This window comes from Talpa europaea, assembly GCF_964194135.1.
Source record: "Talpa europaea genome assembly, chromosome: 12".
In the NCBI taxonomy this organism is placed as follows: domain Eukaryota; kingdom Metazoa; phylum Chordata; class Mammalia; order Eulipotyphla; family Talpidae; genus Talpa; species Talpa europaea.
In genome coordinates this window covers 48,030,356-48,162,641 of record NC_140079.1, presented here as the reverse complement: position 1 = coordinate 48,162,641, position 132,286 = coordinate 48,030,356, and the positions used below count along the sequence as shown (strand labels likewise).

General features: G+C 52.8%; 3 protein-coding genes across 10 annotated transcripts; 1 reads left to right on the top strand and 2 right to left on the bottom strand.

Annotated features, from left to right (window-relative positions):
* Positions 1–22,412: 22,412 nt before the first annotated feature.
* COMP (cartilage oligomeric matrix protein) lies at positions 22,413–29,811 on the top strand (the record flags this gene model as incomplete). The annotated part of the gene is made up of 19 exons (XM_084249708.1): positions 22,413–22,491; positions 22,745–22,830; positions 23,172–23,223; positions 23,619–23,788; positions 24,445–24,582; positions 24,829–24,903; positions 25,011–25,169; positions 25,255–25,359; positions 25,533–25,640; positions 25,806–25,965; positions 26,503–26,621; positions 26,808–26,860; positions 26,954–27,135; positions 27,243–27,421; positions 27,548–27,596; positions 27,898–28,094; positions 28,757–28,929; positions 29,327–29,466; positions 29,653–29,811. 19 exons carry the CDS (start codon positions 22,413–22,415, stop codon positions 29,697–29,699), a joined length of 2,271 nt encoding a protein of 756 aa, XP_084105834.1. The 3' UTR covers positions 29,700–29,811.
* Positions 29,812–34,790: 4,979 nt separating this feature from the next.
* On the bottom strand, positions 34,791–94,946 carry CRTC1 (CREB regulated transcription coactivator 1; the record flags this gene model as incomplete). 7 transcript variants are annotated; one of them, XM_084251505.1, is made up of 15 exons in its annotated part: positions 34,791–35,002; positions 36,178–36,358; positions 36,964–37,050; positions 39,831–39,935; positions 42,264–42,572; positions 44,222–44,355; positions 48,622–48,842; positions 49,214–49,254; positions 51,398–51,483; positions 53,140–53,234; positions 54,697–54,758; positions 55,672–55,809; positions 57,237–57,284; positions 58,269–58,385; positions 94,821–94,946. In XM_084251505.1, 15 exons carry the CDS (start codon positions 94,944–94,946, stop codon positions 34,791–34,793), a joined length of 1,962 nt encoding a protein of 653 aa, XP_084107631.1. The 7 variants fall into 7 exon arrangements, with proteins under 7 accessions (XP_084107631.1, XP_084107634.1, XP_084107632.1 ...); XM_084251508.1 differs by lacking the exon at positions 57,237–57,284 and having other exon boundaries at positions 42,264–42,314; positions 42,423–42,572; XM_084251506.1 differs by lacking the exon at positions 57,237–57,284.
* A 9,730-nt stretch (positions 94,947–104,676) lies between these two features.
* KLHL26 (kelch like family member 26) lies at positions 104,677–128,382 on the bottom strand (the record flags this gene model as incomplete). Of its 2 annotated transcripts, XM_084250997.1 has the most annotated exons (3): positions 104,677–106,258; positions 108,085–108,267; positions 128,306–128,382. In XM_084250997.1, 3 exons carry the CDS (start codon positions 128,380–128,382, stop codon positions 104,677–104,679), a joined length of 1,842 nt encoding a protein of 613 aa, XP_084107123.1. The 2 variants fall into 2 exon arrangements, with proteins under 2 accessions (XP_084107123.1, XP_084107124.1); XM_084250998.1 differs by lacking the exon at positions 108,085–108,267 and having other exon boundaries at positions 128,306–128,316.
* Between the last annotated feature and the right edge of the window lie 3,904 nt (positions 128,383–132,286).

The following is a 132,286-nucleotide window of genomic DNA, read 5'->3' as shown; positions in this document are numbered from 1 at the left end:
AAGGGTATAGAGCAGCATCTGACCAGCACACACAGGTGCAAGTTCTGTATGACACTAGATAATCTTTTCTTTGTCTATATCTTAACATTTTGTTAAAATTAAAAGCAAAACATAAACCATTTCAGACCATGCAGAAGTCTCCTTGGGCCTTTAACACAGCACTCATGCCTGCACTCTCCCCCTCCCCCCAGCCATGGCCACAGGAAGAAACCTGAGGTCTGTCCCACGGGATGACTTAACCTAGCCGGGGTTGCACCCTAAATCTCTTCAGATCTGATCTCACAAGTTTGCTCCCTTCATACTGGCCCAGCCCCTCCAATTCCCAGACCAGGTCCAGGAAAATGGAATTCTTCTGTCTTACCAAGAGAGGTCCCTCGAGGGTAAGCAGCGACTGTGGCAGCTACAGAGAAATTCCATGACTTTGGAAAAACATTCAGATCTTGTAGCTGGCTTCTCCAGCCCAGCACCATTTCTTTGAATCCCCCTCTGCTGGGCTCCAAGTCTCACAGATGTGGTCAGCACAGCAACACATGGGCCCTCATTTGGAGCTCCCCCAGGAATAGTGGGAGCTTGTGGCTTTCTCTGGGCCCTCCCTCTGCAACCCACTCTTGCTTCAAAGGAGATCCTGTGGGACATGGTCATGCGGCTGAGACCCTGGAGATGCTGGTGGGGAACAGGAAAACAGGCGTGTGTGATTTAGAATAGCCATCCTCTGCTCTATTTGAATAGCCTCTTTGAAGGTAATAGGTCACAGCAGGACTTGGGTGGGGGGGACAGTGGATGGCCACCTTGATGCTCATTCAACCACAGGTTGCTTTTTGGGGGACAGGCTAGTGAGTCAAGAGGTAGGTTTTAGCCTGGCCTTGAGGCTCTCACAGAGACTCAAGGTTGTTATTGAGGGTGGCAAGGCCACTGGCATCTCCAAGAAGGAAGACAGCCCTCTGGGATCCCCTTCCATTCCTGTGCCAGGCTTCTGGCTAAGTTATACTTTGAGTGGTATTTCACCATGGCTATTTTAGAAGGTGTTGGGGTGGGAAACTAAACAACTCCTCCCAGTGGGCCCTGACCGTACATCACCATGCTCAATTCATCAAGATTATATGGCCTTGTTTATCAGGGACACAGGCAATAGGAAAGTCCTCAGAACTGAGAAACTGGTGTAGTATGTAGACATGATGAAAGTGTTGAAAATATAAAGCCACGTCACACCCACTCAGATGTTGTAATCTGAAATGGAAAAGAACAAGTGTTGTCAAGGCCCTGGAGACTCTAGCACCCCCATGCAGCACCACTGTAAAGAATTTGGTGGTTCCTCAAAGACTTAGACATAGAATCCCCACATGACCCAGAAATGCCACTTCTGGGTATATCCCCAAACAACTGAAAGCAGAAACTCAAGAAAAGCTTGTACACACAAGTTCACACAGCTCTATTCACAGCTGTCAAAAGATGGAAGCAACCTATGGGTCTTTTAGGGGGTGAAAGATAAACACAGAGTGCCCATTCACTATTGTGGACTATTACTTGGCCATGAAAAAGAGTAAAATCCAGATACACACTACAAGTGGACAAACCTCAAAAACATGTTCAATGAGAGAAGCCAGAAACAAAAGACCACACAGTGTATGATGCATTTATATGAAATGTCCACAACAAGCATATCCATAGACAGTAAGCAGATTAGTGGCTGTCAGGAGTGAATTCTCATGTAAAGGCAGTTCTCCTTTGGGAGGTATGCAATATTCTGGAACAAGATAGAGGTGAAAGGGACTCTCTCCCTCCTCACAACATGGTGAATGTACTAGATGCCACTGAATTTCCACTTTAAAATGGCTGAAGTGGTCAATTTTACTTTATGTGGTTTTCTCATGTAATTAAAAATCACATGAGAATCACAAAGTATGCCACTTCGTACCTGGTTGTTTAGCAAAAATTACCAAGCAGGAATGGGCTTCTGGATGGTGTCATAGCCAACTGGGGTGTGTGTCATGTGGCCACATGAAACCGGGGCTTCTGCTGCTCACCCTGTGTCATGCCAGAGAGAAATCGTTACACATGTTGGAGGTGTCCACACACATAAACCTGGACTCTGCCTGAATGTTGGATGGAGGGAGTAGAATATTGTATAGCCATGTACTCCCAGAGGGTGGGCACCAACATGCCACAGGTCAGAAATAGGGTCACCACATGGGAAAGAGTGATGTCCCCAAGACCACACACCACAGGATGGCCATTTACAAAGTTGAAAGCAACCCATTGAAAATGTACCGTCATGTTCCATTAACATCATTTCAGTCAACGATGGATGCCAAGATGGCAATAGTCCCAACAGGCTATACCATGTAGCCTAGGTGTATAGTCGGCTGTACTGACTAGGCTTGTGTAATCATGCTCGATGATGTTTGAACAAGGAAGTCACCTAATGATGTATTTCTCAGAACATGTTCTAGTTGTGTAGCAGTGCATGACTCTACAAGGTCCAAATGCTGTCAGGGGTTCCCGGTGGGGGTATGATTTTTGTGGGGCTTCTGTAACCAGTTACACTGACTGGGGGCTTAAAACACCAGTATTTCTTTTCTCCCAATCTGGAGGCCAGAGGCCCAGGATCCAGGCGTGGGCAGGGATGAATCCCTGTGGTCTGTGAAGGAGAATCTGTCCCTCCTCAGCAAGTAGACAACAGCCCTCTAGCCTGTCTCTTACTGTAACAGGGCAATCCCCATAGAGAGCGGAGGTGCCAGGTGCCCTGCACCGCCCAAGGAACGGTGGGGCTGAGCAGGGAGGAGAGGGGAGAGAAGACAGGGAGAAGAAAGGAAGGAAGGAGATTAGGAAGCCTGGAGGAGGCGCATGGAACAAAGAGACATGAATAAGTTGTGTTCGCTTCTCAGCCTTGCACTTGGCCCAGGGACTTAGGGGACACTTGAAAGAGACAGAGATTGGGTGAGAGGCCATGGGGAGGCTGACAATGGCAGCCTTTATCTTGACTTTTATTTTGATCTTGCTCTTTTCCTTCCAGACTTGCTTGGCCCCTCTGCCCTTTCCTGCAGTTCCCCAGCAGAAGGTACCTCAGACTTATGATAAGATTTTGGACCTTAGTGGTTCCACTTTTTTTTATATAAAGATTTTTTATTTATTTACACAAGAACTAGGGTACAGTTTGGAGGCACAGGAGAGTGAGAGAATTCACCAGAGACAGAGCAGGGAGCAGAACAGGCAGACGGACCCAAGGCACTGCTGAGGGGAGCAATGGGTGAGACAGGAGAGGTCTGCGGCACCATGTGGGAATCTCCCTGGCTGGCCAGGATCAAACCCATGCTGCAGAGGCTGCGGACAGCTTCACAGTGCTGCTCTCAACCGTCTGCACCACCAGGGAGGCCCTAGAGCATGCAGGTTTAAGAGTGCTGGGATACCCCACCTTCTGCCTGGTAACATTACCTGTATTGCACCTGTTCCAAATTTCTCCTTTTTAATCTTCCCTTTTCACAAGGACACCAGGCATATTGATTAGGGCCTGCTCTAAATTCAGGGTGACCTCACCTCAAGATCCTTAACACAATGACACCTACAAAAACCCTCATTTCAAACAAGGTCACGTTCACAGGTTTAAGTGGATCTCTCTTCGGGGAGGTATCATTCTACCCATCACACCAATAATTGCCCCTATTTTCAGAGTGATATGGTAGATCCCAACGAGAGACCACTCTGCCCAGCTTCATGCTCAGACCTGGAAACCTAAGGTCCCTGAGTGAGGGGAGGAAGCCAGCATGAGAGTAATGGCTGGCTAACCCAGTAGGTGTTGGCTGAGCACCTACTGTATGCTGAGTGCCCTCATCCCAGGCTGGGTAGTGTCTGTGTGTACCAAATGCTCAAACAAGCCTCAGATGGCAGCACCAGGGTGTGATGTTTAAGGGTGGGTCCTCTGGGTCCCCAGATCAGCCTCTTCCAGACTTAGGACCCTTCCTGCCAATCAAATGGGGCAAAGGTGACTCCTTCATGTATGAGTCAAGATTCTCCAGAGAAACAGAACCAATTGAATAGATAGAGATACCTAGAAAGACTTCCCATGAGAGGTTGATTTACATGATTATGGAAGCCCCAGGATCTGCCATCTGCAAGCAGGAGCCCAGGAGGAGTCTAGTCCAAACCCAGAGGCCTGAGAACCAGAGGAGGATGGGGGGGGGCGGGAAGGGGCGGGCGGGTAGGGTAATGGTGAAATCCTTGTTGAGTGCAAAAGCCTGAAAACCAAGAGCACCCCATGTTCAAGAGCAAGAGAAGATGGGAATGGTGTCCTGGCTCAGCAGCCACCCTTGCAAGCAAATTCCCCCTTCCTATGCTTTTTGCTCAATTCAGACCTCAATGAAGTGGAGAACGCCTGCCCACACTGGGCAGAGGATACAAATTCAAAACTCTTTGGAAACACTCTAATAGATGCAGCTAGAAATAGTGTTTTACCAGCAATTTGGACATTCCTTAGCTCAGTCAACTTAACACATAAAATGAGTCATCTTTTGCTCAAGGAGATGCTGTGTGAGTGCCCTCATATCCTCTTGTTAATAACAGTGACTGGTAATTGTGGTTATTATTTATTGCCACTCAGCATGTCACGTGGATTACTTCACCCATTCTCCTGGACCAAGTAGGGACTTGAATTATCACTGTTTTGCTAAGACTCAGAGAGGCAAAGTCACTTAGCTGGGGTTGCGCAGCTGAGTGGCAGAGCTGATAAATGAAGACAGATCTGTAGGATTGAAGGATGCCTCTAGTTCTCAAAATGACATGCTTGTTAAATGTCTTGTGGAAGCTGCAGTCCAGTCCCAGGCATCTGCCTCTTTCCCCAGAGACTGTCTTCCTATTCTTCAGAAGCACACAGGCCCACCCATCTTGCGACCTTTGAATAGGGTGTTCCCCCTGCTTATAATGCTGTTCCCCATACCCTTACCTGCTAACATCTTCACATTTTAGCTAAGATAATGGGCTTCAGGGGAACCGTCACTGACTTTCCTGAGATGGTCAAATAACCCTCTCCCATGCATATCATGGCCTTATTCTCTCTTCTCCCAGATGAAATTTTATTTGGTGTGTGTATTTTATCTGCCTCTCTCCTAGTGAAGCATCAGGGCTATATGAGCTGCCATATAAATGTCTACATTTGGTGGCTTGCAAAAACAGAAATTTATCCTCTCACCATTCTGGATGTCACAAATCTGAGATCAAGATATTGCAGGGCTGTGCTTCTCCCAGAGGCTCTAGGGAAGAGTCCTTCCTGCCTCTTCCAGCTTTTGGGAGCTCTAGGAATCCTTGACCTGTGGCCATGTCACCCAATCTCTGCCTTCTTCTTCACACCACCTTTCTTCCTGTATTCATGTACCCTTATCTGCTCATAAGAACCAGTCATTGGGCCTCCCTGGTGGCACAAGGGGTTAAGCACAGCACTATGAAGCAATCCATAGCCACTGCAGCATGAGTTCAATCCCCGGCCAGGGAGCTACCCACATGGCACAGCAGACCTCTCCTGACTTGCCCGCTGCTCCCCTCAGCAGTTTACTTCAGTCAATCCACCTGTTCTGTTCCCCACTCTGTCTCTGGTGAATCCTCTCACCCCCCACACCTGTACTTGTATGCATAAATAAATAGTCTTTAAAAAAAAAAAAACACCAGTCATTGGATTGGGGTCCATTCCACTCCAGGACAACCTCATTCTAACTTAATGACATCTGAAAATAAGGTCATATTCACAGATACCATTTTGGGGGTTACATCGGCCAATAGCAAGCTCTGCCACATAGTCACATTCATTAAACAGTGGTTTAACAAGTCAGTGATATTAAACATTGTGAGTCACTTAACATTTCCATCAGTGAGAGACAACAGATAAGAACAGGGTCCCCAATAGGCTATGCCATCTAGTCCAGGTGTGTAGTAGACTGTACCACATAAGTTTGTGCAGTCACATTCTATAATGTTCACACAACTGTGAAATCACCTAACAATGTATTTCTCAGGAATGTTCCTATCATCATGGATGCACAAATAGATTGATCTTTGCCCCCAGTTTCTGGCACAGAGCTCCAGAAACCCTTGCTATTTCCTAAATGATAAGAGCATTCAGAGCTTTTTTTTTTTTTTTTAAGATTTACTTATTTATTCATACAAGCACCGGGTACAGTCAGAAGCGCCCGAGGGCGAGAGAATTCACCAGAGCCAGAGGGGAGAGCAGAGGAAGCAGACTGAAGAAGTACACTGCTGAGGGGAGCAGCAGGCGGCAGGAGAGGTCTGCGCGCCATGTGGGACCCTCCTCCGGTGGCCGGGGAGCAGCCGGGGATCGAACCGGCGCTGCAGAGGCTGCGGGCAGCTTCGCAACCCAGCGCCCAACCGCTGTGCCACCGGGGAGGCCCCTCAGAGCATTTTTTGTTCTAATATTTGATCTTGGCCCCAGTTCCTGACACATAGTTCCTAAATCCCTTGGAACTTCCTGGGCGATAGCATTGTCTTTGTCTCAAGAGGTAACTCTGGGTGGGCTCCGGGGTGCAGGCTGATCACCCACAAGTCTAAGCCAGGATAAAAGCTTGGAATTTTGAGTCACACCCTCCACTCTCCAGAGAGGGACTGGAAAAGGAGTAAAGATTCATCATGTCCACACGAGGATGCCTCCATAAAATCCCAGTCATACGGGGCTCACAGAGTTTCCAGGTTGGCGAGCACATCGGCACTTGGAGAAAGATGCACCTCAGCTTCACGGGGAACAGAAGCTCTTTCACTTGGGGTCCTCCCAGATCTCACTCGGGGTATCTCTCCATCTGGCTATTCATCCCTGACCTCTGGCATAGCCTTTAATAGATTTGGCACACATTTCCCTGAGTTCCGTGAGCTGCTCTAGCAAATAATGGAACCTAGGGGGAGAAGGTCTTGGGAACTTCTGATTTGTCACCAAGTCGGACAGAAGTTGTGAAAAACCTGTGGACTTACTCTAGTGATTGGCACCTGGTAATGCTAAAAAAACAAAATTCCATATAAGTTAATGGTAATAGCATTCCCAGACCCCCAAAATATCCTACTAAAACATACCCAATAGAAATGTTCCACTTTCGGATACCTGGGGAAGCCTATATATTAAAAAGGTGCAGTATCTGCATGTGGCCAGTGCACACGCTTCCTTACATGTTAAATCATCGCTAGATTACTTATAATATGTAATACAATGTAAATGTTCTGTAAATGGTTGTTATATTCTCCTTTTTAGGGAATAGGGTCTGTGTGTGTTCAGTACAGCCCCAACCATCATTAGTCTAGCTTCATAATAGGGATTTTCAATGCAAGGTTCAATCCAAGGATGTGGAACCCACAGATATGGGGTCCAACTGTGTATCAAATTGTAAGAGACCTCCCTGGTGGTACAAGGGGTTAAGTCTCAGCACTACGAAGCTATCAGCAGCCACTGCAGCAGGAGTTCGATCCCCAGCCAGGGAGCTGACCCACATGGCACAACAGACCTTTCCTGTCTCACCCACTGCTCCCCTCAGCAGTGTATTTCAGTAGATCTGCCTGTTCTGTTCCCTACTCTGTCTCTGATGACTCCTCTCACACACACTCCCCACATCCCAGACCTCTGGCCTATACCCCAGCTCTTATATGCATAAATACATAAAATAAATCTTTAAAAAAAAGGAATTTAGCTTATATGACCCTGTGGGCTGGCAAATCCAAATTCTTAGGGTACGTTGGCAGGCAGGAGCTGATGCTAAAATCTGCAGGTTGACAAAGGCTCTCTCCTTGGCCAAACCCAAGCCAAGACTGCCACTGAGCTCTCTTCTGAACTAGGCCTCAACTTTGACGTATAAAGATGAATAAAACACTAACAGGTATCCAACAGCTCAGGGCCACATCCTAAAAATGGTCCCAGCCCCTCTGAAAGTGCCTGCTGGGCTGCCCAAGAATCCGCAGTTTGTTCCAGGCAACACCTGAAGCTAGGGCCTGGCCTCCCCTCTGTAGGGGAAGGAGCCAAACACTGCCAGCTTTGTAACTCCCCTCAGGGAGGTCACCTTCTGGCTCTTTTCTCCCTTTCTGAAGGCCTGGGGAAACTGCTTGTCTTCTTGGGCCTCCCCCTAGCTGCCCCCACCTATGCTAGGACTGCTCACTCAGACATTCCCTCTCCAGCTGGGGAAAAGAGGTTCTGACAACAGACTGTGGTGACATAGCACAACAATGTGAATGTGCCTAATGCTCGGAACTGCACACCTAGAAATGGCTAAAACAGTTCATTTTATGTTATTATAGCACAATTTTTAAATAAGAGGAGGGATAAAGAGAAACTTAAGGGACATGGCAAATAAATGGGGATTTTATATAAAGCCTGTTTCTAACACTCAGGCTGTAAAAAGTAACTTTTGAGACAGTAGTGACAACTGGAATGTGGATAATGTGCTCTGGTTGAGTATGAAAATGCCCATAGTTTTTGCAGCTGTGTGAGAAGCAGAGCAAGAGAGAAATGCTTCAGGACTGAGATTGCTTTCAAATATTTCAGTAAAATAAAGTGAAAACAAATTAAAAATAAAGAGGATAACCTTGGAAGTGTACAAAGTGAAATAAGCAAAAGGCAACAGCGTGTAGGATTTCATTTCTATGAATACTTACAAAGCAGGCAGATCCACAGGCAGGAAACAGATGAGTGGGTGTCAGGATCTGGGGGAGGGGGACTGGCTGCCACAGGAATGGGGTCTCCTTTTGGGGTGATAGAATGTTCTAGAACTAGACAGAAAAGTGGTTGTTGCCTAATATGGTGAATGTTCTAACGGCTACTTAAATGTTCAGTTTTAGATGGTGAATTCTACCTTATATGAATTTCACCTCAATTAGGAAAAAGAAAACTGGCTTTGGAACCGCTGTCTGTGTTGGGTCCCTGTCCCCTTGCTTACTCCCTCCACCATCTCCAATGAGCTGCCACCCTCCCAGGTCTCCAGCTCCAGTCCCACAACATGGAGGTAATAGGGGGTAATGACCACACGAGGGCAGCGACAAGTTCCTCTTGTTTCTGTTGTGTCCCTGGCACCCTACAGAGAGACCTACACACAGGGAGCAAATGAATAAACGATTTGTTGAATGAATAAATGGTGGAAAATACATCAGCTCTGGGCTTTCCCCTGAGCCTCTACTCTATTTTTCTAGGGAATTTCTCCCTTGTCCAAGGACAGAGGTGAGGGGGACTTGGCTTAACCAGAAAATCCCTGCAGACCCTGGGCCTCCAAGGAGGGTGTGGGAGGGTGGGCCATGTCCGAACCACTAGGCAGAAGGAGCAGCTCTGTGACGAGGTCTTTCCACTCTGCGGTCAGACTTTGGGCCCCAAGAGCCATAAAACAGCCCTGCTTGGATTGGAAACATTTTCCTTTAATATGTTCCTGGAGGCATTGGCAGGGCCTGCGAGGAAAATTCCAGGGGTATAAGGAGAGAGGTCTTTGTGTCCACTGAGGGCTGGGAGGGGGTGGCTAGACCTGGGGAATTGGAGGATCCGGCCATTTTAGGGGGAGACTGAGGGACCCCCGTGCCTCCCAGCACATCATCTGCATCTAGGAGGCTCCTGCAGACTATTGGACCTCCCTGAGCCCTGAGGCAACAGGGACAGCGGGTGGCCTTGCCAGTGGAAGACAATTCTCCACAGGAATGCATATAAAGCTGCTTCAGGATATTCTCAGAAGCATAAGTACAGTGAAGTCACAGGGTGCCAATGCTTAGAAGGGCGGCTCCTTCCTCCCAGCGCAAAGCACAGATCTGATGTGCTTCTGCTTACACACCTCCCATGACTCCCCAGCGCCTGGGATAGAGTTCAGATGTTGTTGATCTGGGTACTGTGGCCCATCCAGCCCTATGGCCCTGTGTCCCTTCACTCCATGTGAGCTGGGCCCACTTTCAGGTCCAGGACAGGCCTTTGTATACCTTGGGCCCCCTACCCTGAGCACCTTTGTGGCCTCAGACCTGGCCGATTCTTACCCCTCCATCACTTGGAGCTTACAGTCCTTCTACCTGCCTGCCCAGCCCCCATGCCTGTTCATCTCCCATTATCGCCCCAACCACCCTGGAATTTACTGAGGATAAAGTTCTGATTTATGAATCCTGGGTCTTTGCTGGAGAAGGTTAAGGGGCCTCAGATGGGGAGGTGTTTTTCAAACTGTGTCATTGGGGCTGGTGTGTGCCTTCATCCTTGAGAAGACACAACCCCACTAAACATGTGTCAGGGATGATGGTATGATAGAAGACAGTATCAAAGCGTGAAGATTGTTTGGAAGAAACTTGGATGAAGGTATTTTTGCTGAGGGACCAGGAAAGGTCTTCTGAGGTGGTAACATTTAAAACAAGAACTGAAGGACAGGAAAGTACCTTGTAAATGTGGCAGATGAGTATTCCGGGCAGAAGAGATGGCTCATGTAAAGGCCCTGGGGTAGGAAGGGCTTGGATGTTGGAGGAATAGCAAGGGGGCCAGTGTGGCTAGAGTTGAGTAAGTGAAGGATGAGGACACAGGCTGAAGGGAAGAGCTAGCTCAGATCACACTGGGCCCAGCAGGCTTAAGAGAAGAGGAGAGTTTACTCTGAGAGTGCTAGGGAGTCGCTCAGGGTGAGCCAGAGAGTAACATGATCTGATTTATGATTTGAGACATCCCCTGTGGCTGTTATGGGAGGAGGCTGGGGCAGTGTCCAGGCAGGAATCATAGTCGGAACCCAGGGTAGGGCTGCAGGAAGTGAGAAGTAGTTCAATTTGTATGTTTTGGAGACCGAGGTGACAAGAGAGCATATGGGGAGGGAGCCGGGGAGAGTCTCAGATGCCACCTGGTCCTGCCTGGACTCTGGAGTCATTGCCTGAGACAGGAAGGCTTGAGACATGACCTCAGGATCTGATAACCTCACCTAGGCTCTGCCCTCAAGGTACCAGGTTGGACCCCATGTTTGGACTGAGCTAGCCCAGCTCCAGATGGAATTTGGGATTTGTGGGCCAAGAGTAACCTTTGAGGTCTGGGCCTGGATGGGGTCCACCCAGGAGAGGCAGGAAGGGGCTATGAGCCGAGCCCTTGACCCCCAACCTTTGTGCAACCAGGCAGGGCCCACGTTTTCCCCATCCCAGATCCTTTCATGCCAGCTGGAAACCAGAAACAAGTTGAAAATCCAGATGTGGAGTTGGATATAGCCCTGTGACTGTGTGGTTTGGGGAGGCTCTGCATCCAGGCATTCAGCAGGTCAGACCTCCATGTGGCCCCTCTGGCCCTGGCCTGGCTGGGTGTGGGGGCAGGATGGCCTTGGTTTTAAGTCTCTGGTTGTAACTGCAAAGGTTAAAAAAATAATCATCCCTCCTGACATCAACCCCAGCAGCAGGCAGAAAAACAGGCCCTGGGACCCCCGCCAGCCCCCAGGCCTGAGAACTCTCCAGGGACAGAGGCAGGGGTCAGCAGGGTAAAAAGCTGGCTCCCGACATCACTCTGGCCATAAATAGTAACTCAGTTTCCCATTTGGAAAATGGAGCATTTTCTGGAATCTCATCTGCATTGAAGGTGAATGCATGAAGCACCTACTATGTGCCAAGCCCCAGGCCCGGCACTGGGAACCAGAATGTATGACAAGTCAAGGAGGGACAGGGGACAGGTTCAGTGCACAACTGTCAAGGCCTGTCATACCCCCAGGCCTTGGTTTTTATATCTCTGTAGAGCTCTCTAGCTCTGGGAACACTATCATTCCTGTGACAACCTTCCTTTTACCAGACCATTGTCCCCCTACTTGGAGCATAAGACCTCTGGGGGTGGTCCCAAATCTTGCACACCAGGGGAGCAAGTCAGCGGTTCAAAATCAGGATGAGGTGGGAAGTGGCTGAATCACTTTCAGGTTTTATGATCCCAGTTACCAGGAAGCATTTCAGTGTGTGGATTAAGAACGTCATACTAGTGTCAGTGTTGGGGAGCGGGGAGAAGGAGGGGGTGCTAGTATTTAATGAGGAGAGAATTTTAGTTTAGGAAGATGAGAAAGTTTTAGAGACACACAGTGGTGATGGTCACGCAGCAAGGTAAATATGTTTAATGCCTGAACTGTGCACTTAAAAATGGTTACGATGCTAAATTTTATGTTGTGTTTTTACCATCATAAATCATCATTTTAAAAAAAAGGTAGAAGATGGAGATTGGAATCACATCTGCCTTTCATTTACTGTGTTGCCCCAAGCAAATATCTTGCCCTCTCTGGGCTTCCGTTGCCTCCCTCCTTCCCAGGCTCTGGGTCATGGTTGCAGCTCCAGCCTGATGATTTCCTGCAATTCTGATTTCCCCATTTCAACACTTAGGGTTTGAAGCTGGGCTGGGGGCCAATTAGTGATGGGGGCCAATTAGTGATGAGGTCCCTCCCCTGGGCTCCTCTGTCGCCCGCCAGACATTTGGAAATAACAGACTGGCGGCGGCTGTTCTCGGCAGAGCCTGTTTCCTTGTGATGTTCAAGGTTGCTTGGTACCCAGGGGAGGTCAGGAGGCCAGCAGTGTTGGGAAGGGCCTCTGCTGGCTCTGGAGCCACCTCCAGTGGCAGACTTCCAGGGAAGCCTGGGCCAGAGCTGAGATGCCACCCTTCCCTGGGGTGGAGGGCAGCATGGCAGGTTGCGAAGGTAGCATTTGGACACAGAGATGGGGATGCAGGTTTGGCACACTGCCAGAGTCACTCCCCTTAAAAGCCTGTGGTCTAGAAAGCCCACTGAGGCAGGAGTTTGGGGTGGGGGATCTGATCCCCACCACATTTGCTTGTTCAGGATGCCGTCTGGAGGGGGTAACTCCCATCCCCACTTCCAGAAACCCACTCAGGCCCCTGAACCGGCCAATCGAATCCCTACATCTGCTAACCACCAAGGTTGGTTTAGAGGGGCAGGGAGAGGTCAAGATGAGAATCAGCCCGCAGGCCTGCCGTTGCCATCCCGAGAGCTAAGGAGGTGCAAATCTAATGCCACCCACATCCTCTAGGGTGACCATAATCAAAAACCTAAAGAACAGCAAGTGTTAGGGAGGATGTGGAGAAATGGAACCTTCATCTGTTGCTGGCAGGATTGTGAAATGATGCAGCCGCTGTGGAAATCAGCATGATGGGTCCTCAGAAACACAAAACGAGGACAGGTCCTGGCAATTCCGCTTCCAGGATTCTACCCAAGGGAACAGAAAACAGACATCCAAACAAAAACTTGAACACATGTTCATCACCTTCCTTATTCCCAATTGCCAGAGGTGGAAACAACCCAGGTGTACACCAACGGGCAAGCGGATAAACAAAATGTGGCCCGTCCACACTTGCCAGTGGAGTATCTCTCAGACATGCGTGAGGCCCTGGCACGCAACAACGTGAGTGAACTTCGAAAACATGAGGCTGAGTGGGAAGAGCCAGGCACAAAGTGCCACACAGTGTGTGACCCACTTACAGGAAATGCCCAGAACAGCAAGGCCAGAGACGGAGAGCAGGTCTGGAGCCCCAAGAGTCTGGGCAGGGGACATGATGGCTCAAGGGGTTGGGGTCTCTTGGCACAGGGTAGCGGCGATGGTTGCTAGCTAATTGAATGCAGTAAAAACCACTGAATTGTACACTTTTTTGATGTCTGGTCTTACTATTTGTTACTTTTAGAGAATCTCATTTTTGACTGGACTCAGAGATAGAAGCTCTGGAAGAAGACAGCTTCTGTCTCTTGGTGATCTGTTTGTCCCTGGTGTTTTTCTTTGGCCTCCTTCACTCTCTTGGCCAGAAGCTTAGCAGACTCTGCAGCTTCTTCCTGGTGTCTCCTTGCGTGTTGTTTGTTTCTCCAGAGTGACGCGCCACTTGTGTTGGGAACACGGGGGCGGTACAAGGCGCTGAGCCTGGGGTGCTTTGGTCCCAGGTTTCCTGGCCTTTCTCACGACACCCAGTGGACATCATCTTCCTCAGAGAGACTGAAAAGTTCACAGATTCTGCTAGCTCTTTGGGGCCCCGGGAGACAGTCACGTCAACGAATCCAGGAGTCTCCTTCTCTCTTTCACCACAACGACCAAGTTGAGAACACTCAGGTTGGCATCCCGATGCCACCCAGACAGATTTGGGTTTTCTTTCCCAATCCTCCTGGACTGTCACACGAAAGCCCCTTACTCGGTAACAGACGACCCCATCACGGGTGGAGACACCCTGCGTCATGGGGAGACCTTGTCTGTCGTTTCTGCCCGATTCGCACACACGTCGCCCTCCCATTCTTCACCCAGAGCGTCAGCAGCAGCTTCTGTGGCGTCTCACAGCAGGTGCGAAGGTTGCGTTGTCAGCGTCCACTCGATGGGATGCTGCTGGCAGCCAGTGGCTGGGACTCAGACGTCCAACTTCATCTTGAAGCAGTCCACTGCCTATGAGGTTCCACAAAAAAGAGCTGAATTGTATGTACACATATTTAATTGCTGAAAAGATACATTTTGGGTTGTGTGTATTTTATCATACTATAAAAAAGGGAAGAAGACAATTGATAGAGAGACACAGATGAAGGCATTGTTTGGGGCTCCGGATCCAGTTCTATGAAGGGCGATTTCTCTCTCAGTCACCTGGTGTTCCAGAGACTAATCGCATTAGTTCACACCTATGTTTCCATCAGCTGCAGGTGAGAGCAGCCCTCGATGAAGGTTCCAGGGCCACAAGAGGGTGAGCACCCACTCCCTAGTCCTTTGTTCCCTCATCTGTGAGATGAGAGCAGGGCCAGGTCTTTGAGCACCAGTAACACCAGGTCCCAGATGTGTCCCCACAGCAGGCCCGTACATAAGGATTCAGCAGAGGGGAGAGATTGCCAAGGTTCATGCTCCTAGCTTCTGAGCGGTCCCTCATCTAGAGGTAAAGTCTGGGACCCCACGGAGTCTTGCTGGGAACCCCAAGAAGCAACCTGGCTGGGTGCTGATAAGTTCATGTTTAGCATCCAGCAGACCTGGGTTTGAGTCTCAGTTCCAGCTCCCTGGAACTCAGCATCCCAGAGCCTCAGCGTCCCTCTCCAAAACAGACTGGCTGCTCTGGGCATTAGGTGTGAGGCCTGTCACATGAACAGCTGTCATCCCAGGAGAGCTCATCAGTACATGTCTGGTGGAATCCAGGCTGGGCCATGAGTCCTGGCGCGGGTACAGGCAGGCGCTAAGGAGGACGGGGAGCAGCTTACTAGTTTACTGCTGCCTGAAGTGGCTGCTGCCAGGGATGGCTTCTCCTCCATGCTGTGTTGCTGTTGGCTGTAAAAAGGATGTGGATGTAGAAGGAACTCGTTGATTCTTTTTCCACTTGCTGCTGAGCACTCAGCGTCCCGGCGCGTCTGGTCGGATACTGGCACTCTTTCCTGCTTTCTGGACAACCTCGCTTGGCCCCAGCACTAGGATCCACTGAGTGTTTGGCGACTGGCTGGCTCCAGGCCTCAGCGATGACAAGTTCCTTCTCTCCTGTGACTGCACCAGAGATCAGGGAGGAGAGACCACATAGCTCCCATGGCCTCTGGAAGCCTCCTTGAACAGTAGGCAGGGGAGGAGATTTCACTGGGTTAGCTCTGGGACTCATCCTGTGGTCCCTGGATGTGGGGTACCCAGGTACCATGTCTCACCACCCCCCAACTCTACTCTGAGGTTCCAACATCCTATAGTTCTGGGCTTCAGTTGATGAGTTGCCATATCACTCTGGTCTGTGACTTGCTAATGCTGTGGCCCTGTGGCCCTGGATTCTAAAGTTCCATGGCTCCTTGTTCTGTGGTCTTGTGGCTTTTGAATTCTTCAGAATTCCTTGGATCAAAAAAAAGGTAGTTATTCAGCCAGTGGGTCAGAAGAAAGACCCTTGGAGTGGTTATTCCAATGACCCCTTGTGTGACCAATAAAAAGAGTGAATTGTGTGACCAATAAAAAGAGTGACATCAGCCCTTTTCCAGAAGTCTCCCTGTTCCTCATTGTCCCACTGCACTCTCCCAGACAATCCCAGCAGCTGCTGCTCCTGGGAGGATTTCATTAAGCACCTCAAACTCTTTGTGGAGTGGGAATGTGGACATACAAGACAACAAGCCTGGTCCAACCTGAGGGAGCAAATTTTAACTTAAATAAGAAGAGGCCAACCAGGTAAGAACAGGAGGAAGAAGGCACCAGTCAGAGTGCACAGTCTGTGCAAAGATCCTGAGGTAGAAGAAATCTGTAGGAGGCAGAGAGAGGTGGCCAGTGTGGCTGGAGTGAGCCTTGTTCATTCACTCCCTCCCCTTTTGTCTCATGTAGGGCAAGGAGGATAGAGAGGGAGAGAGAATGGGAAAAAAAGATACCTACTAAGAGCTTCACCTCCATTCCTTAATTAACTCTCCATAGTGACTTCTGAATGGGGTTGCCATTAACCAGAGAGAATCCTGGTTGAGGGGTAGTTTCCATTCATTCATCCATCCATTTACCCACCCATCCACCTATCAATCCATCCATCCAATCACTGCTCCATCCATCCATCTGTCTAACATTTCCATTCATCATCCAACCATCCATCATGTATCCAATGATTCATTCAATTGTCCATCATCCATCCATCCATTCTTCCCTTGATCTATCCATCCATCACCCAACCATTCAACCACCCACTAACCATCCACCTGTTCATTCACCCTACCATCCCAACTATCCATCCATCTGTCCATCCATATATCCATCCATCCACCATTTACATATCTATTTATTCAGTCATTCACCCTTTGATCGATCCATTCACCACCAAACCAGCCAACCATCCATACATCCAATGAAACAATTATCCATCATCCATCCACCTACCCACACATCATTCACCCATCATTTATTATTCCATCATGTATGCATGATGCTAGATACATGACCGCAAAAGAAGGTAGGACTCTGTCTAATGGAGGAAGCAGCCACATAGTGCATGTAACATGAAGTGCCCACATGGTCTAGTCAGAGCTGTGGTAGAGGACATCCAGAGAACTGCGGAAACCAAAGGAGCACACTGACATATCTGGGAGGAGGAATGAGCCATGTAAAGGGGACTATGTACCATGGAGCAGTCCAGGTAAGTGTCTGAAGTGGAGGAAAAGATGGCAATGGAGGGGCCGGTGGCGGAACCCAAAAATGGCTCATGGCTCTGTCCCTGTCCGGGGTGATCTGCGCCACCCTTCCCTCTCCCCATCGTTCAGCTTTCTTCCTGGCCCCTGGTCCCCTCACCCTCTGCTCTAGCCATACCTGCCACCATGCTGATGCTCCCATGCAGCCAGCGCATTGCCCTCTCCAGACCTTTGAGCCTGCCATGCCCTCTGCCTGAGGCTTTCCTCGTCTGCCAACACCTGTTTGCCTGTCAGGTCTCGGCACCAACATCCTAGGCCCCTGGAGCCTAGGTTCCTTTTCCTCCAGCCCCACTGCCCTTTGCTTGTGCAGCCAGTGCTCCGTGATACGTGCACACGAGTCTGCTTCAAGGCCACCCAGCACAGATCATGAGACTAAAAACCACCTCTGCCCTGTTAGCTGTGCAACCAGGGTCAATATTTGCTGTGTGGATGAAGTTATTTCACTTTATCCCACTGATCAATAATCATTTATTCTCTGCTGACTTTGTGCCAGTCTTCTCACTTTGGGGCTGGGGCTCCTTTCTGCCCAGTAGCCTCCAACTCCCACTGACTTGTGTCTGGGCCTGGGCCCCTGCCTGCCAGGTGGCCGGTGGGTAAACACATCCCATCTTGGCCTCCTGCCATCCATCACTGGCCTGAACAAGGGCCTCCTGTTAATGAGCCAGGGTGGGGGCCAGAGAGGGGAGGCAGGGGTGAGGAATTGGGGGCAGGACTCTGTCTGGTTCCTGAACTTCTTGCTGACCACTCACCTCCCCACCCCCAACCCCCATGCCCCCACCCCGCCCCGGCAGAGCTGAAGAAACCGTGAGGGTTTCTTTCCCTATAGCAAGGCCAAGTGTCTTCCTGGGGAAGGAGGGAGGGTGTGGCTTCTCTCTCTGAGTATCAGTGTCCAAATCAAGGAGTCAGGAAAAACTGCCTGGCTGAACCCCAGTCTCCCCATCTGTGGAGTGGTTGTTAGCAACCTCTGACATCCAGGGCACTTTCCAGGGACTAACTCGTTCAGTGCCAGTGAGGGGGCTTTTGTTTCCCCATTTCACCATGACTTTGCCAGCTGCTGTTAAATTGCACAAAACAGTATTTCCATTTTTCATTCCATTAGACAGAGAGACTAAAGATGGAGAAGGAACCTTCTGTAGCTAGCTTCGCAGCAGTCTCCCTGGAACACAACACAGGCTTGTTTTACCATTACCTCCAAAACTCTCCCTACATGTAGGAGGGAAGGAGAGAAGAGAGGGTGGGCATTTGTTGTGCCACTATCCTCCCTGGAAAATTATGACAACAGCTATATAAAATTCTCAGAAATTCGTACCCAAGGAATGCCACGTCTTTAAATCCTAGTTAGCGCCTTACAAAGTTCAGTCCTTCCTGAAGCAACACTTCAGTAGGTTGGCTAACCTTGAGAAGTAAAAATTTACATTATTATAAACCTTTGAAGGTGCCCCTTCCCACCCCCCAAAAAGAAAATGAAGGCAAGAAGAAGTTAAACAGCTTTACTTGTATCCCACAGCAGAACAGGGATATAAGATCTGGGGTCCCAAGATCACACACCAAGGCCTTCATGCTACCTCTAGGTGCTGATGAGGCACAGGAGGGGAAAACCCATAAAACTGTGGCAAGGCTTTGGGCATTTGGCACTTGTTCAATGAAAGTGTAGCTGCTCTATTTATTGTTATCACTGGCTCCCGTTCTTGCCACCTCGCAAAGAGCCTGGGTGCTTGTGGGGGACGGGCCCAGCGGCCGTCTGAGGCAGGCTGGGTCAGGCTCCTCAGCTGTGGATTCAGCAGGGGCCAAGTGGCCTCCCTGGCTGCCTTGATGAATTCCCCAGACCCTGGGCCTGTGGCTGGGCCCGCCCAGGGCAGGGCGGCTGCCTTCCCGACATACTTTCCCTCTGGATTCACGAAGGGAGGCGGCTGAGTGGGCTGGGGGCGCCCACATGTCTCCCAGCCTAATGGGGCTCTGCCAGGAATGGCCCTGGGGCCCATCACGCAGGCACCAGCCCCTCTGTCCAGTCTGGCAAGGCTCCTGGAGCTGCTGGGCCAGGCACAGTGGAAAGGGGGTGACAGCTCCAGCTCTGGCCAGGAGGTCCTAAGCAGTGGAGTTTTATGAACTCAGGGCGTGAGGGAGCATTCCTCATCTGGATTCTGTGGCTAAGGGCAGAGAGGGCTGGGAAGGAATTAGAGGGTCCTGCCTTCCCCAATTCTAATCCCATCTCTGTGACTTCAAGCTATTGCATCTCCTCTCTGAGGAAAATGTAAATAAGAGAAACTTGAGGTGTAAGTGACAATGTGGACGTTCCCTACTTATAACAAGGCTAACTCTGGAGGCAGACACTGGGCATGGGCTAGCTTGTTTAATCCCATCAACAATTATCCTGTCAGCAATTATCCCCCTCATTTGACAGGTGAGGAAATGGAAGTACAGAGAGATTGAGCCCTAGGTCACACAGCAAGGCTGGGCCTGGCTGACATTTGAACCCAGAGGGTGTGGCCCCAGTCTGTCCTCCTTTCTGCATAAAGTATAATGGTGGAGAGGTTACTGTTATTATGTGGTTACTGTTATTAATAGTAATGATGTTACATTAATTCTAAAGTTACTATTATCAATATTAATGAAGTTATATTAATTCTAAGGAATAATAACAATGAGTCAAGACACCCTGCGTCATGGGGAGACCTTGTCTGTCGTTTCCACCAGATTCACACACGTCACCCTCCCATTCTTCATTCAGAGTGTCAGCAGCAGCTTCTGTGGCTTCTCATAGTAGGTACGATGTTTGTGTTGTCAGCATCCACTTCGATGGGATTCTGGCAGCCAGTGGCTGGGAAACATGTTCCACGGCTCACCAAACCCTCCAATCTCCCCAATCTCCCTCTTTGCATCATCCCAGGCATCTGAGGACAACCCAGGCTGGGAGCAACAGAGCAAAACAGACACGCCCAGTGCCTGGGGTCAGGTCATCCCAACTTTCTCTGCCAGGAATACTCTACGAGGGTCCTAGGGGATGATCATACAGGCACCAGTCAGGGAGGACAGGGAAGGCTTCCTGGAGGAGAGGGGTGTTAGAGCCAGACTTTGAAAGATGGAGGAAAGCATTAAGAGGTGTCCAGGATAAGTGGGTACAAAGACCAGGAAGGCCATCGCCAGTGAGTTATTCTGTGATGTGGTAAGCATCGAAGGAGCCCACTGCTTGGAAGGGGGATTTCAGAGTTGGTGGGATCCAGGAGGCAGGGGAGCGTGCCCTTCTCAAGACCTCTATTATCTGATCTGCAAACTGGGGCCTCTGCCTTTTCTGGGCCCTCTGCCTGGAACACCCTTCCCCATATTTCCCCATGGCTCAGCCATGAACAAGGCCGATGATCCAAGTCACAGCCGTGTCCAGCCTGTGGCAGGGACCTGGCTTCCATGTGCCCTCTTTGCAGTTTCATGAGGCACACACTAGTCCACAGGTCCTGCCGGAGCTGTGGTTTTCCCAAGAATTTCAGCACCAGCCTGGAGCAGCCCCCAGGTATGCCAGATGCCAAGGAAAACAGGAGGTGAGCTCATGGGTCGGCTACAGGCAGCAAGCAAGGCAGGCACTGTTGGTTATAGGCTTCATTAGAAATGCCCATGCTGGAGCTGTCAGCTCCCACCAAATTTCTCCTGAGGTCCACCCTTCCTCACTCACCTTCTGTGGCTCCCCATTGCCTTCAGAAGACGGCCAAGCCTAGTACCACTGCAATCAGTGAGTCCCAAGATCTCTGCACCCTGATAACATCCCATCCAGAAAACCAGACTGATTTCTGCCTCAGGGCCTTTGCATATACTGTTCCTGTATCTGGAATGCCCTATTTCTTTGCTTGGCTCCTCATTTTACTGGTCCCAGCTTAGCGTTTCCTCCGCTTTTGGCAAGCCCTCCCACACTTCCCCTACCCAGCCTGGATCTGACACATCCTTAGGGCTCCAGCCACTGCCTGTGTGCCCCACCCCCAGTCTTGCCCCCTCTGGGTTATTATGTAGCTGCCTCCCCACTCACTTGGATTCTCTATGAGGGACCAGTCTGGCTTGTTCACTCTGTGCCCCCAGAGCCCTGCACTGTACATGAGCAAGTGCTCAGCATACTTTTGTGGCAAAGAAGAATGTGCCTGAATTTTCCTCATCCCTAGGCTCCACACACTTTCCCTTTGACACAACTGTCCACACCTTTCCCTGCACAGATCTGAGTTCTCCTTTTCCTTTAGGTTTCACTCCTTCCTTGGTGACTGCTCTGCAGCTTCCCAGAACAGACTGGGTAATGATTGTGCCCTGGCTTCACCCTGCTCTTCATAGTAGCCTTAGGTCAGTCAAGCCCCCTTTCTGAGCTTCAGTTTCCCCAGCTATAGAACAGGACCTTTGAGCACCAGCGCATGGGGTGGAGAAGATTAACTCCAGAAAGTCAACTCAAGAGGGCAACTGGGCTGAAAGGGACAACTTCTGCATAAGCAATTATTTTTATTTTTATTACAGACTGTCCCACAGCAGCTGGAGAGGAGTTCAGAAGGTATGGTCCTACAAACAGAAACCCCAGTGCCCCCTTCCCACCTTCTCCAGCTAGGGGTGTTCCAGCCCACTGTACGGATTGAGAAACTGAGGGTGATCCCACCCAGGGGAGACGCCCCAAGCCCAATCCACCAGCTAGAGACCCACAGGAAGGGAAGATCAGAAAGGCAGGGAGTCACTTGCAACTCTGGGGTGGGGGCCAGGGGCATGAGCAGGGAGACTGAGGGGGGTCCCTGATCTCACCTGACCACTCATTTTCTTATAATCACCACTGGCATCACGCCTATTACCTCCACTGTGCATGGGGTTGGGGGAGGGTGGGACCCGAAGGACCCAAAGCAGAGAGAACCTCATTTGCTGGGTTTTGAAGCAAGTGAGGAGGGAGTGGAGGCCAGCCACCCTGTCCTAAGACAGGGCTCGGGTTGGAGATGAGTCCTAACCTATAGCCACGGTGAATTTCCCGAGTGAGAGCTGAGGGAGTGGCTTGGGATCGCCTCTTTCCCAGCTGTGCCCAGGGTGACATAGAACAGGCCCTTAGCAAAAAAGTGCGTGAGAGGGTCGGACTTACTGGCTTAACTTTCTGCCCCCATCACCTCTGAACAGGCTTCCGAGACTCAGTTTCCCCACCGGGTCCCGGTTCAGCAGCGCGGGCGGGGCCTTGAACACAGAGGCCAGCACAGTCTGTTTACCTTGCGGCTGGACGCTGGGCAGGGCCGCGGTGGGCCGTCCTCGGAGCCAGAGCCGGCAGCACCGCTGGGATAAATAGGCCCCGCGGGCCTCGTGGGCGGCAGAGAGCAAGCAGCCGTCCAGCTCCGTGCCGCCGCCATGGTTCTCACCGTCGCCCGCGTTCTCCTGTTCACCCTGGCAGCCCTCGGCGCGTCAGGCCAGGGTCAGATGCCGCTGGGTAAGGCGCATCCTCCCACATGCCTTGTCCATCCTCCCCCTTCCGCCCCCCACACGCACGCACACACACCCGCAACCTGACAGGAGGACCCACTGAGGCCTGGGGGGCCTGAGGACCCCGGGATTATTCTCCGGGGAGTGCGGGGCAGAGGCCCAAGGAATGGGGTGGGCGTCGGGAGTCCCTGACCCTGCGTGAGGACGGGTGGTGGGGTCCTCCGTTCCGGACGCCCCACCAGCGCCCCCTGTCGACACAGGTGCAGATTTGGCCCCGCAGATGCTGCGCGAACTGCAAGAAACAAACGCGGCGCTGCAGGACGTGCGGGAGCTGCTGCGGCAGCAGGTGCGGGATGGGTGCAGGGGAAGGGGGCACGGAGGAGGGGGAGAGGGGCCTGACTGAAGGGAGCGGGTGTAGGAGAGAGCGGGGAGGGAGTCCTGGTACGTCTGGGGGATCAGGGCTGGTGGAAAAGGAAAAGGGGAAACAAGAAGAAAATGGGGACCCTAGAAAGAAGGGACTCTAGGGCTAGGGAATTCCGAGGGGACCTCAGGAATAAGGAAGTCCTTGGGGGGCATAAGTGGCTCTGGAGAAGGGGGAGGCGGACAGGGAGGGTGGGGAGTTGGTGAAGGGGAAATGGAGGGGGAGAGCCGTGGAGCCCACTGATCGCAGCCGACCTCCTGCCGCAGGTCAAGGAGATCACGTTCCTGAAAAACACGGTGATGGAGTGTGACGCGTGCGGTGAGCGCGGCCGGCGGCGGGGAGTGCGGGCCGGGAAGGACGGGGAGGCAGCGCGGGGAGACGGAGGCCGGGACGCGCGGACCCTGACGGAGACGGAGAGAGAGGCTGAGGAAAGGAGACAGACGAACAGAGAAGGGAAACAGACGGCAGGGTGGAAGGGGGGGACACACAAAACCCCGGGGGCCGTGGGAGCGCTGCCGGGAAGCGCAGGCGCGGAGAGCGAGGCAGAAACCCGGCGGGCCCAGAAGCGGGGAGCGGGCCCCGGGCGCGCGGGATGCGGCCCCGCGCCAGGCCACGCCCCAGGCCGGATCCCAGGTCCGCGTCTGGCTCCCGCGGGGCTCCGCCCCCGGGCGCGGCGCTGATCGGCCCCTCTCCCCCCGCCCCGCGACCCCAAGGGATGCAGCCAGCTCGCACCCCGGGTGTGAGCGTGCGGCCCCTGCCCCAGTGCGCGCCCGGTTCCTGCTTCCCCGGGGTGGCCTGCACCGAGACGACGAGCGGCGCGCGCTGCGGCCCCTGCCCCGCGGGCTACACCGGCAACGGCTCGCACTGCGCGGACGTCAACGAGGTGCGACCGCCCCCCACCGCCCCGACAATCCTCAACGCTTGCCCCCGCAACTTCCCACTTCCCTCACGACCTCCTCCTCCGCTGGGGGCGCTTTCCCGGAGGACCCCCTCGCCGCCGGGAGCGCACGTCCAGACGACCTTCCCACGGTGCACTTGCCCCATCACCCACCCTTACCATCAAGGGCACCTGACCCACCTACCCCCTCGATTACCCCTGGCACCGTTGACTCTCCTGCCGCTGAGAGTGGCTCACCCCAACGACCCCCCTCACCTCCGGGGATCACCAGTCCCAACAACCCTTCCAGCACCGCGGGGTGCCTGTCCCGACAAGCCCCCCGTCGCCGGGTATGCGGGCGCCGGAGACCACTTCCCCCCTCCGCTGGTGATGCCCGCCTTCACAATTCCTCCGCCCGCCCTTGAGCGTCCGGCCCAGCGGGTCCCTGGAACAGACCCCTCCAGGCATACCCCTCTCTCCGCCTGGTCGTGCCCCTGCCCCCGTCAAGACAAAGTAACGACTGACCCCTGGGATGATGGCTTCCACCCCACATGGCACGCCCCCACCAAGTGCTGGCTGATGGCCCAAGAAAACCCCTAAGGCTGCCTCTGGTGGAAACCCGACTCCACGATCCTCTCACTCTCCGGGACCCTTCCTCCTAGTGCAACGCCCACCCCTGCTTCCCTCGTGTCCGCTGCATCAACACCAGTCCTGGCTTCCGCTGCGAGGCTTGCCCGCCAGGGTACAGCGGGCCCCCCCACACGGGCGTAGGGCTGGCCTTTGCCAAGGCCAACAAACAGGTGAGAGCCTGCAGAGGGGCTGCGCGGGGCATTTTGTTCAGTAAACATGTCCCCCAGTCTCTCTTTCTGTCTAGTTCGGGCGGGGGAAGGTGGGCTGGGGGCCTGGTAATGGAGAGAGTCCGCGTCAGCGATGATGGGGTCGGCAGTGCGTGGAGGGGAAAAGTAGCGGGCGGAGAAGACCTGAACGGGTGGGAGGTTCGGAGGTGTCTGCGTCGGGGAGTGACCTCTGAGTTCCCGGCTTCCTAGGTCTGTACGGATATTAACGAATGTGAGACCGGACAGCACAACTGCGTTCCCAACTCCGTGTGCGTGAATACCCGGGTAAGGCCGGAGAGGAGCCGGGAGAGCGCGGTGAGCCGGAAGGCGCGCTGGGGAGGAGGCTGCAAGCGGCACGTGGCCCCGGCTGAGTGCGCGCCGCCCCGGCGCAGGGCTCCTTCCAGTGCGGCCCGTGCCAGCCCGGCTTCGTGGGCGACCAGACATCCGGCTGCCGTAGGCGAGCGCAGCGCTCCTGCCCCGACGGCGCGCCCAGCCCGTGCCACGAGAAGGCCGACTGCGTCCTGGAGCGCGATGGCTCCCGGTCGTGCGTGGTGCGTGCGAGTGGCCCTGGACGGGCGAGGGGAGGGCCTGCCCGACGCGACTGCGCCGGAGTGCCCACTCATTTCCCGCCCGCAGTGTGTGGTCGGCTGGGCGGGCAACGGCCTCCTCTGCGGCCGCGACACAGATTTGGACGGGTTCCCGGACGAGAAGCTGCGCTGCTCGGAGCGCCAGTGCCGGAAGGTGGGCGGGCCCGAATCGGCGGGGGCGGGGGGCGCGGGCGGGGCGGGCGGTGAGGGGCGTGGCCTGCCGGGGGGCGGCGCGTCGGGGGCGAGAAACGCGGCGTCGGCTGGGGCGGGGGACTCCGGTCGGGCGGGGCTCCCCGCGGCGCCCCTCACCTCTGCCCGGCCCCCCAGGACAACTGCATGACGGTGCCCAACTCAGGGCAGGAGGACGTGGATCGTGACGGCATCGGAGACGCCTGCGACCCGGACGCCGACGGCGATGGGATCCTCAACGAGGAGGTGGGGCCAACGGCGGTGCCTCGGCTCCCCTGGCGGGATGTGGCCTGAGAGGGGCCGTGACCTCCGAAGCTGGATTGGGGGGGTTTGGAGAAGAGACGGGTGGGACCGTGGGGATGTGCTGGCCTGGCCGGGGGTGACCTCTGCCCTCCCTTGGCCTGTGCCTAGGACAACTGCCCGCTGGTGCGGAACCCAGACCAGCGAAACTCAGATGGCGACAAGTGGGGAGATGCGTGCGACAACTGCCGGGCTCAGAAGAACGACGACCAGAAGGACACTGACCAGGATGGCCGGGGCGACGCCTGCGACGACGACATCGATGGCGACCGTGAGCGGGAGGGGCGGGGAGGAGGGCAAGGCAGGCACCTAGGGATGGGGTTGGTATGGGAGGAGGGGGACAAGCTCCTAGTGGGGGGTCAGGGGGCTGGGGTGAAAGTCAGAGGGGGTGAGCCCACCATGCGCCCGGACTACGGATTATATATGGGCAGGTAGAAAATTGCAAGCTGGGACCCCACATCCAGGTGAATAGGCAGGAAGAGTTGGAGGAAAGTAGGTGGGCTCTGTGTCAAGTGCCACAGGAAAGAAGAGCACAGAGACATGAGTCTGAGCCGGGTGGTACTGGGGACTAGGACTCAGAGTGGTGCGTTCCCAGGGCAAGGGGAGGGCTAGTTGAGCTGCCCTGTGAATGAGGGCCAGTCCCCCTAGCAGGCTATCTACTCCTGAAGACTCCAGAAACTGGAGTGCTGGTATTTAGTTTAACTTTGTAGCTGTTGAGAGCCAGGGGAGGGGGATGGATCAGAGTCTCCCCTAAAAGTCAGTTTGAGCCAGCTCCACTATGGGTCCTGTCCTTCCCCGCCCCCTGAAGGGATCCGGAATGCAGCAGACAACTGCCCCAGGGTGCCAAACTCAGACCAGAGGGACAGTGATGGCGATCGTGTAGGGGATGCCTGTGACAACTGTCCCCAGAGGAGCAACCCCGACCAGGTGAGGGCACTTCAGACATTAGCTGGGGCCAGACCCTGGGTTGCGTCCCTGACAGGATAACAGGACTATAGCCTGGTCCAAGCAGTCCTAGAGGGCCTTCCTTTGATCAGTAGAACCTTGACTCTGGGTGGGTGGAAGGCGTTTGAGTTCCTCTGCCCTGATCACGGACCCTGCACTGCCCCCCAGAGGGATGTGGACCACGACTTTGTGGGAGATGCTTGTGACAGCGACCAAGATCAGTAAGGAGGCCACCTGGGGTGGGTTTGGGGATCCCAGTGGGTGACCCATGACTAGTCCCCTGGGGATCTCATTATCTCATTCATCCACTCCAGGGATGGGGATGGGCACCAGGACTCGAGGGACAATTGCCCCACAGTGCCCAACAGCGCCCAGCAGGACTCAGACCACGATGGCCAGGGGGACGCCTGCGATGATGATGACGACAACGACAGGGTTCCAGACAGTCGGGACAATTGCCGTTTGGTGCCCAATCCCTACCAGGAGGACTCAGACAGTACGTCTGGGGGCGGGTCCTGCAGAGGAGACAGGGCCAGTGGCAGGTGGGGTGGGGCTGGTCCCAGGGCAGGACCTCACCGCGGGTGGCCGTCCACTTTCCCTCAGGGGACGGCGTAGGTGACGCGTGCCAGGGCGACTTTGATGCAGACAAGGTGGTGGACAAGATCGATGTGTGTCCAGAGAACGCCGAAGTCACCCTAACCGACTTCCGGGCCTTCCAGACTGTTGTGCTGGACCCAGAGGGCGATGCACAGATAGACCCCAACTGGGTGGTGCTCAACCAGGTGAGGGCGGTATTTAGGTGGGAGGTGGGGCGAGCCCAGGACCCCCACAACGATTCCTAAGGGGGGAGTGAGGAGTCGAGGACCCCCACAGCCGTTCTGAGGCCATGCTTCCTTTGACCCCATCAGGGAATGGAGATTGTGCAGACGATGAATAGCGATCCTGGTCTGGCTGTGGGTGAGAACATGCAAAGGGGCGAGGCTTTGCAGACAAGTAACTCGGGGGCGGCACCGCCCGGGGGCGGGGCCGGGGCGGGCCTGGAAGCAGGAAAGACGGAACCTAATTGGGTGTGGGCGTAGAGGCTGGGTCGTTCTGGACTCTTGAGGGCGGGGCTCAAGGCACTCGGGGACTCAGGGGCGTGGCCGTATCGGGCCTCAAGCTGGGAATGGCAGGAACAGATCTGGGTCGTGGCCTCTGGAGGATAAAGGTCCCGGTGCGGGCCAGGGCCCCGTGGGACCTAGGGTCCTTCTCTCCCTAGGTTACACGGCCTTCAATGGCGTGGACTTCGAGGGCACATTCCATGTGAATACGGTCACGGATGATGACTACGCGGGTTTCATCTTTGGCTACCAAGACAGTTCCAGCTTCTACGTGGTCATGTGGAAGCAGATGGAGCAGACCTACTGGCAGGCCAACCCCTTCCGCGCGGTGGCTGAGCCCGGCATCCAGCTCAAGGTGTTCAGGGGCACTACCTGACCTCTCTTTCCCTGGACCCTCTAAGAGGTTCCAATCTCTTCCATGGACCACAAAGCCCTTACAGTCCCCGGTTCCTCAGCATCATGCTGTGGACCTCAAAGTCTACCCACCCACCCCTAATTCTCCTGGACTTCCCTGGTCCCAAATCTACCTGGTCCCACAGGTCCTCAAACATCTCCCAAAGTCACTCAATTTTCCTTTGGGTTCCCAAAATTTCTCAGAGCTCTAAATTCTCCCTTAGGCTCCAGACCTCCCTGCAAGCCCTTTAGACCAGTGTATCACTGAAAATTCCTCAAATCTTCCAGACCGAATTTATCCCAGATACACCCAAACTTTGTATAGGTTACTAAATCCTCCTCCAAGACCTCCCTAATCCTTCAGACTGCAGACCTGCCCATGAACTTCCAAATCCTTCCATGAGCACCAAATCACCACACTCCCCACCCCCAAACACACACACAACCCACCTGCAGACCTCCACGGAGTCCATAAGAAGGCTTCCTTGTGGAACTCCCATCAGGGTTTCCCAGGGACTCCCTGCCACACCCCACGACCTGCAGCCCCCTGCCTGTCATGCCAAGTCTTTTGCACTGTGTGGTCTGCGTGATCTCTGATACCTTTCCCGTCCCTGGATGTGACAGGCTGTGAAGTCCTCCACAGGCCCTGGGGAGCAGCTTCGGAATGCCCTGTGGCACACAGGGGACACATCATCACAGGTTCGACTGCTGTGGAAGGACCCCCGCAACGTGGGCTGGAAGGACAAGACATCCTACCGCTGGTTCCTGCAGCACAGGCCCCAAGTGGGCTACATCAGGTGGACACCTCTATCCCTGGACCAGGGGACAGGCCCCGTTTGGGAGACTGGGTTTCCCTATATGTAGAATAGGAATGACAAAGGCAGTTAGAAAAAAAATCCATGCCTCCCTAGCATACAGCAGGTCCGGAGCTGGAAGGCAGGGTCGTACCTACTCTCTGTTCCTTAATCTGCACGGCCAGGATGTCCATAAGCTCTGCTCAGTGCTGCTGCGTGCAACACTCTCGATGCCCATCCTCTCACACAGAGAGACTGAGGCTCTGGCCAGGGAGCACCCCTCTGCTCTGAGTGGCCCAGCAGAGGGAAAAGTGGCCACCACTCCCAGAGAGCAGGGTGGACTCAGGCTCTGAGAGAGAGGGTCTGGCCTGGGCTCACCTCACAGTCCCCTTCCCTGCAGGGTGCGGTTCTATGAGGGCCCCGAGCTGGTGGCTGACAGCAACGTAGTCCTGGACACAACCATGCGGGGTGGCCGCCTGGGGGTCTTCTGCTTCTCACAGGAGAATATTATCTGGGCCAACCTGCGCTACCGCTGCAATGGTGAGGGGGAACTCTGTTGGGGGTAGAGAGACATAGCACCCCTCACCCAAGCACCCTGAATTACCCAGCCCTGGTCCCTCCCACCTGCCTGCCCATCCTGCCCCTCTCCCACCTCATTACCTCCCTCACAACAGCTTGCCCCACTCACTCCCCCATACCCTTTCACCAACCTCCCTCTCTTCACAGACACTATCCCTGAGGACTATGAGACCCAGCAGCGGCTGCGGTCCTAGAGACGTGAGGGGGCCCATTGGATGCTGGCCGAGGGTTCTGCACCAGCCTGGAAAGGCAGCCAATCTGGGGTGCAAGGAGAGGGGCTCAGAGAGAATGAAATAAAGTATGTTTGGTGGGGTACCGGCTGTGATCCCTGCTCTGAGGAGATGGTGGGGGCTCGGGCCTCTGAGGGAGGAGGGGCAGGCCCAAGACCTCAAAACCAGGCCTCAGAAAGTGAGGACCTGCACTGTCCTCCACTTGGCAGACTGGGCACAGTGGGGTTTGCTACAGCATCCCACCCAGTTGTGGTCAGGGGCCTGCATACCTGCATTCCTGAGCTTGGGCCGAAGACACTGGTGGGGCTGGGGGAGATCCCTCACTCTCCAGGATTGAATAGCTGCATGAAGGTACCACATCTGCTTGTCAGAGTTCTTGTGTGTGTGTGCTGGGGGGCAATCTATAAGAGGGCACAGCTCCCTCCTGGTGCCCCCTGATCCCCATGTTTCATCCCAGTTGGTAGGGAGAAAAAAGGGAGTAGGAGGCAGAGACAAAAACATTGGATTTTTTTATTACGTTTCATTACAAAGGATGCAAAGGTACAAAGACAAAAGCGTCCACGTCAGAGAGGATGGGCAGGGGCCGGCCGAGAGGGCCCTGAGCTGCCCGCCCCCGCCCGCCGAGGGCGCCACACAAACGGTCCACGGGACATCCACAGCAGTGTACATGCTGGGGTTGGGGGGGGGGGTGGGCAGAGCCAGCCTGGGGACAGGGACACAGGCAGGGCAGGGCTTGGACCGGTGGGTTTGCATATATCGGTGGTGCCACCAAGTCCCTCAAGGGCAGTTTCCTTGGGGTTAGGGGGCAGAACACGGCGGGGCCAGCGACCTTGGCTACCTACATCTCCCTCCCAGGGTCTGATGATGAAAGCCACAGCTGTGACCCCTTGTCCCCAGTGGACAAGGAGTCAGAGTGATACACTGGGCTGGGCAAGGATTGCCCCCAAATTCCAGAAGCAGAACCCCATGAGATGGGGGCAACTCCCCGCCCACATATGCCACGTGTCCCCGGCTCCTTTGGACAAGGTATTTGGCTCACCAGGAGGGCAGCAAGTGAAAGGAGCCATGTGGAGCCAGCAACACCCTGACATCTGGTCCCTGCCACCCTTCCTGGGAAGATCCTGGGGCCCCAAGACCTGCAGATATGAGTCAATGACAAGAGGGAAACTGAGGCCCAGGTCACAAGGTTCCAAAATGAACAGAAGAAACAGACCAGCTGCCCACTCACCCAGGCCAGTCTCCCCCAGTGAACCAGGCCATACAGGGAAGGCTCTGGTGGCCTTGGAGGGGACCTAATACCCTTGACCTTGTGGCTTACATTCCATTACCCATGCTGAGTGCCCAGGGCCTCTGATTATGACTCCATCAGAACCCAGAGAGGGTGACAGGTGTTGCTCATTGGCCTGGGGTGGGGGAGTTTAGGGCCCCTGGCAGAGTCCCCCAATACCACCAGACCTTCTTTGGAAATACAGAAAACTCAGAATTCAGTTGAGGGTGCAGGGTGGATGAATGTTTGGCTCTAAACCAGCTCAAGTTTGGAGGTGGGGAGGTCTGGGGAGAGGAACACTTTCGCATGCCCAGCCCCCAAACGGCCTCATGCCTACTACCATCCACCTGATCACAAACAGCCAGTCCCTGGCATACAGCCCCCAAACCCAGCACACATTGCTGGTAGGACAGATGGACTTGGGGTCTCTAGCCCTCCACACAGAGGTCTCGGAGTGTGACAAAAGCCATCCTCCTCCCCTGCCCACTCTAACACATGGGCCGCAAGATGGGATCCCTGGCTCAGTGTCCTCCCAGGCACTTGACTGCCTGAAGAAGTCAGGCCAACACCAGAAACCCCCTTCTCAGGCAGGAAAATCCACAATTACATGTGAGCCGAGACTGCAGCGGACGCCAGCATCCAAGGAGGGCCAGCCCCAAGCGTACCTGCTGGGTCAGCAGGGGGTCTGTGGGTAGCGTCCTGGGGACAGGACCATGGACATACTAGTCTGCCCTCACCCTCAGGTATGGCCCTAGGAAGGCCCTGTGGACCATTGATGGGGGTAGGGGCTGAACCACCACAAAGGCCCTCATGCTGTGAACTGTCCCCACAGAGGAGCCTGGTCAGTTTCTGGATGCTGATGGCTGCAGGACCCCAAATTTTACTAAAGGGTTGACCTGCCCCCAAGCCTTCCAGTGAGGGTGTCAGGGTCACCTGCCCCAAAGTGTTGGTGGGGAATCGAGTGCAAGGAGAGCAGGGCGGGGCCACAGAATGCCCTAAAAAGCACTGTAAGGATGGAGGTTGGCCTGGGTGTCCAGTTGGACCATGATCCCAGTGAGAACCCCCCCATCTCCCCACATCAACCCTGAGCGCTGTTGGGGGGGGGGTCAGGGGCACAAACCCTCCACTCCGGAGGACAATGAGGGAGGGCTGACCCCAGGCTCCACTCTCAGTCCTCAAGCCTTGAGGCAGAACATACTCTCTGCCCTAGGGGCTCAGAGGACAAAGGTAAACCAAGGTAGCAGGGACCAGCTGGGCAACTTATATGCTCTGAAGAAAGATTTGCACAGCTGATGGATCCCAGCCAAAGCCAGAAGCACTCCCACTGGAGATTGGGGGTTGGGGACAGCCTGGTCCGTCCCTGACCTCACATGGGCCAAGCATCCAGGCCTATCCCAAGCGAGCAAGCGAGCGAGCGAGCTAGGACATAGGCGGCGGGTCTATATACACAACTTGGGGCCCCGGCCGCCCCTCACAGCGCAGCTTGCCCGAAATCACAGTATTTCACACACAAGTCAAAGGGCTGAGTCCCTTAGGCTGTCTTCTTTCAGAAAGTCTTGGCAATTCAAAAATGTTTAGTAGAGAAGTGATATTTAAGAAAAAAAAAATTCCCTGTTGCAGACCCCAGAGACCTGCCCAGGGCCATGTGCTAACAGGAGGGGAGGGGCCCCTTTGGGATACAGGGATGCCAGGCTGCTGGCTTCTGGCTAGGCCCCTCCCTGGGAACTCTCTGTACCTACTGAGAGACTGTCATGTTAATGCAATATCATGGAGCTCCTGGAGAGGGAAACAGCCCCCCGGCCTGTCTGCACAGAGAACTGGCAGGGTTGGGGGGGATGGCTGGGAAGTGTGGGCTGACCAGGCTCCCACTCAAGTTCCCAACACTTGTTTGAAAGTTTGCATCCAGGAAGGTTGCTTATAATTTTATTAAGGCCATTTTTTAAAAAAAGTTCTACATACAAGTCTAATGGTAATCAAACTCTTCTATGTACATGTAGTTTTCTTTAAAAAAAAAAAAAGTCCTCACTCTTTGCCCCTGGTCCCTGCCAGGTAAGAAAATGGGCCCTCAACCTGGATGGACCAACATGGTGTCCCCCAGCCCAGACGGCGATGGGGGCTGAGGGACCGAGGAGGGGTCTTCTCATGTAGGTGGCCGCCTGGCCATGTGCTAACAGCCTGGCCGAACATCAACAGGGACGGTCTTGGGATCAAATGCAGCTCCCAGACAGAGGCACGGCTCCCAAGACCCCAGCAGAGGCGGTGACTGAGAGACCACAGAGAAATGCACCAAGCGCAGGTGCCAGCCCGACCGGCAGGCAGGTTGAAACGGAGGTTCCTATTCCAAAGCAGCCGGCAGAAAACAAAGCTGCCCCCTGCAGGGCCTGGGGCACAAGGATGGCCCCTACATGATGGCAGACAACAGTCACCTAGGCCTCCTGGGGGTGAAAAGCACCTGGAAACCCGCCACAAAAAATGCAGGTTGCTCTTTCCCTCATATCAGTCCTGCCAGGAGGAGCCAACGGAGGGGTGATGAAGGGGACAAATCCCGGTTCTCGGGGCAGGCATGATGGGACAGCCTTGCCTCTGGGGTGCCACAAGGCAGAGAGGCCGTACCCTGAAGGCTGGAGATCAGTCAGGAGGGCCAGGGAGAGTAAGGTCTTGGCAAGACCCTTAATAAAAGCCATGGCTCCTTCCTGGAAGCTGTTACGTGGCCGGTGAGGAGGCATCTCTGGCCAGTCCAACCTTCTGTCCATTCCAGCCTAGCCCAACCCGCAGGCCTTTCTGTTCTAAGGTAACTTGGAGCAAAACTAAGAACGCTGAATTCACGGCTCAGACCCGGATGGGTAGCAAACAGCTTCCAGTTAGCTTAAAAAATATATAACGTAGGATTTCCAGAATAAAAACATGCTCTCAGGCAAGTATTGGCTTGAAGGATTCAGCTACTTGTCTACAACCGAAATGTCAATACAAACCAAAAGAAACAAACATAAAAGAACACAACAAAAAGCCCTGGCCACCCCCCACCCCCTTTCCTTAAATAACAGTTAAGGGGACCACAGTACAGAGAAGGGAAGGCGGCAACAGAATCATAAAACCCCCCAAAAGAACCCCTGCCTTCACGTGCGGCCCCAGCAGGCCCTTCAGCTGGCTGGGATGTTCCCAGAAAAGCGGCCGTGAGGGACGTGTTTGGGTGCGCAAGGGGTGGCTGCGCGTGTACAGCCCAGGGCCGGGTGAGCTGCTGGCATGCTCCTTCACGCCTTCGCCCTCTGCCTCCAGGGCGGGTTCTACATCACGTGTGTGCTCAGAAATATAAAAGACAGCAGTCAAAATAGTGTTTATTTTGCTTGGTGTCACCCCCTATCGCAGGCGCCTTCTCCCTTCGGCAGGGTGGGGCTGGCTCTCCACCTAACCACAGGCTGGGGAAGGGGAGGACGGGCGGGGTCTGGGACGAAGGAAGGCAGTGACAGCTGACAACAGTCGGAAAATGCACCTCCGCCAGCGGCGGCACGGCTCACGCACCCCTGTCCCACACACGTTCCGCATCTCACGGGGGACAACTTGTGGCCCAGGCAAGGGCAACAGCGAGCAGGGAGGATCCACGGGGGCGACGCGCAGCCTCACGCAGGAGGCGGACGACCGGGGGTGGGCAGGTGGGGGCGCTTGGCAGCATTGCAAGCTCAGAATGACAAGCGCGGCCGTGTGCAGGGACGGAGCAGCCGTCCCGGGGAGACACCGTCGGGACCACTGACCGGCGGGGTGGCAGAGTGCCTGGCGGGGCAGCGTGCTGCTCACAGCCGATCCATCCGGAAGGTGTCCTCAGTGGCCGGGTCAGCCAGGACCATGTCAGGGTCGTTGAGCATGTGCAGCCCATCCAGGGTGAGGGGGTCGATCTTGAGTTCGTCCAAGGGGAAGTGGTTGTCCGAGTCGAAGCTGACATCACCGACCCCGGCCAGTGAACTGGTCAGTTCTTTAGAGAGGCTGGGAGGAGACTCTCCTGTCACTGGAGGGGAAGAGGGCACAGGTGAGTGGCAAAAGGCTCAGGTGTGCCCGAGTGCCCTGCCCTCATGACCCCTATCAAGACCAGACCAGGGCCACCTACCTAGGGGGTTTGTGCCACAGGGGCCCGTGGAGATGTCTGGGGGTATTTTTAGTTGTCATGATGGGTTAGGGTATTAAAGACTTCAGGTGGATGCTGCTGTCTCCCACAGTGCACAGAATGGCACCATCCCAGAGAACAAGTCAGTGCCAGAGCGTCAGGGAGAGCCGAGGTCAGAGAGCCCTGGGCTGGGGGCTGCGATCATAGATGGCAGGTGACGAGGTGGGAGCAAGGGCCTCCCAGCTCTGCCAGTTGCTCACTCTGTCACCGAGAAGCAGGCAGAGATGGGCTCCATGGATTGGAGGGAAGTTCCTCCTGAGGCTCAAGTTCAAACCTGAGTTAGCTCCTCTACTGAGCCTTGGTTTTCTAATCTGGGAAATGGGTATGAAAGTCCTTTTCTCTTTGGGTTGTAGGAGGCATCATAAGGGCCTGCCTTTTCTCATGCTGAGGCTTCCATCTCTGTAGGGCGCTGCCCCAGACCGCTGCCCACTCCTTCAGAGCCCAGGCCTTGGGGAGCTCTTGGCGTGAACCCCCATCCTGGAGATGAGTGGTGGCGGTATCACCCTAAATCCCATGATAGACCTAGGTTAGAAGGAATTTGCCTCCTCCTTCTGAGGCATTGGAAGGTCTGTGGGCCGCTCAGGCTGCTCAGGGACATTTGTCACAGTGTATGGAGCTGTTACATGTCTGTTGGCTACACAGGATAAGCCTGATAAGCAGGTTCCCAGCTCCCAGCGCCTGTGTCCCCAGCACACAGTTAACGGGGTCCAGGACTGCGTGACTGAGCGGCTCCTCCTGCTCTCTCTCTGAGCTTGGGCATGGAACACCTGGTTCAAGGTCCAGTGTTCGTCCCCTGAAGCATAAGGCAGCTGGGCAATGAGTTAGGGTTCGGCGGGTATCTGGTTTCCTTGGGCCTGAACAGAGGACAAGGACACCTCAGCCCCATCACCACTTACCTTGTGGGGCCAGGGCTCTACCTTCCCAGGCCTAAGGCCATTCACTGCTGTCAGGCCTGGGTTGTGGAGAGGGGGCCCACAGCAGCCACAACCCGCCGCTTAGCACACATGCCAGTGTCTCACCTGTGAGGATAATGTTGGGGATGCTGCTGTGGCTTGGGTAGCCAAGCGGCTGCGTGTCCGGCAGGCTCCCATGGCTACCTGTGAGGCCCATCATGGCTGCCTGTGAGTAGTTGAGTGTCGAGCCCGGGCTGTACAGGCTACTGGAGCTGATGGCGTTCTCCATCATGTTGAACTGCTCCAGCTGGGAGGTAAGCACACATGCCTGAGACCTGTCTGCTGAATCTGCCCCTGCCCAGCTTCCTGGGGCTCCTGGCTGCTGCTGGCCTCCAGCCACCAGATCCTCCTCTACAAGACACTGAGCGCCAGTGCTCAGGTGCCCCTGGGGTTGCTGGGCAATAGTCCCTTTGCCTCGGATCACCCTCTTGCCCTCTTCAAAGCTGCCCAAACTTGGTCACCCCAGGGCTTGCTGGATGAATGGACAAATGGGTGAATGGGTGGGCGAGTCATGAGCTCCAGGCAGCACCAAACCCTCCCAAACCCGCAGGTCCCTGACCCCGGCCTCCACGCAAAGCCAGCACAACCTCCCAGCAGACCCACGTGCACAGCCCATATAAGGTGCCACTGTGACAGCCATCACCTGTCCTTACCAGGTTCACCGCCCACCCTTCCCCTGCCCTCAGCCCAGTTCTGTGAGCTGGGCACAGATGCCAGGGGAGGCCCAGGCAAGCCACTCCTTCCAGGGCATGGGGCTTCCACAGCCTGGATATCTGGGAGTTGCCGAGAAGCAAAGCTCAAGCCTGAGGATGAGCAGTGTCCTGGCGAGCGTCTTCGGCGGCGCCCGCTCACCTGGTGGGACAGAGCATTGGCCTGCCTGGCCGCCATCTGCTGCTCATAGTACGAGTCCCCAAACACGCCGCCCAGGGTGGAGGAGTGCTGCAGACAGAAGAGAAGCCTGCTGTGGTCAGGATCCCCAAGACCAGGCTGGAAGGGGAGACCCTCTCAGGGCTGCAGGAAGAACCCACAAGCTCTGGGATAGAGGTATGCATCCCCCAATCTCAGAATGACTGCTTTTCCCCCACCGCCTGTTCCTGGGGAGGACCATGTACCCCAGCATCCTTCAGAGTGCCAGTCCATCTCCTTTATAGTCCAGGTGTGAATGACCCACTTTCCTGTCAAACAGAAGTTAGGGGGACACACAGGAAAGTCTCCTGTCCATTGTCTCGATGTGGTTGCCTGCCTGCAAGACCCCAGGGTCCAAGGTGGGCAGGGAGCTCCATATCTGCATGCCCAAGGTCGGTGGGGCAGAGTAAGGGTCCATGATAGGGGTGGAGATGCTGGAGGCTCTGCCTGTTTCTGCTATCCCACTGGGGAGATGGCAGAATGGGGCCTGGCAGGACGTGTGATGGGAGGGCCCTGACAAGTGGCACCTGAGGTTACAGGCCTGGGGAGACACATTACTGGCCTGAACCCTGTGGAGCCCCAAGGCTGGGTGCTCTGGCCTGTCTCCTCTGTGAGACACAATGGCTCGTGGGAGCTCCTGCAGCCATTCCCAGGAAATCCCAGTGCATGTCCAAAACCCAGGACCTCCTCCCTTTGGGTTCCCTGTTGTAGGAAGGCCCCACATGCTCTGACAATCAAACTTGAGTCTCGGGCCTCCCTCTCACAGAACCTGACTACAAACCCAGCAGCCCTTCTGGGTGATTAGTGGTTTAACAGTAGAAATGGACAGATTCCACCCCAGTGGGCAGGGCAGACCCTGGGGACAGAAATTTCTTACAGACCAGGGACATGTGATACTATCTTTACTCTAAAAACTGCCACTGTAGCGTGGGCAGTGCCTGGGTTTACCCACAAGGATGGAGGCAAGTGAGTGCATTTCACCCTGGCTGCTATGGACCTCAGCCAAGGCCAGAGCAGGTCTGTTCTGGGGCTCCTGATCCAGTCCATGACCTTGGCCCCCAAGAGGCCCAGCACAGACAGCAGATGCCAGGTTCATATTTCTTTAGTAAGGCTGCCAGGAGGGTTTGCTGGAAAGGCTCAGAAAGGAAGAAGTGAGGTTGTATACAGACCCCAATCCTGGTTGTCCAAAGGCCCAAGGTACAGTGGAACAGAAGAGATGTCTACTCAAGGCTAGGTGGGAGGGGTGGCAGTCCTGAGCAACCAGGGGACATACTGGCAGGGCCAGGGAGGCCTGTGGGGTCCATGAACAGTCATCCCTGCATGAAAGTCCTGAAAGTCAGTTCCTACAAGGCCCTAACCCTCATCTAGTTAGGGTCAGACAGCAACAGCCTGAGTGAGCTGTCTCCCTCCCACACCAGCACGAAATAGATGGACAGACACACGTACACAGGCTTGAGACAGCAACACACTCTGTTCAGGATGGACCAACCCACCCTGGTTCAGGCAAATCTCTCCTGGAGAAATCCGCTCAATCCTTAATCCTGGTCCCATGTTCCAAAGAAGAAGAGAATGGCCTCAGGCAGTGCTGTCCACTTGGGACAGGTTCAGTCTGCCCGGACTGCTTTTCCTAGCCCCCATCCCAAGGCACTATATGACAAGACCAGACACTTCTTAGGAACTATGAAAATCTCAGAGCCAGAGTAATGGACCAAATGTGAAGGCATCTGGCTGAGCTGACCACCGAAGCTCCCTGCCGCTGTGCCAGCCTGCCTCCTGGGCAGGGGCTGCTCGCCCATGTTGCTGGCAGGACCATGGTGGAAGAGACGGCCTGGGAGAGTCCTGAGAACAACTGCGGGGGTGTGGGGAGGGTTTCTACTTGGGATACACATTCAAGACCTCTGTAGACAGGGACAATGAGGCATGTCCCCCTGGACAAGGGAGTCTGGTGTCATTCCTGAGAGTCCTGCCTGGAAGGATGGCTCCTCCACTGATCCATTTTGGAAGGAAAATCCCATTATGCCCTGGTTTGAGGACAAAGCTTCCAGGCCTTGGGCGTTCAGTGGCTCTGAGGGCTTTCTCAGCTTGGTGACTGTGGGATGGGGTGGTGGGGTCCCAGAGAGGATCTGCTGCAAGAGTGAGTTTAGCTGGACAGGGTCCTTCTCTCCTGAAAGAAGGTTCTGAATGGAATGCACTTATGGGCCTGGCTGAGGGGAGTCTGAGGAAACTGGACAAGTGTGTTCATGTGTGGGTGTCAGAGATCAAGGTCCCATCATGCTGTTTATGGGGAAAACCCTTTTCTGATGGACATGGTTAAGCCCTGCCTGTGGCCTGTCTGTGGATGTAGATAAGGATCCCTGGAGGCCATATTACACCCAAAGAAGCTTCCTGGGCCACAGGCCCGGTGGATGAGGGACATACCTTCTGAGGGGGCAGCAGGAAAAGAATGGAGCTGAGAGACTGGAGCCCTCACCATGGGCCAGCCTTCACCTCAGTATGCCCCAAAGCAGTGCACCTCACCACCCCCAGGAGCCTCCAGAGTAACAGACTGAATGTGGCAACAGACAGGGGTAGGGGACACTGCTGAGCTGCACACCGGGCATCCCAGACACTGGTTGGGAAGCCCACCCCCACTCCCATCACCAGCCTCCACCCTGGCCAGTGCCTGGCAGAGCACAGAGGCACAGAAACCGGCAACTCAGGGTCCTGGGACAGCACCTTCTCCTCTTGCCCCATGGAATGGACGAGATGGGATGGATGAGGTGTGTGGCACAAGGGGTATAAAAGTCGATGGAGGGGGAAGGCGCATCCCTTACTTGCGGGGAGCTCCCAGGGGAGAATCCTTGATTGGAGACGGGAGAGGTGGGAGACTGGTTGGCTGGGGAGCCAGCACTCGTGCGGTACTGCTGCAGAGCTGGGGCCTACGGCAACAGAGAGTCAGGACACAGGCAGGGTCCCCCTTCCCTGCTGAGCCCACCACCCTGGCCCACAGCCCACCATGCCCCTGCTCTTCAGATAAGCAGGGTCCCTGAGTCCTCCCAGAGCCCAGGGCTTTGGTACTCTACCCCAGGTTAGGGGCACGATCAGAAAACTTGAATCCAGTCCCACAGAACAGCTGTGAGTGCTGGGGAAGGGGAGGGGATCTGCCTGAGTCAGCAGACCTGTGTCTGAGCCTATACACATGCACACCCGCTCACACATATGTACATACCCCAGCCACACACGCATGCCCACACATGAACTCACATATGCACACAAGGCACATCCCTACATGCACACTCCACACACAGCCACACACCGACACGTGTGCAGATGTGCACATGCACGAAACCCACACGTGTACACACCCTCACACACCTGAACACACACCACCCACCTACATGCATGTGCATCCATGTATACGCACACTGTGTGCAGCCACACGTGTGCAAAACCATACATGTGCACTCACAACATGTGCATATAACCCAAGTACGCACATAACTCAAGTACACACAAATCACACACAGCTGCATTCGACCATATGCACACACGACCTTATGTGCATTTGGCATTATGCACACCCACCCACATACATGTGCACATGGCCTCGGATATGCACATGTATACCTTACAAATTTGGGCAGGAAAGGCCCAGGGTGGGCAGGTGGATACTGTCTTCTACTCCCTACTCTCACTTCCCCTCACCTCTGAGTCTAAACACTAATACATGTCGCCCACCTCAAGCACAGTAGGTGACTGTGAAGGCCAGCTGGGCACAACAAGGTTGCTAGTGCTGCCAGAAACCTCCGAGAGAGGCAATCACTTCTCTGCTTGGAGGGGAAAGGGCCTGGGTTTCTCACCAAATCCCATGGGCGCAGGACTTGGAATTATACCCTGCTCTTGGAATTATGCCCTACTGTCTCCTTGAAGAGCTGCCTGACCTGTCTAAGCCTGTTCACTGAGGCCCCTCCCAAGTGCACCACCTCTCCCATTCCCTTAGTGACCTGTCTTGAGTGATGTAGATAGGCACTGAGCTGTGTGGAGCAAGGGTCTCACTTGAGAGGAAGTGGGGGTCAGTGGTACCAGCATGGTCACATAGCAGTGACCAGCTCAGCCTTTCCAGAATTAGAAAGAAAGTGACCAGGGACATTCCCACCTGGGTGGCTCACAGATGCCATGAGAGCCCATCTCCTATGGCAGCCAGCAACCGGTAGGGGGTGCCCTCTTTCCCTGGAGGGTTGGGGAGGGGCGGTCTGCGCACCCAGCCAGCGAATTACTTGCCACTAGCATCAGTGCAGCTCTGTCCACTGTTGGAGGGCACCAGAGAACTGGGTGCCCCAAGGAGGCACGCCACCCCTGTCAGAGCTGCTACCACGCAAACTGTGTTTCTGCCAGAAAAAAGGCTTGGGTGCTTTTACATTTGAGGGGGCCCCTGGGGCCTGCCCTCTCAGGAGTCCCAGCAGCTTGGAAAGGCAAGCCTCTACCTGTTGCAGCACCCCCTGCCACATCCAGCTTTACAGAGGATGGGGGGAGGAGGGTGGCAGACAGCTGTCAGCAGAGCACAGGACTTTCTGCTGGCATTGTCCTGGGGCTGGCAACGAAGGGCTGAGAGCAGAGGCTTGCTGTGTCCAAACATGGGCCCCTAATCAACTGGATGTGGCCAAAGGTAGCTGTAACCACCCGCCAGGGGAATCTGCCTGAGCAGTTAGGAGGGTTTGAGAGTATGGCAGCCAAAACCTACTACTCATTACCCTGAGCCTAGTCCTAGGCAGTGTGCTCCAAGGTCTGAGCCCAGGCCCTGGCCTGAGGTGCAGTGTTGTGTGACCCTCCACGTCATGCTGCTGGCTTCATCCACTGCCCCTCTGAGTTCAACTGTGCCCCAGAATCTGTTCCCCAGACCCTGACAGCTCCCTGCTCTCCTAGCCTCCAAGGAAACCCCTTTCAGATAGCAAAAGTTGAGGAAGGGGCAGCAGGGGCAGGAAAGAGACCCAACTGGGGTGAAATCTGCTTGGGCATCAGCCTCTCAGTCTGTGCATGGGTGACAATCTTGGGTTGAAGATTTGAGGGAAACCCCCATTGAGGTCCTCTCCCAAGCAGTGTTTGCTTCGGCACCAACCCCTGGTCAAGTGGGCATTGAATTTGAGCTTTGAGGCAAGGTAGAGCTCTGACCATCCTCCAAGTGGGCCCAATGGGGCCTCCACAAGACCCCAGGGTCCTCTTACACAAGCCCCCCAATAGGGCCCTTCAGGACCCCATCCTGAGCTTACCGAGGTGATGTCGATCCCCATCTGTGGCTGGCCTGGGTTCTCTGGGGGTGACTGGGGGAGAGAGGGCGGTACCGTGACCACAAGCGGGGGTAGCTGGGGCCCCCGTGTCAGGCTGGCACTCGGCATCAGGGGGCCACCCGGGGGGAGCCCCACGGGCACCTGTGGGGGAGGTGGGGGTGGCTGCTGCTGGGATGCGGGTGGTGGTGGCGGTGGGGGCTGGGGTTGCGGTGGTGGCTGCTGGGAGCCCGCCTGGGTGAAGAAGGCGTAGGGCAGCTGCTGCTCCAGAGACAGGGCATCCATGGCCACGGCCTGTGGGGAAAGGAGGGTGTTGGGTAGGGGGGGCATGGCAGGTCAGGCTGCAGCTGGGTAGGGCCTCGATGGCTAACCCAGTCGGTGCATCTGATACCCAATGAGCCTGCCTTCACCCCTGCCACACGCAGAACTGCAGGCACCACCCTCCATACTCGCTGTGCTCAAGAGGATCCCACTGAGCCGGAGGCCCCCAACTTCAGGCATTCTGCACTTAGCCCTCCTGGTGTCCTGGGGCTGGATAGCAGGGGAAGGAACCTCCTCCCACTACTCCAAGCCTGGCCATGTCACTAGTGTGCCACTCAGCAATGGCCAGCTTGGGCCTTCTTAGCTGGAAAGAGGGAAATAACAGGAGGAAAGTTTTCAATGCTGGGAGTCTGTGCACAGGGTACCTGGGGTAGGCAGGGCCCCTGTCCTGAGGAAAATGGGATATGTCCAGAAGCCAGGGGGTGCCACCAGGAGCCACCAAGACTCTAGGTGGATCCCCATCTGAACACAACACCCCGGAGGCAGACAGAGACACAAAGGGGAGGGCTCAGGTTGGCCTTGAGAGGGTGCAGGAGAGTTACTTGTAACTTTGTTGTATAGGCATCTTAGTTATGTTAAACAAACAATAAAAACCATTATCCATTAGGCATTTAAAAAAAAAAATGGCCAGGGCCTCCCTGGTGGCACAGCGGTTGAGTGCTGGGTTGCAAAGCTGCCCGCAGCCTCTGCAGCACCGGTTCGATCCCCGACCACCGAGCTAGGGTCCCACATGGCGCACAGACCTCTCCTGCCACCTGCTGCTCCCCTCAGCAGTGTACTTTGGTCCTTCTGCCTGCTCTGCTCCCCGCTCTGGCTCTGGTGAATTCTCTCACCCTCCCGCGCTTCTGACTATACCCAGTGCTTGTATAAATATATAAATAAATCTTTAAAAAAGAAAAGAAAAATCTTTAAAAAAAAAAATGGCCAGCTTTTAGAAACACACAAACTACCAAAACTGACCCAAGAACAGAGAGAAAATCTAAGTAGGCCTATATCAAGTAAGGGGATGGAATGAGTAATAAAAAAACCCATCCACTGAAAATAAGTCGTAAGTGTTGGTTTCACGAGCGACTTCCCCCAAACACTTGAAAAATTAACATGCTTCTCAAACTTCCAAAAAATAGAAGACGGAGCACTTCTAACTCATTTATGAGCCTAGACTAATGAAGTGAAAAAAAAAAAAAAAGAGGACTCAAATGACTAAACTTTAAATGAAAGTGGGAACATCATTACTGACTTGATCAAAAAACAAAATGGATGGCGTGTAAGGAACGTCGGACGGCAGCAGGCCAGACAACCGACATGAAATGGACTGGTGTGCAGATACACACAAATGGCCAAAAGGCGACAGAGTGAATGTGGCAAGCTGGAAAACAAAAAACAAAAACAAAAAAGCACCTCTCTGAACATTTTATTACAGAGAACCTGAACCACATCCTAAAAAGAGAAAGCAGAGTGATTAAGAATGCTGAGCACAAGGGCACAAGCTTGTGGCCACCAATGATGCAGTTCCCATGTTTGAGAATTTAACAACAAAAAGAAAATTTTAACACCTGGCCAAGTTTTCAGGACTTTGTGCCCTGGAAAGAGCAAGGGCAACCCCCACCCACTAGCCCTCAAACCTGAGTGATGGGCGACAGTGGGGAGAGGCTGGGCGACACCTGCTGTGCCTGTGGCCTCCTGGCCTCCGAGCTTAGGGACAGTGGGCTCACGCCGGCCGGGCGGTGCTGTGGAGAGGAGCCAGGCGTGCTCATCCCTGCAAGGGAGGGAGTACCCCATCACTCTGATGAAGCAGTAGGCACCCCTGACACAGGGCTCCCTTCTGCTTGACCCCCCGCCCCCCATTCCCCAAAGACCCCTGCCATCCGTCTTTCTAGTAGATGTGTGTCCTGTAAGCCTGTCAATCAGTCTCTGGACCACTGGCACTCAGGAGATCACGTGATCAGATTGGTCCAATGAGAGTCTGTCCCAGGACTTCTGCTGGAACTCCAGGTAGAGAGGAGTGAACCAGGCCTGGGAGAGAAGGGGTGTCCCGGAACCACAGGGGAAGGGCTCACCGAGAATCAGGAACTGAGGGGAGAGATAACACTGAGATCCAATCCAGCACCACAAATGCTTCCTGGTTTCAGGAGACCATTAATTCCATTTTTTTGCCTAAACGGGCTTGGTTTTGGTTGGTTTCATGCTAGCTGGTCTTGCTCAACACTGAGGTTTTTCTCTTAACATCCCCTTGCTCTCCTCGCTCTCCTTTGAAGAATGTGTTCCTTCCATAACTGACCAGAACTTTTGTCCCCCAAGCTCTGTGCCTGTCAGACCCTCTCCCACCTTGTGCCCATCTTTCCTTGTTTACTCCCCATGCTGGAGCCAGCCAGCAAGGCCACCCTAGCTACAAACTCAGTGGCTTTTTTATCTTCTCCTAACACACTCCTTCCTGATGGAGCTCCTGCAACGGAGGAGCAATCGGATCGCCGAACCCCTCTATGCTGAAAGAGATAAAGGAAGCCAAGTTCAGAGGGGCAGCAGTAGGGGGCTGCTGGGTTATCCTGGGACACCATGCAAGGATGCAAGACATGGCTCTGCCCTATGCTGGCAGAGCCCTGAGGACTGGCCTGATTCCCCTACATTGTTTGCTTGTCCTGGAGATGGAAATAAGAACCCTCCTGAGTTCACCTAGAGACCCTAGTGGGGTCTCTGAAGAATCTAGCTTGCAAGGCAAGGCCGGGTAAAGGCACCTGAGTCACAAGAGTGGGTGGGGTGGAGGTGAGAAGAATCCTGCCAAAAGCACTAGTTCAACCTTGTTCCAGTGGATCAGATGCAGGTTCATGGCAGGTGGGAGTGCAATCAAAGTGCCCCAAGAGAAGCAGGCAGGGCACCCTTCCTCTCCCCAGAGCAGCTACCTAGGGAGGATGTATCATCTGTGTCAGTGCAGGCCTGGTCACGCCTGCACTTCCCCTTGGATGCCCTGGTGGCCACGCTGCTAGGCTGAGCACAGTGGGGTGTATGGGAGTTGGGGGTCTTGGCACCCCAGGCTGAATCCCAGAGCCCATTTCTGCACAGACTTTGGGCCCAGAATCAGGCTGCTACGGACACAGCTAGGTCAAGGGAGGATCCAGAGAGGACTGGGTAGGAATGTGAACGACACCCACTAGTAGTACACTCGGGGTCAGGACCCTGGGTCACTCCTGCGTCTTCCTTGAGAGCACACAGCCTCATGGCCCAGAGGGCCAAAGAACACTAGGGACCCAGAGACCGAATGTTGGTAACCAGCAGAGGCAATGCCAGGAACAAGGCATGGTGTGGGCAGCAGGTGTGGGTAGAAGTGCTGCAAGCAGGCACTCTCAGTCCAACTGGAGGCTCAGAACCTGTACCCACTACTAGGAGCCTTCCATTTCTTCAAGGAAAGCCAGAAACCATTTTTTATGTGTATTCTCCCCAAATTTAAAGATCAATTCAAAGTATCACATAGGGTTATGGCCAGGCAAAATACACCAGTGGGGTAGACTCAAACACAAAGCTGTTTTGATCTTCTCTGTCCTTCAAGGAGTAGCCACCACTTCAGAAAGGCCAACTGGGCCAGAAAAGCGGATGGATGCCTTGCTGTTGAATTCCTCCTGGAAGTCTGCATCACCTTTGAGAAAGGCATGGGGCCAGCAGGAATGGAAATCGGGGTGGGTAAGGAGGGCTGCCAGGTGGCAGGGACCGCCCAAGGCACAGAACCCCACGTTCAGGGCTGCTGGCGCCAAGCTCTGCCAGGAAGAAGGATGGGGTCTGCTCTCCTTTAGGTTCCAGGGAGTGTCCAGGAAAACAGACAAGAGGGACCACTGTCCCCCAATATGAGGCCTCCCTCTTCCTCCTCAGAGGTTCGCTTTCTGATAGGCAGGCAGGCCAGGGGTGGGGGGCGATCTCTATGCATGCCAGGGGTTGGCAGCTCGACTTGACTTAAAACGCGCCTGGAAAGCTCCGGCCCTGCCAGGCAGGCTGCTGGAGCGGCAGGTTAGCAAACAACAGAACACATGTCAGACATTATGGCTAGTGCTCCGAGCCAGGCAGCCGGGGTCTGGGCCCCACGCTCAGGGGTCTGCTCCTTCCCACGCCTATGGTTTTCACATGTGTTGTGTTTTCCTGTGCTTTGTTTAGACTGGGCACAGGCTGGAGGTGCATGGCTCCTGGGGAGGCGAGCGCTGAGGAGCTGCCAAGGACCCTCGGGTGGAAAGGGTGGAGGCTGCATCAAGAAAACAGGGGCCTGGAAACAGCAGCATCTACACAAGGGGGTCCCAGTGGTCCCAGAGCCAACCTTCTGATTCCTTACTTTGCACATATGGGTGTTAATATGTGTTCCCGTAGTCCCACCCCACCATTGCTAGGGGGCTGTGGGTCTCGGGCTCCCTTGAGTTTGTTCATTCTGTTTTCTGGGCCAGCAGGAACGGGGCCAGGCATGTGAAAGAAAGAACATAGTCTCAGCACTGTTGGGCCAGGAGCCTGCTCCCCTGCCCACCGTTCTAGCCTCCATTGTCTCGTCTGAAATCCTGGGGACAATGGCTCTATCCCCACAGCTGCCCTGGTCCTGTTGGCACCAAAGCCAGAGGGGTCCTAGCTCCACATTCTCCACTCCCCACACTCCCACACTGATCCTGCTGGCCAATTCTGCCTTGAAATCTCCAACGATCCTTGCCTTGATTAGGTGCTACTGCCCTGATCTTACAGTCTGTCTTCCCAGTCACCAGAGAACCTCAGCAAATGTTACATTGAGTTCTATTCTCTGAGAAAACACTTTATACTACTGCCACCAACTGGAGCAGGAGGCTGGCCGGTAAGATGGACAAGGCACGCTAGTTCTGTGGTTCCCTGGGGCCTGGGGCAGGCAAAGTAGAGACCCCACTGATTCCTGAGTCCTGACATGTGCAGACCCACAGAGGTTTCCTGGCCCCTCTGCCCATCCCACCTCCTCCCTGAGGTGCAAATTTACACACAGCACAGCCAGTGTGAGTGCAGGGGTAATGGCAGGGGTAGCGGTGAGGGATGTGGGTGCCTGGCCTGGGGACAGACAGGAGCAACATGACTCAAAAGCATCAGAGTGAGGCTAGGCGCCAGGGTACCCTACTAGGGAAAGAGGCGTGAACAGGGATGGGGCAGGTGAGGGGTCCCAAGGAGCCTGGAGGAAAAGGAGGCTGCGGTGGAGGGATGGCATATACAAAGACCTCAAGGGGAGCTCATCTGCTGAAGCGGGGAAGGCAGGGGGATGGGGTAGATGACGGGGGCAGACTAGTGGGTCACCTAAGGTCTGGTGAGGGGCATGCTGGGTACTAGGCTTAGGGCAGGGAGCTGACACCCATTCTGGGTGGAAAAGAGGTCAGGGGCTCGCAAGAGACTATGCAGGTGGTATGGAGGATCCAAGCTAGGCTGGGTCCTGACGTGAGGCCAGTGGGTCAGGGCATGGAGAGGAGAGAGAGATCAAGGAGGTATCCTCCATGGTTCCCGGTCAGGTTTGTAGAGAGTCAGTCTCCTGGAGGAACAGAGTTGGGACAGCACCAGGAGATAGTGAGATGAGCAGGGGGTTCATGGGATGTTCCTGTGGACACCCAGGAAGAAATGGGGAGGGAGTCAGAAAGCCAGTCAGCTGAGGGTGGGAAAGGGTACTAGGGAGGTCAGGCTTGGCCCTGTCTCTTGGCAAGGGGCTGAGTGTGAGGGAAGAAGGGAGTAAGCCTGGCCCACCCCAGCTGGATCAAACCCTCCTAGACTGCTCTAAGTTTAACCAGTCCTTCTGAAGCCCCTAACACACCCTGGGAAACACCATCTGAGTCTTGGGGGCACCACGAGCCCTCCACCCTGGGGTTCTTCTCCAGACTGTGCACTGTCTGGGACACTTTTCGCAGGCAATGCCAGGCCCCCATGGTAGGCTCTGCCTCCCCCCTTTCATGCCTGACATTTTGGATGTGACCTGTTAAGTATTCTTTCAAGCATAAGTGTCATCCTCACTAGACGAGGAGCTCTGTGGGCAGGATGTGCCCCTGACTGGCCTTACCCTGGGGGGCACCGCCGATGCCCAGGTGCGTCAGGTTGGTGGCGAGGTTGCCAGTGCTGCTGGAGCTGCTGAGCGCGGGGAAGGTGGGCTCCTCGGGGTCCAGCGGGGTCGGGAGGGGTGAGGGGAAGTGGATGTTGGTCAGGTCAGGCAGGGAGCCCCCTGTGTTGTGGGTGGCGGGGATCAGGGCTGTAGTGTTTTCCTGGTCAGCAGATGGGAAGATACTGGGGAGAGGTCAGACAGAGGGGGTTGGTGAGCTCTGGGTCAACTGAGTTCTCCCTTGAGGCTGTGCAGGGGTGGGAGGGGCTGGCCCATGCTGCAGCCTGAATTTCCAATGGGACCGTAGGAAGCAACTGATCCTTGTGGAACACGGGGGCTGCCTGGGAATGGGGTATCTGTGGATTAGGGGTGAGACAGCCACCATCATTTGGGACAGGGAGGGATAGGAGAGTTCCCTACAAGGAATGGGGGGGGGGTCTGCTGGATGGCCACCGCCCCTCATGTCAGGATTTGCAGCCTTGTGAGTGGTCGGAGCCCCTGTGGTCTGAGCAGCCCTGGCAGCCTTGGACATGCAGGGCTGGCCCTGCTGACTTACTTGATTCCGGGAACCTCACAGGACTTGGGCCTGGACCCTGTCTGAAAAAGAAGAAGCAGGGGCTGAGCAGCTTCCCCTGAGCACTGGGGTTCCCAAAGGCTCACCCCCACAAGGCCCAGGAGACCATGGATAAGAAGTACGCTTACCAGGCCCCAGAGATCCCCCCAGATGAACAATGGTAGCCCACAGGGTGAGAGGGAGGCCTGTCCTAGACACATCGAGGGGCAAAACCAAGTGTGTGGAGAGGGTCTCCCTAAGGCCCCTTCCAGACCACGCTGTGTGCTGGTGAGGTACACCCAGCCCAGAGGTGAAGCTGGCCATTGCGGAGCAGGCGTCGGGAGAACACGCCTTGCCTGCTCTTTATATCTGAGCCTCAAGGCTGTGCCACTATCAACAGTCGCCAGCTTGGAAGTGGTGGGGGTCCCTGGAAACCTGGGGGCTACAAGGCTAACCCTCACGCCATTCCTGGATGGGGCAGGCAGGCTCCTGGGGCTGCCTCTGCTTAACACCTATTTGTCCATGCAGAGAAGGATACCACATGGGGAAGCCCAATGAGGCTTGGACTGGATGCCATGAACACATGGAAGACACTATCCACCCCCTAGGTGCCCTGCCTTTCAGTGGTGCCCCAGAATTGACTCCTATAGGGCTGCAGGCACAGTGTTATTTCAGGGTCCCCACTGCCCAAGAATGATGCGAGCCAGTCCTAGCACTGGGAGGGGTCCCAGGAAAAGCCTGCTGACACAGAGACTGTGGTTTTGCCCCCTGCTAGCCAGGGACACTATCACCTAAGATTTGCAGGCAGAGTAAGGAGCACTCATTCAAGGACGCACATGCTTCAAGTCTCTCATTCATGGACAAAAGAGGGAGCACTCCACCGATGGCGGCAGACATGATGGGACAGGCCCAGCAGGCTGACGAAGCCCTCTGTCTGTATCACGCTTGCTAAGTCCCCAAGTGCCTGGCAGGTCCTGGGGCAGACACTGCTGGCCTACGTGTTCTTTAGGGATTATTGTACAGTAATGGGTGGAAGGCTGGGCCAGCCTCACCTCACACGCCTGCTGAGGGGGATGCCCAGCTGGCTGGCAGCGATTGGAGAGCCAAGGGTGGTGTGTGACCAGCAGGCATTAAGCCTCTGTGGGGAGGCCAGAGGAACAGGTTTCTACTTGGCCACCAGCTCCCTAATTCTAAGTAAACATTTGCTTCGTTACCGGATTTGTGCAAAGCATGTTGACAAAGACTTTCTAAAGAATCTTTTCAAAAGCATTCCACAAACATATACTATAGGACTTCTAAATGGTATTAAAAATCCATCATCACTCCCCACCCTGCCCCCAACAAATCCAGAGTGATGCTGGGCTGTGCCTCTCTCTTCTTGCTCCCAGGATTTCAGGTATTCCTCCAAGAGCCACCACACTACTATCTTCACTCCTTTATGGCTGCACTTCATTGGTGTGTGAGAAGATGCCAAGACCCTCGCTCAGGCCTCTCGAAACTAGATGTCTCCACTGCCTTCCTATTTTGTTTGGGTTTTAGATTCTCTCTGCCTTACCCTTCCCCCCATCCTACCCCCACCCCCCAACATGAAAATCACATGCACTCCTTGTGCAAAACCATAACATGCAGACAAGGATGAAGAGCTGGCAGCGCCACCCACAGTAGCCACACGAGGACACACCCCACTCTCGGCGTCCTTCAGTAGGGTCACACACCTGACGTGTCTACAGTCATTGGTGCACATGCATCTCTGTGTGTTTTCTGCCTCTTACGTAAGTTTTATGCTGCTCTTTTCACATAACAATGTAACTGTGCATTTCTCCATGCCAGTAAAAAGCCTTTAAATACCCCCACTAACATGGCTGGGAGCATTCCACACAAGGGGCTAATTCCTTACAAGCCCTTACTGTCCACAGAGTGCTGTTTCCAGGTGAATTCAAGTGTTCTGAACAGAGGTCTCTGGTGGACATGTTGCTGTCCCTTCCCCCCCTTGCACTGGCCAGCACTGGGTTTTAATTCTTTACATTTTTGGCCAGTTTAACAGCCTTCTGTTAGTGTTAACCAAGTCCCACACAAGCAGCCATGTCTGGGTGGGGTCACACTTCAGGGAAGGCAAAGCCCCAATGGGCAACCATGCCGCATTCACCAGGATGGGAGGGGAGTGCCTGAAAGTCCTCAGGTTCTTACCTTCTTGGTGTCCCACACCTGCTTGGGAAGGTTCTTGTCTGTCTCAGATGTGGCCTCCTCCATGCCCGGGACTGTTAGCAATAACACTGGAGGGGTGTGGAGAGAAGGGAATCAGAGGAGGAGTTTCTGTATCCTTGTGGCGGTGCTGGAAAGCACATGCCAGAGGCAGTCCTAACCCTGATATCATCTGTCCCAACAGTGATTCCTGGGGATTACACTAAAGTACAATAGGGTTTCATTAGAAAAAAGAAAAAAAAAAGTTTAAAGACTAAGTCAGAAAATCTGTGACTTAAAATGAAAACAACAGCTCTAGAATCAAAGATGTGTGGGTTCTGGGGCCTCCCCAATGACCTAGGGATTAACTCTCAGTGCTATCACCACTACGGCCTGAGTCAATCCCCAGCCAGGGAGCTGACCCATATATGGTGCAGGCCTCTCCTGTCTCTCCCGCAGCTCCCCTCAGTAGTGTATTTCAGTGGATCCACCGGTTCTGCTCCCCACTCTGCCTCTGGTGAATCCTCTCATTCCCTGCAACTCTGGCCTACACCCCATTTCTTCTACAGAAAAAAAAAAAAACCAACTTAAAAACAAAACAAAAGATGTGTGGGTTCTGCCTCTCTGGGGATGATGCAGACTCCAAGTCACACAGACCTATCCCCTGCCTCATGCAAATGGCTACCATGTGGAGGTCTGCCTTGTCCTCTGGGCCACCAGCACCAAGTAAAGGGATCCACGCCACCAGCTCAACATTGGCTGAGGCAGAACTAGTCCACAATGGCAGCGCGGGCCACACACAATAGTGGCAAATTGAGTGCTGCAGAGAAGTGAGAGGGAAGGTCTTAGGGACCTGATGGGCACTGTTCGGGGTCCTGCAACCAGTTGTGCCTGAAGGCCCCTTCCTTTGGATATTTCAGTTAAGGTGAGATTAAACATTTTCTTCATGAGACCCAATTTCCCTGTAAGCCTGTTAGGAGGTCCATCTTCCTAAGGCACACCCCCAGATGGGCTGATTCCTCCTTTCAGAAATCCATCTGGGGGTGGGAAGGCAGCAGGGCCCGACCCTGTCACCACCTAAATCTCTCTTAAGGAACAGGGGCAGGTGATGGCACACCCCTCCTTCACCCAAGGCCAAGGGGACTCTGATCCAGAGGTACCTTTCCATAGTCAGAGAGCAGTGGGGATCTTAGCGGTCTACTTCTACGCTCAGTTCTGTGGTGAGGCTGGGGGTCTGGGGACAGAACTACCCCAGTGAGAGCCAGTTAGGTAAGTTTTGGAAAAGAGTCAGTCCCTTCTGACCCACTGAATCCAGGCCACACACAGCAGTCCACAGCTGTGGACCAGGAAAGTGTTGAGCAGCAGGGCAAGAAAACAGCAGTGTGAGGTGCTGGAGGGAGGGGTACCTAACGCTGAAGGTCCACCCTGGACTATCGGTCATGAGCTGATGAATGCCCTTTCTGCTTGGAAAAGAATGTGCATGGCTCCAGACTGTGTGGCCATGCACTGAATCAAATAACAAAAGCCAATGTACGTTTTCTAGGAGTTTCTGTCTCCACCTAGAAAACATATACACTCCTCAACTCAAAACCCAATTCAAGCAGTGCCATCTCCAAAAATTCCTGAGTTCCTCCCATTGTCCAAAGCACATACGAGTCTTTCTTTGAAGGTCCATCCACCCATGAGCTTGAGACCTCTGGGGGCACAGGGGCTACCACCTGAGGAAAGACACCCTTATGCCCTAATACCTCTTTTCTGGTGCGTGTCCTGGGACCCTCCTGTGAAGGGCTCTGGTTGGGTGGGCGTCATTGTGCTCTGGTGCAGGGCAGAGTCAGAATTGGTCCTGGGGGAGAGGAGAGACAGTGAGTCTCGACCCCATCCGAGACAAAGGGATGGTCCTGCCTCACTTTGCCCAGGACCTGCCCAATGGGGCAGGATGGCATTGGGGTTCTTTTGAGCTGTTCTCAAAAAAAAAAAAAAAAAAACCCCACAGGACAGGTGAGTTTCATCTGCAAAGCCAACTGAAAACAAAATCCCCAGCAAATCTGTCCCTTCATCCCTAAACAGTCTTCCCCAATCTACCGCCCATGCCCCACGGGGGTTTCTTAGCTTCAGGGAAATGATAGAACCTTCCTCCCTACTGTCACTGGGTCCCCTTCTGGTGATAAACACCACAGGCAACTCTGCTCTCCAGTTAAAAATCAGCTGTGTCAGGTGGGAAGGGGAGGCACTGCACAGTGCCAGAAGAGGGGGGAAGCCAGCCCAAATGCTGCCCAGGGACAGGTGACAGAATCTGCTCCCAGCACCTAGAGAAAAGGTTCCCCAAAGAGCCCCTTGGATGCCCAGGAAACTATAGGGACTTGACAGGGAGCCTGGCAGAGAGCTGCATGCACCCAGCAGCGACAGACCAGCCATTCCAAGTGGCATGGGCAAGTGTGGTTCAAGAAGAGAAGCAGGTTACAAAGGATAGAGCCTGATCCTGGGGCTGGCCAAGCAGTAAAGAGCCTTTAGGAATTCTGAACCCTCCCGCTCTATCCCTGAGCAAGTATTCTGACCTCTTGATGCTCAATTTCCCTCTATCTAAAATGGGGAGAATATTTAAGTTAATGGAGGTGGTGGCCAAAATAGGATCTGATATACCAACTTGCTTGCAGTAAATTTATTTATGTTACTGAATTATATCTTTTACATTATAGTGTAGATATATATTTATAGCTTCCTTAATTTTGGTCTTAGTTCACTGAAATCACCTATATATGTATTTTGTGTACATGATAAAATATACATAAAATTTACATTTTAATCATTTTTAAATGTACACATTTACAGGATCTAACAGGTTCACAAAGATGTTTAATCATCACCTATTTATGTTAGGTATTCATACTAGACCTTCACAGATGATGAGATTATGGGTGGATTTTTTTTCTCCTCTAGATACATTTATGTATTTCCTGGTAATAAATACACAATAGTTACATTTTCAAAGACTGTTTAGAAAAGTAGGAAACCACTCATAACACAGCATTATATGAAAAAAAGCAAGCTACAATATACTAAATATCCAAATTTCAACTTTCCATAAAAAAGAAAATGAAAAAAGGTTGCAAACAGAAGGGGGGGGGTAAAACACCCTGGGAAATTTAAAGCTGTGACTTCATTGTTACAGGGATAAGGATTTTTTTAGAAACTTTTGGAAACTTCTAGTTTTATTATTTAATGCGGCTGCATGTTGGTTTTTAAAAATCCATGTGAAAGTTGGTTTTGTTCCCCAAGGGAGGGCAAGGGCAGCTGGGGTCACTGACCTTCTCCAGCTGGTGTCCGCAGGTGGCGATAGGTACACGGTGCCATATGGGCAGCTGTCAGCGTGAGCCTGAGTTAAGGGGAAGGTGCTATGGGCTCAGACCAACCTCCCAGCACCCCAGAAAACAGCTGGGTGGGAAGGCAGAGCCTTTCCTGGAGGCCCAGGGTCTTTCCTGGCTGTGACTGTCCACCTAGGACCCAGCACTTACCCCCACTTCTGAGAGGGGCCTGGGTGAGAATGCAGATATGGATGCAGAAAAGCCTCTAGTTCAGCTGATCCTGGTTTTGACCCTTAACTCTGGCATGGTGGAGAGACTCCTGGGGCCCCAGGGCTGAGGAGAGGCAAGCTGGTTGGGCTCCCCAGCCATGAAAATTGGAATTGGAAAAGAATGGGCCTTTCTGTTCTAGAGAGCAGGGGTTCTGGGAACAGGGCTCAGACTCGGGGGTGGGGGGCGTGGCTGGCTGAGGGTGTGGTGGCAAGACCCCAACTATCTTTGCCTGGCCGAAGTACAGAGTGAATTTTGCATATTGTCAAGATGGATCCTCCCTTTGGATCTGTCTGGGTCTTGCTCAGATTCCCTCAGCCCTCTCGGTTGGGAAGTTCTCAATGCAGCCTCTTGACACTTCAGGAGGCTCCCCAGGGGATTCCCCTAGAGCCTTCCTGTGCCCCCTACCTAGACACTCTGCTCTAGCCTCCCCTTCCCCACTCCCACCTCAGGTATGTACTCCAGCAGTACCCTCTGTTCCACACACCCCCAAACCCCCACTTGGCCAAGAGCTCCTCAGCTTCCTGCATCATCTCTGCTTCTCCAGGAAGTCCTCCTCGGTTACCCTGCTACTGCACACTGTCCTGGTGCTGCCAGGAAGCCTAGAAGGACTGGGACAGCTCTGATTCCACTCTCAGAGTCAGCATCGAGCAGCTCCATCAGTTAGTTACCAATGCCTCCCCCCAAGCCCAATCCCTTGGGAAAGGATATCTGTCGTCCATGCTTGTCCACTGACAGGGGCCTGCGGTGTGGGGAGCCAAGCCGGCCACGCTCCCGGTACACTCTGTCCACCAGCCCGTGGTGCCGAGTGGTGCGGCTGGTGTCCAGGCCCGAGGACTGGAAGGGTGTCTAGGGTCAGAACGGGCCATTGAGGGGAGAGTGGTGAGAGAGATGAGAAATGAGAAAAACCCAAACAGTTATCATCTGTACCCAGAGACCTGACATCAGGGCTCATTCCAGCAAAACACCCTCATCACCGCTCTGCAACCAGGACGGGTTTCTTCCTGGGTCCCAGCCTCCAGCGCTGCAGGGTGGGAGCGAGCCAGGGGTCCCGTTCGCTGGTATGGCAGGCGTGCAGTGTGGTCGCATGCACGGGTCAGGCAGAGCGACAAAAGCTCAGGCCCAGCCGGTTGAGGTGCAGACGGTGGGAGCCCACATTCCCCCTCCCAGCCTCACCAGGTGCAGACGGGCCTCCGCCCTCTCTCTGGGCCTGGCCAGCCTCCTCTCCCCACCTACGTCATCCCTGGAGGGGCCTGCCAAGAGACAGCCCCAGGGCTTCCAGCCCAGGACTTAGAGGGGCCCACCTGGCCATGTGCTGGCTCCCCCAAGGCCAGTGTGGATTGAGACTCAGCCTCCCCCACTGCCTCATCCCAGCACCACCAGAAGCCAAAAGCAGGCGCTTTCCGGAGTCCTGGCCCATGACTTGGCCGGATGGGGCTTCCTTCCAGCACCTGGGGCTGGCATGAGGCCCCCAGCCAGGCCCTGCATACACCTCCCTCCCTCCAGGGCTCTGTGTTCCTGGATCCCCAGAAGCCTACTCTCTTTGCCTGTCCTGGCACTGTGGGGATTCCTCTCCATCTGACTGGGGCGAGACTGGTGGCCCTAGCCTGCTCTGGATGCAGTTGACCCCCCTCACTCACCCCTCCTGCCTGGCCATCTGGCCCTTGGGCCCTTCTGTCTTCTCTGGGCATTCAGGCAAGAAGTAATTTCCTTCTGGAAGGCTGCCACTGGTTGCAACGGCTGCTGGTGCCCACCCTGAATGCCCCAGCCAGTGTGCAGGGCTGATGGCTCTCTGGACATCTGAGGACCATGTCCCTGTCTGACTTAGCAAGGATCCTGCCGCTTGAGTCATTCTGTGCTTGTGTTTTGCAGAGTGAGCCTGAGAGATGGCCAAGACCAAAGATGGGCAGAGACCTCGACATCTAGCATGGACACTGGAGGGCAGGGGCCCGTTCATCACCTCACAAAGATGCCTGGAAGCCCAGAGGGGAAATCGAGGCAGCTGAAGCAGAGCCAGAGGCAGACAGAAGCTCAGGCCCAGCCACAGCCAGGTTCGCCAGGCCATGTCTCAGATCTGTGCACACGCATGTGTGCCTGTGTCAGAGGAATGAGCCATGCAGCATTGGTGCACATGCCCGGATGCCCCCACCAGGGGTCTGGATTCATTTGCATCCAGTGGGCAGACACCTCCTGCCTCGCCGTGGGGGTGGCCAGAGGGGATACCCAGCACCAGGCACATGTGGGGCACCATGGCTGCAGCTGGGGGGCTCATTTACCATAGAGACAGGAGCCGCTGCCAGGGCCTCCCCCAGAAATCCGCCAGGCTGAAAATCAAAGAACCAAGACTTTGAGACTATCCTGGTTTATCCAGTCTCAGAGGATGGCCAACAAACCTCAGCCCCCTTGCCTATGGGGCCTAACACACTCCAGAGAGACACTGTATTCAAAGGAAAAGGGAATTGGGGGAAACAATGGGAGAGGAGAACCAGGGGAGAGGGGAACCCCCACCTAGGAAAGGCCTTGAGAGAAGTCAGGCCCCTGGGACATACCCATGGTTCCCAAGTATCTGCTCTATGGAGAGTCCTACCCCAAGAGTTGAGCTGGGAGGACCCCAAGTCAGCAGGAGGGACCCCAGGACTCATGCCAGCAGCAGCACAGGAGGGGTGCAGCTGTGGAGGAACTTAGGTAGGTAAGTAGGGATCAAGCTCCTGTGGACCCACCTGACTCCACTGTACCTAATGGCATGTGGTTGGACATGTCTGTTTACGAGGCTGTCCCAGCAATGAGAAGGATTTGTGACAGGCTGTAGCCCTGTCCTTGCAGTGCTCAAACAGTGTGCTGGGGTGACCCAGTGCCCCATGCTACCTTGTCCTGCTTCCACCTGCAAACCAGGGTTGGGTGTGGCTTGGGAAGCCTGAGGAATAAGGCCAGCCCTGTGCCTGGCCAGTGGACCTTATCTCTGGTTATTTATGATAAGGACGTGAGCGGCAGCCATGCAGCCTGCGGGAGCAGCGCTGTGTGGGTCTCTGCCAAGAAACGTTTGCAGACAAGTGGGGTCAGGCTCGGGGCCTCCTTCTGAGAATTGTTGGGCTTGTGGATTAGTGAGGCAGTACGGAGCCAAGTCCCGAAGGCCCCAAGCGGTTCCCGCTGCCGCACAGCCGGCCAACAGGTGTAGCGGCTGCTGAAACAATCGCCACCAGACCTCAGCTTCACTGAGGTGTGTGCTGACAGGCCAGGCCAGAAGGAATGGGGGAGCCCTAATCAGGTTTTCCTGGGACAGTGAGGGCATGGCTATGGGTGGTACTCACCTGGAAGGGCAGGTCCACAGTACCACTCCCAATCTGGTTCACGTTGGGGAGGGACCCGCCATAGTACTGGCCACGGCTGGGGCCCAACTGCAGGTACTGGGACTTCTGGAGCTGAAGCTGCAAGACACAATTCATAGCTGCAATGTAGGTGGGGAACCCTCCCAAGCACACCCCACAGGGCTCTAAATAGATCAGGCAATGGAGTCAGAGGTTATGGGACCCAGTGACAAAGAATCTTTTTTTTTTTTAAAGGTTTATTTATTTATGCATATAAGAACTGGGGTACAGGCCAGAGGTGGGGTGTGGGGTGGGAAGAGCATTCACCGGAGACAGAGTGAGGAGCAGAGATTCTTAAAGGAACCAAGTATCTCTTCACACAAAGAATGGCAGAACCAGAAGTACCGAGTGCCCTTCAGGGGGTTGCCTCCAGGGCGCATGACAGCATTACTGGGTACAGACCAGAGGCTGAGTACTGACTTAGATACAAGAGAAACAGGCTTTGCATGGCCTGGAGCAGAGGGGCTAGCTAAGAAACCCAGGACTGGTTCTCCAAGTACAGATGTATGGCACTCAGGCAGCACACATGGAGTGAGGCAACCAGACCTGCCCAGTACTATGGCATTCTACCCAAGTGCCAGGCACCTTAGGCCTGGCCCACTGACCTCATGGGGATATAAGGTGGCCAAATGCCTCCACTGTCCCCTGCCCAGCACTCTCATGGAGATTACGCACCCTGGGCCAGGGTTTAGGACCTGGAGCCCTGGCTCCCTGACCTGCCCCAGCTGGTTCCACTTGGCAGGGAAGAGATGTCCCTGACTGGACAGCACCATGGTAGCCCTTGGAGCCAAGGGCCCACACACCCCTGGGTAGCAGCTGGGCACGCTGGCTGGCCAGTTGCTAGGGTCTGCACTGTGTACACAACAGTGCTGCTCACATCCCCTCACAAACAGCTCGGGTAGGCTCGCCAGCTGGCTGCTACACTGCACCCCCCCCCACACACACACACACCAGCCCTGTTTCCTGGGGGGCCGTTGACAACCGAGCGGGAAGTGAGGCTGGGAATTGGCTGCCTGCCAGCAGGCCCACACCTCACCCAGGTAAACAGCTGTTTCCTGAAAGCTGTAGGAGCCAGGAGAGGGGCTGACCCTGCTCCCTTCTTCGCGGGTGGTTCCGGGCATTAGTGGGGCCGGCCCAAGATCTCTCCCCCACAGCTGGAGATTCTCACCATGGACACCCCACTGTGTCCACCCACAGCCATGCCAGATGAAACAGGCCAGCCCCTGCTGGGGGGAAGGGAGCTAGGCAGGGCCCAAGCCAGCACAGGATACAAATCACTTGAGACTCCCCTCCCATGCTTGCTTTGTGTCTGGGGGCCTGTGCTGCATCCACCTCTCACAACCCCCTTCAGAGCCTGTTTCCCCTCTCTGGAGTGGATTTTCCAGGCACATATGTGTGACACACAACTGGCCTGTGACAGCCCCACTTCTATACCCATGCAGCAGGGGCCTCTTTGATACCTACCCTCAGAGCAGACCCCAGGTCACTGGGGCATCCACTCTGGCTTTGCTATTGTTTTAATAGCTTCCATGGTGGAAGTTCTAGATTTACAGGAAAATTGCATAGATGGTACAGATTTCCCAACATTCCCCATCCAAAGTCCCCTAATGCCCTCTGACCTTGCTGGGGGGCTCATCAAAACTAAGAAGTGACATGTGCAGTCACTGACCACCCACATGCCTCCTGGTTCGTCTAATCACATTTACATGTCTGAAATGTCCTTGCTGGTGAGCCCCATCTACCACCCCTCCCATCCCCACCAGAGCAAGCACTCAGGATTCACGGTCTGCTGGCCTCACTGTGTCCAGTGCCACGGTGAACTCCCCAGTAAGTGTCACCCCTGTATCTGGCCTTACCATTCACCCGCCTGCTATACCCCTGGGTCTTCTCCAGAATAATAGCCTTAACCTATGCCTCTCAAGCCCTTCTACACTGAGGTTTGAACAACCAACAGTGACCCTAACAGAGGTGACAGGTGAGGTACCTAAGTCATTCCTTCTACATGCGATCAGGGAAAGGTCTCAGGGCAAGGGGGGGTCACGAAGCAGGCCATGGACACCTTGTACTTGTATCTATGCTCCAGCATTGCAGGTGACACACAGAAGGTGGCCCTAAGCTCCCACCATGGAGCACAGAACCCTCAGTCCCTGGGGCCACAGTCACAAATAGGAGACTTGAAAGCAGGGACTGACAGCGCGCAGCCAAGAGGCAGACATCCCAAGTCCAGGTATGGGCAGGCTGATTCCCCTGGTGATTCTGGGGGAGGGTCCTTCATGCCTCTTTTAGCCTCTGGTGTCCTTGGCTTGTGGCCTTATCCCTCCAGTCTCTGCCTCTATCATATGGCTTCCCCTCAATATCTTTGTCCCAAATCTCCTTCCTTTCTCTCATATAATGTCTATGGAATCAGGCCGACCCCAGTCCAGGGCAAGTTCATCTCCACACCCTTAATTGCATTTTGAATGAAGTCACACTCCCTGGTTCCATAGGTAAGCATGTGGACACACCTTTTGTGGGTGCACAATTCAATCCATGATAGGCCCTTCAAGTATGTGAGGGTGGGGGGTACCAGCACACTCCACAGTTGGGTAAATTGAAGCTCTGTAGGCAAGGGACCTGCCCAGGGCCAACAGGCTGGAAGTGGTCAATTGGGGCTTGTACCCCACTCCCGGAACCTGACACACGTATGACCTATGCCAGCTCCTCTAGTTTTGGTTGGAGTATCAATCCCATTTCTCCACATCAGCCCCCTCAAGGGAGGCCTCAAACACTGCCTCCGCCTGGACACCTCGCATCCCAGATAGCCTGTGCCTGAGTCCCCTGCACAAAGTCTTCTCTCATTGTGGCCCCACACCCATTCTCCCTGCAGAGCCCTATGTGGGCTCCCTGGCTTCCCCCAGTCCTCCTGATAGGACCTAAAGGTGTCTGCTGGGCACAGCACACATGCCTGCCCCTAAGGGCCATACTCTTGTCCTAGCAGCATCCATGGGGGCCTGCGGGGACAGGGACCTCAGAAGGCATGGCCTGATGGATGTGGGTACTTGTCCAGGGCAGATACCTCCCTCCTTACTCTCATTCTGCAAAACAGGGTGCAGTTACACCCACTACCTGCCAGTCCCAAGGCTTCATCTCTAGCCAGAACCTAGGGCAGGCCAGCAGCAACTGCCATGACAACTGCCCAGCCAGCTAATGAGATTAAGGAGCAATAACACTAAACACTAAATGCTGGATTTTTCCTGAAAAGCCAGGGAAGCAAGTAGGGTTAGGAACAAGCACAAGGAGGGCCACGGGAGGAGCTGTGTGCTCCCTGAAGGCCTCAGTTTCCCCTTTCTCAGCAACATCCTCAGCTTTCTCTGGTCACTGAGTTCTAACGTTGGGTACCTTTGCAGTTCCTCTGCCACCTTGGGACTCAGGGGCCCCAGGAGCTTCCAGCTGGGTTGGCCAGGCAGGCTGCCTCCTGCACAGCTCAGCACCCCAAACCACCGGATTCCTGTCAGATGTTGGCCCCATGAGGACCCTGGTAAAACATACACACACAGGGAACAGGCAATGAGACATGGAGGCTGTGTGGGCACAGGGACGACTGGACACCCTCAGGACCCCAGGCAGGGATATTTCTCTTGCTTCCCCTGGGAACCTGCTCCTCGCCCTGGCCTTGGGGAAACTGAGCAGTCTATTATGCAGAGGCCCTGCACTGCCTGCAGTTATGCCTGCAAAAGTGGCCAACCAGGAGAGTCCCATGCTATTTTCCTGTTTTCAAACATTTTTCTTTTTATTTTATTGAAGTAAAATTCACATAACATAAAATTCACCATTTTAAAGTGAACGGTGGCACTGGATTTATGAATGGTATACAATCATCACCTCTATCTAATTTGAAAACACTTCAACACCCCAAAAGGAGACCCTATCACCATGAGCAGTCACTCCCCATGCCCCTACCTGACAACCACTCATCTGCCTTCTAGATCTGCCTGTTCTGGACATTTCATATCCATGGATCACACACTCTGCAGCCTTTTGTGTCTAGTTTCTCACACAGGATCATTTTTTGAGGTTTATCAAGTTGTAGTTTGTTAGGGCTTCACTCTTTTTCATGGCTGAATGGTACTCCCCCATGTTGGCTGAATGGTTGAACGCCGTGTTCAACCATTCATCGGCTGATGAACACTTGGTCTGTTTTCCCCTTTGATTAATTGTGAGTCGTTCTTCCAAGAATGTGCATGTACAAGTATCTGAGTCCTTGTTTTCAATTTTCTCAGGTATATCCCTGAAGAGGAATGACTATCATGTGGCCATCCTGTGTTTAGCTTATTGAGGGGCCACCAGATTGTTCTCCATGGCAGCTGCATCATTTTCCACTGCCACCAGCAATGAACAAAAAGATTCCAGTTTCTCCAGTACCTCACCATTGTCTATTAGTTTCTGTTGCTTTGACAGAAGCCATGCTGATGGGTGTGACGGTACTGGTGGTAGCTGAGAGTGGCACTTCCCTGGTGAGTAACGCTGAGCATCTTTTCACATGCTGATTGGTCATTTATCTTCTTTCAAAAAGGTCTCCTCAAGTCCTTCACCCATTTTTTTTAAAGATTAATTTTATTTATTTATGCATACAAGAGCTGGGGTGTAGGCCAGAAGTTCGGGATTCACCAGAGACAGAGTGGGGAACAGAACAGGCAGATCTACTGAAATACACTGCTGAGGGGAGCAGCGGGTGAGACAGGAGAGGTCTGCTCTGCCATGGGAGGCCCACCCATTTTTAAAATGGATTGCCATCTTCTTGTTGAGTCTTAGGAGTTCTTTGTATATTCTAGATATTAATTCCTCATCAATCATGTCGTTTACTTTCTTCCATTCTGCAGGCTGTTTGTCTTTTCACTTTCTTGACAGTCTTTTGATGCAGCAGTTTTTGAGGCTGATAGAACCTGATTTATCTACTTTTGTTGTGTGTGCTTTTAGTATCATAACTAAAAGCCAATCTCCTGATCAAAATCCAGGAAGACTTACACCATTATTTCCTTCTAGTTTCATAGTCTCAGTGTTTACATTTAGGTGCTGGTCCATTTTGAGGTCATCCTGGTTTACTCTGTTGCTGCCCTGTTCCCCCTCACTGCCAGCCCCCAAGTGAGAGCCAGGGTGACCCCACAGAGTTGCCCATGTTTGAGTCTCTCCTGATAGGTCTGTGAGGAGGAAGGGAGAGGGAGTAATGAATGGAGGAGGACTGAATGAAGGTGTCTTAGGCGTGTGGCCGAGTGCAATTTCCAGGCTGAGTCACTAGGCCCCAGCCCCGGCCCCCCGGCTGTCCGAGATACTTGCCAGCTGCCTCCAGCTCCGTCCCAAAGTGTAAATACAGAACCAGATACACAAACATCCCGTGTGCCTTGGAATGCCTTTAATCAGGCTCTGATGCCGCTGCCAAATTCCCAGCCCCGCTGAATCAGAGGGTCTACATGAGCATGCCTTTTCCTTGTTGGTGGCAGCTGCAAAGAAGAGACTTCAGCAGGGATGCGTGAGGGTCCCTGGGGTTTCTGCACAGTTAGTTCTTGGGGTCCTCTCTCCTGGAGAATGAGACCTAGCCCTGCCCACCAGCCAGGTGCCTGCCTAATCTGGGGGGACAGGAGGGGGGTGGTCCTTGCAGCAGCTTTCAGAGTGGGAGACAGCATCACCGTTTTACAAGTGGATAGACTGAGACACGGAAGTAAAACTGGCAATGGGGAGGGGCCTCAGTTAAATTCCAGGCTCTTTCCCTGGCAAATCTCAACCTCCCATCAGCTGCACACGAACCCCCCACCTCCAACCCCGCCTTCTGCCCCTGGGTCCTCACACCAATTGAGTCTTTTCTGGAACAACTTCATGGAGTTCCTGCTCATCATTGGGGTTTCAGGTCAAACATTAGTTTATGAAGCTATCTCAGGCCCCCACTTTCAAAAAACCCTCTGTGTATCAGCTCAAATTGCATAACAAAATGCCACAGGCCGGGTGACTAAAACAGCAGTTTCTGGAGGGAAAGTTCTGGATCACGGTCAATATTGTGCAGTTCTGGTAGAGTCCACTCCCTGGTCTTTCCTTGAGGATTGTCTTGTGACCCTTCTCTCCCTATCGTGTAGGGTAAGGGCCCCAATCTTATGACTTCATTCAATCATCACTGCTTCTTCATGGCCACATTTCCACATAGTCACACTGGGGGTCAGGATTTCATGTGTGAATTTTGGGAAACACCCCCACAGACATTACCTTCCTATATCTGTTCAGCAGGCCTGCATGCCCTGACAGCTAGGGGTCCTGCTTGCCGAGTGCCTGCCCCTAGGGAGAGGCCATCCATGGTTGTGTCTGGAACTGGGGAACCCAGAATTTCCCCATGCCCTGAGTCTCTGGAACACCACAGCCAGTCAGGCAAAGCCCATGGATCCTGCAGTTTGCTCACTCTCTCCCTGCAGGAGCCGTAGTCTACAGGGTGGGTGGCCTGCAGGGAGATCCAGATGCACAAGGCTGATAGTCGAGATGTGGCACATGGGAAACTGTGGGTGGCATTTCCAGAACCAGTTCCCCAAATACAAGCAATGTGCCCACTCTTGGCTAGGGAGGGGAGGCACCTGGAGAGGCAAGACAGCACAAAGGAACACTGGCCTACCTACCAGTGTCCCCTCAATATTCAGGGCCACTGAGTATCACAAACTGACCTTGTCTGAGTAACGTTTGCAGATATAATTCATGAGAGATCTGACATGAGGTCACCTGGGACTTACAGAGGTCCTAAGCCCAGAAACTGGTATCCTTATAAAAGGAATCACGGGGGCCTCCCCGGTGGCGCAGCAATTGAGTGCTGGGCTGAGAAGCTGCCCGCAGCCTCTGCAGCACTGGTTCAATCCCCAGCCGCCAGGCGAGGGTCCCACGTGGCGCGCAGACCTCTCCTGCCGCCCGCTGCTCCCCTCAGCAGTGTACTTCATCTGTCTGCCTGCTCTGCTCCCGGCTCCCGGCTTTGGCTCTGGTGAATTCTCTCACCCTCCCACGCTTTTGACTGTACACAATGCTTGTATAAATAAATAAATACATCTTTTTTTTTAAAAAAAAAGGAATCAAGGTATACACAGGTGGTGGTGGAAAAATGAAGATTCAGCAGCTAGGGGAGATGAGGCCATGAGCCAAGGTACCCAAAGACCACTAGCACCAGGGAGTGTGGCCTGGGGTAGATTCTCCCTCAGTGTCTCCAGAGGAAGCCTTCCTGACCTCACTTAATCTTAGTCTTCAAGCCTTCAAGACTGGGAGAGAATAAACCTGTGTTTTAAGCCTGTTTATGCTCTTTGCTGTGGCAGTCCCAGCACACTAACCACAGCAGAGTTTACAGGCCAGGGGATGAGAGTCACTAGGTGCAGGCAGGGACTTGAAACCACACAGCCCATGAGGTTGACCACTGGACCCCAAATGGGTACACCTGGGTAAAGAATGAGCTGGGGAGGAGCGGGAGAAGGACAAAGGAAACTGTGGGGGCTGGAGCTGGGAGGCTCCAGGAAGACAGGGGCAGGGATGAGGCCAGCTCAGCATGCTAGGTGGCAGTCACTGCAGAGTGTGGGGAGGAGGCAGACCGGAGTCCAGGAAGGATTAGGGGATGGGGGACACATGCCTGAAGTGATCAGGGAATGGGGAACTTGGAGGGGTGGCATACGGAAATCATAGAAGGGCTGCCCCCAAAACCTCAGCCAAGTAGGCCTGAAAGTACCCCACCTGACCCCCCACAAGGTCTCAGGGTCTGCACAAATGGCGCACCAGCAGGAGGGTGGGGGGGTCCCTCCCAGGCAGAGGTCAGCCCTTCCTCACACTGCCCTCTGGTGTCATCTGCATGCTGCAGCCCGAAGGCCGAGGGAACAGGGAAGAGCAGTGAGCAGGGGCAGCAACAGCGACTCCCCTATTCCTGTTCACACACTAACCTCTGGATCACAGCACGTCATCATCAAGGTTAAGGGGGCACCACACACCAGGCCAGGACAGGTCCAGGATAAGTATGATAAGCCCCATTTAGGAATTGGGGGACATGCTCTTGCAGGGTCTGCACATGGCCCAGAGGCAAAGCCCAATGCCAAGACTGAAAGGCTAAGGACTGGCTGGTCCTCACGAATGCTGCCAGCAGGGTCACTTTCTGGTTGCTGGGCGGAGGTCAGGCCAATCCCCCGAGGTGGCTTTGTACATGTCAGGTGCCTAGTCCCCTTGGATCCATATCATGGCATACCCTGGCACAGGAGGGGAGACCAGCTGCCACAAGCACAGGACCCCCACCCCATCTGTCATATTCCCATGGAGGGGGCACCAACCCCAATATACAGGGCAAGCCCTTTCAAATCGCTAAGGGTACCTGGTTTCACCCGCAACCTCAGGAAGCCCTCTGCTTTCCACAACCGCTTGGTCTTGGCCCTGACCTCTGGGGAGGTGACAAGGCTTAGAGTGCTTGGCCAGAGGGGCTTTGCACAGAACTGAGTAGCCTTAAGGGACTGAAGATAGAGCTGAAAGGAACGACGTGGCGTTACTCATTTATATTATGGCTGTTTCTTTCTTTTTTTTTTTTAAGATTTATTTATTTATTTATACAAGCTCTGGGTACAGTCAGAAGCGCAGGAGGGTGAGAGAATTCACCAGAGCCAGAGTGGGGAGCAGAACAGGCAGACCGATGAAATACACTGCTGAGGGGAGCAGCGGGCATGGCAGGAGAGGTCTGTCGCACCATGTGGGACCCTCGCCAGCAGCCGGGAATTGAACCGGTGCTGCAGAGGCTGCGGGGAGCTTCGCAGCCCAGCGCTCAACCGCTGCACCACCAGGGGAGGCCCTAATATGACTGTTGCTAAAGTAAGTTTCTGGAGTTAGTAAGATCTAGATCTTTGATAAATTATTTTAAGTCCAAACCCCTTGGATGCTGTAGCTCTTTTGGATTTTGCTTCTGTATGATTTATCCTGTGCGGCTAAATAAACCAAAGAAACCTAAGATTAAGGTTTGGAACAAGGCTGACAAAGTCTTTCCAAGTAACAAGTGCAGCATCAACAGGGTAAACACTAGCTTGTCCCCCCACACACACACATCCCCCGCAGCCTCACCAGGCAGTAGAGCACCAGGGGAGAGGCACTTGATAGGTTGTAGGGACCCTGATCCTGCAATCTCTTTATCCACCCTCTTCTCTTGGGCAGAGGGAGTGAACTGGGGCTGCTGTCACAAATGACCACAGACTGGCGGGCTTTAAACAACAGGAATTGATTCTCAGTTCTGGGGGGGAAAGGAAAAAAAATGTGGGCGGGCTGAATCCCTCTGGAAGCTCCAGGGGAGAATCCATTCCAGGCCTTGCTCTTGGCTTTTTTTTTTTTTTTTTTTTAAGATTTATTTATTTATTTATACAAGAACCAGGGTACAGGCCAGATTCGCAGGAGGGTGAGAGGATTCACCAGAAACAGAGCAGGGAACAGAACAAGCAAACTGATGAAATACACTGCTGAGGGGAGCAGCAGGCAAGACAGGAGAGGTCTGCTGCGCCATGTGGGACCCTCGCCGGCGGTGGGGATCAAACTGGGGCTGCAGAGGCTGCGGACAGCTTCACAGTGCTGCGCTGAACTGCCTGCGCCACCAGGGGAGGCCCTGCTCTTGTCTTCTAATAGTGCTGGTAATCCTTGGGGTTCCCGTGTTCATGCCTGCATCTGCGTTTCCATCTCCAGATGGCCTACTCTGTCTTCTGTTTTGTCTTTTTTTAAAAGATTTATTTATTTTTATACAAGAATTGGGGTACAGGCCAGAGATGCGGGGGGGGGGGTGAGAGGACTCACCAGAAACAGAGCAGGGAACAGAACAGGCAGACGGATGGACCAAAGTACACTGCTGAGGGGAGCAGCGGGCAAGACAGGAGAGGTCTGTCCCGCCATGTGGGTTTCTCCCTGGCCGGCCGGGAATGGAACTCGTGCTGCAGAGGCTGTGAATTGCTTCATAGTGCGGTGCTTAACCCCTGCGCCACCAGGGAGGCCCTGTTTTGTCTTCTTATAAGGACAACGGGCACTGGATGGAGGGCCCGCCCATATTCAGGATGAATGGGTGATGATTTGATAAAATCTGTGAAGACGCTTCCAGTTGGCATAAATTTTGGAAGGACACTGTTTAATCCATTAGGGTCACCAAATACTGTGTCCCCTTGAATCCTATGCGAAGAACTGTTCCAGGTTGGCAACACCCCCACACTCAAGCCCATGTTCTCTCTGCCACCCCTGGGCCCCTGAGGCAGTGCTCTCCTTCTGAGACCCACTCCTCTGCAGTCACAGGGCCAAGGGATGAAACCAGAGTGGATGTAGATCCCTAATACATGTCAGTGGAAGGGAGCGGGACCCGAGGGCAGGTGGCTGCAGCATCAGCAGAGCCACTGGCTACATCCCTCAGAGCCTGTATGTTCCTGCCCTCTGACCCCATAATCCTACTTCTGGGAAGCTCTCCTGAGGGAGACTTTCCAAAACTCAGATTTATGCACAAGGATGTTCCTGAATCATCCGCTGGCAGAACAAGGAGCAAGGTCAGCCCAGGGCGCGGCCCTATCTGGAGGAGAGCGCAGATGCCCACCTGCAAAGCCGGGGGTGGATAGGGAGAACTGCTCTCCATTTCCTGGTATGTCCATGCAGCATGGGGAGACCCAGGATAAGGCTGGCTGCCCCAATCCAGGGACACCTGGTCCTAAGTAGAACCAGATTGGTGGGTGCAGGGTGCAGGGCACTGGGTGGACAGCAGCCCAGAAATGCCCCACAGAGCAGGAGAGAAATACACCAGCAAAAGAAAATGGCTAAGGAAAACCACACCACCCAGGAGAAGAAGAGGAGCATGCTATGACCAGGAGGAAGCAGAGAAGGCAGGGAAGGAGCACACAGTCTACCAAAGGTAGAATGGCCAGGTGCAAGATGGAGGCCGGGAAGACTCAGGGAAGTTCTGGAAGTGGGGATCTGGGCCTTTAAGGATGTGAGTAGGGGGAGCTGGTGGCCCTGAAGGCCCACATTTGGCACTCACACCTTCACCCACTGAGGACCTCAAACATGGGAACCACCAGTCAAACCTCTCCAGAAGGGTAACCGAGGCCTCCTGGATTTGGTCTGGAATGAACACCCAGATTTTTCCTCTCAGGACAGAAAAGATGTGAACCCAAAATCAAGGTAATCAAGATGATTAGGACAGAGCAGGACTCGCTGAGGCTAGGGGCTCTGGGAGGCTAGAGAGGGTCACCTCAGCTAGACAGAAATGAGAGAGGGGGCACCTGAGATGCAGAGCCCTCAGAGAAGTCAGGGAGGAGGCCCCCCATTCAGGTTCAGGGACCTGAGGAGTAGGGTCTCACATACAGACAGCAGGTCTCAGATGTCAGCCCCCAACGTTTCCACCTGGGCCCTCTCCCAAAAGGGCATAGGGTGGGAGGTCAGGATGTGTGTGGAGGTCACCTCCACACTACTGAAGGGTACCAGGTGGCAAGCTACAGGGTGTCCAGTTAGGAGGCCTGATATGGGTGTTGGTTCCCGTATCAGGGCATGGAAGACGGGGACAGGGAAATAGACACATTCGTTCCCTGCCCCAAACAGCATCTCTTGATGTGATCAGCTCAGTGGATTCACTTGCCCTCGAAAAATTATGTCCACATCCTAAGCGCCAGAACTCATGAATGTGCCCACACGTGGAAAACGATTTTTACAGGTGATTAAGTGAAGATCTCAAAATGAGGTCATCATGGATTAGGTGCCCCAATCCAATGTGAGTGTCTTTATAAGAGACAGAAGAGGAAACACAGACACAAAGGAGAAGCCAAGGGAACATAGAGACAGAGACTGAGTGATGTATCCACAAGCGGAGGATATGCCTGGAGCCTTCGGAAACTAGAAGAAGCAGGTAGAGAGCTTCCTCCAGAGACTCCAGGGGGAACATGACCCTAAGACACCTTGATGTCAAGCTTCTGGTCTTCAGGACTGGGAAAGGATGAATTCCTCTTGTTTTAAGGACCACTACCCACCATTTTCCCAAATGTCAGTTGCAGGTTCCAGGGGTAAGGTCTTGGAGGGTATGTTTTGGGAGCCCCCATTTTCTCACTCCACCAGTGCTGCTGTGAGGTAGACAGAGTGGTCAGCATGTGCATGGCCTGTGTCCATGTCCCTGGGTTTGCCACTTCTGGACCAGGGGAACACTGACAAGTTCCCTGGGCCTGTTTCCTCAGATGAGACATGGGGCAGGAGCGCCTCCCTAGAGGCAGAGCATCAGGGCAGGGGAGGGGGGTGGAAGTCAGGTGGATTCTCACAAGAACTGTCACATGGTGCCTCAGTATAGACACAGGGGCCTGCAGTCAGCCCACAAAGCCCAGGGCTAAAACAGTGAAGACCACACCCACATTTAACTGAGCACCTGGCTTCACCGTGAACTGGGCAATGTAAGAGTTGAGTGTGGGGCAAGGGCTATCATGGCAACTCTTGGGGCACTAGGGACCTCAGTGAGGACCTAGTTGGTGGAGGGTTTGTTGTGGGTTGAATACACTCATGTCCCTGGTACCTGGGAATGTGACATCATTTGAAGACAGGGTCTTTGCAGAGTCACTAGCTTAGATGACTTCATACTGGGGTAGGGAGGGCCCTGACCCATTGACTTGGGTCTTTATAAGATGAGACACAGGGAGAGACCAAGTGGGGTGAGGCAGAAATTGGGGTGATGTGGTCACAAGTCAAGGGATACCTCAGGCCTCCAGAGATGAAAAGGGGCAGGAGGGCCTCCCTGGTGGCGCAGCGGTTGAGTGCTGGGTTACGAAGCTGCCCGCAGCCTCTGCAGCGCCGGTTCGATCCCCGGCTGCTCCCCGGCCACCGGAGGAGGGTCCCACATGGCGCGCAGACCTCTCCTGCCGCCCGCTGCTCCCCTCAGCAGTGTACTTCGGTCCTTCTGCCTGCTCTGCTTCCCGCTCTGGCTCTGGTGAATTCTCTCACCCTTCTGCGCTTCTGACTGTACCAAGTGCTTGTATAAATCAATCAATCAATCAATCAATCTTTAATAAAAAAAAAGAAAAGGGGCAGGAAGGAGCGAGACCCTGCAACACTCAGATTTCAGCCCAGGGGTACTGACTTCAGAATTTCCCTTCCAAACTATAAGGAATATATTGTTTTAAGACTCAAGTTTGTAGTACTTCATTATGGCAACCCCAGGACACTCAGTCCTGAAATTGTGAATTTTACCTGGGGGGAGAAGGGAGTCCAGAACCATGTCTGACCTCTGAGCACGCCCCCCGTGCACACATGTACAGCTCTGGAACACGTGAGCTCATGTTTGTAGCCTGGGGAAGGGACACTTTGTGGTTTAATTTAAATCTCATCACGGAATGGATCACACCAACCACCAGCAGGGAGGCAGGCCACTGGAATGCAGCAGGCTGGAGATCCCTGGCCAGGCAGGGAACTGCCGCCATGGCATGTCCCCTGCTTCCCCAACCAGCCCATCTTGAAAATATTAGGCTGCGCTTCTAACAGGTGCCTGGCATGCCTGGGGAAGGGGTCCCTGACATGGGGAAGAGACTAGCCTTGCGGGCACAAGGGGTTAGTTAGCACCTGCCAGCCTCTAGGATCCTGGGTGCCCCAGGTAACCTGCCAGCAGCCAACTGATGCTGAACAAAGGCTAGTGAAACTGCATCCACACCCCAACACCCAGCCACGCCCACGAGCACTTCCACAAGTTCTTTCCATGATACCTACCCCCCACGATGGCAGAAGCCATGGGAAGATAAGACAAAAGCGAGATGCCCTCATTACCATCAGCCCAAAATAGCTTTTATGCTCCATTTTTTTAGATACAGCACGATGGTGGAGTTACATAATGACAGTGAAAGTAGTTTTGTCATCTGGGAGGCAGGAGCCCACCTTGCGCCCCTTAGCACCTTCACCACTTCCCGGAGCTCCCAAGATACCAGTGGGACCTGGTGGCACCTGCTCCAGATCTGAAAACAGGCAGGGCTGCCTCACCAAGCACATTTCGAGACAAGGCACATCTCACACAATTTCATACATCCACTTGGGCCCTCCAGGGTGGAGTCAGGCCTTGCTGCTGGGGTCTGGGGTCTAGAACCCAGGGAAGAGAAAGTAAAGACAAGGGCTGGAGAAGCCAACGCCACAACTTATAGGGACAAAACCAGCACAGGTGCAACAGCTGTCAGCCAGACACAGACAGAAAGGCTTCAGGGAGGTCAGACCAGGCTGGGGACCCGGACACACAGGAGATGAGGGATAATCCCCATTTCTCTTGCTCTTATCATTTCCACGAAGTCCCAGTGACTCAACAACACGGCCCACATATGGCCTGTCCCTGGCCCTAGCCTGGGTCATCTCTACCAGGCATACAACTTCCTGCCTAAAAGTCCTCTCTGCACACTGCCACCAGGAATTCTGACCTTTCTTTATTAAATTCAGAGTCATGCTCCCGTTTCAAACACACCAGTAGGTCACCATCCTGTTTAAAATAAAAGCCGACAGCCACCATCCTCCGCCACCCCCTGCAAGTCCCAAACACGTTAGAAAGTTACCACAGGACCGAGCATGTCCACTCCCGGTGTACTCAGCAAATCCATGACTGACATCCACACCAAAACCTGCACACACATGTGCACAGCAGCCAAAAGATTTCCAGTATGTGAAGGATGAACACAATGGATCCATGCACACTATAGAGTATCACTGAGCTAATATTAAAATTTTTAAATTAAAAAAAGATTATCACTGAACCATAAAAAGATGCAAAGCCATGCAACTGTGGAAGAAGTTCCACACTTAGCCTCCCCACAAACCAGAGGAACCTGGGAGAGAATGCAGGGCAAGTCCTCCAGAGCACTTGACTAACCAGGTCAGCAGCCCCCTTCCGAGACCCTGTCTTCTACTTGTCGAAACTCCCTAAAGCTCCAAATCCATGCCCCCCATTCAGTGCCCGCCATCCTCAGGAGAGGCCATACAGTCTGCAAGCGTGCACACCCACACACACACTCATTCACTCACATGTACACATTTCCCAGCTCACACTGACACGCATGTACTCACACCCACATGCTCGTGCACACACTCGTGCCCACCCAAACGTGTGCTACCATGTCTGCACCTCTCAGGACCATCGTCAGCAACCTTATCTGCTCCAGCTACACTGCTCACTTGTGAGCGGTGCGCCATTTTGCTGCAAGCCAGGTGGATACTAGAGGCTGCTACACCCCACAGTGTGTCTGCTAACATTTGCTCACACACACCCTGCTCCCCAAGAGAGGGATCCAGTATGACTCCTAGTGACCAGCACCTGAGCTCGGCTTCAAACAATCTTCCTGGGTGTATGAGGCTAGCCCAGAGTCACACCGGGGTTGTAAGGCCCTGGGGCTTGGGGACGGGGGAGCACTCCCCACTGGGCCTCTATGCCTGGATACAATGCCTAACACCCCTGGGTCTTTGCTTCTTCTCACATAAATGGAATATTCCAGATGGAGCAGGGCAGGAATTCCAACCTGCATCAACCCTCAATCTCTAAATCTAAGGTCCCAGGGTCATGTACAAACCCCACAAACTTCGACAATGTAAAATAGTAACACGGTTAACAGAATCAGAAATGAGTTTTTTTGGCAGGGGAGGGACAGTTAGGTGACCACAAAGGCCCTGAGGGCAGGACAACAGAGAATGTGGAAGAAGCAATCTGCAAAACAAGTGAGTTCTTAGAAGGTGGTCTGAAGGTTTCTCAGAAAATGACACATATCAAATGGGAATAGAATCAGAAATCCAGAAATAAATCCACATACATATCAATATCTAATCTTTGACAAAGCAGCTATGGTCACACAAATGGGGAAAGAACTATCTTTTTAATAAATGATTCTGGGAAAAAAATGCAAAACCACACATAAAAGAATGAAGTTGGATCAGTCACTAACTCCTAAACACAAACACACACACACACACACACACACCCCTCCTAATGGATTAAAGATTTAGAGATAACACCTGCAACAATAAAGTATAAAGAAGAAAACACTGGTGATACATTCCACAATATCAACAATAAAGGTGTTTTTGATGACTCAAGGCTGAGTCTCTATACAAAGGAGAAGTCTATGCTATGGCAATGGAAGTAAGAACAGAAAAAAAAAATGGGTTTGCCTCCAGTTAAAAAAGCTTCTATACAGCAAAAGAAAACACAAAACCATAAAAAGACGCCCTACTGAATGGGAGAAAATATTCACAATATATAAATGATGAGGGATTAATACCCAAGATACATTTTAAAAACTCATACAATTCAACAATAAAACAATTAACCCAATAAATTAATAAATGGGCAGAGATATCAACAGACAATTCACCAAAGAAGGCAGGTTGAACTTCCCAAAATTAATTAAAAAAGAACAGAAAATACAAGAGCAAAATAGGTAGTAGACTAGAATATGCACATCACAGAACAGAATATTCAAAAGATCAATAAATGGGTTAAAAAATAAAAAGATGCTGAAAAAATAAGTAAGTCATCAAGGAAACTGAAAAATAGATAAATAAACAAGGATAGATGGGATTCAGGCCAAAAATGCAGAGGATCCAACTGAAGCTGAATTATGCCTGCCCCAATCGCTGCTGCTCTAGCATTGGGGCTTACTTCCTTTGCTAATGGAAAAAAAAGAAAGAAAATGACACAGAAATTACCACATGATCTAGCAATTTTGCTTGTGGGTACAGACCCAAAAGAACTAAACTCCAGGGCCTCCCCGGTGGCGCAGCAGTTGAGCGCTGGGTTGCGAAGCTGCCCGCGGCCTCTGCGGCGCCGGTTCAATCCCCGGCTGCTCCCCGGCCACCGGAGGAGGATCCCACATGGCGCGCAGACCTCTCCTGCCGCCCGCTGCTCCCCTCAGCAGTGTACTTCGGTCCTTCTGCCTGCTCTGCTCCCCGCTCCGGCTCTGGTGAATTCTCTCACCCTCCCGCGCTTCTGAATGTACCCAGTGCATGTATAAACAAAACAAACAAACAAATAAATAAATAAAACATGCCTCTATTAAAAAAAAAAAAAAAGAACAAAACTCCAGTGTTCCAAGAAAAAATTGTGCATGAATAGTCACAGCAACAACTGCCAAAAGGTGGAAACAACCCAAATGCCCATCAATGAGTAAAGAATAAAACAATGTGATTCATCCACACAATGGACTATCACTCAGCCATAAAAAGGAATGAAACCCTGATACAATGTGGATAATCTCAAAACATCATGCTGAAGGAAATACATCAAATGTTATTGAAATTTGCATGAAACCACAAAGCCCCACAAAGCCAAAGCAAGCCTGACAAAAAAAGAGGTATTATGCTTTCAGACCTCAAACTCTCAAGCTATACTATAAAACAACAGTAACAAAAAGAGCATGATACTAGAATAAGGAAGGAATAGAACTGAGAGCCTAGAAATAAACCCATACTTCAGTGGACAGTTAATTTATGAAAGGAGTCAAAAGCACACAGTGGAGACAGAAAAATCTATTCAAAAAATGGTGGTGGCTGGCCTCCCTGGTGGCGCAAGGGGTTAAGCATCACACTATGAAGCAATCCACTGTCAGCACCACGAGTTTGATCCCTGGCCGGCCAGGGAGAAACCCACATGGCCCAGAAGACCTCTCTTGTCTTGCCCGCTGCTCCCCTCAGCAGTGTATTTCGTTAGTCTGCCTGTTCTGTTCCCCTCTGTGTCTCTGGTAAATCCTCTCACCCCTTGTATCTCTGTCCTGTACCCCAGCTCTTGTATGCATAAATAAATAAATAAATATTTTTTAAAAATGGTGGTGGGAAAATTGGACACCCATATGCAGAAGGATGAAACTAGACTATCTCATACCATAGACAAAATTTAATTCAAAATGGGTCAAAGAGTTGGATATAAAATCTGACACCATAAAATACATAGAAGAAAACAGCAAAACACTCCAGAACATTGGCTTCAGTGACGTCTTTGGGGACTTGACTACAACAGCAACAGAAACAAAAGCAAAAAATAAACAAATGGAACTACATCAAATTAAAAGGCTTCTGCACAGAAAAAGAAACTATCTTCAAAATGAAAAGATACCTTACTGAATGGGAGAAAATATTTGCACGTTACACATCCAACAAGAGGCTGATGTACAAGATCTCTAAAGAATACATTCAACTAAAAAAAAAAAAAGAATACATTCAACTAAACAAAAAGAAAACAAAGAACACAATGAACAAATAGGCAGAAGAGTTAAATGGACACTTCTCCAAAGAAGACATACAGATGACCAACAGGCACATGTAAAAATGTTCATTATCGGGCCTCTCTGGTGGTGCAGGGGCTAAGTCTCAGTGCTATCAAGCTATCACCAGCCACTGTGGCATGAGTTCAATCCCTGGCCAGGCAGCTAACCAGTGTGGCGCAGCAGACCTCTCCTGTCTCGCCTGCTGTTCCCCTCAGCAGTGTATTTCGCTCAATCTGCCTGTTCTATTCCCCACTTTGTCTCTGGTGACTCCCTCACCCCCCACACCTCTGGCCTACACCCCAGTTTTTGTATGCATAAATAAAAATAAATCTTTAAAAACGTTAATTATCACTCATAAGGGAAAGGCAAATCAAAACAGGACCACCTCACACCTGTGAGAATGGCCCATATCAAAAGACTAGAAACAAAAAGTGCTTACAAAAGGAAGGGGTATAGATAAAGCAACCCTCAGAACACTGTTAGTGGGAATGTGGACTACCCCAGTCCCTATGGGGGTTCCTCAAAATATTTGTATCTACCATATGATGCAGCAATCTCAATCCTAGTTATCTATCCAAAGAATACAAAATCACTTATTTGCATGGACAGATGCACTCCTATGTTCACTGCAACACTATTTTAATAACTGAGTTATGGAGGGCCTCCCTGGTGGCGCAAGGGGTTAAGCACCACACTATGAAGCAATTTGCAGGCTCTGCAGCATGATTTTGATCCCTGGCTGGCCAGGGAGCTACCCACATGGCACAGCAGACCTCTCCTGTCTCGCCTGCTGCTCCCCTCGGCAGTGTATTTCAGTCTGCCTGTTCTGTTCCCTACTCTGCCTCTGGTGAACCCTCTCACACACACATCCCCCACATCTCTGGCCTCTACCCCAGCTATTGTATGCATAAATAAATAAATCTTTTAAAAAAAAAAATTGAGTTATGGAAACAACCTAAGTGCCCAATGACATATGAATGGATTAAGAAGTTGTGGTATATGTATAGAATGAAACAGCACTCAGCAATATATTTTTTTAAAAAAAGATGAAATCTTAACATTGTGATAACATGGATGGAACTGGAGGGGATTGTGCGAAGCAAAATGAATCAGAAGGACTTACACTAGATTTCACTCATATGTGAAGTATAAAGAAACAAAGCAGGGCCTCCCCGTGGCGCAGCGGTTGAGCACTGGGTTGCAAAGCTGCCCGTGGCCTCTGCGGCGCCGGTTCGATCCCCGGCTGCTCCCCGGCCACCGGAGGAGGGTCCCACATGGCGCGCAGACCTCTCCTGCCGCCCGCTGCTCCCCTCAGCAGTGTACTTCGGTCCTTTGCCTGCTCTGCTCCCCGCTCTGGCTCTGGTGAATTCTCTGACCCTCCCGCGCTTCTGACTGTACCCAGTGCATGTATAGACAAACAAACAAAAAACAAAATAAACAAACAAATAAATAAAAATACATGCCTCTTTAATTAAAAAAAAAAAAGAAAGAAACAAAGCAAAGGAACAGACAACAGACAAAATCAAACCAAAACAAATCCTTGAATCTGACTGCAGAACTGAGGCATATGCAGGGGGAACAGGAAGTGGAAATCCTTGCCCAGGTGGCTTGTCGACCACTCAAGTCCTCTCTCAAGGCAGTCTGGGAACGAGTGGGCCTACCTAGCAAGAGTCCTGGGAGTGGCGAGGCCACTGCCCCTGCAGCCCACATCCTCAGAACCCACCAGGCAGGCAGGCAGGCAGGCAGGCAGGAGCATGAAGCCGCAGCTGCAACCTTCCTGATCCAAAGAAGCATTTCAAAAAATGCAAACCAGTGGCCAACTTCTAAATTTTTTTAAATGAACTTCAATGTCAGAAATGCTGGCTTTTCCCAAAGCCACTGCAAGTGCCAACAACTCGGGGCCTGGATTCCTGGCTGGTGATTTTATCAGCCAGCACACGACCATGGCTTCCTGCCCAGTCACGGATGTGTAAGACCCTCACACTCCAAGCTGAGCCAGGCTCTGAGAGGGGCACACACGCAGCCTGAGGTTCCTGAATGACTGGAGACCCCAGGCCACCCAGGCTGGCTCATGCCACTGTTCTTCGTTACAGCTCAGCAGCTGCACAGCCCTACCTGAGCCAGGGGGAGAGAGCCCCCACGACCCCAGAGGCAAGCCAAGGGGAATATAAAATGCAGAGTCAGGATGTTGCATGCAGGCCAAACCAGCAGGTCTCACCTCATGTCAAATCCCAGGGAACCCCCTGCTGCCGACCAAGTGTCTAACCATTATTAGGCCCAGCCAGAGTAGATGCCAAATGCCAAGCAGGCTGCAAAGCCCTACGGAGAGGACAGTACAAAAGGAGAGGCGCCAGCAGCAAGGGTCAGGCACATACTTACTCGAGAGCTAAGGTTTCCTGGAGGACCCATACCGGAGGGACCCCATGTGAAGGAATAGCTCAAGGTTCACGCAACTCTTGTCCTCACACTCTAGCTGTGTGCATGAGCAGACAGGGCATCACCCCAAGCAGCAGGATGGGAGGTCTGGGTGAGGGGCTGTAGATACAGGGAGCCCATTGCCTGGGGTGCTGGGAAGGAAGCTGGCCGGGAAGCTACAGGCTCATGCTGGGTGGACAAGCCCTGCCAGTTCCACCTATAAGCAGACAAGAGAGAGCTATGCAGAAACCAAACATGAGTGAGGAGCAGGAGGGCGGCCAAGGAGATTACCCTGGAGCCAGAAAGAGCATTGAGCAGGCATGAAGTCAGTGAGGGCAAAGGTCCTGGGATCCATGTGAGTTACGAGGAGGAAGTCTGGATAGGGCAAGGCAGTGGCGAGGCTGCCCATGAGAGAGCAAGGAGTGAGCAGGTGGTGAGGGCAGTGGGCTCAGGGTCTCACGGGACGAGGTAAAACTAGAAGCCAAGGGGGAGATTTCAGCAAGTGACTGAGCCACCTTCCCTTCCAGTTCTCATGCTGGGAGGAGCTGGCCTGAGGGGTAGCATGGGGCAGGAGATGTGGGAGTAGACGGTCCATCTGTGGCAGGGGCACAGGATAGATGGGGAGGTATCCTGAGCCCAGCATCCCCCAGGATGGGGACATCTGGACAGATGAGTAGCCATCCAGGTGCAAGGAAGATGGCTCAGGGCAGATAGGACCTGCACACACACCTTTCCAGTGGCGGGGCACTCCCAGGCTGAATCCAGAGAGCACATCTAACTTCTCAGTGGGGCCCAGGAGAGGTGTCAATAGCCCAACTCCTGTCCACAGTCTCCTGTGATGCAGCCTTGACCACTCCAGACTCTCTGTTCCTCTCTCTTGCTCCCACGCAAGCACTGGCAGTCCTTCCTCCCAAAGTCTCCCTCCTTTCCATCCAGACCTCAGCTCACCCTAGTCAATGTGAAAGGTGCCACAGCTGCTCCTAGCTCCCATCCCCCCACCAATAGCTGTGACCCATCCTTGGGATGAAGTCCACAGGCATGTAGGATGGTCAGGCCAAGAGAAGCACTTCCAAAAATCTGTCCTGTGGATCCCTCTCTGCTGCAACTCTCCCACACCAGGCCTAGTGTGGCTCCCTCAGACCCGGCACCTAGAACAGCTGCAGCCCCCATACTTCTGACACCTGCAGGCTCAAGAACAGGGGCTGGTCAGACCTTTGCAGATCAGAGGTATGAGGTCATCCGGGATCCTCCTCCCCAGTCCATGAGGAGGTGGTAACTCCAAGGAGTAGTGCGGAGGCCTGTGCAGGCAGGCCAATACGGAGCAGGGGGAAAAAGCATTGGGTTGCCACAGGCTGCCCATTTCCCATCATGGAGATGCTGATGGTGGTCAAGCAGAGGCTCAGGGTGGAACAAGGGGAGGGAAGTGAGGTCAGGCTCGCATCTGAGTGTCACTGCATTGAGGACCCAGTACATGTCCACAAACATTACTGCAGGGACACAGATGAGAGCAAGAAGAGGAAGGGCTGGCTGCCACAGGGGCCCTGACCTCTATCCCACATCCTCCAGGAATGCCAAGGATACCTGCTCTCCACTCAGTGTCCCTGCAGCCTGGCACCCATGGCTGTCCTGGCTCAGGTATCCCTTCCTCCCCCAGCCTTGCCCTAGTCTCTTCCCAACTCCTTCATAAATTGCCCTCCAAGGACACAAGACTCAGTGCTTATTCTGTCACCACTTCTGGGGAGGCCCTAAATGCCAGCCAGCCAGGACTCACAAGTGCCACTGGGCCCTCTCTCAGAAAAGCTCTATGATGCTCCCAGGAACTACTTCCAGTCCAGTTCCTCTGAGGAGACCCCTGCCACCACCCTCCACTCCACACACCAGTTCCTCCAGCTCCTTGTGATTTTCCTGAGCTGGCCCCACTCTTCCTCCCAGGCCTCCAGAAAGCCACCTCCCCTACACAGCCCCCACGCCTCCCAGCTCAGGCCTAAATCTGAACACCTGGTCTCCCCAGTCCCCCACTTATCTTTTCTCCAGCTCCTCCTAAAACTCAAAGCTGATCCTGGGTCCCCTGTCCTATCCCTGAGACCAGCATCAGGACAGTATCCATGCTCCCAAAGCATGGCTCTGAGGGAGCCTCTATCTGGCTCTCAAGCCCTTCCCTCTCTCTCCACCCAAACTCCCCTGGAGCCACAGTCATGCCCCAGACCTGACCCTCATTCATGCTGTTCCTCCTCTGCTCACCTCCCCTTGTCCTGGGCAGAGCTTTCATCTTTCAGGCAGCCCTCCAGAATTGACCTGGCCCTCCTGCAGTCGCTCCTCTCCCTAAGTCAGTAGTTCCTCAGGGCAATCAGTAGACACAACCCCCTCCCTCGGGCCACCAGCTGTGTGTGGGTACACTGCTAACCTCCTCCAAAGAGCTTCTGAGAGATGAGAAGATGAGCAGATGCCAATTAACACACTTGCCAAGGTCACACAACTGACAGGAAGAGAGGACTTCATGTTAAGATGTCAACACTAAATGCAATACAGAGTAATGCAGTCCCTATCGAAAGCTCAACAATTTTTTTTTTTTTTTTTGGCAGAAATAGAAAAATCCACCGGAAAACTCATAAGGAATCTTAAACCAAGACAATCTTGAAGAACAAAACTGAAGACTCACACTTCCTGATTTAAAAACTTAGCACAGGGCCTCCCTGGTGGCACAGGCGGTTGAGCGCAGCACTGTGAAGCTGTCCGCAGCCTCTGCAGTGCCAGTTTGACCCCTGCCAGCCGCGGAGCAACCCACATGGCGCAGCAGACCTCTCCGGTCTCGCCTGCTGCTCCCCTCTGCAGTGTATTTCGTCAGTCTGCCTGTTCCGCTCCCCACTCTGTCTCTGGTGAATCCTCTCACCCTCCCGCACATCTGTCCTGTACCCCAGTTCTTGTATAAATAAATAAATCTTAAAAAAAAAAAACTTAGCACAAAGCTACAATAACCAAAATAGTGTGGTATTAAAACAAGTGTCATATAAAGACAAACCTATAGATGAATGGAATACAGAGCCCAGAATAAACTCTCCCAGATATGGTTAAATGAATTTTGATAAAGCTGCCATGGCCATGCTCTGAGCTCTCGGGACCAAGGTACCACTGCCTGCCTCTGTCCGGATGGGTCACAGAGGCATTGCTGTTGATCCATAGCCTTCTTACTCCCTCAAGCCAAGCAGCACAGTGGGCACCAGCAAGTAGAGGGTGGAGTTTCCTGCCCCACCTCCTGACTTCCTGAACAAGGGCAGCTAAGAACAGAACGGAGCAGCCACGAAGACTTCAAAAAACCAAAGCACAGGGACCTCCCTGGTGGCGCAGCGGTTGAGCGCTGGGTTGCGAAGCTGCCCGCAGCCTCTGCAGCACCAGTTCGATCCCCGGCCGCCAGGCGAGGGTCCCACATGGCGTGCAGACCTCTCCTGCCGCCCGCTGCTCCCCTCAGCAGTGTACTTTGTCAGTCTGCCTGCTCTGCTCTTCCCTCTGGCTCTGGTGAATTCTCTCACCCTCCCGCGCTTCTGACTGTACCCTGTGCTTGTATAAATAAATTAATTAATTAAAAAAAAAAAAAAGCCAAAGATAGACTTGCTCTCTCTCTTCCCGGTGGATGGTATGGCTTTCCCTCCCACCCCTGGATTTTCATCTGGTCTTCCTCCCTTGGTCCTCCAAGTGTGCATCTCTCTGGTCCCGCAGCCCCCATCCCTATGGGTTCGGTGCCTGGTCTTGGGCTCTTCTTCCACATGTGTACCTCTGGTGCCTGCAGCTCCAGCCCCTGCACTCTGGCCTCTTTAAGTTGGCCCTGTCCGCACTTGGCTAGCCTCTTCCTCCACATGTGTGACTGGTTCCAGTCTCTCCTCGGCAGGCCAGCACCCCTCTTCTACAAGCAGCTTGGCTCCCGCCAGCCTCGGCCTCTGCTGGGGAGGCGGGCCGCCATCTTCCACACATGGCTCAGGTCCCGCTTGCCCTCCAGGCCTCTGCTCAGTGGACAGCTGCCATCTTCCACATGCAGCTTCCGCCTGGACTCCAGTCTCTGCACAACGGACATTATCTGGAGTAGGACAGACGGCATCTGGCCACATGTGGCCCAATCATTTTTCTTTTCCTTTTTTACCCCCTCTCTCCATTGTCCCTTCTCCTCACTCCTTGTGTGAATAAACCCTTTTGTTTTTCCCTGTGTATCTGCTTTTGGGTTATGTCCTGCAACCATTAGCAAAGAGCTAAGGACCCATCAAAGGATCACCCCCATCTCCTGGTTTGCTCCATTTCAGTTCCTCTTATAAAAAGTGCTGGGAAAAAACTGGATTTCCACATGCAAAGGGATGAAGCTGGATCCTTACTTAGCGCCATGCACAAAAATTAACATAAGGAACTAAAGCTAAAACTATAAAACTGTAACTGAAAAAGCCAAAACTATAAAACTCACAAGAAAACAGAAGAAAGGTTTCATAACTTGGATTTGGCAATGACTTCTTGGCTATAACACCAAAAGCACAGGCAACAAGAAATATATAAACTGGACTTGGTCAAAATTAAAAACGTTTGTGAACCAAAGGACACACTCAGCCAAGTGAAAAGGCCCCGTTCCCATGGATATGAGAACATATTTGCGATTAATATTGACATATATGGGACCTCCCCAGTGGCGCAGTGGGTTAAGCACAGCACTGTGAAGCTGTCCGCAGCCTCTGCAACACGGGTTCGATTCCCCACTGGCCAGGGAGAAACCCACATGGCGTGGCAGACCTCTCCTGTCTTGCCCGCTGCTCCCCTCAGCAGTGTATTTCGGTCCTTCTGCCTGTTCTGCTCCCCACTCTGTCTCTGATGAGTCCTCTCACCCTCCCACACCTCTGTACCCCAGCTATTGTATAAATAAAAAATAAATCTTAAAAAAAAAAATTGACATATATGGAACTCCTAAACTCAATAACCAAAAAAACCCACCTGATTCAAAAAAAGACCAAAGGGCCTAAATAGACGTTTCTCTAACAGGCACCTGAAAAGATGTTCAACAGCACTAATCATCGCAGAAATGCAAATCAAAACCACAATGATGGGCCTCCCCTGGTGGCGCAGCGGTTGAGAGCTGGGCTGCGAGGCTGCCCGTAGCCTCTGCAGCACCAGTTCGTTCCCCGGCCGCCGGCGAGGGTCCCACACACACACACACACACACACACACACACACACAACCACAATGAGATACTATCACGCCCATTAACGAGTGTTGGTGAGCACAGAGAAAACTGGAGCCCTTGTGCACTGCTGGTGAGAACAGGAAAAGGGGTCACTTCAAGACATAAAACATAGAATGGCCATATAAGCCAGTTATTCCACTTTGAAGCACATACCCAAAAAATGAAAGCAGGGATCTGAACAGACATTTGCACCCCCATGTGCAGAGCAGCAGTGAAAATAGCCAAAAGATAGAAACAACCCTAGTGTCCACGAATGGATGAATGAATAATCCCCAAGTGGTCTGTCCCTACAACAGAGTGTTAGTCACCCTTAAAAATGAAATCCTAACATAGGCTACAGCATGGATGAACTTGGAGGACATTATGCTCGATGAAATAAGGCATTACAAATGGCCAAGTACTGTGTGCTCCCACTCACATGAGGTCTCTAGAGGAGTGAAATCCACAGAGACTGAAAGCAGGATGGGGGGGCCAGAGGCTAGAGAGGGGAGGGAAGTGAGTTTAATGGGGACAGGGTTTCAGTTTGGGAAAATAAGAAAGTTTTGGAGGTGGAAGATGAGGATGGTTATACAACAACGAGAATGTGCTTAATGCCACTGAACTGTACACTTAAAAACGGTTAGGATAGAAAATTTTGCTATGTGTACAATACACATAATTTAAAAAGTTAAATATAAAATAAAATTAGCACTTCACTTCTGTGGGACCCCTACCGAAAATACACCACCTCAGCCCAACAGCAAGGAAATGTCAGGCAATCCACATGGAGGGGCTCGCTACAGAGTTCTCGGGAGAAAGGTCATGGACAACAAGGAAACCAAGCCCCAGTCCCCGACTGAAGCAGACCAGGGTCCAGATCCAGTGTGGGGCCCAGGCAGACCCCGGGTGCAGGTGGGGAGCTAAGGGAAGCCCAAAGGCAGGCAGAACTGCGAACACCCCATGGTGGTTAGACCTTCCCCTTGGTCCGATGAGATGATCCCTGTGAGAGGCATGGGACTCTGTGCTGTCTGTAACATTTCCCTCAATCTAGAACTATCTCAAAAGAAAAAGTTAAAAGGAATGAATATCCCCCAAATGAAACTGAACAGAGGACTGCTGAGCTACGTAGTAGGATCCTTCATGCCCAGAGCAGTAGCAGGAGAGTGCATGGGAAACCCGCCTTCGAGGCTGCCTGGCAGAGCTACTTGGTTTGGTGGGGCACACCATTTAGTCTGTGAGGGAAACTGAGGCGGAGGGGAGAGGCCTATTTGGGGAAGTCAGCAGGGAGAAGCCCAGTGGTCAGGTGGCTCTTGGGTACAAGTAGCCCCCAGAAGCCCTCTGCAACAGACCCTCAACTGCCTCCCTCCCGAATCTGCTGAGCCAGTGGGGCAGAAATTAGCATCACCTTGTCCACTTCAGGCAGAGAGAAGGCTATAGGCCCAAAAGTCACTCACAGGGCTGACTCTGGTGATTTAGTGAGCCACTCCCATCCTAATTACATGCATCCAATGCCACCAGCCCAGGAGGAAAAAGGGAGCAGCCTTGATGTTCCAGGCACAAGAGCATCATAGACTCTGCCCTTCAGCCACCTGAGCACTCAGAAACCATCCTGATGCGAGAGGCTTTGGTTGGCAGTGCAGAAAGCTGCCATCTTCCCAAGGTACTGGCAGGGAGGACAGGTCTCCTCTGGCGCCCGCCTTAGAATCAGCCAGATACCCTACCTTCCTGGGCTGACACTTCCTCTTAGTGTTCCAGGCCAAGGACCAATTGCCTCCCACCTGCCCTCCACACCAGGGAAGCTGGCTCAGATGCTCGGGGAGAAAGAACAACAAGTGATTTCTTTTCCCACTTAAGAGAATCCCTACAACCCCAGTGGGTCAGAAGAGCAGTAAGCAAAAGCTCTCAGGGGATACACGCCCCTAATGGGAGCCCGAGACACTGGACATGAGGAGAAACACCCAACTGCAAGACTGCAGTCAGAACAGCTGTCCATACACTTGAGTAACAAGGGAGAAGGTCTGTCCTCTGCTGCAAGACACACCCTCTGGACTGAGCGCAACACCAACCCACCCCTGCTTTGGCGTGAAAACCCCCTGACCAGAGGGGTATCAGGATGTATGTACACAAAACAGGGGGCTCCCCAAGATCTTGCTTCTATCAAAGAAGTGCCTTCTTTTAGTACAGGGCCACCAAGGCACCAAGAGGAAGTCTTAAAATAAAACCCCTCACGCCAGAGAACCAATTCCCAATTCTCAGGTGAAAAAACTGCTACATAGTAAATCCCATCTGTACTGAATGGGGCTCACCCCCACCAGCCTTTCCCAAGCTCATACCCTCTTTCTCTCTAAGGATGTTTGCTTCAACCGCACCAGATCCCTATAGTTCTGCCCACCACACTCCCAACCTGTTCCCATGTGGTATCTAAAGGGGTCTGTGCTAAACCTACATCTCACATAGTTGCCCTACTCATAGCCGTCCTGGAGTATCACCACCCCAGAACCACACCTGATCCTTCTCCCCATCCTCAAGCTGGGCCAGGCCAGGCTCTCCCTGTTGACAGGTTTCAGCTTCCCATCCCCATGGCTCAGTCCAAATGTCACCTCCCAACCTGTTTCACTCTCATAGCTGGGACCTCCTGGATTTTCCCCTCAGGGCAGGACTCCATGTGACTCATTCTGCACAGCACCGCAGGGCTGGCACTAAATTGATACACAGCAAACACAGACTGAAGGGTCAGTCCCTGCAAGGGATAGCCCTGGGCCACGCCAGTGTTTCTCACACCCTCTCCCAGGGCACATGCCACCCAGGCCCACAGGGATGTACAGTCCCTCCTTTAACACAACTGTGCATAGTCAATAAAGACTGCAAGTCTCTCCCTGAAGTTGTTCAGCAAAATCGGAGCCCCAGGAAGATCTTCCAGGTGCCATGACACAGTGACAGGTGCCTGGCCTACGTCCCTGAATGAGAACAGGGCCACTCTCAGACCAGTAAATGGGGATCCTGACTATGTGGTGGAAAGTGGCTTCTCCTGGAAGCACCTGCATCTAGAAGATTTCAGAATGACTAGTCTACCTTCGGAGAGGTCACATTACAGCTCTGCTGAGTGTCTGTTGCCTGCCTGCCATCCATGGACCCCAGCCCACTAAGCACAATGTCACATGCCAGTGGAACTTAGTGGGAATGTATGTACAGGCCACAGGGACACCCCAGGTCTCACCCCCCAGGAAGAAGAAGGATGAGCCCAGCAGCACTGAATCACTCCCTATCCTGCCCTTTCCCTCAAAATGCATTTAAGAGGACCAAGGAGGCCCTGCTGCACTTGGTCTCCATTTGGCAAATAATAAATATTGATTCTCTGTGCGTCCTTTGCCCAAAAGGCACGCAGTACTTCCTTGTTTGTGCACCTGGACCCCCATATGGCCAAGGCAGGGCACCCATCTCTACCATGGGATTGCCTAGATGAGGTGCAGGAAGGAGGGGAGGGTCACTACCCTGCCAGAAACTGGCCATTCCAGTCCATACCTACAAGTGGATTAGGGCTCTCCCACCCTACACTGTCTCTCAACTCCCATTACAGCTGGAGAGCAACCCACTCGCCGGCCTGCCTCATGTCTCCCAACAAATCCTGTTGTTACAACCCCTCCACGCTCCAGTTGGTCTCTCCACGCAGGGTATAGGGACAGACAGGTAGGGTGTGCATGCATAGGGATGTGCCCTCCCCACCCCAAGTTCCACATTTGCTGCACACCCAGGAAGCTTTCCTGGATACCAGCAAGGTCAAGAACAATAATTTTGCTGGTAGAAAACCCACAGGATGGTGCCCACAACTATAGCCTTCAAGATGACACCAGTTCAAAGCAGGAAAGGTGGGTTCTCTGTCTGAGAAATGTGGGTGTGGCTGGAGAAACTCCGTCTCATCATAGAGAAACCAAAGCCTAGAGGGCTCCTGAGAGCAACAGAAGGTTGGTACTTCTGTTTGAAATTGTTTTGGACATATCACAAGTGCTCACCTGGGGCTAAATGCCTCTTCCCAACAGGGATGCTATTCTGTGCCTCAGTTTCCCCACCTGCACTATGGAGAAGACAACCCCCCACCCCCTTCTGAGAAGGATGAGCAATAAGACTGCAAGCAACAAGACTGAGCGTTGAGTAAGGGACACAGGTGGCAGGGCAGAAGCAGAAAATGACGGCGGAAAGGCCACACCAATCCTCACCTTGGGCCCCCAGGTAAGGCATCCAATGACGGATCTGGTCATCCCCAGGACCACCATGCCAAAGCTCTGTCTCAGCCCAGAAAGAGGGGATCTGGGGGATGCCACAAATGACCACAACCAGGGGCTTAAACAACATTTTATCCTCTCAGGGTTCTGGAATCAGAAGTTTGACATCAGTGTGTGTGACAGGGCCACAGTCCTTCCAGAGGCTCCAATGAAGGGTTCTTGGATCTTCCAGCTCCTGGGATCTCCAGGCATCCTTGGCTTGTGGCCACATCACCCCAATTTCTACCTCTGTGTCACTTCATGTTCTCCCTGTGTGTGTGTCCTCTCCTTTCTTTAGAAGGATACCAACCATTAGATTTAGGATCGTCCTCCCATTTCAAGATCCTGACCCTAATTACATCTACAGACCTCTTTTCCAAATAATGGCATGGTTACAGATTCTAGAGGTCATAATGGGACTAACTCATTGTAGGGGCCCTCCTGCAACCTGCCAGGACATGTGTGACACATAGCCTGACGAGCACTGTGACCGCTGGGGCATCAAGAAGATGTTCACCCTAGCCTCTCACCAGAGCAACTCAGGGCACCCTGCATGCACTCGAGCATGCCGCGGTTGCAGATGGCACAAGACACTTGAAGCAGACGGCAGAGAGGCAGGCGGTGCCAAAGCCAGGCTTGAGGCCAGGACTGGGGGCGGCCTCTACACTCCGCTAACTGAAGCCACTGTACAATGAGCCTACCTCCCAAGCCCACTTCCCTCCAGCATGTACAGAGCCACCCTGGAGACACCCTAGGATGGCAGGGCCAGAAGAACCCTCCTTCAATCAGGACCAGTTGCTGTGGATCACTTTGTGTGCAGCTTTTCCTGGCCAGGTGCTGCTCCCCAGATGCTTGGTCATACACAGCCTCCTATCTTAAGCTCCTAATAAGTGAGGAACATGGCCTCTCCCTCCCCCTCGCCCCCCCCCCAACATGAGATCCACTCCCCATCTTGGAAGCTCTGCTGCAGAAACCTCAACAAAATCCTCAGACACCCCCAAAGGCACGCCCCACTCTCCAACCTGGACACAGCAGAAGCAGGCTCTCACCTTTCCTCTACTTCCCTCTCACCTCCACGCCATTCAACTCATAGCCACCTTTGTGGGATGTGAAGTGTCCTCAGATGGTAAATGAAGAGTTAGCCCTGACTGCTTCCTTAGTTTGCACCAAAGGGAAGGACGCGCTCACCCACACATGCAGGGAACGGGCACATCCACAGCAGCACAATTCACAACAGCCAAAAGGTAGAAACCACCCAAGTGTCCATGGAATGGACACAGCAGAATATTATTCACCCTTAAAAAGGAAGGAAGCATGGGTGGAGATGACACATAACAATGGAAATATATTTAATATCACTGAACTACACATTTAAAAATGGTTAAGATGATAAATTCTATATGTTTTATATATATATATATTTTACAAGTTAAATAAGAGGGATGAAGCACTGATTTATGTTACAACATGGATGAACCTCAAAAACATGATGCTGAATAGAAGAAGTCAGATACAAAAGGCCACATTGTATGTGACCCGTTTATATGAATTGTCCAGAACAGGCAAATCCAGAAAGCAGATTAATGGCAGCTGGGGGCTGGTGGAGAAGAAGTGACTACACATGGGGATGGGGTGAAGGACCATTCTGGAACTAGACAGAAGTGGTAATTGTACAACACTGTGAACATGTCATGCCACTGAATTGGTCCCAATAATGGGCAGAATGAGGGCTTCCCTTGAGGCCTAGGGGGTTAATTCTCGGCGCTATGACCACTACAGCCTGAGTTTGATCCCCAGCCAGGAAGCTGACCCATATACGGCACAGCAGACCTCTCCTGTCTTGTCCACTGTTTCCCCTCAGCAGTGTATTTCAGTAAATCCACCTGTTCTGCTTCCCACTCTGTCTCTGGTGAATCCTCTCACCCCCCACACCTCTGGCCTACATCTCAGTTCTTGGGGGGAAAAAAATGGATGGAATGAATGTATTGGGAATTCTAGCTCAAAAAAGCTGTTACATAAACTCATGATGCCACTTGCCTGCCACAGCAAACCTGGCCAGCAGCCCCTGTCCTAGACAACCCCACAAAAAACAGGTGAAATCCTGGCCTGCCAAGCCTCTCGTCTCAGTCTCTCAACATGCCAACCTCTAAACATGTCCCCAACCTGTCCTCAACCTCATCGATCCCTTTTCACCTTGGCACTGCACCTGTCCAGTCCTCACCTGAACTCTCTGTTGGATTTCAGGAGATGATGGATGCAGCACACCATCCAGGTATCAGTTCAACAACCCAGGCAGTCCTAACATATCACTCTGCTTGTTCTGAGAGCATCTGTCTCACTCATTTGCAGCCACCCTCTTTGTCTGGTGACTTGAAAATCATCTCCCTGAAGTCACAGTCCACCACCTAACTGACCTAGCCCTTTGGTGCTTCCCTCAAGAGGAGATGATGGCATGGATGTCCTCATTGGGCTTGTTGATGGAGTACCACGCTGTGTCCATAACCACCAATGAACAAGGGTGGTCATAAGGTCCTACAGAACTCACCAGAGAGGGACAGGTACCCACAGTGCCACAATTCCACCTGCTCAAAGGTGGAGGTGAAACCCTGGTATCCACCATGGGAAAGGCACTTAGGAAAGCTGTAGCCACAGAGGGAAGGGAGAGGGTTCTTTTTTTTTAAGATTTACTTATTTATTTGTAGAAGAACTGGGGCATAGGCCAGAGGTGCAGGGGGTAAGAGGATTCACCAGAGACAGAGTGGGGAGCAGAGCAGGCAGGACTACTGAAATTCAGTAATAAGGAGAGCAGCAGGCGAAACAGGAGAGATCTGCTGCACCATATGTGAGTTAGCTCCCTGGCCAGGGATCGAACTCAGGCCATGGTGGTGAGAGCGCTGAGGCTCAACCCCTACACCACCCAGGAGGCCCAGGGGAGGGTTCTTTAGGTAGGCTCCCTCTTCACTCAGGTACTGCAGGGTGCCACTCACCACCTATAATGACTAAACAAGCTAGCCCTCACCTGGTTTCAGGTGCTAGAAAGCCATTCACTTGCCCAAGGTGGGATGGCCACACAAGTGGGTGGAAAGTTGTGACCTCCATCTGCCCAGGTGCAAAGCTTACACCCTACCCACTAAATGTTTCCTCCAAACTGAAGGCTTCTCAGCTTCAACACTGCCTACATCCAGAACTGGATCATCTCTGGAGTGGGTTTGTCCAAGCACTCACTTGGTACTCAGTAGTGCCCCAGTCTCTACCCATTTTATGCCAGTAGTACCTTCTCTGAGTTGAAACAACCAAAAATCTCCAGTCAATGCTAGATGTCCTGAGAAGGCAGCAGAATCACCCCAGGTGAGAACACTGCTTTGTCTCTCAAATCCAGCATAAGTTCATTGTTACCCAGTTCCCACCCCTATCCACCTCCCCCATGTAAAGAAAACAGCAGTAGAAGAATGGGCAATGGTAAACAATGCTTTCAGAATTGCTACCTGGCAATTCTTAAAAATCTTTTCTAAATTCATCAAAGAATGGATGGATGAACAAACATGATGTATTCACATGGTGGAATATTACTTGGCCATAAAAAAAGATGAAGTCCTGACATACACAATGTGGATAAAACATGATGCTGAATGAGAGAAGCAAGACACAAAAGACCATATAGTGTATGATCCACTTACACAAAATGTCCAGAATAGATAAATCCATTGACAGAAAACAAATTATTGATTGTCAGAGGTAGGGGAGGAAGACAGCAGTGACTGCTCATGGTAACAGAGTTTCTCTTGGGGTGATGGAATGTTCTGGAACTAGACAGTGGTGGTGGTGCACAACTCCATAAATATACTAAAAACCACTGGATTGTACACTTTAAACAAGAGAATTATATGGTATGTGAACTATATCTCAATAAATCTATTATTTCAAAGAAATCTTTTTAACAATATCTATTTCCAACCCCAACATAGAAACCAGACCTCCAATCATGAAGACAGTCATGAACCTCCTGTGACCCCTATCTTTCATCAGGTCACATACAGTTAACGCCTACTCTACGCTAGCACACACTACATGCCAGAGGCAAGAGGAAGCAACACCCCTGCCTTCAGAAGCCCTAATTTATGAGGGACACTCAAGTTGCATGGTTTCATTCATTTATTTCCACATTCATTCACCAACCATCTCTTCCACTATGTCTTGAGCAGGGATGGACAGCACCTGGTCAACAGTGAGCATCTGACCGATATGTGCTGAATAAATACACTGAAAATGAAGATACATTTTAGTTCCTAAGGTCACAATTTTGCAACAAACAAGCAACTGATTAGAAATAATATCACTCAAAAATTCCACCTATGGCATCAGAGCCTGATGTGGTCAGCCTGGAATGGTCAGATGAGAGGCCACATCCAGAAACCAGTGGTGTGGGGTCTGCAGCCCCCATCCAATCCTCCAGTAACAATCCAATCCAGTGGCATCAGGGTACAGGGTAAGGGTCCCCTCAGTGGCAGGAATGCCACAGTGGTTTAAATACCTGTGCAAATCATGACCTCCCTGACCACTGGAAGGGCATGGCGGACATGGTAGACATGAGGGCCTGAGGATACTCAGGCCCCAGAAGCTTGGTACCCACCACAGTACGGTAGCCAGAGGACTAGGGCAGGTAGAAGAATTAGGCTTTCAACCCTGGTCCAGAGCCAGTCCCACACCACAGCAGCTCCCCAGGTGAAGTGAGCAGGTGACCCAGCATGCCCCTGCATGGCAAATGCACCAGCCCCCTGAGGAAGGACAGGTCATCCACCTTTGCCCAAAAGGGCCAGGGTCCCATGTGTAGCCAGCTGTCCCTGTCCTGGTGGGTGGAACCATATGGGCCGCCTAGGAAAGGGGCAGCTGTGTTCACTCCAAGCCCAGAGATGTGTATAACCTGCCTTTCTGACCCAGCAGGTTCCCACAGGTTAGTGTCCACAGGTTACCTTCCCCTCAGAAGTCCAAAAAGGAGATAGCTGTACCACTTCAGGTCTACAAGTGGGGACACCTGTCCATCCCCCACCATCCAAGGAGTAAGGGCACAGGTGAAAGTGATGAGTCCCTGTCCCGTCAGGCAGCAGTGATATGCAGTCACCTGTCCTCCTCGGGTAGCAAGGGTGTGGGGGGGCACCTATCCCCTCTTCCCAGGTAACAGTGATGCTTACAAGCAGTGCCCAGTTCATACACTTCAGTGTCACACTGTCTCCTAAATAAAGTGAAGTGGGGGGCCTCCCCTGGTGGCGCAGCGGTTGAGCGCTGGGCTGTGAAGCTGCCCGCAGCCTCTGCAGCGCCGGTTTGATCCCCGGCTGCTCCCCGGCCACCTGAGGGAGGGTCCCACATGGTGCGCAGACCTCTCCTGCCGCCCGCTGCTCCCCTCAGCAGTGTGCTTCGGTCCTTCTGCCTGCTCTGCTCCCCGCTCTGGCTCTGGTGAATTCTCTCACCCACCCGCGCTTCTGACTATACCCAGTGCTTGTATAAATAAATAAATAAAATAAAAAATTTTTAAAAAAAAGTAAAGTGAAGTGGGGGCATTGTCCCCTCCAGGTAATAATGATGTAATAGCACCTACCCCCTCCCAGTAGTGATGATGTGGGGGCACCTGTTCCCTCCAGATATGTGTGGAGACACCTGTCCTTCATCAGGTAACTGTGATGTAATGGCACCTGTCCCCTACAGGTAGTAATGATGTAGTATCACCTGTTCCCTCCAGGTAGGATGTGGGAACACTTGTCTCCTCCAGATATAAATGATGTGGTAGTACTTGTCCCCTCTAGTATTGTAAGAACACCTCTCCAGTCCAGACAGGTATGATACAGTGATACCTGTCCCCTCCAGGTAAGGATAATGTGTTGTGGCAAGGCACCTGTTCTCTCCAGATAGGGATGTTGGGGTGGCAGCTGTCCCCTCCAGGTATGGATGATGTGGGCACCTTTATGCCCTGCAGATGAATGCTACGGGGTGGCGTCCCCTGCAGGTCTCCGTGATGGAGTGGGGCATGTCGTGTCCCCTCCAGGTATGGCTGATGGAGGCACCTGTCCCCTCCACACGGGTGATGGGGACACCCGTCCCCTTCAGGTAGGATGACGTGGGGCACCTGTCCGCTCCAGGTAGGGATGCTGCGCGGGCACCTGTCCCCGACAGGTAGGGATGACATAGGCCACCTGTCCCCTCCAAGTAGGATGATGCGGGCACCTGTCCCCCTCCAGGGAGCGGCCGCCGCGGGGACTGTCCCGCCCACGAGCCGGGGCCGAGCACACCTGTCCCCGCCGCGCCCGCCCCGCCCCGCCCCGCCCCGCCGCGCCCCGCCCCCGCCGCGCCCCCGCCGCGCGCCCCCTCCCCGCCCCTGCTCCCGCGCGGGGTCGCCGCGCAGCCCCTTACCCGCGCGGCCCGCGTCAGGCTTAAGTCCTTCATGACCTCCTCGAAGGCCGCCGTCTCCTCCGCCTGCTTTTGGTTGTGCAGCGCGATCTTCTCGCTGAATTTCCGCGGATTGTTCGAAGTCGCCATCTTCTCGCCGCCGCCGCCGCCGCCGCCGCCGCCGCCGCCGCCGCCGCCGCCTCCTCCTCCTCCACTCCTCGCCCCCTCCACTGCGATACCACCGCGCAGGCGCCAGCCGGGCCCGCGGGCGGAGGCTAGGGCGCAGGCGCCACGGCAAGCGTGAGCGTGGCGCAGGCGCACAGAAGTAGCGCTCCGCGCGGGGACGACAGCGCACGCGCGCGCCCGGGTGGCGCCCGTAGCCCACTGAGGTGTGGCGAGTACTCCGACGCAGGCGCGGTGAGCTGTCTCCTGGTGCGTTGGACAGCAGCCGCCAAGCCGACCGGCAAGGTCCGTGAACAGACTGGGGTCGTGGAGCTCCAGGAACCTATGATATGTTACCTCCAAATAGCAGTGATGTGGTGGCACCTCTCCCCCTCTCCAAGTAACGATGGTGTGGGGACACCGGACAGCTGGAAACAACTGGATCCAAACTCTCCCATTTCACAAACATGGGGCCAGCACCCTCCCCCAAGAACAGGTAGCGACCGGAGGCTGAGCTTGGGCTCAGACCAAGACTTCCAAGACCAATTCAGAGTGTTGCTCATTCCTGCATTCATTTATTCAACCAGTATTCGGTATGAGCAAGCAGAAGTGGACCCTGTACTCGTGGGGTGCAGTCGGAGAGGACATAGCAAATAACCAAGAACGTTTCAGATGGAGATTAAAGTGATTTATAAAATAAAACTAGAGATAGGCTAGAAGAAGGGAGGGAGTCTCCTGCAACAACCATGGCTAGGGAAGGGGGAAACATTTGAGCTGAGACCTGAACCTTGTTAAGTAGCCCCCAACCTATGTAATCTGAGGGCATGATCTTTAACACCTCTTTCCTTGTCTTCGCACATTTGACCACTTTCTATTTCTGGATCCTTCAGTCAAAAGAACCAGGAATACAGCATTTCATCCTCCTCTTTGCCAACAATTTGGCTTTGCCATGGCGTTAAAAAAAAAAGGTCCAGAAATCCCAGCCTGACCTGCATATTCTCTCCAGTGGTGGAAGCTGATCCAGGGAAGCAAGAGGGGTTCGGACAACTAGCTGTCCTTCCACAAGCAGAAGGACTCCCAACATCAATATAAAGGTTTGTATTTGGGACACCCCTGTAATTTGAAGTCATGGTTGGGGAGTGGAGAGGCAGCCTAGGGAATGTGAGGCATTTATAACTGCACGCACACACTTCTTCCTAGGATGAGGAGTGACTTGAGGGGATCCTGGTGGAGATCACAGGGTGACACCCATTTTCTAAGCATGCTTTTATTCACACTTTACAAACAGTTCAATGAAATATCCATATTATTTATTTATATGTGGGTATACATATAATATATAGATTTTTTGAAGATTTATTTATGCATAGAAGAACTGGGGTATAGACCAGAGGTGCGAGGATTCACCAGAGACAGAGTGGGGAACAGAACAGGCAGATCTACTGAAATACACTGCTGAGGAGAGCAGTGGGTGAGACAGGAGAGGTCTGCTGTGCCATGTGGATATCTCCCTGGCCGGGGATCGAACTTGTGCTGCAGTGGCTGCCGATAGTTTCATAGTGCTGAGAGTTAATCCCTTGCACCACCAGGGCGGCCCTATATATTCATAGATTTTAAATTGGAGTGTTCAAGGTACTGTCCCTTCCTGTTCAGACGGTTATCAGCACTTCCATGAACTTCTAACCTTTTTGCCTAACAAGGATATTTTCTTCCTTTTTGATGTCAACGATCACTGCCCTTCAGGGAAGACTATTTCTGACTTCAGTGACTTGTATGTAGGACTGACTTCACCACTCCCTCTCCCTAAAAGCAGAGATTTGTTGTATCAGCTTCTGGATCCAACCATGTGTAAAGTCAGAACCCTGCCTTTTCAGTTATATGAGCAAGTAACTTACTCTCTTTCTTGCTGAAGTCGATTTGAAGTAAATATTCTTTCCCTATCACTGACACTGCAGCTTCTAGGAGTCAAGTGTGGGACTAAGTGTTCTACATAGGTGGCTTCCAGACCCCACCACTGTCTTGGGATTTCACAGAGGAAGCAGAGACAGAGCAGGGATGGCAGCTGCCTATAGCAAGTGAAGTGCTGAAAGTAGGACTAGAACTCAGCCCCAACAGCGGAGTTTGGCTTCCTTCTCTGTACTGGATTTTGTAAGGTTTAAATGAGATTAATATATCAAGTGCCTGGCTCATAGTGCTCAAAAAATTCCGGATACACTGTTCACTTCCATTGCCTGCACTAAGCAGCTTTCTGGGCACAGAAAGATGGAAGAGGCAGATTTTCAGGGTAGCAGGAATTCTGAGGTCACAGAACAGGCCATGTGCACAGGACAGAGAGAAGTGACCTGCCCTACTCACCCCATTCACCCCCACCCTGCTGTAACTCAATCTGTCCTAAACCCTGGTGATGAGTCAGAGGAAGCTGCCAGCCTGCTTATTGTGCAATGGCCGGATGGTGACCCAAGCCCTCCTCCCACTCCACTGACCCCCCAGTTCCAAGGAGACCGAGGCCAAAGCATCTGGCTACCCGGTCAGAACCCAGCCCTGATGTTTACATTTTCCTTCTTCATCAAAGGACGCTGCTGCCACCCAGTGTGGCCTAGACAGGGCTTCTCTGAGTAGCCATGGTCTTTGTAAACGAGAGTGGACCATTCATTTAGGAATGAACTCCCCCTTTCCCTTGTGGCCCCCACCATCCTTAACCTGTCCCTTGCCAGACACTCTGGCCTTCTTACTGATATACCTATGGATCTTTGTATGTGCCACTGCCTCCGCCTAGACTCATCTGTCAGGCCTCTCCTCTGAGACCCTCACTGAGGACCCTATATAAAGTGCACTGTGTGTCCTTCAACGTGGAAACATCCTGCTCTCTGAAGGCAGTTGTTACCAGGGACCAGTCTGCTCCCCTATAGACTGAGTTGAGTATGTTTACACTTCTCAAACACTAGGGGCTGAGTTCCCTGTCTGACACAGGAAAGACAGACATAGAGGCCTCCCTGGTGGCACAAGGGGTTAAGATGCAACCTATGAAGCTATCTGCAGCCACTGCAGCACGAGTTCAATCCCCGGCCAGGGAGCTACCCACATGGTGCAGCAGACTGCTCCTGACTCGCCCGTTGCTCCCCTCAGCAGTGTATTTCAGTGAATCTGCCTGGTCTGTTTCCCACTCTGTCTCTGGTGAATCCTCTCACCCGCCCCCCCCCCACACACACACCTCTGGCCTGTACCCCAGTTCTTATATGCATAAATAAATAAATATTTTAAAAACCCTATCACAAATGTCCCCTCATCCAGAGTCCCTCCTGCCCCTGATGGAGAGCTGTTCCGCACTCTGGACTCACTCAGTACTAGGTCCTTCTGCAGCTAGCCCTGACCTGAAAGGGCTGGGAGTATCTACTTGATGAATACCTTCACTTTAGTAACACAGCGAATCCAAGTATGAGCTAAGAGGTGAGTTCTTATAAGCCACATTCTGCTGCCTCCAGATACAGTTTTATCTCCTCTGCGCATAGCTCTGCCTGCCTCCCAGTGTTCCCTGGTGGCTGCCCAACACCATCTTCTACCCCTACCCTTCCTCCCTTTCTCATATTCTCCAGTCTTGCTGCACCTATAAGAGGTCCTTGGCACAAGACTGTTCTCCCCTGCATCCAGGTAACAGCACTCCAATGTAAAGCTAAATATAAGCTAAAAACCTAAACTCTGGGAGCTTCCTGGTGCCACAGGGGTTAAAATCTCAGCGCTACCAAGCTATCCCCGGCCAGGGAGCTGACCCACATGATGCAGCCAACCTCTTCCTGTCAATACCTGCTGCTCCCCTCAGCAGTGTATTTCAGTAGATTCACCTGTTCTGCTCCCCACTCTGTCCCTGGTGAATCCTCTCACCCCCGCACCTCTGGTCTACACCCCAGTTCTTGTATGCATAAATAAATAAAATAAATTTTTAAATAAATTAAAAAAACCTAAACTCTGAGAGTTTCTGCATGGCCCAGCCCTTGCTGATTCTCCAGCTGTGTGGCAAAAAAAGTGACTTTACGTCTCTGAGCCTTGCTGTCTGCCTATGTTAAATGTGAATGGTGGTGCTCCTCATAACAAGCTCTTGGGAAGATTAAATAGACTGCATGTGAAGCACTTAGCTCAGCACCTGCTTCCTCCCAAGCACTCAATAGCTGTCAGGGAAACAATCCTAAGTTGAGATACTCATTTTTATGCCTGCTTTTCTGTACCACCTTATATGGCATTCTAACCCATCAGGGGTATCACATGGAGGTGAATTGGGGCCATCAGAATGGGGAGAAAAGGAAAAACTATTCATGGTCAGTTCTTGAATTCCACACCGGCCCCTCATGAGACCATCTTCAAAGGAGAGCCAGAGCCAGTTTTGATTATGCCATGAAAGAGGAGCGCCTGCCGCAGTCCGAAGCCTCAGATGTGCTCACTCCTTCTGATTGAACTGGAAGATGTTAGACAAGGACCCAGGCTGTGCCTCCCCTACCTTGGGCTGAGTGTGGGGTGGAGGGCTGACCTACCATGAAGGGTAGGCTGCAAGAGCAAGAGGTTGGAACAGAGAGTGGAGGGCCCTGGGGTAGAGGTGTGCCAGGGGGGAAGGCAGTGTAGGGGCAGAGCTTATTCCTACCTCCAAGCATTGTGCTGAGGGGACACCTGGCGCAGGACTCCTGAGGACACCGCAGGGCCTTACCACTCTGCTGTGCTCCAGCTGACCTTCCACATGCAGACCCCCTCTCCACTGTCCAAAAGCCCAGGATATATACAGCCCAATTTTTGCGACAAAAATAAGAGGAAGATTGCTGACCTCCAGGGGGCAGTGGCTGCAGGAGAAGTCAAGCGGGCATTTTCCTTTGGTGATCCAGCATCCAGGTGCCCATCCAAGTGTAGAAAGTTCCTCCATGGAAAGTCACTGACAACAGAGGCCCCAAAGTCAACAGTGTACTGGGTCAAATTACAGGCCTTGGTCTCCCTTTTATGCCCATGTCCAAACCCTCCCCCACACTGTTCTACAGCTCTTCTTTCCTAAGGTAGAGGTTATGTCCCCAGCCCTGAGGTTTGGTGATTTCCTTTGGCCAAGAGCATATGGGCGGAAATGACAGTGTATGAGTTACAAATCTGGACCTTGGGAGGCCTTGGTGACTCCATGTGTCCCCTGCACTCTTGTAGAGAATGCTGCTGATCTGAGGGGTGCTGTAGATGGTTGAAACAGAGATGCTGGGCCACTCCACAGCCTGGCACCCAGGAGCAGAGCTGACCAGCTGAGGGCACTTCCCAGCTGAGTCACAGACATGGGAAAAATAAACATTTGTTGAGTGCCACAGAGGCTATAGGGTTGTCTGTGACACAGAAGCAGTAGCTGTTGATGAACACACTCACATGCTCACTTCTACATCCCAGGCAGTGAGGGCTCTGACACAAGACACAGATTGGGCCAACAAAGTGTTTCCACCCAGCGACAAGTGGTGTGAAGAGAAAGGGTATCAGGGCAGGAGTGTCTGGTCTACAGGGGCAGCCAGGGTTGAATGCCAAGGGCAGATTTTGGTGCTAACTGAGGTGGGAGGTATCCGGATTCAGGTGGCGGTAGAAGCGACCCCACTGCCAGTTCCCTGGTGAGATTTCAACTAAGGGTCTCTAGCTGTCTCGCCCCCTTGACTCCTGTTTTTGCATCCTGTTTCTCCAGCTTTCCTGCCACTTCTGCAACCAACCAACCAAAAAGCCTTCCCCCTGTACAATTTGGCTATTTAAAGTGGCCGGTCAGTTTCTGTTGCTTGCAAATAAAAACCCTGACTTACATCACATGGGGAAGTCCCAGCATCTATTACATTTATAATTTTGGAACTGTTTGGGTTACAGTATCCGAACATCTGCCCACTGATAACTTTTTTCTTTAAAGATTTATTTATTTATGCATATAAGAGCTGGGGTACAGGCCAGAGCTGTGGGGGGTGAGAGGATTCACCAGAGACAGAGTGAGGAACAGAACAGGCAGACTGACCATAGTACACTGCTGAGGGGAGCAGCAGGCGAGTCAGGAGAGGTCTGCTGCGCCATGTGGGTTACTCCCTGGCCGGCTAGGGATCGAACTCGTGCAGCAGAAGTTGCTGATTGCTTCCTAGGTTGCGTCTTAACCCCTGCACCACCAGGGAGGCCCCTCTTTTTTTTTTTTAAAGGTTTATTTTTTATACAATAGCTGGGGTACAGGCCAGAGGCGTGGGAGGGTGAGAGGATTCACCAGAGACAGAGTGGGGAGCAGAACAGGCGGACAGACCAAAAGCACTGCTGAGGGGAGCAGTGGGCACAACAGGAGAGGTCTGCTGTGCTATGTGGAAATCTCCCTGGCCAGCCGGGAATTGAACCCGCGCTGCAGAGGCTGCAGACAGCTTCACAGCGCTATGCTGCGCCACCAGGGAGATCCCCCACTGATATCTTAAGCAGCATAGACATTGTGATTTCTCATAAAAAGGGGTCTGGGATGTCAGAATTTCCATTGTAGGACTGGGAGCCCCTGACTTTGAGGCTCTGGGAAGTGGCATCTTTGCACCTCTCTTAACTTGCTCCTCATGGCCACAAGATGGCTGCAGCTGCTCCTGGTATTGTGTCCATATAGGAAGCATTAAGGGGAGGAGAGGGAAAGAGAGGGGAGAGGGCAAAAAGTTCTCTTCCTTGTCCAGAAACCCCCACCCCAGACTTAGCTTGCTGACCAAAGCTTGGAAAAGCTTTGGTGCCCAGATCACAAACAGCCCCAGAAAAGGCATTGCCAAGAAAGGTTCGGCCAAATCCTAAATTAACCCCCAAGGCCAGGCACATTGCTGCTGGCACCAAATCAGGGTTCTGTGGGTAAGGAGGGAGAGATGGCCACCGGGTGGCAACTGGCACCATCACCCACAGAACTAGTCTGGGATCTTGTCATGAGTGGGAACACAGCTTCATGGTCCTCCTGCCCTGGGTGCAGATGGTACCTAGGGACGCTGGGTTGGACAAGGCTCTGCTCCCACCTTGCTACCTCAGAGCCCCTCATTTGTGCAACAAACATTTGAATTGCACCTCTGAGACACATGGCCAGGTGCCCCTAATAAAACCACACCATGAAAAGAGAATCTCAGGGCTTATGAGAACAGAGCCAAGTTCTCAAGGCTCAGCCAGGGGCGGGTGTCCAAGCTGGCCAGGTCTGGGGCAGATTCCCACCACACATGGCTCCCTAGAGGCCCCTTTGGCTCATTGGGAAGCCCCAGAAGTCACACTTGGCCTCCTTCTCACAGGCCTGTATCCCACCATCCCTGGAGAAAGAGTTTTCCCACAGCCCAAGCCCAGGTGCAGAGGGAGGCTCCTGCCGGGACATCTGGAAGCAGGAGGGCTTTCCTCATGCTCAGGCCCACGCTGGGGACGGCCACTGAGGCTACAGGCGAGGGGAGGTGATATGGTGCAGGATCCAGACCTCCATTAGTGCCATGCGGTGGGCCGGGCTAGTCAGGAGTGCACATGCTCGTGCATGAGTGCATGCGCAAGGCTGTGAGTGAGCAGATGAGAGCCCGTGTGTTCAGGCAAGTTAGTGTGACCATGTGACTGTGTGCCGCAATGCATGAGTGCAGGTGTGTGCGTGCATGAGTTTGTGTTTGTGTGCACACGCGTGTTCTGCCTTTCTCTGAAGGACACAAACATCACAAAGATCCAAGCCAGTTTCTGCTAAATTAAAAACAGCTTTTTCGTGTTTAAAGTTTACAACATGAAAAATAATTTTCCTTTCTTGGGGGGGATACTGAAGAACAGGGAGGGTGGGGGCCCTGAGAACATTCCATGCACCAGCCCAGACGGTTATGCACAATCACCCGAGTTAGATACCGCATCCCCCGCCCCACCAGCACCCCTGCCAGCTCACTGGGGACAAGATGTTCTGAGGTGTGAGTTGATGGGGACTAGCAGCTGGCAAAGAGGTCTCACTGCCCCCCTTGAAGGGGCCATGCCTCCAGAAGGGAAGGGTTCTCAGGAGGAGCTCAGGTTGGGGGGGAGGGGTGGAAATGTTTTGGTAATTCCCTGAAGGCTGTTGCTTTTGATTCAATGCCCCTAGAAGTGTGGCTCCTTCCTGGGTCCCAACCAAATTACAATTTCAGAAATTGTATTCCCATACCTGGTCTCACCCTGGGGCCTCATGGCCACTGCACAGGGGCATTAGGCCCATGAGTACATTCTGAAGGTAATCCCAGAAGCCACCCCTCAGAAGATCATGAGAGCAGGGGCTGTTTTCAGAGCCCTTATACCTCCTATAGAAGGGCCTGGCTTCATGCTTCTTTAGAAATTGTCCTGTCTCCACCATTGCACCCTGGGAGCTGACTAGATGGAAACAAAACTGGTAGTGCTGGGGGCTGCCTGATGGCAGGAGGCCCCAGTCCATGGAGTGACCTAGAAAGGGTCTCCCTGAAGCCTCCAGGCAACCTGTGAAAGTCCTGACCACAATGCCTGCTGCCCCCACACTTTTGAGCAAGAACCTCCCCCTTTCCAGCAACTCTCCAATGCTAGAAAAGGGCAAGGGGGAAGAAGAGCCCCCAAACACAGGAGACACAATGAATCTGTGACCCATCAGGCCCCATAGCTTAGTGCTGAGTCCACTGCACCTTTTCACCATAACATTTTATTTTTCATTTTTATTCAATAAAAGGGAAATCTTAGGAGACAAAGTCTGCTGAGGTGTGAGGTTAATTCTTTACACCGTGAGGAGGTCACAGAGGCACAACATCCATCTTCCATTAGCAGCAAAGGAGCCTCTTTAAGTTGCCCCGAGGGTACAAGTTCCATTTATAAGACAGCAGTGCTGGCCTCTTAAAAAAAAGCAAAACAGAACCTAAAAAAAAACACTTATTAGAGGATTAGACACCATAACATATGTGGCCAGAGATGCCGCAAAGTCCTCAGATGGAATGAAGGGGGCAGGGGCTCCAAGACATCAGCCTGAAAGCAGGCGAGTAGGCGGGGCACAGAGATGCAGGGGAGATAAATAAACATGACATGGTTCCACAAGTCCAGGCGACCCTCCAACCAGGGATGAAGTCTAGGTTTTGGGTAAGGCTCCCTGTGATACCCAGACCCCAATGGAAGGCCCAGGCTTGCAAGGCCCATTCCAAGAGCTGGCTGTGTTCTCTGGAGAGCTAAGGAGCAGCCCCCTGACAATGTGTGACAGAGGACAGCAGTCAGATGGGATTGAACCCTCCTCTGGACCCCATTTGGCAGCTCGGCTCACGAGGGAAGCAGGCCAGGGCCCTTGGCATTGATCAAAACTGGTGTTTCCAGGCAACTCTCCTGTTCCTAGAGATCCACAGGTGGCGGAGGTTTGGGGTGCATTTATTTTAGAATCCACACACACAAGAAACTAAGGAGGGAGCGAGTGGCACATAATGGATTTGGGCATTAGGTTAATGAACTTGCGTCTTAAAATATGAGACCATGGGCTGGGGGAAGGGAGAAGAGCAAGACAAAGCCACATACAACATCTCAAAGGGGACCCAGATTCCTTCTTGCAAGCAAGAGCATGAGGCAGGTGAGGATACCGTCTTGGGCATGTTTGCTGCCCCCTCTGCATCTGCTTTGAGAAGGAAGAAGGGAGGGACCCCTGGAGGCCTGCCCAGGGCAGGTTCCACGGCTCTCAGCCAGGATGTGGCTCTCAGCCAGGATGTGCGCTACCTAGCCTCTTGGGAGACAATGTGGCCAGCAGGGGTCCCAGGAGCTACCTGTGGGTTCCAGCCCGGGGCAGCAGCACAGGGGCACAGGCAATGCCTGCGAAGGACTCGGGGAAGTGCAGGTCACGCTCCCACTCGTCCGTCTCAGTGTTGTACACCTGCACAATGCCTGTCACGTTGTTGAGTCGCCAATTATAGCCACCCACAATGTAAATCTTCTGGTCCAGCAGGCAACAGCCAGCCTCCGACTGGCCAGCCCTCATGGGGCTCACACTTGTCCACTGGTCTGTCTCGGGTACATAGTACTCCACGGCCAGCACGTCAAAGCAGCGGTCTACATGGTCCATGCGGCCGCCCAGGGCATAGATGCGGCCACCTGCTCCCACCATGGCATGCAGCACACGGGGCTCACTCATGGGCGCCTTGAACTCCCACTGATCAGCTGTTGGGTCATAGCAGTGCAAAGCCTTCTTGTCCTCCACTGAGATACCGTAGCCACCTGAGATGTAGAGACGGCCCCCTGCTGCAGCACCCGCATGGCCCCAGGTGCGGCGCTTCAGCGAGCATGCATAGCCCCACTCATTGCGCCTTGGGCAGTAGCGCTCCACTGAGGCCAGGCTACCTGCCCGGTTGCGGCCACCCGTGGCATACACCATGCCACATAGCACATTCAGTTGGAACTGGATGCGGCTCTCCTGCATAGCCTGCAGGCGCAGCCAGCGGTTCAGATGTGGGTCATAGCGATAGCAGGCATCCACTGCACCCTCACCACTGCGATACTGCAGATGCTGGCCACCTGCCACATACACGAAGTTGTCTAGCACGGCCACACACGTGTGGCTGCAGCCCACCTCCATCTCGGTGAGTTCTCGGAAGTGGCGAGCACCTGGCTCAGACAGCTGGTACACCTTGCTGCTGACAGAGCGGTCACTATCAGTGTAGGGTGTGCCGCCAAAAGCCACCAGCGAGGGTATGTCTGAGCGCACAGCTGTGCGTGGTGACTGCATCTCGTGCTGCCGGAAGGGCAGCACCTGGTAGTTGAAAGCCTCCAGCAAGTACTGGCGGCATAGCACGTCTTCCACCATGATGTCCAGCGTCTGCACACTGTCTACCAGCTCTGACGACTGCATCAGTGGGAAGCGAATATGGCACAGCACATGGCTGGCACGTGGCCGCCGGGCTGGATCATGCTGCAGCCAGCGCACAGCAGCACGGAACAGGTCAATCTCAGCACAGCTCTGTAGCCGGTTGCTCTGCAGGTAGAAGACCAGGCGCTCCAGCGGCAGGTGTAGGAAGTCCTCCTCAGCAGCAATCTGCAGGAAGTGCCGGAAGGTGAAAGCATCCACAGACTCCTTGAGTGAGGTCAGGCTGAAGGTGGTAGCCATGTGGCCAATATGGAGGCAGGTCTCCACGCTCATAGCAGCCTTGAGGAACTCCTCACACAGCTCCACCACAGGTAGGGTCTGCAGGAACACAGCAGCACCCAGCACATCCTGAACGCAATCCAGGTCCAGTGTCACCTCAGCACTGTAGGCAAAGTCAATGATGTGCCGCAGGCCACGTGCCGACACACCCTTCAGCTCAATGATACTCTGGTTTGCCTCCCTCATGCCGCCAGTAAACATGGCCCTAAAGGTGGGGAGCACAGTGTGAAGTGGGGTAGATGAGGGCTAGATGCTCGGTTAAGACACACAAAAAAGAACAGATTGTCACACAACTTCCTGCAGATAGTACCTCCCTCCACAGCTTCGTCTAAAGGGTGTGCAACCCAAGACGGCTGGCTAGATGGCAGGGACTCAGGCAGCTCATGGTGGGACACTGACAGTAGCTAATCTCTAGTCACACCATGACACAGCAAGCTCAGAGATAAGGCTGGGACCCCGAGGGCACCATATATTGCAGCCCATAGTTGAGCCCCTCACTGGTTCGTTCCCCTGGGCAAGTGGCTACACCTTCCCCTCCAGAGTCTTAGCCACTGTCACACAGGGATGGGAAGGGGGTGGGCCCCCAGATTGGAGCATCCATTCAGGGGCTGCACTGGGATGATTGCTGTCTCTAGAAAAAGGCCCAAGAGGTCAAGGAACCCCCTAAGAATGGCCCGACGAAGGCCCAGCCCACTGTGAGACATTTGTGAGTGGCCTCAGTTCTGCCAGCTGTGCTCTCTCCTGCTCTGGAAAGATCACTAATGTGAGGAAGGATCCCCAAAGGGAAACGGGGAGGGAACCACAGCATAGCTGCTCAGAGTCCATGGGAGAGTCTAGAGGATGGTATGAGAAGGCTGCTCAACAGTGAGCTGTGTTTCATCATTAATTGTGACCTTAGTGCCTGTCTCTGATGCTATCCCAGGGAAGGGTCCATGCCTGATCCATCCCCACAAGATGCCTGTCTCAAAGTTACACATACAGTGTGGGTCGGGCTCAGCTGCAGCAGGGACAGCTAAGTCTGCCCTTGCTATGGTACCTCCAAGAACAATGCTCCCCCAGCCCCTGCCCCACTCGTCCCCAAGAGCCCCATCAGCCATTGAAGCCACAGTCACACAGAAGGAGTGTTGCCTTTTAAGGCCTCAAGGCTGCAGTGCAGTGCCAACACAAAGGAGCCTTTAAAGGGCATTTCTAGCTGGGCCAACTGCTCGTCCCCAAATCCAGAACAAAAATAGAAGCGGCGCCCCAGTTGGATTGCCTGCTCTGGCTCCCCGGAATGGCCTTGCTTAGCTGGGGGGTGGGGGGGACATCTGGAGGTACACCAGGCAAAGCACGCTGGCCTTGACACACATCTGGCTGGGCTGGAATTCACAAGGGGGACGGGTGGGGGATAGAGAACCACCCCAAGTTAGCCAAACTCTCCCTGGCAGGGTCACTGCCTGGTAGGAGGAAGCTCACCAGCTAGTCCTGGGCCCAAGACAGCCTCCAGCTGGTGAGGAGGATGGCCCCCAGCTCACTCCCTAGGGCCCTCTGTCCCCAGCCCAGCTCAGCACAAGGCAGGCTGCTTGTTAGCAGACAGACCAAACACCGGCAAGGCCTCGCTGTCACATGGGGCCTGGGATTGCACAGGACACCACAGGGTCACTGTTCAGAGTCCTTCCTAATCCTTGGCCGGAGTGTGGGCACCATGAGAGCAGAACTTGGATCCCTGAGGCTTGGGACAGTGCCTGACATACACAGGTGTCATTAAAGACAGGATGAAAACCTGGGGGCTCTGCCATCCTCTCAGGGGTCCCACAGTACATTCAACTTGCTTACATAAACTCTGAATAACTTACAACCTGAAAAACTTAGAAAAACCCAGGCATAGGCACACAGATGGACACTTGGTTCTCTAACCCTAAAGAGTGGCCTACCTAGCACCAGTGTTCAGGGATGTCCTGGCTGGCAGGCAGGCACTGACTCATTCCCTTTGAGAATGAGCTCTCCAACCCCCCCATGGGCTTTCCAGCCCCATACCCAGAGCTCGCTCACCTGAAATAGTCACTGCAGGCTGCCAGGACCACCTTGTGTGCATGGAAGGTCTCTCTATTGATGGTGAGCGCAACATCCAAGAGCTGACCCTGGGCACGGAGGGCAGCAAGGCCCTGCAGGAGGCTGGTGCTGTGGCCAGGTGCGGAGAAGGTACATTTGAGGGCCCCATTCTTGTCGGCTGTGCTGTGGACACAGAGGCGGGGTTGTGGCTGAGCCTTGGGGCCACCTGGTGTCTGCCCAGGGACACAGGCAGGCTCATCCAGGCTCTGGAGCTGCCTCAGGCACACACAAAATTGCCAAAATCTGCCCCAAAGAAGCAGACACAAGACTCAGGTTCCAATCCTACCTCACATGTGCTTGTTGACTAAGCTTCGCAATGGATGCCACCTCCATTTGCCTCCTATAAAATGGGTGGGGATTTACCCCGGACTTGAATAGGCTCCAATGTCCCTTTTTCCCCTTTTTTATTAAGATGAGGTTTACATAATATCAAATTCACCATTTTAAATTGGACAATTCAGTGGCATTTAGTACATTCATAATGTAGTACAACCATTGCCTATATCAAGTTTCAGAGCCCTTCATCACCCCAAAAGGAGACCCACAAGCAGTCACTCCCACTGCACCCTAAACCACCAATCTGTTGTCTGGATTTGCCTGTTCTGGGCATTTCATATAAATGGAGCACAAACCATGTGCATTTTGTGTCTGGCTTCTCTCACTCAGCATGATGCCTTCAGGGTTCTTTCACCCTGAATCAGTATAGTATGAATCAGTGCTACATTCCTTTTTATGGATGAGTAATATTCCATTGTGTGGCCAAATCATCATTTCTTTATCTATTTACCCATCTTTGGATATTTGGGTGCTTTCACCCCTTTAAAGACTTTATTTTTTTATTATTTTTCACTCTAAAATGGCATGTGCCTCCTGAGTGTTCACTTTGAGGTTCAGGACTCTCCATGTCACATTCCCCCAAGTCCCAGTAAACCACCCCAGAGTTCATCTCTCTTCTCTCCCCTGCAGAAAGAGTGGGATTAGGGGCCAGCACAGAACCCTCGTGTGGTACAGAAGAGGGACTCAGTGACCTGCAACCTCCCAGCCGCACTCCCCCAGGAATAGGGCGCCATAAAATCCTCTCACTGGGAGGGGAAGGGGCAGTCTTTAAGGCCTTGCTGCTCCAATATCTGCCCATCTGTGCCCATCTGTGTCCACCCTGGAGAGGAGGACAACCTCACTACCAAAAAGCACCAGGCTGTTTTCAGAGAATCTGGCTCTACCTGTGCTCATCGGTTGTCTAGTCTAGGAAAAAGGCCCATCAGTGCAGAGATAGAGAAATGCTGAGCAGCTTGTTCACGGGCCTAGAGTTATAAGGGGACACAGCAGGATTTGAACCTGGGCTTGGACATGGCAGGCTGGACCCTCTCATTCCATCATCTTCCCAGAGGCCATGGAAGGGGAGGGCAGAGCAAACTGTGATGAAGCCACAAAACCAAGACTCTCTTCCCTAAGAAGATGGATTCACTAGGGATGCAGCTTCAGTGAGATGCAAGTGAGGCAGAAACTCCTGCATCACAAAATGGAGAGTTGGGAGGAAAAGGTCATTTTAGAATAAAAAAAAAAATTAAAGATGAGGGTGAAATCAATCATTACATATAAAGGATAGGGCCTCCCTGGTGGCCTAGGAGTTAAGTCTCAGCACTATCACCATGATGGCCTGAACTAGATCCCCACCCAGGGAGCTAACCCACATATGGAGCAGCAGACCTCTCCTGTCTCACCCATTGCTCCCCTCAGCAGTGTATTTCATTTTCCTGGGGTGTAGGCCAGAGGTGCAGGGGTGAGAGGATTTACCAGAGACGAAGTGGGGAGCAGAACAGGCAGATCTACTGAAATACACTGCGGAGGGGAACAGCAGGTGAAAACTAGATAGAGGTGATGATTGCATGAATTTGTGAAAGCGCTAAATGCCACTGAATTGTTTTAAAATGGGTAACAGAAAAAAAAAAAAATGGTTAACAGGCCTCCCTGGTGGGCAAGGGATTAAGTACAGCACTGTGAAGCTATCTGCAGCCTCTGTAGCATGAGTTTGCTACCCGGCCAGCCAGAGAGCTATCCACATGGTACAGCAGACCTCTCCTGTCTTGCCCGCTGCTCCCCTCAGCAGTGTATTTCAGTCTGTCTGCCTGTTCTGTTCTCCACTCTGTCTCAGGTGAATCCTCTCATCCCCCTGCACCTCTGGCCTATACTCCAGTTCTTGTATGCATAAATAAATTAATCTTTAAAAAAATAATAAAATGGTTAACTACATATTAGGTGACTTTCACCTCAATAGAAAAAACAAAAAAGCCCAACACGACCACAGTAACCCTACAGCACATATGGTTGGCCCCCGCTGCCCCCACTTGCCCCTCGGAACACCCCCTCAACCCCACTTACTCCCTGTCTGTCTCATTTGGGAAATCTTCTATAGATATACCAATACCAATGAATGAATAGTTTAGGAGGCTTTCCCATGTTAATTCACCCTCCAAACATGATAAGAGGAGACAATGCTTTCAGCCCCAGAGCCCAGACTATGGGGGTCAGAAACTCTCAGGACATCCTAGAGCTATATCGCCCCCAAAGCATTCTACCCTCTCCCCAGGGCCTCCAGCTCTCTGGAACTTGCTTTGCCATTCCTGGGACCAATGCCTGCCCACAAATGAGAGCCAGGAATGTGGGCACTGGGCTTTCCAAGAAAGCAAGAGGAGATAGAAGTCTCCTCGGCCCCTTGCCCACAGCTCCCAAAACACAACCAGGGTAAAAGTGCTGCCTGAAGGACAGGGTACACAGTCAGTGCTCAATCGACATTGACATCAGGCAGGGGCACACAGATGGTGCTTAAACAATACTGATATCACATGTAGGGCACATCGTTATTGCTTAATTAATGTAGCTGCTGACACCTGGAGATCCCTGACCACACAGGCTGCCAATCAAGCAGCCCTCTGGAAAGTATCAGGAATAGGGGCAAGCCAGGCAGTGGGTAAGGAGCTCAGGGTCCTGAAGATGTGGGGACACACATGGGAGAGCCTGATGGGAGGGGCGCAGGACCCAGAAGAGAAGGGGCAACATGAGACAGGGTGGTGAGAGGAACAGGGGACATGCTGGGGGATGCACCAGGTGGGGGCAACACAGGACCTGGTGGAGGAACCAGGGCAGGGGACACACAGCAGGAAGCACACAGCCAGCACTAGTGACCAGTGGGAAACCTTCCCTACAGGAGCAGGAGCATGGGGTCCATCTGAGCGGGTGGTACTGAGGTACCTGGGACCAGGGTACACAGAACTCTTGAGTCATGGGAGGGAAGGAAAGGGACACGGGGAGGGGGTGGGGGTGGGGGAAAGGCCTGATCTGCTCGCCTCTCCCTGGCAACTGCTGCAGCACCACTTCCCAAGAAGAAAATAGCCTCAGTTTTCAGACCCTCAGGCCTCCAAGTGCCCCACCCTCGGGTCAGAGGCCGCCCTGCCAGGACATCAGAGGTAAGGCTCACAATATCCTCTCACCCACACCCTCCAATAGGTTTCCAACCACCCAAGCCAGACCCTGTCCTGCACCAGCCTCCACAGATCTTAAGGGAGTCAGTACCCCCCCAGTCCTACCTTTCTGGCTTTCCCAGCCCCTGGCCCCTGTCTTATGGGCTGAGGTGGAGGAGGGAGGAGCGATGTGAAGGAGAAGGAATGGCCTGTCCTTGCAGGCACAAGGGCTAGATGTGGTCAAACTATCTAGGATCAGGCTGGGGTGGGGGTTGGGGCCAGGGAGGGAGTAGGGAGGTAGGAACAGGAAGCAGAAAGGGTCAGAGGCCAGAAAGAGGGGTGTCCCCACATCTCCCAGCTCTGCCACACCCAAAGGGAAACAGTGACATCCAGATTACCTCAGGGCAGAAAACTTGGCTGTGCCTAGGATACCAGACCTGCCCTTGGGAAGCCAAAATCTCCCTGTAAGCCAGGCTCCCATACCTCAGGAGAGCCCCCCCAACCCCCCACCTCTGTGCAGCACAGCTGGTGGGGATCAGAAAAAGCTGGTGGGAGTCTCCCTCCCAGGGCCAAAGGCAGAGCATTGATGCAACATGAACTTCACTATGCCTGTGAATCACCAGGTATTGACAAAGACTAGTACTTGACTTGACAGGTCTGGGGCAGCCTGGGGATGGCCATGTGGCTCCCCAAGGACCCCTCCTCACCACAGTAGGGTGTGTGGATGCACCTGAAGGCACCTTCTTCATCAGGTTTTAGAGATGACCAAACTCAGACCCTCGCACTGAGCAGAGGGTCTGGGAGTCTGACAGGGGCCCAAAGGCTGGGCAAGACCTGTTCCTCCAGGAAGTCGTTAAGGATACATCATAGCCCCCACCTCAATGGTTCCAGTACATGGGCAGAGGGCAGGTTTTCTATCCTTGCCCCACCTTCACCAGCTATGTGACTCAGGCACCTTCCCTGGTGTCTGGATCATTTTCTCAGCTGCCAAGTGGGACAGGCAGAAGCACAGATGTAAGAGGGTTGCCATGAGGGTTGCCCATCACCTCTTGGAACATTGGGGACCAGACCACCTAATTGCCTAGCCTCCCTTCAGGCTGGGGAAGCAACAAGGCTGACAGGGTTGGGGGTGGAGGAGCTCCATCCCATCCCACCCATACTAACCTATCAGTCAAAAGGGTCAAGAGTTTGGGAACATGTGGGCCTCCCAGGTGGCGCAGCCGGCTGAGCGCAGCACTGTGAAGCTGTCCACAGCCTCTGCAGCATGGGTTCGATTCCCGGCCAGCCAGGGAGATACCCACATGACGTGGCAGACCTCTCCTGTCTCGCCTACTGCTCCCCTCAGCAGTGCTTTTGGTCCATCTGCCTGTTCTGCTCCCAGCTCTTTCTCTGGTGAATCTTCTCACCCTCCCGCACCTCTGGCCTGTACCCCAGTTCTTGTATAAATAAATATTTTTTTTAATTATAAAAAAAAAAAGAGCTTGGGAACATGAAGCAGAGCTGAATACACCTGACTGGCCTATCCATGATACCTCCTCTCATAGACTATGTCACAAGCCTGTCAGGATGTGCCATTTTGCTTTCAGTTGGCCTCATTTTTCAATCAGAAGTTCCTCAGAGATTTCAGGGCAAGAGGGAGCAAGAGGGAGAACTTCTTGCATTTCCTCTATCCCCTGGAAACTAGCATTGTCACCAGAAGAAAGATTTCACACGAGGGCAACATCATCCTGGGGTTACTCAACCCCTGGGCATGTACTTTCTGTGGTCTTCCACATATAAAGAGCACCAAGGAATCAGCAACCTCAGAAAGATACACAAACTATGTGGGCTGATAGGTCACAGGAAAGCAAGCACAGCTAGATAGGGAAGACTGAGTCAGTCTCACTCACAACAAGGAAAGAACACTCATTGAGGTAATAGCTTCACCCCTCAAGAGGGCAAAGTCATCAGGGTATCTGACAGCAGATGCTCATGTCCATTGCCAGCCGTAGTATGAACTGTGACCAGTCCAGAAAGGAATTTTGGTAGATCTAGCAAATCCATCTTGACCCAGCAAGTCTACTTGTGGGACTTATCTGAAGTATACTCATGTGCACAGTGAGAGATGGGTGAGGATATTCACCAAATACCATTTCTGGAGTAGAAAATGTGAAACAAGTTAAACACTTCAGATGGTACAAAGAATTATGGTGTCTCCCCACAAAGGGCTGCCCTGCAGCTGAGTGAGTTGTGCACACTCACATGCTCCTATGCAGGACAACAACATCCCAGGGCCTCCCAGGAAAGAAGCAGTCGCTTTCTGCGATAGCCTCACCCCCTTCAAGCCTTCCTCTTTCTGTCCCCCTAAGTCTCAGAGCACCCCACAAGGCTATTATTTCCTTCCTAATGTCTCACAGAGGGGGCCGATGTACCTGGAGTCCCCATCACAACCCCTCCCACCCTGCATACCTCACAGCCTCTGGGGAGCTCAGGGACAGCAGGAGGGAGCCAGCACGCTTGGACAGAGAGGAAGGTTGAACGGAGGTGGGCAAGAGGGGGAGGAAGGGCTGGACGGCCTGGATGACTAAGAAAGGACCCATTACTCAGACCAGCCCAGACAGGGGGCGGCTGGCCCTACGAGGCCATGGGCCCCCAGGAAGGCGGCGGCAGCCCTGGGCTGGTCTGGTCCAGACGGCCACACGAGCCACGGTTACCCCCACTGACTCATCGGAGTTTGTGCGTCAGCAGCTGGGTCAGGGTGTCTCTAGGGGCTACTCACTGCTGCTCAGCTGCACCCTCAGTCTGGATCTGGCCTCTGGGGGGGCCCACATGTTTGGCCTGGGCTTAGGATGTTCAGGCCCACCTACACACTGACCCCCACAGCACTGTCATCAGGCACCCTGGTACGACATGTGGACACCTCCGCTGCCTCCCTCCAGAGATGGGGTCTACTCAGGCCCCAGCCTGCTGGGGCTAATGGCCTGTGATACGAGGCAAAGTGAGTGCCCCTAGGTGAACTACCTGTGGCAGGATCCTCACAATCTCCTCAGGGTCCCCTGCCAGCCAACTGGCTTGCTCACTGCTAGCACCCCTTCCATGGGTCCTTCCCTCACCACACACTCCTTTGTGGACCACCAATACACCACAGACTGGAATTCTCACATTAGGGTCTGCTTTGGTGAGACATAGGTTTAAGGATGAAGCAGGATGGCCTGGTGAGGGCCACAAGAAGTGATTCTGGTAGTTGGAGGTGGGAGCTGCTGGGGGTCAAGCACTGGTGGGGTAAGGGATCCCTTTCCAGGTTCTACAGTTTCCCCAAGCCTAAAAGAGAAATCAGAATCCAAAGCCCCGGAACAGTTCTCATTGGAATGTTTAAAAAAAAAAAAAAAAAAAAAGGCAAGAACAAGAATTTCATGGAAACATTTCTGTGGGGTTTTGTAAAGTTCGTTCCCACCCCCACATGGAGCCCAGCTTGGGCCAGAACAGAGTCTGCCGATATTGCCCCTTTAACATACTGTTCTGACATGCAAATTCCCTCACTTCCCCTGAAAGTCTAAAGCACTTCCACTTTCAAAGCCAATTTTGGTTTTATTGTCCATGTGGCTCCATGGAGCACAATGAGCAGCACAGCTGGTTGGCTCACGCCCCGGGCAGACACCATACCAGGGAGCCCCAGCCACTCCACCCAGGGTCCCCACGCATCAGTGGGGATGATGCTGCACTGTGGTTAATAGAAGGGGACAGAGACCCAGAGAGCACTGAGACCCAGAAAAGGGAAGCACAGCTCCAGAGAGAGAAGACAGAAACCCAGAGAGAGGGGAGGAACAAAGAGAGGACATACAGGGGTGTATATGCAGGCACTGGAAGAAAGAGAAGAAAACCAAGCAGGACCTGAATCTCACATCCCCTGAGCTGGGTTTCTCCAGGGCATAGACAATTGAGTTGTTCATTTTTTCTTCTGGTCACCATGCTGATTGTTCTATATCTTCTGTAATAATTTGCAACAGGCCGCCTAGCAAAGAGGTCAGACTGCGTACCCTTGGGGGAATCAGTGTGTCTCCTCAGAGGGCAGTTGTCCAGGCCGCCAGGCAGGGATGAGCCTGTGTACTTCCCCCACCCACATGCCTCCTCCCAGAGCATGAGCCTGCCCTGGGGGGCATCACCCACAAAGACCACTCCCCTCACCCCCGCCCAGAGCTATGGGAAGGCGCTCAGGCCTACTCACCTATCTCAACTCCTCCAGGCATCCCCTTGGGGCCTCCCCCAATGTGTGCAGGTAATATTCACTGGTCACAGGCAAGAAACAGGCAGAAACATCTGATTGACCTCCCCTAGGAGAAGGCAATGACATTGGACCTCCACAGCTCTCCACAGCTTCACTCTTCCAGGCAACTGGTGCCTCTCAAGTTAGGCCATGGCCTCCTTCCCAGGCTTTATGTCCTCCCCACAGGCTCTCACCCATGTTTCTGGAGGCCCAGGAGCTCTGGTCACTGTTGACAAGAGGACCTAATGGGGAGCACCCCCGCCCCTACCCCAACTCTGCCATTTCTCAAGGCTCAAAAGGAAAGCATGGGCCTCCCCAGTGGCCCATCAGTTGGGCGCTGGGTTGCGAAGCTGCCCACAGCCTCTGCAGTGCCCGTTCGATCCCAGCTGCTCCCCGGCTGCTCCCCGGCCACCGGAGGAGGGTCCCACATGGCGCGCAGACCTCTCCTGCCGCCCGCTGCTCCCCTCAGCAGTGTACTTCGGTGCTTCTGCCTGCTCTGCTCCCCGCTCTGGCTCTGGTGAATTCTCTCACCCTCCCATGCTTCTGGCTGTACCCAGTGCTTGTATAAATAAATAAGCAAATCTTTTTAAAAAAAAAAAAAAAGGAAAGCAGACCCAGACCCCATTCCTCCCCAGCAATTGTGTACACATGCCTCTCCCTGCCCCACTGAGAAAGAACACCCACTCCAGAAGGGCTACTGGTCCAGACAGTAAAGCCTGGAAAGGGGATACCATCATCAGCCCCATCTCACAGACAGGGTCATTGAGTCAGAGTGAGTTAGGCACCTGCCCAAGCCTGCACAGCACAGAAGAGGTCTAGCTGGTGTCGACCTCTCGTAGTCCCAGGAGGATGGGCCCCTGATCACTCCGTGATGCAGATGGGGAAATGGAGGCAGGGAGAGCTGAGACCATCTGCCAGGAATACAAAGAGGGAGGATGTGGTGGTTATCAGAAGAAGATGGGACAGAGCCCTTCAGTGCTACCCACAGCAAGGGTGTGGGCTATCCCACTAACCCTCCCACTACCATCTAGGGACAAGACCCCACTCTGTCAGGTTATGATGGGAGAGGGCCATCATCAGTTCCCCAAATCTCTCTGAACCTACCAACCCAGACCTATTTGTCATCCTTGCTCATCACTCTATCTGGATACTATCTATCTATCTCCACTCTGTCTCTCCAGGCTAAAATGGGAGCCCTAACAGGGCAGGGTAAGTTCTGTCTTCTGCTATGTCATAGAAATCAGCATTGTGTCTGGCACGTGCTCAGCCTGCACTCATGTGTGTTAACTGGATGGCTGGCTGGATAGATGGCAGATGGGTGGATTAGTAAGTGGGCGAATGGCTGGGTGAGTGGGAGGGTGAATAGATGGGTGAGTGGGTACGTGGATGAATGGGTAGGTGTGTGGGTTTATGGATGGGTGGACGGGAAAGATGGGTGGGTGAATGGGGAGAATGTGTAAGTGGGTGGGTAGGTAAATGGATAGATGAATGAGGTGGCAGATCGATGGCTGCTAGGTGGCGGCACTGGTTGAAGTCCATCTTGTATCTCTACTCACTGTTCACCCCCTCCATGAGATGTCCTAGTCCAATCATGGCATGAGGGATGTTATTCATTGACAGGGATCAATAAGGACTGTCTGGGATGTCGGCCTCTGTACTTTGTTAATGTTGTTTCCATGTTAAAAGGCCGATTCTTATGCCCCCCTCCCACTTCATATGCTGCATTCCCGGTCCATGGACTATTTATTCTATGCTCCTCCACTACCCTCACCTCAAAGCCTTCTCCAAGCTTCCCTTGCCCTCCAAGTCCAAGTCGGGCCCCCACACCGCAGGCAGCAGTAGCAAACTAGTGGGCAGGTATCAGGGTGCGGCATCTCCTATTTTGTTACCTCCCACTGATGTAAGGCTGATCCCATCCCTCCGCATTATCCCCACTGTACTGGGCTTAAAGATCAGTCGCTTGAATGAACAAAACCCCCTTCACTCTAAAGATCAGGCAAGTAGGTGCATGACTGCACGGCCCCAAAGCACTGCTGGGAAACCCAGCTAGATTCCAGCACTGCCAAATTCCATCATCTCAAGGCCCAGCCTGGCTGCCTCCTCAACAGGGAAGGTGTTGAGGCCCCAAAAGGGATGGGGCTCCCAAATGGCCCATGCTCATGCCCATGCCCAGAGGTGCTAGGCCAGACACAGGCAGATGCAGAAGTGGGGACCCACCTGGTTCAGGTCCTTTCCAAGCAGTGAAAATTCAGGCATCAGAGGGGGTCTGCTGTGAAAACCTTCATTGTAAAGAATATCAACATCCCTCCTCTCTTCTAATAAGGGCCCCCAGTTCCCCTCAGGGAACCCCCTATTCTCCATTCTACCCTAGTGGTAAGGGATCAGGAGACCCAACCAGGGCTGGAAAGGGATACTCATGACCCATTTAATCGAATCAAAGCCTTCTTTGGAACTTATGTTGGAGTAGAGACTCCTTTTCCTCCTGGGGTTGCTGGGATGGTAGGAGGCAAGGTGGGGTAATCTTCCCCAGTAAAGAGGAAAAAGCAGGGCTGAGAAATGGAGTCAGAGATTCCCAGGGAAAGCATCTGAGCCCTGAATCTCAATTGAACCTAAAACTGGAATTCTCTTAAACTATCTTCTGTAAACGATCCACTTTTATTTTTTAAGTGAAATTGAGTTTCTGGCTTTCAATACCGTGGAGGGGGGCGGATCTTCAATGTCAGAAGCCTCACGTATGGGAATCCTGTCCACTTCATTCCAGACAAGGGAAAACTCCACCATGGAGTGAAGACTTCAGTTGCTGCCTCCCTCTGAACTGCACAGGGCTTCCTACCCTGGGGATGGGGTGGGGACTCAAGAAAATCATGCCAGGTAATCTGCAGGCAGGTGGGCCATTGAGGGGGGCGGGGGGGGGGGGAGACAAGTGGACCATCTGAGGAATAGTGGGTGGCACCCGTATTCAGTCTGAACCCAGCCTGCTTGTGGCCAGATGGCTCCCTGTGAAAGGTCAGCAAGCTACCCGCGTCCCCAACCCGAGAAAGTTCAGCTCTAAATGCTAAAATGCTGGCAGTGTGCCCGAGGCTGGGGCTGCAAGACTGCAGTTACCATCAGCCTCAGCAAGGAAAACACCGCCCATCATTTCTGCAAGTGACTCACGTGAAGCATAAACATTTGTGTGCTCCCAACCGCCCTGCCTTAGGGGCAGGCAGGCAAGATTACCCCTTTGCGTGACAGAGGGGAAGAGAGAGCAGAGACACCCTCCTGGGGTTGAGCAGACCTCTCAAAGGAAAGCACACCATAGAGCTTGAACTACAGTCCTGGAAGTTTTCCAAGTGGGCAATGCCTATTTGGGGGCCCCCTTATGTGCCTATAGCCAACTTCTGAACCCCACCTTGGAGCATGCCCCCGTCTCTACTCCCATCATGGAAGAATCTGGGGAGGTCATGTCCATCTGCTCCAGCTTCCTTCAGCAGACTGCTTCCAATTCTAACATCCCCTTGAGGAGACAGCTCTCCGGATATCCAGCCCAGCCTACTCCTGCCCTATCCATCTTTGACCCCTGTGGGATTTCTCTGTGGTGGCGTCAGAAAACATCTTCAGCCTCCATCCTCAGAGACCCCCCCCCAAGGCCTTTAAAAGCACAAAGGCCCACCCCTCAAGATTTTCTCGGCAGCAATTCCGGAAGCTGCCTCCCTCACAGGAAAGGTCTTAGATTCCCCGAAGGTGCTGGTTACTTCCTCCCAAATCACAGTATTTTCAGTGTGAGGCGAGATGGTGCACAAGGAGAGATCAGCTGCTCTGTCGCTCAGTGAGGGGTCTGAAATCAGGCTGGATGCTCACCAAAACCCAAAACCCGCTCTGCAGAGCAGGAATGTTAGGAAAAGGCTCTGTAGCCCTGGGGGACCCGTTGCAGGGGCGGGGGAGGAAGAAGGGGCTGGAGACTCGGGGTTAACAAGTGTTAAGAGAACTCGTCTGCACAGCTGTGGCGGCTACCACAGGAGGAGGGCGGGGCTGCACAGAGGAGATGCAGCGGCCGGCCCCCACTTCCCACAGCAGGCAGCTGGACAGAGAGCGGCTGTCCGTTCCCCTTCTCCACCACTGCGCTCAGATGTCTGTTAGCTAAGCGAAACCCACGAGAAATGGTACTGTTTGCTGGCTTCTCTCTAATGGGGCTGATTTACTGACAACATGTCATGTGTTTCTATTTCTACCCAGACCCTGCTGTTAAGTAATGGGAATAGGAGGGTGTGGGGCATTTGCTGAATGCTATCAGAGACCCCCCTGTGAAGGCCTGTCTTCGGGGAACACACATTCCAGGGGACACAGGTCTTTAAGCACACAGCGTACTCTAAGCACAGGACCAAGGAGGTGGTAGTGGGCAGTGGTAGACAGAATGGCACACCCCAAAATGGTAGCACTGGAGCCATGCACAGCACTAGATCAGGACACGCCAAGCTGAGGGGAGAGCAGGGCAAAGGCCGGGAAGGGTGCATGGAGGAGAGGTGGGCAGGATCTCACTGTGGGAGCTGGGGGCAGGGGGGCGTTGAGCACACGTTCTGCAAAGGGGAAAGCCCCCCAGCAGGTATCACACAGGGCAATGACATGTCCGATGTCTACCTTAAGAGAAGCCCACTGGTTGGAGTTGGGGAGCACCTGGGAAGGGAAGAGTGGATGATAGTTCGTGCCAGGAAGAAGGAGCTGGACCCAGAATGTGACTCAAAGGTAGAACTAACTAACATGACATGTCTACAGATGAAAGGAGGAGGGAGCAAAGAAGTATCTGGGGGCAGCATTATCAAGAAGCTCAGAGCAGATGAGTAGGAATGAAACTGGGGACCCCTCCCATGGTACCTATGGCTCTCAGGAGGAGGGGCACTCTGGGGAACAGGAACAGCAAGAGGGCTCTGGAATCTTCCAGGTAGGGTGTCTCACTCCACCCCCAGCCACTGAATGCTCACAGGCAGCACAGCCTCTCAGGCCAAATTTAGTCCCCATCTTCTAACGTACTGGGCAGCCTCCTCCCACGCCCACCCCCAACACACACCTGATATGCCCTCCCCCAACACTCATTCTCAGTCCAAGATGGAAATCTGAGAGCCCCCCCCTCCCTGCCCAGCAGGGCGGACACCACCATTAGTCAACATGTTGTACTAATTCAACCTGAAATCTTTCCCAAACCTGTGCCTGCCTCACCACCTCCACTGCCCCCATCTAGGTTGAGTCCTCTTGTCTCTCCGCAGAGGCATCCTTACAAAACTCAGATCTGATCAGGGTGACGCTAACCCAAACCCTGCCTGGTTCCTGGGTTCTCTTCCCACCTTCTCCAGCCCCTCTGAGGCTTTCTGAACCATCCCTAAGACCAAAGGAACGTGAGCACAAACCTCCAGACCTGGCCTCACTGAGGTCGCCATGCATGTTGACAGTCAAAATTCACTCCATCAAGAAGATGGGATGACACATGGCATGGGTCCCCCCAAGATGATGACAGGATAGCTAGCAGAGGTTGATAAAACCTTTCTACCCTGGTAACTGTGGCCAACAAGAAGGCCACCCCCTGGGGCCACAGCTACCAGTTGGAGGTAGGTCAGCTGTGAGACTACCATTGTGCACAACTCACGGTGAGGTATGAGTCTTCAGGGCAGCTCCCCTTCATAAGCCCACAGGGCCGTTCTGCAGAGTGAGGAAATGGAGTACCTTACCCCCCAGGAGCAGATCCCCGAACCCTGGTCCCCAGCACCCACACTTGTGCACCTCACCAGTTTGTCCCAGACTTAACTGCCGCCACCCCAGCACGCTGCTGAAACCACAGAGATCACAGTCACCTGCCCCCTCATTGTGGCAGAAGCAGCTCAACTTGACATACTGCATTCTCCCCTGGCCCTGCAACTGTCCTCCTATTCATGGTCACCAGATAATGGTGCCACAATCCTCCCAACTGCTCTGGCCAATTGCCATGAACTGAATGTTTGTGTCTCCCCAAAATTCATATGCTGAAACCTAACCCCCAATGAGATGCATTAGAAGGTGGGGCTTTGAGGGGTGCTTAGGTCTTAAGGGTGGAGTCCCTGTGAGTGGGATTAGCGTCCTTATAATAGAAACTCCAGATTGTTCCCTCCCTTTTTCTGCTCTGTAAGGACACATAAGAAGATGTTTGTGAACCAGGAGACAGTGCCTCAACAGAAACCAGGCTCTGCTGGCACCTTGATCTTGGACTCTCAATGTCCGGAACTAAGAGAAGTAAATGTCTGTTTATGAGTCCCCAGTTGGTGGTATTTTGTTACAACGACCCAAACACACTGAGACATCAGCTTCTCTTTTTACCCACTTTCCACGTGGACTTGTCAGCAAGACCTACCAGAACCCTTGGCCCCCACCGCACAACAGATGAAACACTACAGCATCAGGCCCATAACACAATCTCCAAACACTCTGATGCACATTAGACGTGCAAGGTGCCAGCTGAGCACACCTAGCCACTCCACCCTACTTCTTCACCCTACTTCTCAGGTGAAGAGTCTAATACATGGAAGGTTGAAAACATGCCCAAGGTCGCAGAGACCTGTTCCTCAAAAGAGGCACCATAGACTCACGTGCCTGATACCCCAAATTCCGGAGAGGAAGAGTTGAGTCCCCATCTCTGAAAGGCCAAATTCCTGCCTTTCCCTTCCCCCCCTGAAAAGAGAACAAGGCCAAAGGAATCAAAAGGTCAACTTGCCCCCAAGTCTTACAAGCAGGAGTTAGAGAATGGATACTTCCAGAGTTGTTGAACTGAGAAGAGACAATGTGGGCGTAACCAAAGAGGGCCTGTTAGGAACGTTTAAACAAGCCAAGGCCACCAAGCAGGAAGGAGCAGATGCCTCAGCTGAACTATGCCAAACCGTTGAGTTATATCCTGACCCAAAACACCTGCAGCCAATGCACCCCCTCACCGGATACCCGTGCATCAGCCCCAGGAGCAGTGTGAGTCAGTGAGACTGGGTCTTGTCCAGATACCTTGAGGGAAGATGGGCTGAGCAGCAAGGGTGCCAAAGGCCCAACCTCTGAAGAGCCTCCATGGTGAGGTTCCTCAGGACATCCTCATCCAGGTACCTCATAGAGATGGAATTTTAGCTAGGGATATGAGACTTCCTAGAGAGCAGTACATCCCCTCATAACACCCCACGTGGCTGCAAACCTGTTCCCCAGAAGCCTGAACCCCAAGGTGGAGCTGAGAGAGGCCAGCTAGAGAACAAGTGTCTTTTGTGCGCATGAGTCAGAAGCTAGGACCACCCCCCAGTGCAGCCCCCAGTTGAGGCAGCCACACTCTGTCCACCCGGGAGGTTCGCCTCTGTCTTAATGACCATCTCTACTAGGCAACGGTTTTTGTTGATCCCTGGAGATAGGAAGGAAACAGAATAAGCTTTTCTCTTTCTTTTTTCCCCCTTGGTTGCAGAAAAGAAAAGTTGAAACAAACAAGTTATATAACACTGAGGGCGGTGGGGGGAGTACAATCCCTCCTGAGGACTTCTAGAGTTGTGGGACTGCTGGTAGGGCCAAGGGAAGACAGGAACCACCCCCACCCCTGGCCAAGTGACAGAACACTTCATGGGACAAAAAGGCAGACACAGGCGCTGCATGGCAGGCTGGAAAACCAGCCACACAAACAGGTTGGCCTCCCGCGGCCCTCAACAGTACCACAAGTCTCCCCAAGAAGGCAAGGACCCAACACAGTACAGTTCAAGGGACTTCCTACTTAGCAAACCGCAAACCCTAGAGAGAGTATTTGCCCCCTTCTCTCGCCCCTTCCAATATTTCTAGAACACTCACCACCTCAGACCTGCCCATGATCCAGGCATCCAGACAGAAATGTGCTCCACCCTCAAGGCATGTCCACAAAGAAACACACCTGATAAGGTTGGGCGTGATAGCGCAATCCATGACACACAACAGCCACACAACCCAGCAATTACACCCCAAGGAACTGAACAAAGATGTGCAAAGACTTGTACACGAGTGTTCAGAGCAGCACTGTTCACAATCACCAAACGGTGGAATAAGCCTAACTGTCCATCAGCTGGTGAACAGAAAGACAGAATGTGGCCTGTTCACTTAAGGAATATCAGTCAAAAAAGTTATGAAATTCCTATATGCACTACAACATGGATGAACATCAAAAATATACAGAGTGAAAGAAGGCTAACACAAAAGGTCACACAGTGTATGATTCTATTTACAAAACAGGTAAGCTTATGAAAACAAAGACAAATGGTTCCTAGGGGCAGAAGGGAGGGCAAGTGGTAAGTGACTGCTAATTGGGATAGGATCCTCATTTGGGGTGATAAAAACATTCTGGAGCTAAACAGAGGTGGTAGCTGCACATCTCTGTGAAATGTTCTAAATGCCACTGAATTGTACACATTTAACAGGTGAATTTTATGTTGTATGAATTTTACCTCAAAAGACAATCAATGGGGGCCTCCCCGGTGGCACAGCGGTTGAGTGCTGGGTTGCGAAGCTGCCCGCAGCCTCTGCAGTGCCGGTTCGATCCCCGGCTGCTCCCTGGCCACCGGAGGAGGGTCCCACATGGTGCGCAGACCTCTCCTGCCGCCCGCTGCTCCCCTCAGCAGTGTACTTCGGTCCTTCTGCCTGCTCTGCTCCCCGCTCTGGCTCTGGTGAATTCTCTCACCCTCCCGCGCTTCTGACTGTACCCAGCGCTTGTATAAATAAATAAATAAATCTTAAAAAAAAAAAAAAAAGACAATCAATGAGGCCTCTCTTGGTGGCGCAAGGGGTTAAATTGCAGCACTATGAAGCTATCTGTAGCTACTGCAGCATGAGTTCAGTACCCGGCCAGGGAACCACCCACATGGCGCAGCAGACCTGTCTCGCCTGCTGCTCCCCTCAGCAGTATATTTCAGTCAGTCCTCTTGTTCTGCTTCCCACTCTGTCTCTGGTGAATCCTCTCACTGCCCCCTCCCTCCCCCCACCACACACACCTCTGGCCTACACCCCTGCTCTTGTATGCATAAATAAATAATCTTAAAAAAAAAATTTTTTTTAATGACAATCAATGAGGTGATCAGAAAAAGTAGTCTGAGGGTTAGCTGAGTGGTCAGGCAGGCAACTCTAGAAGGTCATGATTTCAGATGGTGGCAGGATGAAGAAGAATGAAGCGCAGGCAGGTTGCATGTCAGGCCTGGCTGGTGATTGGATAAATGAAGAATGACAGTAAACAAAGACAGTTAAAAAGTTTTCTCCACCTCAAGAGGATCCTTGCAGGAGTTTATCTGCCACAAACTCCCTCCAAAACTTGATTCTCTTTCTGTGTGCTCTGTCCTATGATACTAGGGAATCCCACCGTCTCCCCACACAGCTAGAATAGCAAAAGCATAATCCATTAAAAAAAAAGACAAATTGGACCACATCATCATAATAAACTTTTGCCTATGAAAGATAGCATTAAGGAAATAAAAAGACAAGGGCCTCCCCGGTGGCACAGCGGGTTGAGCGCAGCGCTGTGAAGCTGTCCACAGCCTCTGCAGTGCACGTTTGATTCCCGGCCGGCCAGGGAGAGTCCCACATGGCGTGGCAGAACTCTCCCGTTGCACCCGCTGCTCCCCTCAGCAGTGTATTTCGGTCATCTGCCTGTTCTGCTCCCCACTCTGTCTCTGGTGAATCTTCTCACCCTTCTGTGCCTCTGGCCTGTACCCCAGGTCTTGTATAAAAATAAATAAATCTTTAAAAAAAAAAGAAAAGGAAATAAAAGGACAAGCAAGCAATAACTGGGAGAAATTATTTGTAAATCATATATCTGACAAAGGATTTGTGCCCAGAATACATACAGGATTCTTAAAACTCAATAATGAGAAGATAACCTAGGTTAAAAATGGGCAAAAAACAGAAAAAGGAAAAATACAAAAAAAAAATAGGCAAGATCTCAAGAAATTTTATCAAAGAAGTGAGCACACAATAAGCCAATGAGAAAAAATGTCCACTACAATTAGTTATGAGGGAAACGTAAATTAAAATATGGATAAGATACCAACATACACTTAGAATAGCTAAAATGGAAGACTGGCCATATCAAGCGTTAGCATGGTCAGGAGCTTCTATAATTCCCTTATCTTGCTGATAGGAATGAAAAAGGTGCAATCACTTTGGAAAACAATTTGGCAGGTTCTTAAAGAATTAAACCCCTGCTACTAAAGGACCTAGCCATTCCACTCCTACATAGTCATGAGTCACCTAAATAGGACACATTCTGAGAAATGCATCCTTGGGTGATTTCATTGTGCGAACATCAGAGTGCATAATTACACAAACCCAGTTGGTACAGCTTACTACATCCTAAGCTATATTGGAATTATAAGTGGTCCCTTGTTGACTGAAACATCTTTATGCAGTGCATAACTGTGTTTATCCAAGATGATGAAAGTGTTTACCCACAGGAAGACATGTATCCAGATGTTCACTGCAATTTTATTTGTAAAAGTCAAAAAGGAAACAACTCAAGTATCTATTCACCAGTAAGTGGATAAACAAACTGCATCCATACAAGAGAATACTACTATATGGTAAAAAAGAAAAAAGTCTGATACTCATGTCAACATGAATATTCTAAGGGAAAAATGCCAGATATAAGAAGCCACATATTGTATGATTCCATTCATATAAAACTCCTAGAAAAGGCAAAACTATAGACAGGGTGACAAAAGATCAGGGTGTGCCTGGGAGTGGATACCGGGCAACTGCAAAAGGGATTAAGGGAGCTTTAGGGGGGTGACAGAAGCATGCTAAAAAACTGGGTTGTTGAAATAGGTGCAAACCCTAAAAATTTATCAAAATTCAATGAACCGCTCAGCTAAAATGAAAGCATTATATGGTATATTAATCATACCTCGTCCTTGCCCCAGCTTCCCCCAAAACAAGGCCCAAGGCAGGGATCTAAGGTTTGCTGTCCCTTCCTGTCTTTCATTTATGTGCCACCTCATGCCCTTGTCAAGAAGCCCTACCCACTCTACTCCCTGAATGTCTTTGCAAATCCTCTAATCCTTCCTTGTTCCCCACTGCAGGCATCCAAAGCCCAACTCAGGCACCCAGGTCATTAGTCCTTCCGGCTGGCATCAGCCCAGGTCCCCGAAAGAGCACACAAGTACTGACTAACTTTATCAACTACCACATTGAAATTATCTGTGAAAGTAGCTCACCACCCAGGAAGAGCCTAAATTTCCTCCTTTGCAGGCAGGAGATAGTGGGGTTGTCCTGAGGGCTGGGATAAAAAAGTCTGCCCCATGCTGGCCTTGGGCAATGAAAATGGGAGACGGGCCTCCCGGTGGCGCAAGGGGTTAAGTCTCAGCACTATCAAGCTATCACCAGTCACTGCAGCATGAGTTCAATCCCCGGGCAGGGAGCTACTCACATGGCACAGCAAACCTCTTCTGACTCACCCGCTGCTCCCCTCAGCAGTGTATTTTGGTCAATCTGCCTGTTCTGTTCCTCACTCTGTCTCTGGTGAGTTCTCTCACACCCCACAACTCTGGCCTATACCCCAGCCCTTGTATGCATAAATAAATAAATCTTTTTTAAAAACATATAATCCTTACTCTGGGGTTTAAATAACCAGTCTCAGGACTTGGCCAAAAGGAAAAGAGACTCCCTCTGATAAAAGGGGTTGAATTCTGCCACTTGGTCTGAGAGAAAACCTTTCTTGGAGTCTTTTAGCCTGAGAGAAGGGATTCAAACCCCACGGTGACAAGAGGGAAGAACCCTAAGGATGAGTCCTCCCAGTGTTTTCTTTAGAACATCAAAGAATTCTCACCATCCTCAGCCTCCCAAGACCCCCCATCTGAGGACCACCCCCCAGCTCCTCATGTTCCTCCCTGCCAGGGCCCCTGAGTTCCCCTCTCTCAAGTTCTCCGAGGCCCATTAGACCTTTCAGACACTCAGGGTCATCTGAGTCCTCTATCCCCAGCTTCCCACAGTCTTCATCTTAAGTCCCCTCAGCACACCTTCAGGACCACCTTTAGTCACCTCATGGTCCTTTCAGAATCCCCCAGGAAGTCTTGGGACTCAGCCCAACCAATCTCCCCCTCAGTACCCTCCTCAGAGACCCCAAGACAGCCTCAACAGACGACAGACTATCCATACCCCCTCTTTTGGCGTTCTCGCCCTCCCAAGCCACTTGGTACCTCCAGTTACCCTATGGTCCCATCATATTCAGAAGCCCCTGGGTTTCCCTTCAGACCTTCATGTTCCTTCAAGCCCCTCAGGCCGCAAGAACGACGAGTCCTGGTCCTGGAGGCCTCATCCCACTTACAGTCGCCTCCTCAATAGCTTTCGGTCCCCCAGTGCTCCATGGTTTGCGGTAAAGAACCTGTGGCTGGCCCAAGCGTCTCCCCAGTGCTTCGGGACCCCCAGGAGCCCCTGCAGGTCACCCCCACACAGGAGCAGGTGCAGGCCCACCCTGCCGACCGGGTCTCACCTGCTTGGGCGCTCGGGGCCCGGGCCCGCACCAAAGCCACCGCCACCAGCGGCACTGCCACCACCGGACTCCGCCATCTTTCCGCCGCGCCGCGCGTTGGAGTGACGGAGCCGCACGCGACCCGCCCCGGAGACGCAGAAGCGGGGATACGGGGCGGGGCCTACATCGAGTGGGCGGGGCGTGGGTGAGAGGTGGGGCCGGGCCTGAGGAGGTGGTGGAGCGGAGCCAGGCAGAGCAGGGTCCTGTTCTGTTGAGGGGAGAGAAGGGGCGGGGTCAGGACTGAGGCAGGGCAGGGTCTGAGGAGGGCCGAGACCGGCCTATTTTGAGGGAAGAAGATAGGTGAGGCCTGGGGCAAGGGGCGGGGACATGCCTAAGGGAGGGCGGGGCCTGAGGACGGGCGGGAGGGATAAGCCCGAGACCTATTTGGAAAAGGAGAGAGGGGGCGGGGCATAACTAGGCATGGGCGGGGCCTGGAGGCTTAGGTCTTCTGAGGGGAAGGAGGGTTAGGGTCAGGCCTGAGTAAGGGCGGGATCTGAGATGGAAAGGTGTCTGAGGAGAGACAGGGCAGGTATAAGGTTGTGGATTGACGTGACAAGAACATCGAGCAGGGCAGTGTTTGTAGAGGGGTCGGCCTAGATACAGGGAGAGACTTACCTGGGGAGGGGTGTGGCCTTGCATTGTGAATGGGGCAAAGGCGATGGGCACGTGGCTGGTGTCAAGGACTGGGTGGAGGGTGGACCGGGGAAGGACTGGGTTGAGTGTGACTGGGGGGCTAGAATTAGGGACAAGCCGGGTTGTGAGGTAAGTTCTGGAAAGAAGGGAGGAGGTCAAAATGGTAGGAGGGGTGTGGAGAAACTCGTCCAAGAGCTCCGACAACCTCCCTTCCCCTTCTCATGGTAACCTCCCTGCTAAGATCGCCTTCAGAGTAGAGAAATCATCCTGCTGCCTTCCCAGCCTCAGATTTCCAGTCCTTCTCTAAATACCCTCCCCCAAGCCTCCACCCTCAAACCCAAAAACCTCCCTACCCTCCGACCCCAATCATTTGCCCTCAAGATTCCCAAACCTCCTCTTTCCCCACCAATTCTAGTTCTCACACTCAGAATCCCTGCCCTCATAGTATCTTCTTTACCCTCTATTCAAACCCCAACTCCCACTCTCCCTAATCCTTGCCATAGACCCTTCAAATCCTCACACCCCCCCCCCCAAAACATTGCACCAGACCCAACCCCCTTGAATGTGCAACCTCCAGCCACACCAAATATTCAACCAGGACTCTACATCTGAGTCCTTACTTTTTAATCTGTGTTCATGCTTTTCTTGCTTACATCCTTTCTTTCCTCTCTTTTTTCCTTCTTCCCTACTCTGGATCCCATGGAGTCCAGAGCCCATGAAGCATCTGCAAAGTTCCCAGAGTCTTCAAGGGGACCTCCCTACTCCTCATCCCACTGAAATTCTAGAATCTCTTACCTGGAAGGATCCGAATCCCCAGGATCCTCTCACCAGTCTGAACCCATTTATTTTCTCATCCACTGAATAGGAAAGAGCTCCCTTGAAATTGGCTCAGGGATCTAGATAGGGCTCAGAGCCCTCCCTTAAGTCAGTGTTGAATAAAAGGGAAGGAAGTAGGACTGGAGACCCCAGAAGAGAGAGCTGAGGGCCTGCCTGTGTGGGCATCTGCAGGTAGAACCAATTCAACTGATCCATCTCCATCACAGGACTGGGTACACAATGGTACTAATCTTTCAATAAATGCTCAGGAGTAACATTATGCAAGCTGGCAGATATCGGGAGCTGAGAGGCCATGCTGACCTCTTCAGCACACAATAAATGCTCAATAAATGTTGAATGCGTGTGTGTGCATGAGTAACTCAAGTTCTGGCAGCTCTGTACACACAACCTCACCCACCCATGCTCAGCCCCACCACTCAGGTCTTTGTTCCATATGAACCATATGGAGGCATCCAAATCCGCTCATTCGGCAAAGACCTACAGCCCACACACCCGCCACACATATGGCTGCAGTCAATGGCATCCATATGCACACACACTTCATAAACACTCAGATTCGACCCACATGTCAAACACACAGACTCACAGCCAAAGATAAGCAAAAAGAGGTTTGCTGGGCCTCTGGACATGTGCACATTGCACACACATGGTGATATGGACACACTGAGTTTTCCAAGATCATGTGGCCCAGGACAGTCAGTGCAAAGGTCCTAAGGCAGGAACATGCCTAGCAGGGAAAAGTGAGGGGGATGAAGAGGGGAGGAAAATATGGGGTGGGAGATAGTGAAAGGCATCTATCTGCACATGGATGGCCTCTGGACCACTGTGGAGATGTCGCCTCTTCACAAAATGAAGAAAGGAATATTGTGAATAGAGGGGATGTAACCAGCCAGGGGCAATAGCCTCAATTTGGGACATCACTTAGGAGGCACAAATTTTTCAGGCCAAATGATTGGGTTCACCCAGGGTGATGGCTGAGGAGGTGAGACGTGGCCTAGTCAGAATGCTGGTGAAATCAGCAGGAGACAAGACAAGTGCCCTGCAGTGTGAGGCAGAAAAAGACCAGCGACTTCTTTGGGGTTCTTGGCCCAAGTCTGAATGGCTACTATACCTGACTGGATGGGGTAGGTGGGAGCATGGACAGTCCATAAAAATTGTTGCACTCCCTCATCCAGTACTGATGACCTGTGGTTTGGCAGAGTCCACAGGATGGGCCCCCGAGTCCATAGGCCTGGCTGCCATCTGGCCCACAGCTGCTATTGTTCTCCAAAGGCAGGGACGTTGCCACCTGCTCCCCACACCAAACCATCTGTGGGACTCACACCCAGGTTGGAGCAGAGGTCTCCTCACAATCCCCAGGTGTCAAGGAGCGGGGAATCAAGGCCTGTGGTCCGGGGGCACCTTGTGTTCTTGACCTCATGCTGGGGCCGGCATCCATCATCTGCCCTTGAAGCTGTTAATGCTTCCACTGTCACCTTTGGCTTCTCTCTAAACAAGACAGGCCAAGATCAAATAAATGCTTGCTCTCTGCTACCACCCGTAGTTTCACATCTGTTTTGTCGGAACTGTAAGACCTCGGGTGGGTAGCTCCAGCTCTACACCTCAGTTTTACCAACTTTAAAATGCCCCTGGTGGTGCAAGGGTTCAAGTCTCAGTGTTATCAAGCTTTCACCAGCCACTGCAGCATGAGTTCAATCCCCGGGCAGGGAGCTGACCCACATGGTGCAGCAGACCTCTCCTGTCTTGCCTGCTACTCCCCTCAGCAGTGTATTTCAGTAGATCCGCCTGTTCTGCTCCCCACTTTGTCCTTGGAGAATCCTTTCATCCCTCTGCGCACCTCTGGCCTAGACCCCAGTTCTTGTATGCATCAATAAATAAAAATAACTCTTTAAAAAAATAAAAATGTCCCTGAGAGACAAAGCGGAGATCAGGATGACACAAGCAACACACAGCACTCAGGACAGCTCAGGGGCAGGTCCTTGCCTGAGTCATTGCCAGCTTTCAGCTTTACTGTTTCCCTTCCCCTATGCCCACTCTGCCTCCCTCATCCTGTTTCATCTTTCTCCTTATCTAACATGCCTTGTATTTTAGGAGTTTTTTTAATTGAGATATAATCCCAGTACCAGAAAATTCAACATTTTAAAGTAAATAGTTCATTGGCACTTATATCTAGTTCCAGAACATTCTATCACCCCAAAAAGAAACCCATTCCCCATAAACAGTCACTCCCCGTCCCCCTTCCCCATTTCCTGACAACAATCTGCTTTCTGTCTCACGGATATGCCTACTCTGGGACTATAATATAATGGATCACACACTGTGTGGCCTTTTGTGTCCAGTTCTCTCACTCAGCATCATGTTTTCAATGTTCATTCATATTGTAGCATATGTCAGAGTTTCTTCACTCCTTTTTATAGCTGCCTGATGCTCCACTGTATAGCTAGGCCACATTGGTTTCATGCTTCATCTGTT